Genomic DNA, 118135 nt, shown 5'->3' with positions numbered 1-118135 from the left:
AGATTGAGAGATCGTTTTGAAAATTATCATGAAATTTTATGCATTTACAAAGTAGGAATAAACACTGCTGCTGCAGCGACAGCTTGAGAAGCAGCATAAAGAATATCTGATATCATTGAATGTGAATTGATGTGAATCAAAGAAATATGCCTAATAATTATTTATAAAAATTATAGGTTCACAAAGAGCTTAAATAAATACACGTTGTTTAAAAGAATCATGAATGCATGTTTTATATTTTTATATTCATATTTGTCTACTTGTCAATTAATCATATATTATATTAATTAAAAGTAATTATAATTTATATAATATAAATATAATAAATAATTAGCAAGTTTAGGATGAGCAAGTTTGTCTTCAGCGGTTTTTTCACTATAAAGTGCAAATTTGGAACGAGAGATACAAGGGGGTGTGGCTTTATTGCGTCTTTACTTGCAGCTGATTGGTCCAGTTTGGGTTAGTGATCTCTAACCCAGGATAAAACCTGCTCCAGAGTAGGTTAGCCATGTAGTGTAAATTACCATGGTGATAACCACCGCTAAAAACCTATCCAGCTTCTTGAGCCCGAAAAACCAGAGTTTGCTCAAACTAATCTTGAACTTAACTGGGTAGCAACTGAAACCAGCTTTGTGCAACAGGCCACAGCCCTAGTAACACACATCCAAAACAAATGAGCTTAAGAAAAAGTATTTATGGAGTCAAAAGATAAAAGGAAACAAACTTCAGGAGGGGGAAAGGCCAACAAAAACAAAAAGGTTTCTAACTCAGTTTTAACAATAACTTAAAGAAAAAGTAAATAAATAACAAACAAACTTCCCTTTGTCCCTGACTGCACATAACCAGGAAAAAAGCAGTATCAAACAAAAATGGCACCTACCCCCCTACAGGTTTCCTTAAAAGAAAATCTTAAATTCTAAACAAAACTATACAAGTCTTCAACAACAAGTGCACCAAGGGTTAGCAGGTTTTAACAACATAACAGGATGAAGCTATCTGGAGCCAGGGAAAAGAAGTCCATGTGGCAAGTTAAGACTACAACATACTCCACAAGAACAGAGAAAAAAGTTCTTGCTCCCAGGGCTGCGAGAACAAAATGACATAATTGTGCTCTCGCAGCCCTGGTTCGTGAGTTCTCGCAGCTTGTTCTCGACACATTGTCTGAGCGGAACTTTTTTCTTGCAGGTGTCCGAGAACTATTGTGTGATTGGTCATAGATTTACAGTGGGCGTGGTTAATGTGGAGAAACGCAGATGATCATCACCTGCTTTTCTTGTGAAGTATGGAATGTACTGGCAGAACAAACTTTGTTCTTGTTCTTGCCACCTCGAGAAAGCGAACAAATTTCTTTGTTCTTGCAGAGTATGTTCCAAGCTTAAGCATCTGCAACCCTCTAGGTGCAGATCCACTTGTCTGTCGAACACTTCTGTCTCACCGCGCTCCACTTTATTCCTATGGGTGACGTCAAGCAACTTTAACGTGCCCGCATAGCATTCCAGGAAGGCAGCGCTGCATTTGAACTGATTTGAACGCACAAATGAGGGGAAGCTTCAGTCGTGTCGCAAAACGACGCTTCTGTCGTGTCGCAAAAGTGGATCTCCACGGTCAGCAACAGGTGATCCCAATCACATTTTGGAAGGCTGCGTCCTCCAGAGCTCGCATTCGAAGGCTGCATGTGTCAGCTGTCTCATTTAAAAAAAGTGAGTAGGACGCTCCAAATGCGACCTTCGGATGCGCCCTTCTTTCCTAGGAATTCGGAATGTGCATGAGGTGTATCCTTCGCTGCTGCAGATTACCCACAATTCTTTGCGTCGCCATTAACAACTGTCATTTTTTTATATTATATGAAAAAACAGCACCACCGCCAGATTTACATGCAAGTGTTGATGTGGTGTTTAAATGTAAGTATTTTCAAGCTTGTTTTTGTTTTTTAATCTGTATTATCTCAAACAGATAGTTGTGGTAAACAGGATTACAAGTCATTACACAGTGCTTTTTAAACGTTTAGAAAAGTACATTGCTGTCAAGGCAAGAAACATTTCATAGTAATTTTCAAGTTATAAATCATTTTCATTCATATAACTGGCGTGGGAGCGCAATGAGGCTGAACGTGTTGGCATAGCAACGTGATACTTCCTGCCTGTGTGTCCTACAAAGGACTTCTCGTTTTAATTCTAATTGAGGACACCCCATATACTGCATCCTACACAGGATGTGTCCTTCGGAGGATGTAGCCTTAGAAATTTAACGAAATGAGACACAGCTATTGAGAGAAACAAAAGAAAACAAAAACATGCCACATACACATGAAAAAAATTTGTCTTGCAGACACGCATGACTGGGCAATTGAGATCATTAAGGTCCACATTTAATTAGAATATTTACAGAATAGAACACAAACCATGAACAATTAAGTGCTAAGATTTTCTTGATTTACTCAGATTTATAGCCTGACAAGCCAGACCCACAATCAAGATGTTTGGTCTGGAAACTCACCATTGACAGGGCTCAATCCGAGGGGCGGGATAAACGGTTGTCTTTCAAACTCCCTCTGCACGCGATAGGATAGCGCTACAACCAACCAGAGCAACAAAGGTGAAACAGAGCTTGTTGATAGATTAAACATTCACCGTATCCGGTCAGCAAAACTCCGAACACATCTTCCCTTGTTAAGAATGACTTCAGTGCTGTTCTTTGTTCTTTTCTCAGAGAAAAGCTTAACTCCAAGTCTTCCAGAGTCGCGGTCAAAGCTGATTCGAAAGACCGCCGTTCGCCAGTTCCCTTTCGGGGAACTCGAGCTGCGTCGAAACGCTGTGAGAACGCCTCTGTTTAAATGCGTCGTGAAGCGCCTGTAGAACCATTCCATCGGAAAAAAGATCGATCGTCGGCGTGATGACGTCATCGACCGGAAGCTATAAAACGTCCGTGAAAACAAACAGGAACTAGCTTCTGAGCCTTCAGCAAGCGATCTGTGTGAACCTGTCTGTCTATTTGGTGTTTTTGTCTGTCTATTATACTAGAAAGCAGAGATTTTCCACCCTTTTTGTTAAATATTCAATATATTAACAGAAAAAAAGAGAAAATAAAATAGATAGAATGGCGAGTGAAAGCAGCAATTTCAGAAAGTGTGTTCCTCCCTGCCCACGCTACATCACGGGCGGGGACACACATCTTCTCTGTGTTGCATGCTTGGGAGCGCAGCATGCCCAGGCAGCCCTCGAGGGGGCTGCTTGCGAGCACTGTGAGCGTATGCCACTGAGAACGCTGCGCTCCCGCCGGGCACTCTTCGAGGAGGGTGCCTTGGCTCGTGTTCCCCGCGGCTCTGGTCCCGCTGCCGCCGAGGCGGAGCGGAGGCTGCAGTCGTGGGGATCACAATTGGATGTTGCAGAGGGGTTAGAGACGGGCGCTGCCTTATCTCTGCCCTCACCTGCTCCATCCAGCGGTTCTTCTCGGGGCATGGAAGCACGCATGGCGGTTTCTTCCCCCCCGAGAGAGCCGCCGGTACTTCATCTGTCCAGCTCTGAGGAGGTGGACGTTGAAAGTATCGATACTGAAGATTCGCCACTTCAGTCCCCTGCTAGTGAGGAGCTAGTTGAGGTTTTGACGCGAGCAGTGGCCAGATTAAACATCGACTGGCCCACTGAAAGATCTGAGGCAGGAAGAAAACGTCATAGTAAGCTAGACGAACGCTTCCTGCCGTCTCGCGCTTCAGAACCTCAGCGACGGGGCCTGCCGTTCTTCCACGATTTGCACACCGAGGTGGCAAGATCGTGGAAGAGACCGGCTTCATATCGTGTCTTCAGCCCGCAGACTTCGGTCTACAGCAACATTTGCGGGCTGAGACAGTATGGTTATGGGGCGATGCCAAAGGTTGAAGAGACGCTTGCGAGCCATCTCTCGCCTTCCTCGGCATCGTCCCTGAAGGCCCCGACTTTACCCACCAGACCTCTAAAAACAACGTCGGCGATGGTGGGTAAAGCGTACTCGGCGGCGGGTCAAGCGGCTGCATGCCTGCACACGATGGCTATCGTGCAGGCATACCAGGCTGACCTGCTGAGGGATTTGGACGGTAGTGATGCTGTGGGGGGTGATATTATCGCTGAATTGAGATCATCAGCCGATCTAGCTCTCCGGGCCACCAAGGAGACGGCCAGATGTGTGGGCCGCTCCATGGCAGCATTGGTGGCTACGGAGAGGCATCTATGGTTAAACCCCACAGACATCAAGGAGAGGGAGAAAGCCTTTCTGCTCGATGCGCCGCTTTCTCCTGGAGGCCTCTTCGGTGACGCAGTTCACACTGTCACCGAGAGGTTCCAGGAGTCGAAAAAGCAAGCTGCGGCGCTCAAGCAGTTCCTCCCTCTCCGGGTCCAGGTCCCTGGGGCTGCTGCTGATACCACCAAGCAGCCCAAGCCGAGTACGAGCTCCTCCTACAGGGCTCAGCAGAAACAGAGCGTCGCTGCCCGAGCTCCCCCTCAGCGTGGGGACGAGGGGCGGCGCTCTCAGACGAGGCCTTCGAGGGGCAGGGCTGATCTGCGGACAGTCCTGATCGCCAAGAAGGCCTCGTCGAAGCGTTCCTGACGCCAGAAGCGTCAGGACGCTGAGGGTGGTTCCCCCCGTAGGGAAACGGTGCTTACCCCTGCCTACGGTACCCGTTTCCCTACGGCACCCTCGGGGGGCCGCGCTGCCAACCCTGCCGCAATGCCGGGGCGCAGTCGGTCTCCGCGGGCCACCCGAGGGTGGTCCGCACCCCCTTCGGGGGGTCCCCGAGCAGTCAAGTCAGTTGTTCCCTGCCGGTCCGCCGCTTCAGGGCACTGTGCTTGTTGCTCAAAATACACCAGAGGCCAGCCTCGAGAGGCTGGTTCCCTTAGTAGATTTTCTAGACGAGTGGAAACGTCTACCAAATATATCTCGTTGGGTCCTGCAGATAATAGAAAGGGGGTACGCCATTCAATTCGGAAGTCGGCCACCTCCTTTCTCCGGTGTCCTGCCTACAGAGGTGGGCCCGGAGCAGGCTCTGGTAATGGCACAGGAAGTAGAGACACTCCTGCAAAAAGGGGCTATAGAGAGGGTTCCCCCTCCCAGCAGGGAGTCTGGCTTTTACAGCCGTTACTTCATCGTGCCGAAGAAGGATGGGGGCTTACGCCCGATATTAGATCTGCGGCTATTGAATCGCTCGGTGGCCAAGCTCAAATTCAAGATGCTTACACTCAGACAGATTGTAGCGCAGGTCAAATCGGAGGATTGGTTTGTCACCATAGACCTCAAAGATGCGTATTTTCATGTCTCCATCCTTCCACATCACAGGAAGTTCCTGAGGTTTGCCTTCGGGGGAGAGGCATACCAATATCGTGTACTTCCCTTCGGTCTAGCACTGTCACCCCGCACGTTCACCAAGTGTGTGGATGCAGCTCTGGCGCCGCTGCGTCTTCAGGGCATCCGCATATTGAACTATATCGACGACTGGCTGATTCTAGCGAATACAGAGCAGATGGCGGTTCAGCATCGAGATGCTGTTCTCGCCCATATGTCGAAGCTGGGGTTGAGGCTGAACGCCAAGAAGAGTGTGCTTTCTCCGGCTCAGAGAACCACTTTTCTGGGGGTGAACTGGGACTCGGTAATTATGCGGGCGCAATTATCGCCAACACGCATAGCATCGATCCTGGCAGCCGCCAAAGAACAGAAGCTAGGCCGAGCCGTCACTGTGAAACAGTTCCAGAAACTGTTAGGTCTCATGGCAGCAGCGTCCAACGTGATACCTTTTGGCCTACTGTACATGAGGCCACTGCAGTGGTGGCTCAAGACAAAAGGGTTCTCCCCGAGGGGAAATCCGCTCCGCACGATCAAAGTCACGCGGCGATGCCTACGTGCTCTGGTCATGTGGAAAAACCCGGGGTTTTTATCTCAGGGTCCCGTGTTGGGGGCTCTTGTTCGTCGCGTAACGCTAACGACAGACGCCTCTCTCACGGGCTGGGGGGCGACCATGAGTGGTCGCTCGTCCCAGGGTCTATGGCAGGAGCATCAGCGGCACTGGCACATAAATCGGCTAGAGATGCTCGCAGTGTTTCTTGCATTGAAACAGTTCCTGCCCGACCTCAGGGGCCACCATGTACTAGTCAGAACAGACAACACGTCCGTGGTGGCCTACATAAACCACCAGGGGGGTCTGAAGTCTCGTCCGTTGGACAAATTGGCACATCGGATCCTCCTGTGGGCCCAAGGGAAATTGCTGTCAATCAGGGCAGTATATATCCCGGGGGCCCTGAATCAGGAAGCAGACAGCCTGTCGAGACAGGGGCCGAGGCCCGGGGAATGGAGACTCCATCCAGAGGTGGTGGAGCTCCTTTGGAAGGTTTATGGGAAGGCAGAGATAGACCTGTTCGCTTCGGCGGAGAATTCTCACTGCCCGCAGTGGTTTTCTCTGACCCATCCGGCCCCGCTGGGGCTGGATGCCATGGTACAGGAGTGGCCGAGGCTGCCTCTGTACGCCTTCCCCCCGATTGTCCTGCTTCCAGGAGTTCTGGAGGGGGTACGCCGGGACGGGGCCCAGGTACTTCTAGTGGCTCCGAACTGGCCGACCCGAGTGTGGTTTGCGGACCTGATATCTCTCCTGGAAGGCTCTCCGATGGAGATTCCGACCAGGAGGGATCTACTCTCTCAGGCGGGCGGGAGATTCCTGCACCCACGCCCAGAGATGTGGAAACTGTGGGCCTGGCCTCTGAGGGGGCTAGGCTCATAGAGGAGGGTCTCTCGGCCGAGGTCGTAGAGACCATCCTACACTCCAGAGCTCCGTCCACAAGGAAGCTGTACGCTTTGAAATGGAGACTTTTCTCAGCATGGTGCAGAGAACGCCAGTGGGATCCAGTTAACTGCCCGGTTGGTACAGTGCTGGAGTTCCTGCAGGAGAGGTTCTCTGCAGGGTTGACCCCCTCCACACTTAAGGTGTACGTGGCGGCCTTGGGTGCTGTCCACGTCCCTTGCAGTGGAGTGTCTTTGGGAAGACACCCTCTAATTACACGCTTCCTTCGTGGCACATTAAGGTTGAGGCCAGTTATGCACTCGAGGGTCCCGGCATGGGACTTGGCCATTGTTTTGAGGGGCTTGTCCGGACCTCCGTTCGAACCTCTGGAGGAGGTTTCGGATAAGTTCCTCACTCTAAAAACCATCTTCCTTTTGGCCATATCATCTCTTAAAAGGATAGGAGATATTCAGTCTCTGTCGGTAGAGCCCTCATGTCTAGAGTTTGCGCCAGGGATGGTGAAAGCATTTCTGCATCCCAGGCCGGGTTATGTCCCCAAGGTTCCTACGAGCCCACGGGGCCCCATCACTCTACAAGCCTTCTGTCCTCCTCCATTTATGACGTCAGACCAGGAAAGATTAAATCTGCTGTGTCCTGTGAGGGCACTGGATACCTATGTCCACAGAGCTGCCCTGTGGAGAAAAACTGAACAATTGTTTGTTTGCTTTGGACCCCCTAAGAAGGGGGCCCCAGTATCCAAGCAGAGGATGAGCAAGTGGGTGGTCGAGGCCATCTCACTTGCTTATGAAGCTACCGGGCAGCCGTCTCCACTGGCTGTCCGGGCGCACTCAACCAGGGGTATGGCTGCTTCTAAAGCACTTTTGTCGGGGGCTTCCCTCCATGATATCTGTAACGCGGCCGGTTGGTCGTCTCCTTCTACCTTTGTCAGGTTCTACGAACTAGACCTGGCATCTACTGTAGGGGCACAGGTACTCTCGTAACCGTGTGCGCTTCGGCTTCACACATACGAGACACTTGGTCCTATGGCGATGTGGGTATAAGCGTTCTCACAGCGTTTCGACGCAGCTCGAGTTCCCCGAAAGGGAACGTCTCGGTTACGTATGTAACCCTAGTTCCCTGAGGGAACGAGACGCTGCGTCGCTTTGCCATACTCCCGGCGTGTCCGTGATCACTTACTTCAGGCTTTATCAGAAGTTAGTTCCTGTTTGTTTTCACGGACGTTTTATAGCTTCCGGTCGATGACGTCATCACGCCGACGATCGATCTTTTTTCCGATGGAATGGTTCTACAGGCGCTTCACGACGCATTTAAACAGAGGCGTTCTCACAGCGTTTCGACGCAGCGTCTCGTTCCCTCAGGGAACTAGGGTTACATACGTAACCGAGACGTTTCTGTGTTTAGAAGCACGCAAACACAACTCGGTTGTCGTCATTATGGCCCCGCCCACCGACTCTATACACGATGTGATTGGCCCGGCAAGGGTTAGGCGAATACAGCTCAGAAGGGTATTGAGAGTTGCTAGACAACACTCGCAGGCAGATTAAATTTGCTGCCGCTAGGGTGTGTCTAGATTTCTAAATCAGATTCAGTGGTCAAGTGGGGTTCTATACAAAACGTCTCGGTTACGTATGTAACACTTATTCCCTGGGGAGGGAACGGAGACGTAACGTCAGTAACTGACGTTACTCGGAGTGACTGAACGAAAGGGAACCCTATATCTTGACTCAATTTTAAATAATACTTTACGAAAAAAAGTTAAAATCTAAGGAATAAATGTCTTAATTGCACAATACTTTCATGTTTTACAGGTTATAAAAAAATGTATTTAAAAAAATTTTAAGTTAAAAATGAATTTGATAAAATCATTAATTAAAACTAAATCTATAAAATGATCCCATGACGGGAACTCCTTTAAGCGTCTATATAGAAACTTATTCTAAGAATGTTCTGATTATTTTGTTGCCTCATAAAATACCATCTACACTGTAAAAAAAAAAAAAAAATCTAAATTTTTTAAATGGTCAAATTGAATTTCTGTGAATTGAATTTGGCCAACTGATTTTTTTTGATGTGATCAGTCATTAGAAAATTTTCATTTGGAGACTTTTTTTTTACAGTGTACAGGTCCTTTTAAAAAAATTAGCATATTGTGATAAAGTTCATTATTTTCCATAATGTAATGATAAAAATTAAACTTTCATATATTTTAGCTTCATTGCACACCAACTGAAATATTTCAGGTCTTTTATTGTTTTAATACTGATAATTTTGGCAAACAGCTCATGAAAACCCCAAATTCCTATCTAAAAAAATTAGCATATTTCATCCAACCAATCAAAGAAAAGTGTTTTTAATACAAAAAAGTCAACCTTCAAATAATTATGTTCAGTTATGCACTCAATACTTGGTCGGGAATCCTTTTGCAGAAATGACTGCTTCAATGCGGCGTGGCATGGAGGCAATCAGCCTGTGGCACTGCTGAGGTTATGGAGGCCCAGGATGCTTCGATAGCAGCCTTAAGCTCATCCAGGGTGTTGGGTCTTGCGTCTCTCAACTTTCTCTTTACAATATCCCACAGATTCTCTATGGCGTTCAGGTCAGGAGAGTTGGCAGGCCAATTGAGCACAGTAATACCATCGTCAGTAAACCATTTACCAGTGGTTTTGGCACTGTGAGCAGGTGCCAGGTCGTGCTGAAAAACAAAATCTTCATCTCCATAAAGCTTTTCAGCAGATGGAAGCATGAAGTGCTCCAAAATCTCCTGATAGCTAGCTGCATTGACCCTGCCCTTGATAAAACACAGTGGACCAACACCAGCAGCTGTCATGGCGCCCCAGCCCATCACTGACTGTGGGTACTTGACACTGGACTTCAGGCATTTTGGCATTTCCTTCTCCCCAGTCTTCCTCCAGACTCTGGCACCTTGATTTCCGAATGACATGCAAAATTTGCTTTCATCTGAAAAAAGTTCTTTGGACCACTGAGCAACAGTCCAGTGCTGCTTCTCTGTAGCCCAAAAGTGGCTTGACCTGGGGAATGTGGCACCTGTAGCCCATTTCCTGCACACGGTGGATCTGAATGTTTCTACTCCAAACTCAGTCCACTGCTTCCGCAGGTCCCCCAAGGTCTGGAATCGGTCCTTCTCCACAATCTTCCTCATGGTCCGGTCACCTCTTCTCGTTGTGCAGCGTTTTTTGCCACACTTTTTCCTTCCCACAGACTTCCCGCTGAGGTGCCTTGATACAGCACTCTGGGAACAGCCCAATTTTTGCCGTCTTCCTGAACGAACTTACGGATCATGGTTTTAAGAGTGCGATTAAATCGTTCGACCAAGCCGTCCGTGGTGGGTGGTCCCACTCGGCAGTCTTCTTGGGAAGATGAACTGCTCCAGCACCACCAGATCGATCACTTGGTCCACTTCGGTTCCTCCAGCCAAGGGCCACTTGCGGCAGGAGTCCCAGAGCTGCTGGGCCATCGCGAAGGGCCGGCCGGCGTCGCCCCAGTCCAAGGACCGGAAGCGCTGTCGGTGTTGTTTAGGTGACCGACCGACCCACTGGATGATGGCCCTCTTTAGATCATCGTAGACCAGGAGATTCGCCACCGGTAGTTGTTGGGCGGCCGCCTGGGCTTCACCCGATAGCAGAGGAATCAAGCGCACCGGCCACTGTGCACGGGGCCACCCGCAGGCCTCCGCTGATTTTTGGAATAGCTCCAAGAAGGCCTCGGGGTCCTCTTGTGGCCCCATTTTGTGCAACGGCACGTGGACCGGTGCACTGGCCTGCCCGGCGACCTCGGTGCGAGCCTCCCGGTTGAGCCAGCTCCGGAACCTCTTGTGGTCCTCCTGCTGGCCTTGGACTATGGCCTGGAACCGCCTTTCTTGGTCGGTCCGAAGGTCCAGCAGGGCTTGATGTTGTTGGCAGTGCAGGACCGGGAGGGATGAGATGATGTCCGCAAGTGGGGTGGAGGACGGATTTTGCATGGCGGCGGCGCGGTCCTACTTCCTTCCCGGGTTTTCGGCACCAGTGTAATAAAGTTCGTGGATGGAAAGAAGAGGACACGGGGGTCGGGAGGACTGCTGACACTTTTATTGTAATTATAACTCAAAACACAATGTCCACACACTCCAGTGTGTCTCTTTCTCATGAACACTCAGAAACACTTTCACTTCTGGTAACTCAGTCTCTGGTGGGTGTCAGCAGTCCGTCTCTCTCTCGTCTGCTTCCATTTCCCCGGGCGTTTTATATTCTCCCCGCGCCCATTACTGAAACGAGATACAGGTGTTATCAATCTGCGTCCAACCCATTCACTTACCGCTCGTCCCGCGGCTCTCTCTCCCGCTGCAGACCTCGCTGAACCACGCCCCCCTTGCCACAATTACATTATGGAAAATAATAAACTTCATCACAATATGTTAATTTTTTGAGAAGGACCTGTATATAGCAAAATATTGTTAATACTGATAATACAATATATTGATATTGATAAACCAAGTTTATTGTGCATTTTTTAACATGCTTTCAGCAAGATAACAACTTTTTCTATTTCCAAAACAGATCTCACCTTTTCAACTAGTGTTTCTGATACAACTTCAAGAGATCCTACTGACACTACAGTCGACACCACTCTTACAACAGACATTTTAACAAGTACTGAAATCACAGCAACCGGTGAACCTAGAACAGAAATTTCTATAGCTCCAAGTGAAAGTACAACAGGGATTTCCGGTGTAACTTCAGAAGATACAACTGCAACTACAGCCGAAATCACTCTTGCAGCAGATATTTTAACAACTACCGAAATAACAGCAACCAGTGAAACTTCAAATACAGGAGAAACTTCTGTAACTCAACATGAAAGTACAACAGGGATTTCCGGTGTAACTTCAGGAGATCCAACAGCAACTACAGTCGACCCTAGTCTTACAACAGATATTTTAACAACTACAGAAATCACAGCAATCAGTGAAACTTCAAATACAGAAGAAACTTTTGTAACTCAACATGAAAGTACAACAGGGATTTCCGGTGTAACTTCAGGAGATCCAACTGCAACTACAGTCGACCCCAATCTTACAACAGATATTTCAACAACTACAGAAATCACAGCAACCAGTGAAACTTTAAATACAAGAGAAACTTCTGTAACTCAACATGAAAGTACAACAGAGATTTTCGGTGTAACTTCAGGAGATCCAACTGCAACTACAGTCGACCACAATCTTACAACAGATATTTTAACAACTACTGAAATCACAGCAACCAGTGAAACTTCAAATACAGGAGAAACTTCCACAACTCAACATGAAAGTACAACAGGGATTTTCGGTGTAACTTCAGGAGATCCACAGGCAACTACAGTCGACCCCAATCTTACAACAGATATTTTAACAACTACAGAAACCACAGTAACCAGTGAAACTTCAAATACAGGAGAAACTTCTATAACTCCAGGTGAAAGTACAACAGGGATTTCCGGTGTACCTTCAGGAGATCCAACTGCAACTACAGCCGAAATCTCTCTTGCAACAGATATTTTAACAACTACTGAAATCACAGCAACCAGTGAAACTTTAAATACAGGAGAAACTTCTGTAACTCAACATGAAAGTACAACAGAGATTTTCGGTGTAACTTCAGGAGATCCAACTGCAACTACAGTCGACCCCACTCTTACAACAGATATTTTAACAACTACAGAAACCACAGTAACCAGTGAAACTTCAAATACAGGCGAAACTTCTATAACTCCAGGTGAAAGTACAACAGGGATTTCCGGTGTAACTTCAGGAGATCCAACTGCAACTACAGTCGAAATCACTCTTGCAACAGATATTTTAACAACTACTGAAATAACAGCAACCAGTGAAACTTCAAATATAGGAGAAACTTCTATAACTCCAGGTGAAAGTACAACAGGGATTTCCGATGTAACTTCAGGAGATCCAACTGCAACTACAGCTGAAATCACTCTTGCAACAGATATTTTAACAACTACCGAAATCGCAGCAATCAGTGAAACTTCAAATACAGGAGAAACTTCTGTAACTCAACATGAAAGTACAACCGGGATTTTCGGTGTAACTTCAGGAGATCCACAGGCAACTACAGTCGACCCCAATCTTACAACAGATATTTTAACAACTACGGAAATTACAGCAACCAGTGAAACTTCAAATACAGGAGGAACTTCAGTAACTCCAGATGAAAGTACAACAGGGATTTTCGGTGTAACTTCAGGAGATCCACAGGCAACTACAGTCGACCCCACTCTTACAACAGATATTTTAACAACTACAGAAACCACAGTAACCAGTGAAACTTCAAATACAGGAGAAACTTCTATAACTCCAGGTGAAAGTACAACAGGGATTTCCGGTGTAACTTCAGGAGATCCAACTGCAACTACAGCCGAAATCACTCTTGCAACAGATATTTTAACAAGTACTGAAATAACAGCAACCAGTGAAACTTCAAATATAGGAGAAACTTCTATAACTCCAGGTGAAAGTACAACAGGGATTTCCGATGTAACTTCAGGAGATCCAACTGCAACTACAGGCGACACCACTCTTGCAACAGATATTTTAACAACTACCGAAATCGCAGCAATCAGTGAAACTTCAAATACAGGAGAAACTTCTGTAACTCAACATGAAAGTACAACAGGGATTTTCGGTGTAACTTCAGGAGATCCACAGGCAACTTCAGTCGACCCCAATCTTACAACAGATATTTTAACAACTACTGAAATTACAGCAACCAGTGAAACTTCAAATACAGGAGGAACTTCTGTAAATCCAGGTGAAAGTACAACAGGGATTTTCGGTGTAACTACAGGAGATCCAACTGCAACTAAAGTCGACACCACTCTTACAACAGATATTTTAACAACTACTGAAATAACAGCAACCAGTGAAACTTCAAATACAGGAGAAACTTCTGTAACTCCAGGTGAAAGTACAACAGGGATTTTCGGTGTAACTTCAGGAGATCCAACTGCAACTACAGTCGACACCACTTTTACAACAGATATTTTAACAACTACTGAAATCTCTGTAACTCCAGGTGAAAGTACAACAGGGATTTCCGGTGTAACTTCAGGAGATCCAACTGCAACTACAGTCGACATCAGACTTACAACAAACATTTTAACATCTACTGAAATCACAGCAACCAGTGAAACTTTAAATACAGGAGAAACTTCTATAACTCCAGCTAAAAGTACAACAGAGATTTCCGGTGTAACTTCAGGAGATCCACAGGCAACTACAGTCGACACCACTCTCACAACAGACATTTTAACAACTACTGAAATCACAGCAACCAGTGAAACTTCAAATACAGGAGAAACCTCTGTAACTCCAGGTGAAAGTACAACAGGGATTTCCGGTGTAACTTCAGGAGATCCAACTGCAACTACAGGCGACATCACTCTTACAACAGATATTTTAACAACTACTAAAATCACAGCAACCAGTGAAACTTCAAATACAGGGGAAACTTCTATAACTCCAGCTGAAAGTATAACAGGGATTTCCGGTGTAACTTCAGGAGATCCACAGGCAACTACAGTCGACACCACTCTTACAACAGACATTTTAACAACTACTGAAATAACAGCAACCAGTGAAACTTCAAATACAGGGGAAACTTCTGTAACTCCAGGTGAAAGTACAACAGGGATTTTCGGTGTAACTTCAGGAGATCCAACTGCAACTACAGCCGAAATCACTCTTGCAACAGATATTTTAACAACTACTGAAATAACAGCAGCTAGTGAAACTTCAAACACAGGAGAAACTTCTGTAACTCCAGCTGAAAGTATAACAGGAATTTCCGGTGTAACTTCAGGAGATCCAACTGCAACTACAGTCGACATCACTCTTACAACAGATATTTTAAAAACTACTGAAATCACAGCAACCAGTGAAACTTTAAATACAGGACAAACTTCTATAACTCCAGGTGAAAGTACAACAGGGATTTCCGGTGCAACTTCAGGAGATCCAACTGCAACTACAGCCGAAATCACTCTTGCAACAGATATTTTAAGAACTACTGAAATAACAGCAACCAGTGAAACTTCAAATACAGGAGAAACTTCTGTAACTCCAGGTGAAAGTACAACAGGGATTTTCGGTGTAACTTCAGGAGATCCACAGGCAACTACAGTCGATACCACTCTTACAACAGATATTTTAACAACTACTGAAATAACAGCAACCAGTGAAACTTCAAATACAGGAGAACCTTCTGTAACTCCAGGTGAAAGTACAACAGGGATTTTCGGTGTAACTTCAGGAGATCCAACTGCAACTACAGTCGACACCACTTTTACAACAGATATTTTAACAACTACTGAAATCTCTGTAACTCCAGGTGAAAGTACAACAGGGATTTCCGGTGTAACTTCAGGAGATCCAACTGCAACTACAGTCGACACCACTCTTACAACAAACATTTTAACATCTACTGAAATCACAGCAACCAGTGAAACTTTAAATACAGGAGAAACTTCTATAACTCCAGCTAAAAGTACAACAGAGATTTCCGGTGTAACTTCTGGAGATCCACAGGCAACTACAGTCGACACCACTCTCACAACAGACATTTTAACAACTACTGAAATCACAGCAACCAGTGAAACTTCAAATACAGGAGAAACATCTGTAACTCCAGGTGAAAGTACAACAGGGATTTCCGGTGTAACTTCAGGAGATCCAACTGCAACTACAGTCGACATCACTCTTACAACAGATATTTTAACAACTACTGAAATAACAGCAACAAGTGAAACTTCAAATACAGGGGAAACTTCTGTAACTCAACATGAAAGTACAACAAGGATTTCCAGTGTAACTTCAGGAGATCCAACTGCAACTACAGTCGACATCACTCTTACAACAGATATTTTAACAACTACTGAAATCACAGCAACCAGTGAAACTTTAAATACAGGAGAAACTTCTATAACTCCAGCTAAAAGTACAACAGAGATTTCCGGTGTAACTTCAGGAGATCCACAGGCAACTACAGTCGACACCACTCTCACAACAGACATTTTAACAACTACTGAAATCACAGCAACCAGTGAAACTTCAAATACAGGAGAAACCTCTGTAACTCCAGGTGAAAGTACAACAGAGATTTCTGGTGTAACTTCAGGAGATCCAACTGCAACTACAGCCGACACCACTCTTACAACAGATATTTTAACAACTACTGAAATAACAGCAACCAGTGAAACTTCAAATACAGGGGAAACTTCTGTAACTCAACATGAAAGTACAACAGGGATTTCCAGTGTAACTTCAGGAGATCCACAGGCAACTACAGTCGACACCACTCTTACAACAGACATTTTAACAACTACTGAAATAACAGCAACCAGTGAAACTTCAAATACAGGGGAAACTTCTGTAACTCCAGCTGAAAGTATAACAGGGATTTCCGGTGTAACTTCAGGAGATCCAACTGCAACCACAATCGACATCACTCTTACAACAGATATTTTAACAACTACTGAAATAACAGCAACAAGTGAAACTTCAAATACAGGGGAAACTTCTGTAACTCAACATGAAAGTACAACAGGGATTTCCAGTGTAACTTCAGGAGATCCACAGGCAACTACAGTCGACACCACTCTTACAACAGACATTTTAACAACTACTGAAATAACAGCAACCAGTGAAACTTCAAATACAGGGGAAACTTCTGTAACTCCAGCTGAAAGTACAACAGGGATTTTCGGTGTAACGTCAGGAGATCCAACTGCAACTACATTTGACATCACTCTTACAAAAGATATTTTAACAACTACTGAAATTACAGCAGCTAGTGAAACTTCAAATACAGGAGAAACTTCTGTAACTCCAGCTGAAAGTATAACAGGAATTTCCGGTGTAACTTCAGGAGATCCAACTGCAACTACAGTCGACATCACTCTTACAACAGATATTTTAAAAACTACTGAAATCACAGCAAGCAGTGAAACTTTAAATACAGGACAAACTTCTATAACTCCAGGTGAAAGTACAACAGGGATTTCCGGTGTAACTTCAGGAGATCCAACTGCAACTACAGCCGAAATCACTCTTGCAACAGATATTTTAAGAACTACTGAAGTAACAGCAACCAGTGAAACTTCAAATACAGAAGAAACTTCTGTAACTCAACATGAAAGTACAACAGGGATTTCCGGTGTAACTTCAGGAGATCCAACATCAACTACAGTCGACCCCAATCTTACAACAGATATTTTAACAACTACTGAAATTACAGCAACCAGTGAAACTTTAAATACAGGACAAACTTCTATAACTCCAGGTGAAAGTACAACAGGGATTTCCGGTGTAACTTCAGGAGATCCAACTGCAACTACAGCCGAAATCACTCTTGCAACAGATATTTTAAGAACTACTGAAGTAACAGCAACCAGTGAAACTTCAAATACAGAAGAAACTTCTGTAACTCAACATGAAAGTACAACAGGGATTTCCGGTGTAACTTCAGGAGATCCAACATCAACTACAGTCGACCCCAATCTTACAACAGATATTTTAACAACTACTGAAATTACAGCAACCAGTGAAACTTCAAATACAGGAGGAACTTCTGTAACTCCAGGTGAAAGTACAACAGGGATTTCCGGTGTAACTTCAGGAGATCCAATTGCAACTACATTCGACATCACTCTTACAACAGATATTTTAACAACTACTGAAATAACAGCAACCAGTGAATCTTCAAATACAGGAGAAACTTCTGTAACTCCAGGTGAAAGTACAACAGGGATTTCTGGTGTAACTTCAGGAGATCCAATTGCAACTACATTCGACATCACTCTTACAACAGATATTTTAACAACTACTGAAATAACAGCAACCAGTGAAACTTCAAATACAGGAGAAACTTCTGTAACTCCAGGTGAAAGTACAACAGGGATTTCCGGTGTAACGTCAGGAGATCTAACTGCAACTACAGTCGACATCACTCTTACAACAGATATTTTAACAACTACTGAAATCTCTGTAACTCCAGGTGAAAGTACAACAGGGATTTCTGGTGTAACTTCAGGAGATCTAACTGCAACTACAGTCGACACCACTCTTACAACAGATATTTTAACAACTACTGAAATCTCTGTAACTCCAGGTGAAAGTACAACAGGGATTTCTGGTGTAACTTCAGGAGATCCAACTGCAACTAAAGTCGACACCACTCTTACAACAGATATTTTAACAACTACTGAAATAACAGCAACCAGTGAAACTTCAAATACAGGGGAAACTTCTGTAACTCCAGCTGAAAGTATAACAGGGATTTCCGGTGTAACTTCAGGAGATCCAACTGCAACCACAATCGACATCACTCTTACAACAGATATTTTAACAACTACAGAAATCACAGCAACCAGTGAAACTTTAAATACAGGAGAAACTTCTGTAACTCCAGGTGAAAGTACTACAGGGATTTCCGGTGTAACTTCAGGAGATCCAACTGCAACTACATTCGACATCACTCTTACAACAGATATTTTAACAACTACTGAAATAACAGCAACCAGTGAAACTTCAAATACAGGGGAAACTTCTGTAACTCCAGCTGAAAGTATAACAGGGATTTCCGGTGTAACGTCAGGAGATCTAACTGCAACTACAGTCGACACCACTCTTACAACAGATATTTTAACAACTACAGAAATCACAGCAACCAGTGAAACTTCAAATACAGGAGAAACTTCTGTAACTCCAGGTGAAAGTACTACAGGGATTTCCGGTGTAACTTCAGGAGATCCAACTGCAACTACATTCGACATCACTCTTACAAAAGATATTTTAACAACTACTGAAATAACAGCAACCAGTGAAACTTCAAATACAGGGGAAACTTCTGTAACTCCAGCTGAAAGTATAACAGGGATTTCCGGTGTAACTTCAGGAGATCCAACTGCAACCACAGTCGACATCACTTTTACAACAGATATTTTAACAACTACTGAAATAACAGCAACCAGTGAAACTTCAAATACAGGAGAAACATCTGTAACTCCAGGTGAAAGTACAACAGGGATTTCCGGTGTAACTTCAGGAGATGCAACTGCAACTACAGGCGACATCACTCTTACAACAGATATTTTAACAACTACTGAAATAACAGCAACCAGTGAAACTTCAAATACAGGGGAAACTTCTGTAACTCCAGCTGAAAGTATAACAGGGATTTCCGGTGTAACGTCAGAAGATCCAACTGCAACTTCAATCGACATCACTCTTACAACAGATATTTTAACAACTACTGAAATAACAGCAACCAGTGAAACTTCAAATACAGGAGAAACTTCTGTAACTCCAGGTGAAAGTACAACAGGGATTTCCGGTGTAACGTCAGAAGATCCAACTGCAACTTCAATCGACATCACTCTTACAACAGATATTTTAACAACTACAGAAATCACAGCAACCAGTGAAACTTCAAATACAGGAGAAACTTCTGTAACTCCAGGTGAAAGTACAACAGGGATTTCCGGTGTAACGTCAGAAGATCCAACTGCAACTTCAATCGACACCACTCTTACAACAGATATTTTAACAACTACTGAAATAACAGCAACCAGTGAAACTTCAAATACAGGGGAAACTTCTGTAACTCAACATGAAAGTACAACAGGGATTTCAAGTGTAACTTCAGGAGATCCAACTGCAACTACAGTTGACCCCACTCTTACAACAGATATTTTAACAACTACTGAAATCACAGCAACCAGTGAAACTTCAAATACAGGAGAAACTTCTGTAACTGCAGGTGAAAGTACAACAGGGATTTCCGGTGTAACTTCAGGAGATCCAACTGCAACTACAGTTGACCCCACTCTTACAACAGATATTTTAACAACTACTGAAATCACAGCAACCAGTGAAACTTCAAATACAGGAGAAACTTCTGTAACTCCAGCTGAAAGTACAACAGGGATTTCCGGTGTAACTTCAGGAAATCCTACTACAGCTATGACAGATCATGCTTCAACTACAAATGATATCACCACTACAGCATATATAGCAACAACAACAGGTACAGTTACAGCTTCTGGAATGGTTCCCACTTTAACTTCTGAGGGTGACACAACTACGGAAAATACTGCTACAACTACAGGAAATATCACATCTTGTTCAACTACTACAACCACAACTACAGGAGTTATTACAGGAAACATCACATCCACACCAAATCCTGCCTCAACCACAGCTGATGTCACAACTTCAAAAGATTATGTTACGACTACCATAACAATGACATCAACGACAAGATCTACTCCACAAACAACCGCCAAACCCATTTTATGTGAAAATGGTGGATCTCCACAACCAAACAACCTGGCGTGTGTCTGTTTGAATGGTTTTACGGGGAGACACTGCAGTACTATTGAAACTGAAATTTTACTCGAAGGTTAGTTAAAAAGCCTATCAAATATTATGAAAAATAAATGATGATTATGTATTATAAATTGTTATCTCAACATCATACATGTAAGTGACAATTTCTGTTGATTCATTTTGCTACAATATCATCTTCAGAATTAAAATTCCTACAGTTGTTTTTCAAATAAGATTTTTTTCTCATTAATTAAAATGTAAGGTATTAAAATTTCTTCAAAGCTGTATGAAGCTGCTACTTAATAATACCATAGCTTGAATTTGTGTGATTTTATAGGGACTTAGTCATAAAACAATGGTAATTCGACTACATGAGATAGGCAGAATGCCTTTTTTATTTAATTAGTTGTTACATTTTATACTTATATTTCTTAAACTTTTACAAATTGTTTTCTGAACTGTGATATCGTAAAAGTTTCTCTATTTTTATTTCAGATTATATTGAAAGGACAGTTCAAGTTGAGATGGAATTGAATGAAGATTTTATTCCTGAATATGCTAACTCATCATCAAGTCAACATAAAAAGTTTGTTAAAGATTTCATTAGTAAGGTAAGATGGCTTTCCTTTGCTAATATAACAATTTAAAAGTAAAGTTCACCCAAAATATTTTAATTCTGTCATAATTTGCTCACCCTACATTTTCTAAATACAAAAGAAGATATTTTGAAGAATGTCAGAAATCAAACAGTTGATGATATGATAGTGGGGGAAAATACTATGGAAGTCAATGGCACACATCATCACTGTTTGCTACAAACAACTGGTTACTGTCATTCTTCAAAATATTTTATTTTGTGTTCAGCAAAAAAAAAAAAAAAAAAAAAAAAAATCAAGTTTAGAACTTTGAGGGTGAATTAATGACAACATTTTTATAAAACATGTTTGGGTAAACTATCCCTTAAAGGAAATTCCTTAGTCTTAGTCTAGTTAACACAATTAAGGAAAGTTATTAACATATTACAATTCAACACTTCTGCACTTTTATTTTCCATTACTTGTTTTCTCACATATTTGCTTGATCACTACTATATTATTGCTCATAAACTTGGGGAGTGAATCTAACTGAATACAGCTTGGAACCAGTTGGGAAAAGTAATTAATGTGAAGATAATAAAAACAATTTTTTTTAAAGTTAGTTCTGAGAAAAGCTCTAGCTTTTAGTCATTTATATGTAGATGGCCCTATTCATTTTGTTTCATCTGTTATTATCTATACAACACATTATAAGAGTGACTTGCATTTCAAAGACTTCCAAGAAGTCATTTTTTATTACTACTTGAAATTTCCATTCTATTATAGGTTGAACTCCGCTATAGCGAAGTACCTGATTTCAAGAGTGTGGGCGATATAGTTCTAAGGTAATTCATCTACTTTGACAGCACAAATTTGTAATTGTGTTTTTAAATTATATTTATGACCTTTATAATGTCTGACTGTTAGGTCTTATTGCTGTCTGGTTTGTTTTTGTCCTTTCAAAGTGCTGGTAGACCACGAAGTACGCAAAGAGGAAAAAGAAGCTTGCCTGTGAAGGAAAATGCAAAAAGGTAACAGTACAAAATATAATAAACCAAACTTGTATAAAATAAAATAAAATTTCTAAATCAAAAAAGAAGTGTTTAAATATTGTATTATGTCCACAATAAAAAATAACTTAATTACACAGTTTGAAAACACTGGAAAAAAGAAACGGGACTGATTTTATATTTTGTCTTCTCCCCCCTCTCTTTTTAAATCTGTGGCTAGTCTGAATGTTATGCATGGTGTTATTCTTAACATTACAAACAATGACAACGTCTACAATACTTATCAAGATCATCTCAAGGTGGTGAAAAATATTTCCATATCCTTCATAAAACATCCAGGTAGGTTGTCATATATGTCCTCCTTTTATCTATTCTGTAGTAATTGAATGCATTATTAATGTGTCCTTTTTCTATTCTAGTTGATGGCTTAGAAGTAATTGCTGCCAGTGCATCAGAGACTAATCTCAACGGTAAGTTTACAGTTAACTTGTTGTGCTAGGGGCAAGAAGAATAGGAAGCTATTTAGCTATTTATCATTTTATTAAATACATTTGAATTTATTGAATTGCATACTCTACACCAAAAAATAGTTAGATAAATCTATACACTCACCTAAAGGATTATTAGGAACACCTGGACAATTTCTCATTAATGCAATTATCTAATCAACCAGATGGCAGTTGCTTCAATGCATTTAAGGGTGTGGTCCTGGTCAAGACAATCTCCTGAACTCCAAACTGAATGTCAGAATGGAAAAGAAGCAATTTTGAGCGTGGCATCGTGTGTGGGTGCCAGACGGGCCGGTCTGAGTATTTCGCAATCTGCTCAGTTACTGGGATTGTCACACACAACCATTTCTAGTGTTTACAAAAAATGGTGTGAAAAGGGAAAAACATCCAGTATGTGGCAGTCCTGTGGGCGAAAATGCCTTGATGCTAGAGGTCAGAGGACAACTGGCCGACTGATTCAAGCTGATAGAAGCAATATCATCCAACTGCGGCCACAAATGGGTGTTATCGTGCTGGTGGGCGTTACCGTTTTCGCAGACTGGAACGCCCCCTTCTTCTTCTTCTTCTTCACCTCTTCTGCTGAACTGCTGTCAACATCCGGATTAATATGTTCGACCTTTGCTAGTTAGTTTTTCTTAAACAGAAGCTTCAAAAAAAGATCTAGCAACTTGCAACATGACATCATGACTTTGCGTAAACATACACGCCACTTTCTAAAGCCAAGTGGCGTGTTATCTGTGCGCATTTTGAGCTATCCGCAAGTATGTCTACGCTGTGTGATTCCGCATGAATCTCTTCGCCTAAACGATCCATCATACTCGCATGTGATTCCGCGTGTATGTCTACGCCGAAACGAACCATCTTATGTGTGTGTGTGTGTCCACAATGTAAATGGATTTATAAACGCACAAAAAAATTTTTTTTTGAAAATGTAAAAATGCAGAATGTGTCTTGTGATGGGTAGGTTTAGGGATCAGGGTTGGGTGTAGGCAATCGTTATTGTGATTGACATGGCCAAATGAAATGTTTAGAATTGGTTGCAGGGCATTTTCCACTGTACTGGTTTGGGGGGGGGGGGGGATAATGCATATGACATCATACCCATGTGCCTTGAGAAACTCATTGTGATTGGTCGATGAGACGCTACCAGGAACGCCTAATAGGAGTTCTTGTTTAATGACAAGAACGCCCAAGCCGCAGATGGACCTTTCTCATTATAAAAGCAACTTTGACTGAAATAACCACTCGTTACAACCGAGGTATGCAGCAAAGCATTTGTGAAGCCACAACATGCACAACTTGAGGCGGATGGACTACAACAGCAGAAGACCCCACCGGGTACCACTCATCTCAACTACAAATAGGAAAAAGAGGCTACAATTGGACAGTTAAAGACTGGAAAAATGTTGCCTGGTCCGAGGTGTCTTGATTTCTGTTGAAACATTCAGATGGTAGAGTCAGAATTTGGTGTAAACATAATGAGAACATGGATCCATCATGCCTTGTTACCACTGTGCAGGCTGGTGGTGGTGGTGTAATGGTGTGGGGTATGTTTTCTTGGCACACTTTAGGCTCCTTGGTGCTAATTGGCCATCGTTTAAATGCCACGGCCTACCTGAGCATTTTTTTTGACCATGTCCATCCCTTTATGACCACCATGTACCCATCCTCTGATGGCTACTTCCAGCAGGATAATGCACCATGTCTCAAAGCTCCAATTTATTTCAATTGATTTCTTGAACATGACAATAAGTTCACTGTACTAAAATGGCCCAGATCTACAGTCACCAGATCTAAACTCAATAGAGCATTTTTGGGATGTGGTGGAACGTGAGCTTCGTGTCCTGTATGTGCATCCCACAAATCTCCATCAACTGCGAGATGCTATCCTATCAATATGGGCCAACATTTCTAAAGAATGCTTTCAGCACCTTTTTGAATTAATGCCACGTAGAATTAAAGCAGTCCTGAAGGCAAAAGAGGGTCAAACACAGCATTAGTATGGTGTTCCTAATAATCCTTTAGGTGAGTGTATATATGCATAAATTCAAAAAATTGCTTAATACATTATCAAAAAAAATCATAATTGGGGGGAAAATAATTCATAATTGGGGGGAAAAAGGTTGTAAAAGGTTTCAGTGAACAGAGAGAAACCAACAGTTAATTTGGGGAAGCTGAAAAAAACTACAGTAGCATAGATTTTATAATAAAATCAGAGAACTGATTGTACTTTACTTTTTATTGTATTTATTTATTATGGCTGTCTCTCTATTTCCACTGTCAAAGAGGTGTGTGTCAAACCTCTACAAGTTCTTCCTGAAGACTTCCGAAAGTATTTTGAGGCTATTGAGTCAGAAGGCAGAGTGACATGTGCGACTCAATGCCATAGAGATCATCCGAAACCAAAACTGTGCACGGACCGTGGCACCTGTCAAGTTTCTATACAAGGTCCATCCTGCTAGTATGTACTTTTATAACTATATTTAATTATTTAAATATATAGTGGTGGTTAAAGTGACAACATACGTGTACTTTTAGTTTGAATATATGCTTAAATTGGTGTGTAAGCAATATCAAAAGTAATCCTTCTGCAAGACCAGTCTAAAGAACTGGAATGATCTAAATTAGACTAATGATCTAAATTAGTAAACGCTATTACAAAGCAATAGTAACAAACATGTTCAGATTTTTTTTTTTTTTATGAAAATTGAAAAGAACTTATGATTTTTTGCTCTAGTTGCAGACAGACTAATGATTACTGGTACTTGGGAGCTGATTGCAGTTTCCTGGTGCACAAGGTTGGATTCTATGCTGGATTGGGAACAGTGGCAGCCATTGCTCTGGTAACTGTAGCATCCCTGACAGCTTACCTTGTGATAAACAAACGGATGGAAAAAAGGTAAGCTATTGCATGAAACTTCATTAAAATGTTCAATTCAACAATATTTTTGGTTTTGTCCGGTCTGAGTCGCGCACTTAAGGTCATAACAAGGCATTTCAACTGGGCCTCTCCAGAAGGTGTAAGTCATTCAGATGTTCATTGGGTCTTCATGTCTGTTGAGCATCAGCATGGACAGATGGCCTGCAGAATCTCCTCCTGATAAAGTTATAAAATTGTAAAACTCATGTTTTCGTTGATGATAGCTTCAGGCCATGTAAACACAAGATCCTTGCAAGATGTTATGTTCTGACGGATTTGCAGACAAACCTAACAGTAGATTTCCTTAACGACTGCCCTGAAAATAACAATACATCAGCCACTTTCAACTCCAGAAAGGACAGTTTGCTTGGTCATTTTCGAATACCATTTGTTTACATAACTGCACCATTAAGCCCATCGGCAACTAGTTGCTGCAGGATATAGTTGTAATTTTCCTTTTGTAAGCATTTTTCTAGATATTATCCATTTCATTCAATGACACGCAAGTAAACAACCAAATAAATGTCCTAATTTTTATTTTATTTATTTAAAAATAATAATTTTAATATTTTAACCTCTCTCTCAAAGAAAGGTTATTTTCATGTTACTAATAAGTATTTGTGTGTGTGTATATATATATATATATATATATATATATATATAAACAAAAATACTTGTGATACTTGATATTATAAAAGCAAAAAGCACTAAACATTTCTATAATCTATAATAATAATAAAAAACATTATATATATATATATAACATTAACATTAACCCTTAACTAACACCACTGTACAGTAGACCTTAATTTCAATATGGAAAAATATTATATTTTAGTATATTATGTCTTGTAATGGCCAAATTGAGGACCCGATCAATGCGTTAGTTCTAATCGGTCAAGGACCCTAATTCTTTTCATGACTAGTAGCTTAAGATTCCATTATAATGTGGAAATTCAGAAAAGTAATGAGTTTACATTTACATCATTAGCTATATGAAATCACTACATTCAGCAATTGAATATTATAGGTCTTTTTTGTTTGTTTTTGTTTTGTTACATAAAAGTATTTTTTCATATTTCTATTTATTTATTTTCATTTACCTTTTTGATATACAATCTTGCTGGGGCAACATAATGACTGCACTTTGTTCTGCACCACATGTTCTGTATGTTCCACCACTTTAAGACTTTTTTTTGTTGTTGCTGTTGTTGTGTTTTCTTAAAAAGATTAGGCTATAAGATAGATTTAGCTTTTTTGATGGATTGAACTTTTATACATAATACATTTATTTGTGAATAAAGATTGTTGAAACCAGTTATTTTGAGTAGCCTATGTCAAATCCCCCTATTCAAATTTGACATTGAAGGGGGGGAATACAACATATTTGCCCACCGACAATAATAGTTGCCGCACATTCAAATAGTATTGAGGAGGAGGAAGGGGAAGAAGAAGGAGGGGGGAAAAAATCAGAAAATGTTCACATAGGACACTATTGACATGACTATACGCATGAAACCATTCAAAAAAATTTGGGCACACATGGGTTAAAATTAACAAGGGCTATAGTCCTGTCATTAAATCTGTGAATGATTCTTACTTTTCTGACAGTCCCTATAAAAAGTAGTGAATAATTGACGACGGGCCGTTGAATTATTAGAAAAATAATGCACACCTGAGGTGGTGATGTGGTCACGGCGCGAAGCGAAGTGGCCGTTAGCCCTATATCTCAATCGATTGAAGACTATTTCTTGCGCATCTCATACAACAGCTCTTGTCTTTTGCTAGTTCCGAAACGTCATTTTAACAAATGGTAACAAAGCCTTTAGCCATTGATAGCATTCTACTGCAGTTATTTATGAAGTTGAGAGAGAGAGAGAGAGAGAGAGAGAGAGAGAGAGAGAGAGAGAGAGAGAGAGAGAGAGAGAGAGAGCGCTATTACCTCGCTAGTGAAAAAGATGTCAGCCATATCAAGTTGCTTTATGTTGTTTTTGTTTTTTTAGTCCTGTAATTTCCGTTATTACAGTTAACTATGCGAAGGGATATGGTACTGTAATGCGGTCAAGAGAGCTGCCTGGAACTTATGTTCGCTGTGCGTTTCCCAGAAAAGAATTGCACACCTCAGAACTTTCATCAGCCAGCCAATCCGATTCCCCTGTTGTAAACTATAATTTGGGATAATGCAATCTCTCAGGTTTACTGAAGACGATGTATTTTCCAAATGTGTATTGGAAGAAAAAAAAACATGGTGTTCTTATAATAGTAGCCTATTATGTCTTCCTGCCCATAACTCTATTTCTTTGTCTTACAGGAATAAGGACATTAAGCAAGAGCTAGTGAAGGAATGGTTGGATGATGACTTTGAGTGGCCATCACAAACAATAACACCATCAGGTACCAAAAATTTTTCATTCAACACATTGTTGTGTTAACAGTAGTGTTATCTCAGAAAAATGACTTACAAAAAGCACTCGGTATTAACCTGAATTGATAGGTAGCCTAAACAGTCAATTATCAATTTCCAATCTTTCATTTTGTTTCACTATACTTTTATTAGCAGCTTTTCTGGGCGGTTCGATGCACCATGGGAAATATTAGCGAGTGTACATCATTTGCACATAAATCACTTATGATATGGAGAATTTAAAAATTAGATCACTAGGCTACACCACTACAAATGTATGTTTCCACTTTGCCTTCCTGTGCAATAAGAGCACTTGTAGTCTGATCTAAAACAAAGTGTGTAGCTACAGAAGATTTTTTTCTCCCATTTGAATATTTTCCATTTAGCATGTCTCTGATTAGTCAACATATCTTTTTTCTATTTCCAGTTGACATATATGACAATCCAGGCATGCATAACCTGAACCGTGCGGGAAGACCAGATTTATTTGCAGATCGATCCTACAATTTCTCACTTGAACCTGATATTCATCTCTGGTCTCCTCGAAGAGATCAGCCTGTGAGTACAGACAGGATATATAGATAAGCACGTATCAACATAGGCTATGTTGTTTTTTCAGAACAGTCAGTATAAAGTAAACAAATCTAAAGGTACTAAGTATGTGCAGCAATAGGGTCTGTAATAAAATACTTTAGAATATTTTAAGATTTTACTGCACAATTGCATATAGCCATACACTGTAAAAAAATAAAAAAAAAATTGTTGGCTTAACTTAAAAAAATTAAGTAATCTGGTTGCCTTTGAGTTTATGAAACTCAAAATATTATTGTATCCGAACCACAGAAACAATGTGATAAATCATGAAAAGAGCACAATTTGGCATGTTTCATGCAGACTGCGTCTTCACAAATAAAACACACATAATTACCCAATATGCTTACAAAATCTGTTGTTGATTATAAAAACTCAAAATAAGTTGTTCGTTATAGTTACTCAAAGTTTTTATTTCAATGAACCTACCTTTTTAAGGCAACCAGGTATACTTTTTGTTTTGTTTAATTTTACAGTGTAGAAGTGACCCATTACAAATAGTTCGTGTTTTTCTTTACTGTATGCATTGTAGCGTTACTACTGTAAAGGTTTTTCAGTAATTCCTCTTTATTCCTTTTGCTCTTAACAGATGACAACGGACAGACCTCAGATTCGGTCATCATTTGATATTTAAGTATGATATTCTAAATGCATGGAATTCAACACATATAGGTTAACATATTGAATGTATCTGTTGCTTGTTTGCTGTAAAAATATCCAGACTTGATGTATTAGTCTCAATTCAGTTGCAAGAGAGTTATATTTATACTATATCATTTAGTAGTAGTACAATTGTGCATATTTTTTGTCTCAGATGTGTGACAAACATTGACCAACCATATTGCGTTTGATCACATGATGAAGAGCAGCCGCGAAACTTCAGAAATGCCCAGCTACTTTTCAGATGTGTTAGCAAAATAATATAGTGTAGAAATATATTATTTTTCAGGTTTGACTTTGTTTGTTGTTTATTATGGCATTGCATTAATATGAATTGGTTTGTAAATTGCATATTAACCACAAATTATTTATTAAAATTATATTCCACAAATTATTTATCATCACACTTCACAAATTATTTATTGCCATTATTCTCCACATTTGTAAATGAACATTTGCTTATGTTAAAATAAATATCTATATTCTCATTGTTTGTTGTCTTTTTTCCTGCAATTAAATACAAACAACAAAATTATATTCTTGAGCTATTGTGTACTGAGCAACAAGCAATCAAAGAGATTTAAGCATCTAAAATCACAAGCTAACACAGAATCTTCACAGTGTTCCTATTGCGTTCATGTATGTTTATTCATTCTTACTGTACTTTTCCTAGACATGCAACTCTTTCTTTCCAAAAGCCCAGTTAATGGGGCTTTATATATTCCACTATCACATTAAATCCGTGACATTATTTTCTTAAAAGTCTTTCCAAAATATAACAGCAAGCGCATTTTTAATGTAAAGAGTTTGGCTGTTCCTAACAGTGTATCAGCATTGGATATACATAGGGTGGATAGTGATTTAAAAAAAAAGAAGGAACAGAGATGTGGCCCATAAAATCTGTTCATTCTTCTTTTAACATTTTGTTAGATCACAACCACCCCCACTTGATTTTACTGCCTGAAGTGTTTTGCAAAATAAGTTTCATCACAGATCTTATCAGCAATCTGTCAAACAATGTGAGGGATGGTGAGGCCCATGTCATGTTGGGTGGAGAACAGATAAGGAAAAAGACACTGATAAGCTCTTCTATGATCGGACATTGTATATATTTTATATTTCTTAAGAAATGACCTTTCGGACCTGTATTATTAACATTGCATTCAAAATAAGAATCGCATGCAGTGTTTTTTATTTAACAAATGGAAACCCGAAAGCACTAGACTGGTGAGAATACTGGAAGATGATTTAAATATTCAAAGAAAGAAAATGTAATGTTGTATGTCTTGTTTTTTAAAATAATAAATTTATAACAGAATCGTCACCTCAAGTGTAGTAAAACAATATGAATACTTTATACAAATTTTTTAAACTAAAGAAAGAAATCTGAACCTATAAAAAAAGTGAAACATAAGACCCACACAGTGTGTTTATTAGGCTGAATCCCTCCAGAATTCCGCTCAGCCTGAGTATATCATTTCTCAGAATCCAGAGACAGTCTTTTCAGCATGGTTACTGGAACTAACAAAGGATTGAGCGGACAGGTGCCAGCCGTAGCCCAGTCTTTGTCCTTTGCTGGCTCTGTGGAAGATGACTCCTCGGAGGATCCAGTAGTAGTTCTAAGTTTTTGTGTTATTGCAGTAGAATCAGCTGCATTTGGGACGTTGGAAGCTGCCATTATTGCAGTTTTGGAGAGCTGTGAGTGTAACTGGAGGAAGTGATGTTGGAGTTCCTTGCAGTCCAGTAAGGGGAGCTCCTCAGGCAAACACATCAGCATATCCAACAGCACTGCGCTCTCTGAGGACATATCAGATGGAATTAGAAAAAAAATTTGTATACTTAAAATATATAGTCATTATTTATTCACAGGCCACATGATCGTCTGACTGACTTTTATGAAATCCAAAACAACATTGATCCTCATTGACTTTTAATGAAAAATTATTGTAATTTTTTTTTAAAGATTAAATAAAAAATGTCATACAGGTTTGGAATGGCATGAGGGTTGTTATTATTGGGTTAGCTGTGTGTTTAATTTGATCTAACTCCCACAGTCCCAGGGCAATGTGTAAAATGGCCATGAAAAGTATAATTTATTCCAATTTTTTACATCATAATAGATTATTATATGCAAAATGTATCATACCAGTACATACCCATAGAAGTAAGAGCTGAATTGCCAGTTGTAGAGCCGACGCTGCTTAAATATTTATAAATCTTGTCAAAATGCACAACACATTTCAGCATTCTTGGTTTGACTGATTGAACTGAAGTTTGCATAATCGAGGAAACTGATGGTGACACTGGACCAGGAGAAACAGGACTGGACACTGTTGGTTCTGCTTCTGATTGCAGATGACTTGGGTTTCTTGCCATCTGTGAGGATGCTGGTGCTTCAGGTGTGTTAGGCATTAGATGTGAACTGCTTGATGCACTCTCAAATTCGCTAATGTGGTCAACAGCATTAGAACTCGAGTCAGGCTGAATGATAGATGCAGCTGAAGTAGAGAAAACGCTGGGATTTGGGCTCATGCCTGTGGCGGAAGGTCGAGAGGGGGGTTTAGGGGACTGAGCAGGATGAAGACTGGAGAAAGCTGGTGTTTTGATGGTGGGGTGTGGAGGTTCAGAGTGCATCAGGCCACATGGCTCTGTGGCAGCAATCACAAGTATCTAATGACAGTACAAAATAAACAGAAATTAACATTTTATCTTCTTCACGGCAATAAAAGGCAATAAAGGAGTTAAACACTGTACGCTGTTCTTTAGGTACACTATAAATAGAAGTCATAAATACGCGTCAAAAGATATTGACAGAATCAATTGCTAAACTTACATAATTGTGGTGGAAGTATAAATATCACTGTAACATACCTGTGTGTATCAATGTAGCTAAAAAATATCACAAGTAACAACCTAATTGTAAAAATATAAACATTACCCATCACTATTTGTCTACTCCTTAGTTTGAATCCTGTCAAACTATTGGCTAATCAGATTGTTATTTATAAAGCTGCATGTAGTCAGACCAAGGTTGAGAAATGATTGAGGAGATACACCTGTACAATTTTTTGGTGTGATGTTTGGTGTATTTCCACTTTGAAATGTCATACAGACCTGGGAAAAGGCAGAGGAAATGGTCTTTTCATGGGATTTGGAGATTTTCTGTACCAGCTCTGCCCAGATTTCAATGGGAACTTTAGCTTTGCGACACTCCCTCCTCTGACTATGAACCTGTAGATAAACCTTCTGCAGCATACATGACTTCAGGGACTTTATCAGGTCTTCAATCTGAAATCAAGCAGTCATTGCATTACATTGGAGATTTGCACGTTCATCTGCATTAGTGATGTTTTGAGTGAGGGCAATGCATTTACCTCTTTGAGAGATCGTTGGGGAACTTTCTTTTGAATCTCAGTCAGATCTAACTCAGATTCAAAATTTTGCTGCTGTTTTAAAGCTTGCAAAAAGTTCTGTAGATCTTTGCGATCCCATCCTTGGCAGAATGAGTTGTCACTCACTTTCTGTTGTTTCTCAATGGCTTTAGGTAGAAAGCGTGACGGTTCAGTTCGCTTACGAAATGGAGGTTTCATAGTTGCTGATTAGATACAGCTATGTCCAACGTAGCTTGAAATTGCCTACTGTATGAAAAAGAAAATGCAAAAACTATCCATTAGGCTTTAACAAACTTTGTTCAGGAGCACAAAATAATGGGCAAATATTTTATATTAATATAGCACTTACAATATTTTATCGATCTACATGATCTAAATGTATCTTATGATGTGTTTTTTATTACAAAGTCCATGTTGCGACTTCACTGAAAGTTAGGATTTGATCAAAAATGGGGTACATTTTTGGGTACTTAGAGGACAAATGAATCTGAAGGACCCCTAAATATCAAGGGCTTAAAAAAACATTAAAACCACACATTCCGTTTGTAAGTTTTAAACTTCAACAGGAAAAGCAGTTTTCTACAGAAGCTTATTGCATTCACTTGAGAAAAAAAAATCTACTCTGTTTTTCTGAATTAATGACTTAATTATCTAAGAATTGTGAGATAAATTTTCATTAATATTTTTTCTGCTCTGTTTTTCTGAATTAAAACTTAATTATCTCAGAATTATGAGAATTTTTTTCTTTAAAAATATTTTGTTCTGTTTTTCTGAATTAATGACTTAATTATCTCAGAATTATGAGATAATTTTTTCTTGAAAAAAAAATTTGTTCTGTTTTTCTGAATTTATGAGATCCCTCAAAATCCTGCCAAGAGCTCTATTTTAGCTGGATTGCATGGAAAATAAACATGTCCCGCCTTTCAAGTTTAATCCAGTTTTATTTTACTTTGGGTTTGAAACATTGCTGCTGTCTTTATGTAATATAAACGGTATTGTTTTTAGTGCGTCAATTTTGTGCAGACACCTAAAGAATTTGCCTGTTTCTCCATATCAGATATGGTATGCTTTGCGAGCCCGATCTCATGAAAATGCGTATAAATAGTACAAGTTGTGCAATCGAATGTATACGCCAAAATGAGTTTTGCATAATGCTACACAGTTTTTCCCGTGCTTATCATACGCACTTTATAACATATTATACGTACGAATAAAAAATTCTCTTGTAATTCTGAGATAATTAAGTCATTAATTCAGAAAAACAGAGCAAAAACAATATTCATGAAAAATGATCTCATAATTCTGAGATAATTAAGTCATTAAATCAGAAAAACAGTAGATTTTTTTCTCAAGTGAATGCAATAAGCTTCCGTCGTTTTCAAATGTTCTATGTGATTAAAAAAAATCTCTTTAAATTCAGCTGTTTGTCCCATCGAGGTTTAGTTATATGTTGATAGGAGGATGCACCTGAGCAGATGGAGTTCAGAAAAGAAATGTGTATCAACATCAAAACAGGGTACAAACGCATCAGCAATGCCCCAATAACCTCACAATGATTCTTTTAAATATGTGTTAAGTGCGCCAAAAATGCTGCAAAACATCTAAGAGCTTACCTAAAGCCAATGCTTCTTATTATCTAAATGCTACTTACAGCTTCCACACTAACGTTATGTTACATGACATATTTTAGAAGTAAGCTATAGGGCAGCGCTTGAGCAAAGGACAATTCATTCACGTCATTTACACAACTTTAAGGAAGGACTGTACGGTAACCAACAAATAAAATTACTCACAATAAACTAGATGGAAAGTCAACAGATTAGAAACTTCAGTAATGTACTAGCTTTGTCGCAACACAGGTCCAACGGGGTTCTGTAGCAGTACTCTTCTTCTTCTTCTTCTTCTTCTTCTTCTTCTTCTTGGACTTATTGGCGGTTCGCACTCTTAATAAGAGCATTACCGCCATCTACTGTATGTAAGGAATCAGAGGCATTATATCCCTACTAGAATTTTTTTTCACTGTCTATGGAATAATCCAAACTCATGCTTTCAATGTTGCTGTGTTCAGTTCAAGTCCTTCACATTCCAGAGAGGGATAATAATAATAAATAAATAATAATACTAATAAAACAACAACCCATCTTCTATAAATCAAATTTGTTCCATTTAAAAATTGTATTGTTAATCTACCCCCTTCTACTGAGTTTAAAACGGTTTAAAAGCGTTAATGTTAATTGTTGATCAACTTTCTTCTGAAATTCTTGAATTTTCTTTCAACTTTCCTCTGCATATTTATTACAAGAATTAATAGCCTAAGTACAGGTTCCACATTTTCTTTAATTCCACATTCACTCATAGCATTCACTAAACCCGTGGGATGCTTTCCCAAGTACCCGTATCTCAGTCACTACGAGTCACTAAGAGGTTCAAAAACAACGAGGCTGCAATGCGTTTCAGATTGCATATGTCAGATTGCAAAGGCTGTTCTCATTTATGTCTAATTATACGTATATAGCATATATATATATTATTTGTTTATTTTTTATAAAAGTCTAATTGGCCAATAGTTTGTTTATATTGCACCACTAGACCACTCTATCTTTTAACGCGAAATAGAATTTCTCACTGCAGTAGTTTTAATACTATAGGTAAGTAATAAGTGCGCTGTAAACTGTGGCGAAACCGCCCTGAGCTAATGACATAGCCTACCAACTTGCCCAATTTTGTAAAAAAATTCTTATTATTTCCTCCGTTTGTAATATTCACCTTATATAATCATAATCACGTGGTTTTCACAGCTAGATCTTTTTTGTGAACACCAAACAGTGACACGGCTGTTTAAGACATGGTGCTGAAACCAGAGTAGTTATAGCCAGAGCACACAAGGACAATATGCAAAAAGGAATCCCCCCCCCCCCCCCCCCCGTTTTAACACGACTCTGACCATAAAAAAAACAATCAATATTCATGCTAAATATGTAGACCTATTACATATATAACAGCACATACATTCAACATGAATGCGGCATTCTTTATATCTTTAAAATCAAATCCTTCACATGAGCATGCACACAAATCCAAAACGTAGCATCATAATTGTAAACAAAGGTTGACCGAGTCTAAACAGACCGTTAAGAGAGATAATGCATAGGCCTAATGCGAAAGCAAGCATGAAAAAATAAAAAAAATAAAAAAAAAATACTGAAATGGTAGGCCTTTGCAATGCAAATGGTAAAGATGTAGGCCTATAAATGTTGTCATGAAGACTGGACCAATTCTGTGGTGAGTATGCCCTCTGCTGGTGATTGGGTGACATGGTCTTAGTGGAAGTGAACATTATTACCTCACGATCCCAAGAGGTCAAGAACTGCTGTTGTTTCTGAAAAAGAGAGATCCCAACAGGTTTTAGTAAAATATCAGATAAAACTTTTGAAATGAATGTATGCCTTTGACTATTGTTGGATATTTTATTATTTTGTAAAACATGTTTGATGTTAAGAGGGAGAATTTATAAACTTATGAATTTATGAATTTATGAGGGAGAATATATTTTGTTATCTAATTTCAGATGTTTGTATATTTTCCTGCCAAATATCATTGAGTAAAAAATAAAACTATTATATAAACACAGTTCTTGCAATGGAATACCTTTCCATATTCAAGGCCATTGTCCCCTTGTTTCATGAAGTTCCCACATGGTGTGTTTAATCCAAACTTCTGCCTTATTGGGTCTGTATGCACCTAGATGAGACAAAACAAGGTCAAGCAAGTCAAGTTAAATTACAAGGTGAATGTCAGGTTGAGAATTTTATTTTTTTATGATGAACTGGAACATATCGGATGAAAAAGACAGAATAAAGATTAATATGGAAGTGATTTTAAGCAAATCTGATTCAGTAGGCCTTATATCTAAATATATCACATCATATTTTGCTATTTTATAACCTTAAGAGGATTTGCCTCAGAAGACTTTTTTATTCTACTCACCACTGCTGTCCAAATATGACACGAATCCTAAAATGATTATCATCTGTATAGTTTAGTATGACCTTTGCAGATTTTTCATGATGGAAGAACATACTAATAAAGATGATAATGGACGGACAAGCTTGTCGCCATTCACTTTCATTGCATCCTTTTCTATTAACTGTTATATTGACACATTATCGTTTTATTGCCAAAACTGAAAAATTGTAAGAATTTGTCCACCACTTTTGTGTCAAATTATTGAAATCTGCCAAATTAATTAAATTGATGATCTGTAAAACCCCACATTTTACAAATGTCATTAGTCTCAACAAAAAGAAAAATAAATGTTTTTTTTTTTTTTTTAATAGAAGTCTATTGCACTTTTACTAATAGATCCAAAACCTAAATAACATGGATAGGTTATCATTGGCTATGTTTTTGGCATTTAAAAGATATCTGTAATCTTTTTCATTCTGTGTTTAATCGTCTAATCTGAAATGCATCATGTATTAGGCTACATACTTTGTTTCATTCGTGTCAATGAAGATTTCATCCTCATAACATTAACCACTAAACCCTAATGTTTGCTTTACTTAAACAAATCAAGTAATCTTGACTAAATATTACTAGTTTAGTCCAAAAACTCAAAAATATAAGTTAGTATAACTTATTAACCTACACAATACATAAACTTAAGATTTCAAGTTGAATGAGCTCAAAATCATAATTAATTAAAATAGCTCACTCTGGTCTTGCTTTGATGTGATTGGCCATGCAATGAGTTCTGCCTGGCAACAAGAACTAATTCACTGATTGGAGAACATTTACAAAAGGCGGTCCTTTTCTGTTGCTGATTCAAATTAAGATGGAGACCTTTTCATTGTGTGCAATCTTAAAATCGGTAAGTAAAAATGTGTAAGTTACTAAACATATATAAAAATATGTGAACTAACTTGTGAACTAACCAGATTGACTTTATTTCTGTTTTAATGAAAATAATAGTTTTGTTGGAAGTCACCATGATGGAGATAAGTGTTTGCTTTAGTTGCGGGCTCTTGACCCTTGACTGTGTAATGTTAATAGTTCTCTGGCTGCTTTGTGTTTGTGAGGTACATTTGTGAAGGAACCATAGGGAAGGAACATAAAGTCAAGAGCATATATCATCAGGGGATTTCCATGTATGATTTTCTACAATGGTGACAATCCAAAAAAACAACAACAAAAAAAACAGATAAAATGATCAACTCTGAACATAAAACAAGCTACAAAAACATCAGAACAAAAGAGCAAAAGTAAAAGCAAATAGTAAGAATCAAAGAAAATGTGTCACAATTCAGATGTATAATTTATTCATGCTGCAATGCATGCTGAAGTTTTGATTGCTTGTACCCAGCATGATGTACTGAACTTTGGTGTACCTAGTTTGGTGAACTTAACAAGTTAAGTACAGTGAATGTGAGCACCAAGTTAAGTGAACTTAAATATACAAGTTTTGGGAGACTCCATTACACAATTGAATTGAGGGAACGAGTTTACTCAAATCAATTCAACAAGTTCAATCAACTTATTAGGGTTTTCAGTGTATGACTGAAGTCATAGGCCTATTTTATTTATGTTTTATCTATAAAGTTAGACAAATGAAAATAAAAAACTCATCAGTACCTTCAAACTAGAATAGATCCCCTCTGGAGGTCCTTGGTATAGTACTGCAATGGATCTGCCAATTATCGTTTCTGCATTTTTGCACACACAAAAAATGTAAATCTCATTGCAAGCAAGAACATATATATAATAATATGAGATTTTTATATATATATATATATATATATATATATATATATATATATATATATATATATATATAATGTACACACAGCACCCTACACTCTTAGAAGTAAAGGTTCTATCTGTGCTATGTATTTGAAACCCATAAAAGGTTCTATATAGAACCCTTTTTAAGAGCCAAAAGGGTTCTTTCTTGTTATTATAGAACAGTTTTAGCATAAAAGGTTATTTGGAATTGAGCACTTGAAAATGGTTCTATATAGAACACTGCAAAAAAAAAAAAAAAAAAAAAAAGTATTTAGTATTTTTGTCTTGTTTCTAGTCTAAATATCTAAATGTTCTTACATTAAGAAACATTACTAGACAAGTAAACCTTATTTTCTTGTTTTGGGAAAAAAAAACTCAAAATGAAGAGAGTTTTTGCTTAAAATAAGCTAAATAATTTGCCAATGGGGTAAAATAATGTTGTTTTAAGATTATTTTAATTACCCCACTGGTAGATTATTTTGAGTTATTTTTTCCTCAGAACAAGACCATTAATTTTGCTTGTCTAGTAAATACTTCTTGTTTTAAGAATTTTTAGATGTTTTGACTAGAAACAAGACAAAAATACAAAGTATGAAAAGCATTTTTTGCAGTGAACCTTTTAGGGGTTCCAAATACGTAGCGCCGACAGAACCTTTTATGGTTCTATATAGAACCTTATCTTCTAAGAGTGTATTTTGACAGAAAAACACAAAATTGTTGACATTTGTGCAGATTTATTAAAAAAAAGAAAAACTGTAAGTATTCAGTTAATGAATCCTAAGTATTAAGACCCTTTGCTTATATATTTAACTCAGGCGCTGTTAATTTCTTCTGATCATCATTGAGATGGTTCTACAACTTCATTTGAGTCCAGCTGTATTTGATTATACTGATTAGACTTAGGAAAGCCACACACCTGTCTATATAAGACCTTACAGCTCACAGTGCATGTCAGAGCAAATGAGAATCATGAGGTCAAAGGAACTGCCTGAAGAGCTCAGAGACAGAATTGTGGCAAGGCACAGATCTGGCCATGGTTACAAAAACAGTTCTGCTGCACAGGTTCCTAAGAGCACAGTGACCTCCATAATCCTTAAATGGAAGATGTTTGGGATGACCAGAACCCTTCCTAGAGCTGGCCGTCAAGCCAAACTGAGCTATCAGGGGAGAAGAGCCTTGGTGAGAGAGGTAAAGGAGAATCCAAAGATTACTGTGACAGAGCTCCAGAGATGCATTCGGGAGATGCAAGAAAGTTGTAGAAAGCCAACCATCACTGCAGCCCTCCACCAGTCGGGGCTTTATGGCAGAGTGGCCAACCTGACAGAACTGGAGAGGATCTGCAAGGAGGAATGGCATGGATCCCCAAATCCAGGTGTGGAAAAAAAAACTGTCCCTGCTCTTCATATACAACTACTGATGATATTCGGTATAGATGCAAGAATTAAACATGAGGTTTATAATAATAAATTAATTTCTGAACATCTTAATCCCCCAATACACACATGTCCTATACCCACTTTTTTAAAACAAAGCTACACCACTGCTCATGGCTGTATTAGATCAAAAGGGTGCTTCTACTAAATACTGAGCAAATAGTCTAGGTACTCAGATTAGTAAGTCTGCAAAAATGTCAACAGTTCTGTGTTTTTCTGTCCATATGGGGTGCTGTGTGTACATTAATGAGAAAAAAAAACTTAAATGATTTTAGCAAATGGCTGCAATATAACAAAGAGTGACAAATGTAAGGGGTCTGAATACTTTCCATACCCACTGTATATGTAAATACACCCCTTTTATACATTATGTAATATTCTATGTATACTAAAATATAAATGGTTCTTTCGCTCTGCCTAAGGAGTCCTTGGCCTGAAAAAAGGTCACCAATTTTGATGTTTATGTGAACACCTGTGCACCATCGCTTTTGTAAATGCAAAGCACATTTACTCAAATTCAGCTGTGTATGTACAGTATCTATTTAAGTTGCAAAAACCAAGGGGAGCAAAGCATGCACTGAGTCAACAGAATAGCACTCACAGTGTTCGGACGCATTGGGAGTGAGTGAGAGAGAGAGAGAGAGAGAGGAGAGAGAGAGAGAGAGAGAGAGAGAGAGAGAGAGAGAGAGAGAGAGAGAGAGAGAGAGAGAGAGAGAGAGAGAGGGAGAGGTCGATCATGATTGGGTGATGGTTTAGGGGGTTGGCATACCTCTCTTCTCCTCACTGGGGGATGGGATGGGGATGGCAATTCTGGGAGGGGCTTCACAGTGACCTCATACCTCATATATTGTAAGTCTGAACCGGCATTACCTAAAAATTCTGCCTTTAATCTAACCGCAGTGCTACGAAAGCTTACATCTATTCAGCATCTGTCAACCTGACCTCTGCATTCTTCACGGGTCCGACGCACGACTTAGAGGTAAGTGAAATTGACCACTGTGTCCGCTAGAAAGGATTTTGCTCGTGCAGCCTATGCATGGTAAGGCTCGACGCGGTCGAACAATCATTGTACTTGGATTTTCACGTCTTCAAATTGACATGAACATCACGCATCTGCTTTATTGTCCTTCTCACCCTTTTTCATGTTTCACGGCCATTTTGCACGGCCCAAATTTATACCTTTAGAGCCGATAAGGCAATGAATGAAATGTAAAGAATTCGCCGGAACCCCCGCCCCCTGCCCCCCTATAGGTTTTGTTATATGTTGGCATTCATGTCGAGTAGCCCATTTTCGTTTGGTCTCTGTGCGTGCGACGTTTTTCAATCTGTGCCGGATACCGGTGCGGCATTTATGGAAAATGGAATTTGTCATCGAATAACCCAGTTATAATAGTTACTATGCAACGGCTTCGTAATTAGAGGATAGAGATTCCTGTCTATTGCCTCCCCCGCTTGACATGTCAAACCGTTTGGCTAATGCACAAAAATGCATATTTTTTATTTATTAGAATTTACTGGCGATTTATTTTAAACTCAAACTAAACATTGTATGAATGCATATACGGCATGTATTGCACAATTAGAGCCAGCTCTATTAGCAAGATCTTGTGTTAGATCATTGCTTTAATTTGTGTTCGAGTGGGGGCGGGGCGAATCAATAGGGGTCGAATTGCAATGATGCTGAGAACACGTAACGACTTTGACTTTAAAGATGCTGAATGCACCAATCGTTAAATATATCATTATATAGCTGTCGTATTTATATACTATTATAGAAATGTTAAATGTTAATAACTGACTTGTTTTTAAGAATTCTAAATCAAATGTTGGCCGATTCTTGATTTTTGATTAACCGATGCAATTTGCTTATCCTTCTGTTCGTGTTTTGTAGTTCTTGCTGGTGTGAAGTCGGCAGGCTCATATCATAGTTATTTTCCACTGGCACGTGAATGCCCATGCTGACGCACCATACCTCCAGTGTACATGACATAACCGCGAGAAGTAGGAGAGACATATGGCATGCCCTAATATTAATGGACATGGTGTGCAGGCAATCTGCTGCAGTGGTGCAAGGCATATACCAGTGTCATGCGTGGCCCATTTTATGATGCTACTTTTTTGTTGTTGTTGCGATACAGCATTTAATACGCATATTTTAAATCAAATCCATACACACACTTCAGTGCCTCTAAAGAGAGATATGTGGTCCTGATGGTCTTAATTTGACTGAACACATTTTTATCTGTCAAGAATAATGTGTCAAGCATGCAAGTTGTTTTTGTTCATTATAATGCTGTCAAGAGAATAAAGTGATAATTCACCCACAAATGAAAATTCTGTCATTCTTTACTCACCCTCATGTTGTTCCAAGTCTATGATGTTGTATTGTTATTTTTTCTCCATGGAATGCATTAATTAATTAATGAATTTATTAAAGGTGTTCGCCAACCATTTATAGTTTCATACTCCAAAAAAGGACAAAACCATACCATAAAAATAGGTCATATGTCTTGTGTCATATGATAGCTTTATGTGTGGTGACCTCTAACCCTAACCTTGGCTTGTCGCACCAAGTTTGAAGTAAAAAAACAGTTGTTTTGCATATGTAATGCGGCAGTTTAAAGATGCAGGACGGAGAATGAGATTTAAGGAGTACAATCCAAAATTGTGTCCTGTTCCATGCACAAATAACGCAAATGGCTCTGAATGTAGCACATGAGTAATAACTTGTTTTTTAGTTATTTTTTGGAGTTTGACACTATCTGGTTACTATAAGCTGGCATTGTATAAAAACCTGAAAATTCTTTTGAATTACTCCTTTTGTACTCCACAGAACAAAAGAATACAAGGAACGACATGAGGGAGAATAATCTGTGACAATTTTTGTTTTGGGTGCAACTATTCTGGTAAATTATATTCTCTGAATCTAGGGTCCTGTCATGCCTCTTTATTTTCATATATTCGTACAGAGGTTGCTGTGTTGACTCCACTTTGTTATCGTGTTCACCATGTGACAGGACAGAACTTGCCACTGACCTAAATGTGTGCTCCATAATAAGTTATTGACAGTTTAAATGTCAATTTGCCTTTATGCTGACATGAGACACCAACATGACACTGCATTAAAAAAAGATTTAAAAAAATGTAAAACATGAAAGCATCGCAAAATAACTTATTTAATAGGACATATCTCAAGTACATCTTGCTTTAATGGATTCACATTGAACACTGATTAATTTCTAAACCTATATATTACATGTTTTTTCTTACTGAATTGTATTGCAGGAATTTGAAATGTTATGAAAGGGACATTATTTTATTTTCAAGGTTATCCTCTTTGGTCCCATAATCTGTTCTAATGAATTTATATAAACAAATAGATGGGAGGGGAAACTACAGAATGCAATGTTTTGTCCTCTAGATAATGATAGACTGAGACAGTGAAACAGAAGGGGGAGAGGACATAGAATAAGATAGGAATTCAATGGACAGAAGAGATTACATTAATTAATCGCTATCTTATATGATGTATGAGAATGAATGATGAATGGTTTATCAAGTCCATAATTATTTACCATTATAATATTTGTTTATTTACATCATGTATGATGTTCAGAAGAAACTATGCAAAGGCAAAGGGCTGGTAAACCTATTTATTTGAATAGGATTGTATTTGTTTAGATTATGTAAATGTGCCACAAGAAACATGCTGTATGTTTCTTAGATTACACTTTCATTTATGTCCTTATGACCTTCTCTGTATGCTAACTTCCTTATATATATATATATTTATATACTTTTTAAAAAATTACATTAACATCTAACATTTCCTCCCTAACTTTCCCCCAGTTCATTTACATTTTTTTGTATGAAAACAAAACTCTGGCTAATAGACAGACACATCTGACCTCTGTTTTTGTAATTTTTTTATGCTATGATTGATGTGTTTTATTCAAATGCTGTTGAAATGCAAAACCTACCCTAGTGAAAAAAACATATACCAAGATTTATTTAAAATATGTCTATATCATTCTAAATATACCACAAATCCATTAACATTAACTGACCTATCGCTTGAGACTTACTGATATAAACATAATTAAAATGTATTTGGAGTACTTCTTTATTGCACAATGGACATTTCTTAATATTAAGCCTAAAATGTGTTTTAATATAACTATTAGTAAGGATACTGTGTTTACTGTATAATATCAGTTTTTAAATGCAAGATATTTAAAGTGTATCTATAAAGTATACTTGCAATAATTTCACATTAGCACAATCAAATATATATTTTTTTGGACCTCAGCAATATTTCCAGAAAACTATAGTGCATTAAGTACGAAATTATTAGTTGTTCCAGTTTAGCAGACTTTAAGTATACCAGCAGTACAAGCATTTATATTATATTAAGTACATAAATATATTTGTAGTATACTTAGCATTAGCACTTAGCAGTTAATTTATTTCAAATACATTTTGGTATGTTCTTTTTTAAGGTATTTGGTATGTTCTTTTTTAAGATATTAAGGACTTCGGACCATTTTAAGCTTTCTTTTCTATTTCAGTTTTAACATGTTTGCCTGACTCGTTAAAAATGACAAAGGTACATAAACTTAAGTCTATAATGGGTACAACGATCTCAATGAAACTGAACCTGAAGCTCACAGAAGCCTATTATTTGGCAGTGCCATACTGTTGGTCAGATCAGACACTACATCTTACTATTATGCATCAAATCATTGTCTTTGTTAAATGTTGTATAGGTGCATGCATATATACAACTGTGTAGTGTGCAGTAAACTCATAAGAGTCCATTTGACCATAGCAATATCACAGCTTGAATAGAAAGTGAGAGCAGGGGTTTCTTGGGTTAGTTGTGTTAATTTAAAAGTAAGTAGCCCTTACAGACACTTATTCAAAACAATTCACAGTACATTTATTAAAAAAGATCATGCACTTGGAATAACCAGGGTTAAGGACTTTGCTATCTGATCACGGATCACTCCTTGCAATGTTTGAAACTGACATTACCAGACCAGAAACTTCTCACACAGTGCTGCTGGTAGCAAAATCAATGTCATGGTTCCCAAGAAATGCATGAATTGATAAAACATATACTCTGAATACAATGTAAATAATTTTGGATAAAGGCATGAAAGACTGAAGGCAAGTTGTCTCTGAAGAAGTGTTGTTATCCACGCAGTCAGAGTACAGTATGGAGCAGTCAGTTGTAAAACATACAGAAAGCTTTATATGTTGACCATTTAGTCTTCCTCACCCGGGTCCTCATGATCTACTCAACAATGTGGTTGTTTTCTTGGCAAATGGTAATGTTTTCGTGACATTTATTGTTTTCATACTTTATGTTTTACCCCAAGCATGTTTAAAGCATTTTTGCTTCTTGATGTCCTCTCCTTCAATGTGATGTAATTGTAATAACTCCGCCTGAGGCAACTTTAAAGTCTATCCCACGGAGAGATGACAAGCCCTATGATATAACAGCAGAGAAGGGCTTTTTTGCAATTATATAACACTTCTCATTGAAAGATGTACAATATCTCATTGCACAATATCTACATGTTCACAGACACTAATTAACACAATTAGTTCAGAAGTCCATCGAGAAGTTAAGTTTCATGTATATTTTCACGCATCTTCAAAAAACCGAAATAATAAAATTAAAATCACAATTGTTTCGAACTCATTAACGGACCGTTATGCAGCCACACAGATTCCACTAACCTGATGGAATTCGCTAATTGGTGCTTTGATATTTTGTTCTCTTATTTTCAGAGATAAATTAATTTGAGGTTAATAAGGGTTACCAGACATAGACCGAGCATGAGTTAGGTTAGGGAATCTAGGGAAACACATTGATTCGGCCCAATGGAAATATCTGTTTAGTTTACCGGTAAGTGAACTATCCCATTACAAACTGAAGGGCAAATGAAAGACTGAGACAGTCACATGGAAATTTGGAAATCGAATATTGCATAGCAATTGGCAATTGAACCATGAATGAATAGTTTTTGTCACAGCATCACAAAGTGCTGCCCAATATATGTTTGCCAAACCCAAATAAGCTTTCGGACATGAAGGGTTTTCCCATTACAGTAGTGCATCAATGGAAAAGTACCAGGGCTTTCTCAACTGGTAAGGGCCCAAGGGGGTGCAAACAATGTTTGCTCTGTGACTTGTTCACAGCGTGGCTTCCACTGCACCGATTTTCTGCCTTTCAATTCCCCACACTCACTACCCATATATGCGTGCCTGCACACATCTGCCTACCCATCCGCTCCACCTTCCCCTGGACGTCTCGCACCATTATTTCCCCAAGTCCTTTCAAAAAATGTTTATTCTCCACTGGGAACCAGGGCAATGCTGCTCAGTGAGAATTAAAAAAAGGATTAAGGGTTCTGGCAATAGGAGGTGGACATGTCTGTGTATGTGCGTTGGCTGAGGGGCGGCTGTCTCGCATTTGGGCACGGTTACAAGTTGCCACTATTGATGCCAACCTGCTGGTGTGTTGGCATTGGAAGATAAACACTGCGACATGAAGCACAAACCTTGTACTGTACTGAGCTGATAAGGACCCTCACATGGTTGTTTTTGGTAAAGTTCAATTTTGACATCCTTGAAATGTAAAATGCAGGAAATAAAATTTGCACAGGGACAATATATTGAAGGGAAAATGTCACATTGAACCTCTTTTGGGGTCACAGATCATAGTATCATGCTCAAGCTGAAATCTGTAAATCTCTTTCCATGATGTGTCTATAGCTCTAAGGATGAAGATTGAAAACAGCCTGCCTTGCTCTCAGCTCCCCGAGGCCCCTCCTCAGACTGGCCTGCAGTTTACAGTGGCGACAGAAGAGGACTTTGATGACATCATGGCCATGAGCAAGGATATCTATGGTGGCCTGGACTATCTTCCCTCCCGCTATCAGGCCTGGCTGCAAGAGAGCAACCGCACTGTCATTTTGGCTCGCAAGCAAGGCAAAGTGGTAAGGAAGCGGATATGAAGGGATATTTTGCTGTGCATGTTCCAGCCTCATTCCTTCAAAGGAATAGTTTAGCCAAAGTTATTTATTCATCCCCACGTAATTCCATTATTGCATTTTGGTGTGATATGATAAACATTTAATATCATAATATACCTTTAAGTTTCTATGTTTAGTTGACCACAAGTTGATAATTATAACTCGAAAGGCTGAAAACTTTCTCCTGAAACCATAACATAATATTCAAGTTTTTTTTAAAGGTACACAATGTTCCTTTAGTGCTCTCTAGTGGTTACAAAACAAAGCAGCATTATTTTCTCAGTAAAACATTGTTTTCGTTGTGCTTTGCCTCTATGTTAGCCTGGTTCTACCACACTCTCGTACATTGCATACAATGTTGCCAGAATTATAATCATACACTGTATGTTCATCAACCAGAGAAGAACTGGCACCCTGACTGAGCCTGGTTTCTCCCCAAGTTTTTATCTCCAGTTTTGGTTCCTTGTCACCTTTGCCTTTGGCTTTTTGCTTGCTCAGATGGGGACACCTAAATATCAACTATATTACCGATCTGCCCGCATTGATAAGATATGAAAATGAAATTAGCTGGATAATATCACCGTTTTCACCAGAGTGGCTGGGAACACTGTGAAGCAGCTTAAAGGGATAGTTCACCCTGAAATGAAATTAAAGCCATATTATACTCACCTTGCGGTTGATTCAATGTCCTATGTCCTTCTATCCCTTTTCAACCTCAAAAGCAGAAATTTAAAAAAAAAATAGTCCTGCGCGCGCTCCTTCCTATAATGGCAGTGGATAGCAAACAGGTTAACATTACAAAAATTACACAAATGTATGACACAATGATACAGAGACGCACGCCATATATGGAAAGTGTCCAGGATAAGGTTTTGCGAGAAATAAACTATTATTCAGTCAAAACACTGAGCTCAGCCGTTACTCTTTGCACGTTCCTGTAATGACTACAAACTGTCAGCATGCGCTTGGTTGTCATGACAACCGGTACACAATATTCACTTCAGGAGTTTTTATTATTAGTATTGTATTATTTCTGTCAGGTCTATTAAGTCAAGAACAAAATAAAAACGATTTAGGAATTTTTTAATAAATTGCAATTCAAGTTGATAATTCTGAATTGAATGTTTTGGCGGTAGGGTTCTGTTCAGGGAGTCCTCTGACAGCAGCAGCATTAGGGAACACTCGCACAGTTTAGGGCTGTGAGAGCTGAACTATTCCCCCTATGAACAGAGCAGCAATGATGACAAAGTAAAATGCCACGTTATACACGACATGGAGGAGCTGGGGAGGTGGTGGGCAGCAAAGAGCTAGCAACAGCAGTTTAGGAGCGAACTGAATCTGTTTGAAGATGCGCGCTGTTTATATCATGGCCATTAGCAGCAAGGGGAGTGTGAACAGCTGATGCACTGATGCAAAACAGCTGATGCATCTCAGCTGACCAGAAACAGCTGATGTTAGCAGCGTCTTGACTACCTAGCCCTCCAGAATTGACGCTTACGCTCGATTATTATCATATACCTTATAGAAAAGACGAGTCACATTTTTTTCTGATTTCTCGAAATGTGTGTGTTTATCTGTGTTTTTATGTCAACAGTCTGAGCATGAGCGCCGCGCCTGCTGACGGTTCATACTAGTCATTACAGGAATGCGCACAGAGTAACGCTGAGCTCAGTGTTTTGACTGAATACTAGTTTATTTCTCACAAAACCTTATATGCCTTGGTTTTGGCATATATATATATATGGACGTTTTCCATATATGGCGTGCGTCTCACTGTATCATTGTGTCATACATTTGTGTAATTTTTGTAATGTGAACCTGGTCGCTATCCACTGCCATTATAGGAAGGAGCGCGTGAAGGACTATTTTTAAAATTTCTGCTTTTGAAGTCCAAAAGAGATAGGAGGACATAGGGCATTTAATCAACAGCAGGGTGAGTAAAAGATGGCTTTAATTTCATTTCAGGGTGAACTAGCCCTTTAAGAACAATTGGACTTGTAAAAAGCGCTTTATAAATAAAGGTGATTTGATTTGATTTGTACAGAGAGTCTGGCCCTCTCCATTGACAAGTGTTAAAACTATTGGATCTGCCATGACCAGTCGCTAATGTTTGGTCGTGACATATGTCACCTCAATCCATAGACGTTAGTGCACAACATCAACGTCATCGTTCTCAGCCACTCCCTTTGTTCACTGATTGGACCGGTTAAAATTTGATTGGAGAAAACCAGAGAATATACCACAATCCCAGATAGAGTGCTGAAGGAAAATGAAAACTGAACAGACGTACGTAGGAGGGTGGAGCCAGGCTAGCTCTGCGTGACTGTGCTGATGAAAATGATTCTCATAACAAAAAAAAGTGAGATTATCCTACTGCTCATTAAACATTCACTACTACACTACTAAATATGTAAAATAATATTTTCATGATTTGGTATCACAACTTTTTATTATTTGTCAAATCAACTAAGATAATGTGGTTCAGATAATAATATTTTGGAGTTTCTGTTTATTAAACCTTTTAAATCTCCTTTGTTGTACTAACTAATTTATTTTTTTATTTCAATTAACTAACAATTAAGGCATCCAGGTAACTTACTTTTTGAAGTAAAACCAACAATATATATTTTTTTAACATTGTAGGCTCAAGAGATATTATAAGCAGTTTAGAACAGTCAAGGATCTCAAGCTGACTAGCTGAAGATGCTAGAGTAGGTTTACGCATTAATAGACACGGCATTTCCCTGAAAATAATCGCAATCCCAGCGCAATGCCAATCCATAATGAAATGAGACATAAGGACATGCATGAAAACTGAAAACTAACCTATGCCACTCCTACACCATACGCTTATCAAAAGCACTCGGAGCAACTTTCCTCTATTAACGGATATGACAAGACACACAGGCTAGTGACGTATGCAATTTCCAGCAAAAACCATTCTGTCCTGTCTAAAATATAAATGCTTATAATAGGCTTATCATAGTAAATTGGGGTGAGACAAACTTTATTTCAATTTTGAACAAATAATAGTTACATAGTGTACTTTTAAATGTATTTATTCACTGAAAATGAAACAGCTTGACAGACCCAGCCCCATTCACTCTTATTATATGGAAAAGACTTACCAAGACATTATTCAAAGTATACCGTTTGTGTTCCAAAAGTGAAAGAAAGTCATGCAGGTTTAGAACACAATGAAGGTGAGTAAATTATTCTCTCCATTTCCTTTACTGTAGATATAACTTAGGTCTGCTTTTTATGCGACTACATTTTCCAGATTGCGCTGGAGTCAGTGTGTGTTATTGATGATGGTGAGACCATGCTGGTGGAAGGGCTTCGTGTTGCACCACAGGAGAGGGGGAAAGGTGTGGCAGGGGTACTTCTTCGGTTTTGCTCTCAATTGGTTAAGTCCAAGTACCCTGACCTTAAAGTCAGCAGATTGACAAGAGATGACCAACTGGGACCAAAAGACTTCCAGAAATATCGGCTCATCACCAAACAGGTAAGAACAATTTACATAAAAAATATAAACATTTTGTTCAGGTAAGGTTTTATCTTGAATAAAACCAGCTAAAGCCACATTGTCTCCATTCTGTCACCAAATTCAAACGTGAAGGGAATCCTCCTGGTGCGCTTCCGTGCTGAAGACCTAAAATTACGCCTTGCTGATCTTGGGCCTAATATCACTATATCAGGGGACGGTCTGTCCACCACAAACATCCCAGTTCGTTTGGAGCCAGCAGAAGTGTGCCAACTCTTCTTAAGCGACGTTCTAATGCAGGGAGTGCTTCCCAATGCCACCATCGTTCAAGATTGGCAGCCCTTCAAGCCTCTGTCTAGCAACATGGCCATCCTGCTGAAGAAGGACATTGATTGGATGGTTGATGATGCCAGTCACCCAACCATGGCCAGCTTGTGCACCTTCCCGTTCCGTGTGCCAATCGGTGATGACTGGTACTACCTCAACATCGACATGTTTGGTAAAGACCTGACGCTGGCCATACAACAGCTGTTGTGCCACCTGAGGTGCCACACTGGCACTCTGAAGGGTTACGTCATGTGTCAGGTATTCCTGGAGCCCGCGCTGTGGAAGCCGATGGCCGATTTCTTTCGGGAGACCCTTAAAGTGGAGTTGGTGAAAGAGTACACAGAGCAGTGTGTTGTGGAGTCTGATGTCGTTTAGTTGAGGAGCCACCTCAGAAACACCTTCCCTTAAAAATTAGACACTAAACTTAAATGATAAGAGGAAACATGTCCTTCAAATATGGCACCTAAAAAAAACACCTAAAATATATATTTTAAAGGGACAAAAAAATATCTGTTCTATTCCGCTTAATGAAAATGCTCTCGTAGGATTTAATTTATTTTAACAGCAAATAATTAATTAATGAAAATAAAATGCATGTAAGTGAACAAACTAGAATAAATGTGGTAGATGCTTGTTTAGGTTATTTAATTTATTTCCATATGCAGTACTGTAAACAGTGGCGCTGACAGGACAGGGACTGGAAAAGAGGGAGCAGTTCCAGATAATATAAAAGTAGGGACCCAAATTGTTCCAGGCCCTTTCATTTCTGTTGGCATCGCTGACAGTGAAAGCATATTTACTCATGCTGAGTTGAAAAGAAAACTGCACAATCTTTAGGGCACTTTATGAAAAAAAAAAAAGGGATCTCACTTTAGTGTCTGTTGCTTTTTCAGAATGTGGCACTGTAGCTGCTAGAGTATTTAGAGGAAAAAAACAACAACATGGACTTTATGACAGGCTACCCATATGCAAATCGAAATGGTCTTTAGAGGCAGTTTTAATTAACTTGAAATTACTAACATTACCACATTGGGAAAATGTAATCTCAGACTAAACACCTTTCTGATATGCTCCTCGAAAAATCATCTTTAATAATATTTCCTCTAAAAGTACTTTGCAGTGCTTTAAACTCGGTATCAAATTATAAATGTCTGGCTGAGAACTTGCTTATACATTTAGATTACAGTCTCAAGTTTTTGCTTTAAGTACAAGAACCTAAAACCATGTTCTTTCAGTATATATATACCTAACTGTAAATTTAAAGTGCAATTTCAATAATACACTGGAATATTGCTAGAAATACATTCAGGTAAATATGATTAATAACTAATAATGAAACAGACGTACAATTTGATTACATTTTTATTTCTAAAATTATTATAAACTGACTAACTGGATCACATTTAAATACAAAATGCAGAAAATATAACTAGGGATATATACATTTTTGTATAAATGTTCTTTCTTAAATAGTTAATTTAAAAATCATTTAGTTATAATTCAATGGAGACATCACTATGTAGTGTTGTTACATTATACATAGAATTAAGAAGAAACGTGACCTTAAGGAAATGAAGAATGAAAAAGAAAACATCACCTCTGAAAATTTTCATCAGACTCGGGCGATTCACCCAAGGAATCAAGAAAACAAACCCTCATATTCTGGACAATTTGAAACCCGAGAAGGACAAGTGACAGTCGCTCATCTCTATGAAGAATTTTAAGTTGACAATTTATCTGGTGGAAAAGAATGGATGAAATCACCAGTGCTCATTTTTATTATGCCGAAGATAAGGACACAATCTCATTCTATTGGCCTTGTCATGGAAGAAAGTGAAGCGAAATTTTACCAACACAGATAAACAAAAAAGCCTTCAGACATCTTCAGAACCATATTTAGTTATTTTGCCCCAAACCCAAATTGCAGCATGTTCATTTCCCAGAAGCACTGTGCCAGAATGAGAGACACACAGTCCACACTAGCAAATGGATCGCTGTTTGTTTATCAAATAGATAATTTTATGGTACTAATTGGAAAGTTAAATGAAACAAAGGTTCTATTCATTTTTATCTTAATTTTTATATTTAAGATAATATAAATTATAAATTTAATATAACTTAAAGTTTCAGTCCTCACAGAGTCCACTCACGATTTTCAGACACATCTGAAAAACAACCTGTATCCACTAAACTGAAACCCTGAATTTCTTTACTCTTATTACTAATTATGTGTCTGGCTTGACTTGATTTGGTGGACTTATTTTGTATCCTTGTATGAACTTTCAACATCCACTGACGAAAAGGAGGCCTCGTCTCCTCCATTTGGACAGCTGCATGTGGGACTTGTGTCGCTGTGGTCAGTATACAGGCAGCCTTTTGTGATTCTGAAAGTGAAGGCATTTTGTTTGAAGATTATTAACTGCAATTCAAGTGTCAGTTTATTGCATTTGTATAGGTGTACATATATATACATTTATATGTTCGTTTGGGGTGGGGGGTGATTTGAAAGGGAATTTTTGTTCAAATTCTTTCATGGCTGGAATCTCAAAATCCTTCATGTCTGCTATGTGCTTTCAGAGAAAATGGTCAAAGTCAATTAAAAAATATGTAGTCGAGAAGCACAAGGAACATTAATGCTTCAGTTTCCCATGGAAATGACATTTTCTCAACTCAAAACATTGTATATTGGCCTTTAAAATGCTACAAATTATGTTAGAGTCAAGCATCCTTGATATGCTATTTTTAATTGGCCCTTTTCTCCTTTCTAAAGCACTCGTCATATTTAGACATGGCGGATCAGAGACCCAAAATGTGTACGGTTTGTGTTTTCTGTTGTACATAGTGCAGTGCATTTAGATTTAAGTGTTATGTATTATGCCAGTTTACCTTAGCGTCGGTGCAGGGTTCGGTCACTTGCCTCTATATTTAGCTGTTACTTTATTTTGTCACTTTTATCTGCCAGACGTTAAGGTAATCCTGTAATCACTTAAGAATATTTCTCTTTTGTTGTTGGTTTTATCTTTCAGCTCCACCTTTTAGCACTTTTGATGTCTAATCGCTTTTCCAAGTATTTGTGAATTGTGCTGGAGGTTGTAACTCTATATTTTACACAGGTCCTGGAGTCAGGGCCATGAGACTATAAAAGGTTAGAGGCATGTGACCACCTGATGGGGAAGAGATGTAAAGGGATACGTTGCCCCTTGTTTTGCTGGCACACGTGGACTGAACTTTAAACCTATTTCTTTCAATTATGAAGTGGCTTTTCACTTTCTTTTTCTGGAATGGAAAAAAAAAGACAGGTTGCAGAAGGAGATGAGAGATGAAGCCGGGGCTATACTAGGAATAGGTAGCGAGGAGAGGACATGTAATCCAGATCATGTTACCACTCTAAAAATGAGTAAACATTAATTTTGTATTGTGCAGATGGCCAACGACTAGGGACATATTGTAGGAATTATTTACAATGCTGTATTTGTGACAAAAAGGGAAGTCATCTCTAGCAAGCACTGACTATTTAGAAAGACGCCATACTCTAGACTGACTGGTATTTCCCAAGCTCTGGTTTTTTAGACTCAGCACTAAAGTTATACCTCGAGTGCTAAGACACACAAAAGCAAATAGATACACATGGCTTGCTATCCTGTATGACTGTAGGCCAGTTAAAGTTTCAGGGCTCGTCTCCGAGTAAGTGAAACGGGATAGCGAAAGTGTCATCTTGCGTAGAACAAGGGTTAGCCCCAGACTCCCTTTACCTTCCACCTGATCCACATCAGCCTGACACATGGAAATAGTGAGCAGGTGAGGTTCAAATAAGAAGACTCCTTGCTTCCAGCCTAGTCATACAAATGCACTGTCCTTTACCACGCTGCTCCTGATTTTTGTTGTTTATTTCACAATGGCAACGTTTATTTTTCATTTTCCTGACTGCTTTGTAATGTTTATGAAGGGCTTTAAGTGTATTAGAATCAGCTGTGTATTGTATGTTTTGTGAACGAAAACGAGAGGAAAACCACCAGGGAGATGTTTTTTGAATTCCAAGTCACTATTCAAAACTGAAAACTTAACTGAAAGCCTTATCCAGGTGATATCAGTTGAATTGCTGATTTGCACTAGCAGAGCTTCAACTCTGCTTCTCCCTTAGTTGTTTTCCATAGAAAAACACATATACTGTGTCTATACACAGATGCTTCTGAAATGGCTAAATCACACAGGTATTTTCACTTGTGGTGCACTAAGCTATTTTGTTACATTTAATCTACAAATCTCATGCAGTATTTGGAGGTAAAATGCAACTAGATCCTGATGCAAATCATATTTTATCTCATGCCATGTCAGAATCATCCAACATCAATCCGATTGGATTAACCATTCATCTAGCTGTTCTGATGTGCTGCACTTTATACTGTAGATATGTAGATATTCCAAAGCACAGTGGGGATCTTCATAAAACATCAGTGTGTGTTTCTGTAACAGTTATGGTCATTCAGTGAATAACACTATATTTTTTGTAATCGCAATAGGAGCGTAGATCTATCTGCATAACGTTTTTAAATTCAAGGATATTTTTATCAGTGTGCTCCTCATTTGATAGGCTATCCATAGTAGTAACAAAGCTCCTACTAAATGACCATGGTCTGAATAAACCACACTGTACCTGTCTGAAACCGCTGATGGACATATTTACCACTATCAGCAAAGCAGGGACCATGATTTCTATACAGACCTCAAAGAAGGTGGTGGTTTGAATGTCCATGTCATCCATTCTCTTGATGCAGCAGTGGCTGTTGAGTATGTTTTCACGCAAGTCTTCCCATTAGCCCTAGATACAAACTGGGTGCGTCATGTTTTGTGTGTTTGAGCAATTAGCATATACCTATGATGGGAAACTTATGCTTATGGATGAGATTTCTTAAAAGAAAGAAAAAACTCATGGCCAACTGTCAATCAAGAGAGTGAATACAGTTTCAATGCTATAAAGGCATTTTGATTATATGATAATTGTTTTCCTTTTTTTTTTTAAAAAGATTTTTTTTATCACCCAATACGACTGCTTATTCTCAAGCAGTGATGTGACAACTAATGGAAAGTATTTTAGTATTTTGTTACCTGTTTCTTTTTTCAGAGATTGTGAGAGATGCAGAACTATTTTAAATACAGTAATTTTTTAAAAACCTTATAATCCATGAGAGGTTTTTGAAATGTGCATGTTGTGTGAGTGGGTGGGGAAGGGCTTTACTATGAGCATGTGACTAGATTCACACTGAGCACAAAGACCCTGTACTAATACAATGACATTTAGAAACGATCAAATTGAAACCGACGATAACACAAATTAATGGTGGAAGTTAGACAGGGTATTTAAAAATGGTAAGGATAAACCTTTATTATTTTCCTTTGTTTTTTAGCCATGCTATTTTTTTTTAATAGTAATTATAGCATATAATACTTCGTTAGTTGTGTAAAAGGATCTGATCTTGTTATTTTCCTGTTTTTTTGTGTTTTTCTTTTTTTGTATTTTATTGTAATTGTGTGCATCTCTATATACCTATTTCTTTGTACACTTAAAAAATAACTCAAAGAAAATTTTAACACTATATATATATATATTTAGAAATGTATCCAAAACTAGAAACTGTCACTTCTTAAAACCAACATCATAAAATCATTACAGCAGAGGCCATAATGTGTGAACTGTAGACAGTGGTTTATCTATAAACTGTAACTGCTATCATTTTTGTTAATATTGATATTTTATGTTGTTTTTATTTGTAGTTTTTGTTTATTTTTATTTTTGATAGATGACAGATTTACAGGTCTAGAACAATGTTAAATCGAGTGCGAATCCTGGCTGGTACATTTGTTAAGTTTGCAATAATTAATTATTTTAATTTAGTTCATTTAACTTACATTCCCTATTCTTTTAAAAACAAGAGTTTAAATTTGCCTTCACTACATGTTAAATGTACCAACGAATGTAAGTAGGAAATTGTAAAGGGGTGGATGATCCAGAATGATCATCCAGGATGATCCAGAAGCAGATTAAAGTGTGACTATAGGCAGATGGTATGAAGGAACCTTATCTTACTTACAAGTAACAGATATGCCAATGGCCATGAAACTAGTCTATGTGGTCTATCGTATATTGTTACCTTAAATGAAATGTGTATGTTTATAATGTATAGGACAAATCTACTGCACGTAATTTTTGTTTACCTCTAAGATTGAACAAAATGTAAATTTATGTAAAAATCTAGAACGTCTAAGGTACGAGCTATGTCTCTGCTGTCAAGTGTGATGAGTAATTGTATTTACAATTTCCCAAAGATCACATGCTGAATGCAGTAGAAAACCAGATGAAAATACTACTGTCATGTTTCCATATTCTGCCATTTAAAAAAAGCCCAAAACCATAAGATCAATACAGTCTCTGACAAGACCACAAATGTTGAAATTATGTATATTATCCATTGAGATCTTTCCTACATATTGGACTTTTTGGAGCTCAGTTTTTAATGACTGCAATATGTGATTGAAAACAAACAATGTCACTGCAGTCTTTTCTTGGATTATGTCACCCTTTTGTTGTGGTTTTTGTATTTACCTTTACCATGTGCATAATCATTTAACATTTTTAACATTTTAACTAGTGTTTATGTTGTCAGAGTGTTTGTCATTGCCATTGTAACACCGTAACCGTAATGAGCTCTATCTTTAATGGCAACAGATGTAGTAATTCCTTTGCAAGAGTGAAAATATGGCAGATAACAAAATGGCTTTATATGAAGACCTGTGACTAATATTGTTGATCAAATGCATTTGTAAAAGGACTGGTGAGGTTTTAGCCACTTGCTGTAGTTGCAATGCAGTATCAGAATGAACAAAATGTATCTAAATAGCATAGTTTAGATGTTATTCGCTAAGTGATGTTTTGAATTGATGTACTAGAATAAGTGTTTTATTTTCCAAATTGTTAATCAAAACTTAGTGTTAGAGATATTTGTGTGTGTGTGTGTGTGTGTTTACCTACTTGTATATTGTGCTATTTAGCAATAAACAAACAAACAAAAAAAGAAAAAAAAAAGAAAAGAAAAAAAAATCCCTAAAACAACCCTTAAACAAACAAGGCATAGAATGATTTGAAACAAATTAAGGAAAAAAAAACCACAGGGAGTGAACGTTGTTGCAAGTGTTAAATGGCAGTTAATCTGAAAGAAATGAGAGCCTGCATTTGTTTTTGTTTTTTATGCATAACAATGTGTATTAACAGAAGCTCAGCTGATGCTTTCAAAGTGACCTACGGCACAACACAGTACACAAATCACATTACAGAGAAATACCAGGACAAGCAGCTGACAATACACAATGCTTGCCAAGCTAGGCCTTAGTCACCAAGAAGAAACTGCAGGTATAATAAAACGCTGCTTACTAATTACTTGAACTCTTAGCCAGGATGCTTGGTAAGATGCAACTATTTATGTTTGTTGTTTGTTAAGCATGTTTCATTTCTTTCCACAAGGATCGTGCCGATGGGGTTTTTAAATCTTTGATGAGCTGTTATGTTATTGATGGACTCACTTGCATAGTCAACACTTGCAAAATGTGCAATGCTGCACAGTGACAGTATATTAACCACCCCAAAATCTAGTGCTGTGTCTTCAGGCCCACTGTTATCCATAAAAACGATTACACCATTATATTACAGAGAACACATGCACTGCCAGCACATAATGTGAAACATTTTGGCTTGGTAAGCAACACACATGCAGCCACAGCCACAGGCTATAGAATGGTATAGCATAAGATAAGTGAAACAAAAGCAGTGCTAGGTGGAGCAAGGATATTATATATATATATATATATATATATATATATATATATATATATATATATATATATATATATATATATATATATAAGGCAATGACAAATGGAGAACGTGAGAAGCTTCTTTGCTGAACTATGCTGACACGAGGAGCAGCTGTCACTGCAGCCTCACATTATTGACCTCTATTTCACTGCTGCGCTAGAACAATAGTGTCTTATGGATGAACATTTCTTAATAAACACACTTAGGAAAATATGAATGTTTCAAATGTTTGGTAAAAATGGTGGCAGACAGAACATGAGAGGTGGACAGCTGCTAAAGATGGGTTTGAAGAATTAAACCCATGCCACCTGTTCTTGTATTACAACGAACATTTGAGAATTTCATTGCACTCCAATTCAGATAAGTAAATCAGAGGCAAGATTAAATCAAATGAGTCTAGAGTTTGACATCACAACTCAATCAATTAGTTCCTGATATTTTTGGCGCATCCTACTTGGTTGCTTTTGGGAGAGTGGCATATTTCAGAAGCCAGTAAATAAGCAGCATTATTTCATCTTGATCAATTTAGGCAACTTTATAATAACAAGAGAAGAGAAAATATATTTGACTTGTTTTCTGAATTAAGTGTGCCACCCTAAAAAAAAGAATCAGTGTGATAGTTGGGATTACAGTTGAATGCTGGGAAAACTGTCCGTTTCTATAGTTGGAATCCAGGTTCTAAAATGAATGGGGGATTGGGACGAGGGGGCAAAAAAGGCCCCGGCTCAATTAAGCTAATTATTGAATTAAGAAATTAATTAAATGTGTCGATTTCAGCATTACATTACATTTACAGTACATTTGCTCATGTTGCGTCAGATTATTTTTAATGCAGTGTGCAGCTTTGAGCAATATAACCGATCATTTTTAAATAGTTTAAATACATGTACATAAGCTGCATTAATAGCCTGTGTAAATAAATGCCATGTCAGATTCAGCTTCTCTTCCACCTTCGCAGTGTAAAGATAGCTTTTGTTGATGTTGAATTTTTTTTCATTGGTCAGTCTATAGTAATGTAATGGATTGAAGTAACTGGTTAATTGAAGTATTTTACCTAAAAAAAACAACAACACAGATATATTTAATGAGATAATTGTAAAAAACAAAAAAAACTAAACAAATTGCTCCTATAATCGTAAAGATAAAACCTTGTAAATTAATTGCTCCTTAAAAAGAAAAGTTCATTTCTGACCCTGTTGGAATTACATTGAATGTTTGCTCCAAAAAAGATGTTCAAATCAAAATAAAATCATCACATTTGACATTTGACATTCACATTTCATAATACTAAATGAGGTGGGATTATGTGGTTGCAAAAATGATGTGATATGAAATGGTACTGCATGTACTAATAAGATTGAACTATTCTTGTTTAAAAAAAAAAAGAAAGAGAAAGAGAGAGCGAGAGCGAGACGAGGTCCTTTGTGAGTTATATAATGGCAATGGCCTAGACAGCGTCAGAGTGGAATTTACCCAAACTCTATTTCTTGCTATACAGAGCTATACGGAGGGGGATGGGAAAGCAGCGTTGCAGTGTAATAAAATGCAGTGAGGTCAGCCTATGTGGTAAAGTGGGGGTGGGGGTTCAGGGTATAAAACCCCATAAGGATACTGAAAGGCTGGGGTTAAAGAAGAAGAAGTGGGGGAAATTCAATCATGCACACAATCTGGCATCATCTTTCTAACGGGTACACAAACTAAACATGCTATTGTATTCCAAGAGACAGAATATAGAAAAACAGGGTGATGGATATGGTGTTACATACATGCATTATGCAACACGCCCTCTGTGAATGATTATAAACAAACACACACGTGTGTATGTATTAATGTATGTGCAAGTCTGTAAAGGTAATTAATCTACATATGTGGGGGGATTGGTCTGTCATGCATTGCCTAAATTATATTTACAGCAATATAGTATTAGTTAGCACATGATCACATGCCACACACAGAGCTCTGAAACCTCTGTATGTACACCTGTCCATCTGACAGATGGAAGTGGGGGAAGGGTGGAGAGAATGAGAAAGACGGTAGGAGAGAAAATGGGTCAGAGGAAGAAGCAGAGGATACAGAAAAAGGACGCACATGTGTCATAAAAATAGAAAGGAAAATAATTAAGCAGACCGAATTTAAGAACAAAGCACAAAGGGGGACATTAGCTTGTTCATTCTAGATGTTATTTTAAGCTCATACACTACAGGACAACAAATCATGATCTCATCTTGATCAGACAAATCACATAACTATAAATCTTTATAAATGACAACAAAGATTGTGCTAAAAACATCCGCTTGAATGTGTCTGTGTAAATATAGATTTTCCTGGTTAAGTCTAAACTCTTAATAAGAGCAGTGCAGTCTGAGGCAGGCAGGGTTTGTGTGTCTGACTATATATGTAAAACCGGGCTTAGAAATAAATTCAAGAAGCTACATCTTCCAATGGTATAGAAAATTGCATTTCAAAGATTTTTTTTCAGAAAGCTGAAAAGATTAAGATATAGTCTTTAAGGGGAGCAGATGTTAATGGCTCATAAATAACTCAAATGGATTTGTTGTGGGTCAGAGCAGGGCAGAGGATTGTGTGTTAAATGTGTGTGTGTCTATGCGTAGGAAAGCAGGAGAGAGAGAGACAGCACATGCTGTGGACTGAGTGTAAATTAGGCTCAAGTCCATTTATAGGAGGAAAGGGAAGGTGGATGTATTGAAAGAGGACAGTGTGACCTACACACAAAATGACCTGCTAAGAGAGCTACTTTTCTTGCAGAACATTTCGCTTGGTCTAAAGTTACAAAATGTTAAACTTTTAAATAATCTGGGAAAATGCAGGCCTGGTTTCACAGACAGGGCTTAGATTTTTTTTAAACTTGCCTTAGGCAACAATTCTTGTGAATAAATTTGATTCAATGTTAGACATTACTGGTGTGCATCTTGAGACAAAAAAATGACACTGACATATTTTAAGACTATATTTTTTTAGTCTAGGACTAGGCTTAAGCCTTGTTTGTGAAACTGGGGGTTAGATTTTAAATGCAACCAATCTGCATCTGAATAATAATAATAATAATAATATTTGAAGATGTCCCATTTAACAGATGCATTACTGAATATATTTTTCAAATTGGTTACAAGTTACAATAAACTGTTATTAAAAGGAAATTAAATGAAATCATGGCCATGGTTGCAGGTATTTTTGAGGAAATGGATCTAATCACAGCAGCAATGATTTTATTTCACATAAACTCAAAACAAAACACGAAGCTACCAGAGCTTACAAGACCAAACCAAATGAAATTAACGACAGGTGCAGCTGGTATACTCCAACTATGAACCATGGAAACTAACTGAAACACAGGAAACAGAACTAAAGACGTAAATCTCACACAAACATATATGAAACAGATGATCCCTACATCTTTTTTGTTTAAAAGTGAATCATAATAATAATGGACAATTTATTGATATTAAGAATTAAAATGAACATCTTCATGGTTTGGTGTCAATATACTGACAGTCTTACAGATGGGGCTGTGTGAGAGCATAAGACAGAAAATGGTTGGCAATCACGGCTCTAGAATGCCAGCACAGCCCTAGCTTGACATTTGTGTGTCTGTGTGTGTGTGTGTGTGTCTGTGTCTGTGTGTCTGTGTGTGTGTGTCTCAATTCTCACCTTGTAGTAAAATTGACTTCCTGACTGAACACTATATCATGCTTCATTTCAATGTGGATTAAAGTTGCCCTGAGAATTAAAGCTGATGCGTTTTGGTATTAACATATTTGATCTGTTTCCATTATTGTGGCCATTCCTTTGCAGTTTCCATTCATAGATTCCATTTCCTCTTATTTTTCATCTCTATTTTTTAGTGCAGTTTTATTTTATTTTTAAATGTGGTGAGCATGACTAATTTTTACATTTCAAATAATATGGTACTAGCCTTATACTTTTAAACTTTTGACAATTGAGTGCCGTTTCTGAGTAGAAAGGCAAGCTTGTTGGAAACTCCCACGTGTTCACTAAGCATCACTTCCTTAGAGACATCAAAGGTCTGAGTTGACAATAAAAGCAAAAAGTTAAAAAAGCTACGAAAAAAAAAGACAGAAGAAAATTTCTCATTCAAAATGGCTGATGGTAAGACTTACAGGTATAGAGCTGCCGTGTGAAGTCAGTATAACAACACGCTAAAATTAAACACCCCAGACAAAGCAGGAAACAGGCGGAGAAGAAAGTCAGTGTTGGTTTAGCTCAACAACCATGAACAGCAGCTTTCTTTGTGCTCTTATCATACTTTACTTCCTGGAATCAGGTAAGTGCATATTGCATTATTAGTTTGACACAGAGGATGCCCATTTTGTTTATGCATTTGGACGGTTAAAGTCATAGAATGACAACAATGATTGTAAAGTAAATTAAGCTGTCAATGTCAACACACACTAATGCTGACATATCACGTCAACACCTTCACACTTTCACTGACACTTTCGTTTTATAATCAATCACCTATTATCATATTACTTTTCAGTTGTATTATACCTTTTAATGAATGGGTTGCATAGCATATTTCATGTTCATTCTGTGATATATTTTTAGAAATCACTTTTTTAGAGTTTACATAGACACGTTTCGCATTTATTTTTTATTTTAATTAAAGATCAATAAATTTAATAGAGCACGTAACATTTTTTGCTTCTAAACGCAGCTTGTATTGTGGTTTCAACATGCGTCATACACTTTGCTCATTGAAACATTTTAGGGCAGTATATAATTGCGGTAGGCCTATATAAACCACTTCTGAGACTAAATATAAAACGGCTTCATTGTGGCTTATGTTTGATGCATTATTCAATACAAGTTTACAATCAAAGATTTACTGGATAGGAAGATTAACTATATTTTTTTTTTTCAGTAACATGTCACAATCAGGAATTGTGGTGATGATTAATAATCATACACTGTAAAACATTATTTAGAAAAAAGTTACCTGGTTGCCTTAAAATTTTGAGTTCATTGAAATTAAAATTTTGGGTTAATACAATGAACATTTTTTGAGATTCGACAACCTTTATTCAAATATTATTAAAAGATTTTGTAAGCATATTGGGTAATTGTGTGTTTTATTTCTGATGACGCAGTGAAACATGCCAAATGCTGCTATTTTCATGATTTATCATATTTTTTATGTGGTTCAGATACAATAATATTTTGAGTTTCTATTTATTAAACAAATGTCCTTCATTGTATCAACTCAAATTTTTTATTTCAATAAACTCAAAATTTTAAGGCAACCAGGTTACTTACTTTTTTAAGTTAAACCAACAAAACCCAACTTTTTTTACAGTGTATGATTAACTTTAATGTTGTGAAATGTAATATCTATATAAATATTAATTATATATATGTTATAATTTTACATGTAATTATTTATAATATAATGCAGTCTGATTAAACACATGCCTTCATTTCATATTTGGATGGCAAACACAATTGCAATTTAAACTGCACAATTATTGTGGTTATTTAAAATAATTGTGATTTAACTGAATAACCTCAATAATACGATTAATCAATAATTATGACAGACTTAGTAACAACACTTAAAAATAATTTTTTTTCTTCTTTTTTCTCAATTACACCTACTGAATGGAAGCGCAGCCTTTTTACTAAACTAATATTTTTAGGATTATGTCTGTGTGGTCTTTGTAATCTCTGCATGTTTTTCTTTGGTGTTATTTAACAGGCAAAACAAAAAGTGATGTGTCTATCAATCACAGTCTATATGGAGATGGCCAGAACATTACATGTGTCCTCTCAGGGGGCGAAAATATGACACAAATCAACTGGGCGATGCTAAGAGGCCCGAATCATACTAAACTGGGCACGTATCATCCAGATTTTGGAACTTTCATAAATGATGAATATAAGAATAAGGTGAAGATACAGCACAAAAAATCTCCACGTCAATCCTCATCCCTTCTGATTAAAGCAGCATCAAATGAGAGCGTGCACATCTGTTGTGCGTTCATAACATTTCCTTCGGGTAAACTGGAGCAGTGTACTGATATCAGTAAGAAAGATGTCAGTATCAATGCGTCTACAATAAAAGGTAATGCTTGCACATGTATTTCTACACATACTCTGCCATAACTTTGAAACTCTTTATTTTATTGTAATATTTTCATCATAGACTTTACTTACATGAAACAAGAAACAAGGCTGGGATTATTAGGACGTTTGGGTGCAATAATCATTGGAACGATTCTTTCCCTTTTTATCCTGACCATCCTGTTCTACTTATGCAAAAATAACAACTGCAGAAGGTAGAGCTCACGTCTTACAGATGTTTACACAAAAACAATGAAGGCTAATGTTTATAATATAAACATACATTAAAGATCAAACAAGGCAAAAGGCTGCATATTTGTAATTTCATGGGAAATTTGACCTTGCAGGAGGAAGTCTTTTGAAATAAGAACATACAGGACAGATTCGCCGGCTGAGGTAAGGATTTAAAGCTGTAAAAAAACAATGCATAAATTATTAGAGATAAAGTTTCTGTCATTAAGAAGATGAGTGAGGTTAATAATTAATTATTCTTCTAAATAGTCATTCTAAACATGTTTAGGGCTCATTCAGTACCATTCTACAATTATAAATGCTAAATGTGACTATTCACAAAAAGCATATCAGCTGCATAAAATGCTCACAGTACAATCATTAGAAGTGTAAAAGTGCAGTGTACTGAATTTTAACGGTGCCATTTCCTTTCAATCTCAAACGCACTTTATCATAGTAAGGGATTACATTAAAGGTATCAGTTTCCTGTTATTTTCTAAAGAAAGTGCTTGGTTGCGGTTAAAGTTTGAGTGCTGCTCTGCATGACCAATTCTCACGACCTTTGTTTGCTGCAACATTATGATATATTTGTGTGTATAGCCTAAGGTTATGTGTCTGTGTGTGTGTATATATATATATATATATATATATATATATATATATATATATATATATATATATATATATATATATATATATATATATATATATATATATATACATATATATACACACACACACACACGTAGGCTAGTTTAACCATATTTTAATAACAATAATAAAACCATCTTAAATTGTAAATCTCTTACTTTAGACATATGCAGAAGGATCAGATGATGCACACACTTCTCAAAGTTCTCCAAATGGCTTTGACCCCTCAAAACTTTATGCCAAGATCAAAAAAGACCTATTCTATGGGCGGCTGTGGAAGTCTTACCAAGGCCAACCCAAGGCATGGACACAAGGTACCATGACGGATCAAGGACATGTTTATCACCTGTTAGGACAGAGTCCCTTACCAAAGAGAAATGTAGAGGGCAGCCCCTTGAGGCCAGATACAACGGAATGATTGCATTTCAACAGTATTATCCAGTTTTCCCAAAGCAAATCAATGTAAAATAATATAAAGCTTATTTGCAATGTATTAAAGAATCTTTCTTCCAGATTTCATCACTGAAAAAATGTATGAATATTTAACAATCTAGCTACATTTCCACAACTTAAGTCTCAAGTATTTTCCACACGTCAAAGTCTCATACAGTGCATTACATTCATGATGCCTATTTTACTTTGAACCCCTACTGTTAAATAAAGAACACTTAAAGTATATAGAGCTTGTTCTGGTTTTGTAGCCTACTTCCTGTGGTTGTAAGTTTCCATAACAGAGGGTAGGCATGTGACGTACACTGATATAAGTGATCACCTGGAGTTAGAAATATATTGTAGCCTATAAAGCGTTCACAGGAAAATTTGCTATGTGTAATCTGCCCGGCAGAGGGGGCGTGTTCCGGCGGGAAAGTGACGTCGATACATATATCCTCTCATGAACATAGACGCTCATGAATCACTTTTTAGGCTGGATCCCAATTTTGGCACCCTAAACCCTCGGAGTCTGCACTTTCGTGACATAATGCCTCGTTGACTGCCGGGTAAAGTCTTCTGCCGTAACAACTCGCAAACTTGCAGACTCTGGCTCAGCTGAAGGTGCATCGAGGGCATATAACGGCCTCAAAGGGGGCGCTCGTGAGCAACCTTCTGAACCCTAAAATGATGATTGGGACACCTTATGGTATCGTGGATTTAACGGACACGCGACAGCTATTGTAAGTTCACAAGACCGAAAATGCATAGAAGTGTGAAATTTAGGATTCAACCACAGACTGTAAAAAGATTCAACCTTATACATGTTTTCTCTTTATTGAGGCCTATACAAAACTGCAGTGTCGCCCTCTACTCGCTTGGCGGAGCTACGATACTGTTTTTGAAAAGGAAATGGCTTCAACGTTGTAGCCTATAGTATTTTAAAAAGGCAGTTTATTAGGCTATTTAACTGCTTTATTGGGTCATTCTTCATTTGTGTTGGAAAGTGGTGTCCCTCTACTTTACAACAGTTGAAACAAACTTTAAATACCAATAAATTATCAAATGTTTGTATTCTGTATCAATAGTTACAAAATACATATTTAATTGAGTTGAGATATCGCATTTGTAACAAAATGTGCATGTCCCCGCCATAGGCTACCTCAGAGAGGTATCATGGAATGTAATAATTGCAACTATCTAAAATGTTTGATAACAATAAAGTGTTATATTGTTAATATCTCTTTTATTTAACATGCATTGTATTAAATTGTTTAAAAAAATACATATTTTGTTATATATAAGAAAAAATAGTGTCCCCCAAATCCATTTGGTGTTACAACAATGGATGTAATGCTAGCCAAAGGAAATAGGGAAATCTACTTCTACTACTTTCTGTGTGTAAAGGTAACTGCATGGTGAGCACATTCTTTCTTATTAATTTTCTTAAAGTTTAATTTATTACAATTTTATATAACACTTCAGATTCTGATCTTTCGGATAATCTTTCAAATATCTTGCAAACTAATATGACTTTTTACTTGTAATGTTGGAAGAAACATAATCGTACGGTACACTGTTTGCTTGCTGGCCAGAGGAGAACTGGCCCCCTGAATGAGCCTGTTTTCTCCCAAAGGAGATTTTGGTTCCTTGAAGGACTGTCGCTTTTGGCTTGCTCAGTTGGGGACACTAAATTTTCAACTATATTACTGATCTCTGCCCGCATTGACACTGTATGATAATTGAACTGAGCCGGATGACATCACCATTTTCTCCAGAGCGGCTGTACAGCCGAATCAAATTATGTTGCATTATGCTGTTGCTTAACACTGTGAAGCTGCTTCACAATCGGCATTGTAAAAAGTGCTGTATAAAATTAGATTACTTGACTTAATTTTAAAATAAAGACTATAAAGGTAGCACAGGCCATTTTTCTGCCCTTTTTTTATGTATATCAATTATTTATTTATTTATTTATAAAAAAGAAAAGGACACTATTCTTATTTAGTAAAAATAGGGGCCAAAATTAACAATTAAACACACACACACACACACACAATTTTATATTTTTATATATATATATATATATATATATGCAACTAAGTCTGAATTTGAAACTGAATTAATTTATTTTAAAGAATAACTCTAATAATAATTTACTCTAAACGTCTCAAAGAGGATCTCTGTGCTTGGACAATTATTGACACATGATTAAAGATGCTTATTAACAAAACAGAAGAAAGTGATTCAAAGGTTGGAAAATGCTTTTACTCACCGGGTTTATATTAAACCAGGATTATACCTTTGTTAAAAAAGGACATTTAAAGGTTCAGTCTGTAGAATATGAAGATCTATTAACAAAAGTGCAATATAATATACATAATTATATTTTCAGTGTATAAAGACCTTACATAATTAACCGTTATATTTTTATTACCTTGGAATCATGCTTAGAATGAGCCATTTCTGTCACAGGCCCCTTTACAGTGAAATCGCCATTTTTTAGCCCTATAACGGATAAACTTCTCTACACAGCGCTAGTCACTCTCTACATGACAACGCCATTTTTGTCTTGTTACGGCCACTGTAGCTTCAAAAAGGAAGGGGGATGCAATTCACCACCTCACCGCTAGATGCCTCTAAAAATCACAGCACCTTTCTTTCCCCACCAAACACAGATATTTCGGGGTTTCCATGTTTTCACTTAGACGCTATAGGCACCTTCTGAATTAGTACAGAATCTCCAGATCAAAACACACGTGAGACACAATAAAGAGTAAAACAAGCAATTGTATGCCTCTTCTTTACATTTAACAAATGAATATGTTAAATAGGGGTGAAGTCAGCTAAAATGGGCCAATCAAGCTTCAAATAAGCTGTGTATGAGATCTAATGATATTTTTATAAATTAGCATGGGTCTCCTAAATATGTATATACATTTTAAATGTGAAAAAGTATAATTGTTTTACAATTATGAGAGTTAGAGTATAAGCTGGTACCTTCTCGAGCCACGGCATAACATTCAGGTAAAATGGGCCAGCTGTTCAGGTAAAATGGGCCAATATAAAAAGAGAACAAAACAAATAATATTGGCCGATTTCTTTTTATTTTTAACAGTAAAGTGACACTACTGTCTTTAGTGTGCCACAAAAGCACCATAAAAAGTATTTAATTAAACAGAAAGTCGGACAAATATTTCATTAAAAAAATGCTAATAAAATGAACTGATCATACTGTATAGGTTTGTGTTTCTGTGCATTAGTGTATTTTGTGTGCATGTATGCTTGTCAAATATTTTTCAAACATTTTGTTAAAGATTAGAACATGTTTGACAAAAAAAAAAAAAAGCTATATGGTCTATGGAGCCCATTTTAGCTGAATACTGTGGCCCATTTTAGCTTAACCAGCCATTTCGGCATAAAAGGATCCTTTTCACAAAAATCGAAGTTTCTTTTTTAAATTAAACTTTTTTTTTGAAAGAGCATGTCAACACATTGTTCATAAACCTTTGCTTTGTTGGTAGGCTTACTTATAATTGCTTTAGTACCCTTATTTAGGATGGATGAAATGTACTATGTCAGGCTCACTTACCTTACTATTTCTCTGACAAGCTTTATGTAACTCTCTGCTCTGCCTACCATAAAAAACTCAGACCAATCAAAACTATTGTTACATGTCAACAAGTGTTGAAGTAACAATGTAAGATCAGTTACTGTGATTGGCTGTAAAAAATTTAAGAGATATGATGCTACAACCTTATTTGGCCCATTTTACCTGATGGCCCATTTTAGCTGAGTTCACCTAAATAACGTGATCATCAACAGTAAACAGCATATAGCATAAATAAAAACTATCAAATGTTACTGAATGAAATGTGGACCCAAGACGGTGCAAGTATTAGAGGTGTTGTAGAGCTAATCCGTTTGATTGTTCTTAATCTGATCTGGATGTAATATTTCACAAAAACGTGATTTTTTTCAGATTTTTGTTTAAAACGTTGCCTTTTTTTAAATGAAATTTAGCCTACCCATGTTGATAAAAAAGGAATACATGAAGCTAGAATAAAACTTTTCTTTTCTTTTCTTTTTTTTTAAAAATAAGATGGGCAGCTCTTCTTTTGATATATTGCATACTCAGGTAGATTATTCATAAAACAAAAATATTCTATGGGCTATTACATTTTTGTGCAAATGGTCAAAAACCCAAAAATATTACTAGTGAGCATCTTGAGACAAAACATGGCACTTAAATGCATATTTATCAGTCCAAGTTCATTTTAAAAAAGCTCAAACATTTTAGTCTGGGACTAGGTTTAGCCTTGTCTGTGAAACCGTCCAAACACGTTTTACAGACCTGTAAGAGTAAAGTCCACGTTTGTCCGGGGAGGAACTTGTCATCCTGACTCTCTTCTGGAACACAACGTCAAAATCACACGACTGTCGAAACGTCACGCGGTAAGTCCTACAGACAAATGCTGCCTTCAGTGCTATCAGAATTATCGTAAATACCAGTTTCATAGATGGGACACTAAACGCCCTCTCAGGTCAAAATTTGAATGTAATGAGCGCGTAATCACGACTTAAATGGGAATAGGGCATTTCCAATAGCACTGATAAATTTGATTTGGCTGAAACATTTCCCATCATTAAACACCACATTACTGAAGAAATCTTCTACATGCATGGCTTTTGGTGTATCCCTTGTTTGTAAACTTAGATCAGTAGCCTTTGCATTGTGCTTTTGAAAGTTCGAAGCAGTGCTTTATAACATGCTGCATTCACGTGCTTTCGGAATTAAAAAAGAACTTTAACACGAAGGTCCTCTGTAGTCGAATTTTGAATGAGACGATCAGCTTGTAGCCTATAATCACGAGTCAGCACGTGAAGGCAGCATTAATGGTTAATGTGATCACATGAGGATATAGCAAATTCAGTAATCCTAATTTATATAAAGTTTTTGCTGAATTATGTTATCCACAGCTGTAATACCAAATGGTGTTTGAATCATAAATTGCAATTATTTAATTATTACAATCAATTAAAATAAGCTATTTTAATTTTGTACATATTTTAGACTTTTATTGTTGTTGTTTTGTTTCTGAGCTAGACACACAAAATATTGTGTTAGGTAACCCCTGTGCAGAAGTAACGATGAATTCACACTGTGTGGGTGAAAGTGATGGACTGACCTTCTGTCTGGCCAGACCAGAGGATTACGATGATGTGATGGCCATATCACAAGACATATATGGTGGCTGTGACTACCTTCCACATCGCTATTACTCCTGGATGACTGAGCAAGGAAGAGTGGTTATTATAGCACGGAGAGATAGGAAGCTGGTAAGCGATACACAATCTAAAAAGTTTTGATAGGCCTTGTGTGTTTTCTGATATCACAGTAGCTTTATCCTCCACCAGAAGCCGTGAGAAAATATTAAATGCTGTTGTTAAACTGTAGGTCAGTTATCATGAAAGCGTAGACACTTTATTGTAGTGTATATAATATAAGCTTATTATAGTATTTTATATTATAAAACTAGAATGTCCAAGAAATGAACAGTGTTACCAAGCTTTTGGTTTTCTAAACCTGAATGTTTCTGAGGGAATAACATTTCTTAAACTGCGTGTTATCATCAGTAACCATTATGATAGGAAAAAGTTAATGGTTAAAATATGCTTGGATGTGTCTATTGAGCAGTACAATGCTTACAGTTCTCAAGAAAGATGACATTTTAACTCGTGGCTGAAATGAACCACATCCATGCCTGTGCCGTGCACATATTTGATCACATATTTGACTCATGACCCATATACTTGTACTCTGGATATGATATTTATACCACTGTACAGCTTTGCTACACATACTGTAGTTTAGGGCAGTCAAATAAGTCCAACAACACCAATGTAAATGTTTATTACTATCATTACAAAAGTATCAATTAGCATATTACAGTTCTTCCTCATTTGATTTGACACATTTCCCCAAACGCACGTCACTGCTCTCAAAACAATTAACACAGCCAACTAAACACACTCTTAACTTAGTCAAACAGTTTAACTTTACTCTATAATGAAGTGCTGTATTTTTGTCTGGTATAATGCATTTATTAAAAAAGTAAATGCTATCATCAAAATTACAGGTGCGTTCTCTATTGATTTTATGACAGATTCAGCTATAGACACACTACCGGTAATAAAAAAAATACATGTTTGTCATAAAGTTCTTCAGTGAGAAGTTTTGTTATATACTTTCCCCCCGACCTCCAAAAATGATATGCATAACAAACCTGCTGCATCTACATGTATTATTGTTAGGGCTGTAACGATACACCAAACCCACGATTCGGTTCGTATCACGATTTTTGACCCACGGTACGATACAAACCTCGATATGGTGGGGACAAAACAGTTTTATTCTGTACAGTATTCTGTAGCCTATTTTGCCGTCAATACCATATATCTGTATGGTCAATAGGCTACTGCCGACGTTTTCTTTGCGGTACCAATAGGCAATATATATTTAACATGAAGTATAGGGCCTCCTGTACATCAATACCAACAGAAGCGCCGCGTCAGACACGCTTCTGGGGTGCAAAGAAAGAGAAAACGCCACGCAGCCGCCCCGCGGATGACACGCAACAGAAACGCCACGCTCACACCACTTTGCCAGCCGGTTGGGGAAGCTTCTTGAAACATTTACGGCAAATTGTGTGGGTCTTGTCAACTACACGATTGCCCCTTGTTCTCCACCGGGTAGCTGAAATGTTGCCATACTGCTGACTTAAAAGTTGGACCTGGACAGGAAGGATAATTCTGGGAGTTGGAAGGGGTGTGTCGCGATTCTGCCTTCTCAGATCGCGATACAGGTTCGTGGACCTGGGTATTGCGATTTCGATTTCATATCGCATATCGTTACAGCCCTAATTATTGTACAGTACTGCAATCACTGAACTTAACTGATCTGGCCAGCAAATTTTATCACAGAATATATTCTTATCATTATGATATATTCTTATAATATATTCTTATCATCCTATCATATATTCATACAAAATGGTCTTCTGCCTCAACACATGCCTCTTTTGTTGTAGTTGGTAGTATGGCATTCTATTGACAAACTTGGTCATCCACATCATTCTTTTTCAACTTCAATTCTGAAAATGTTTTGAATATTTTTTGCCACTCTAAGCCTGTCTCAGAACTACAAATGTGCACTACCAGCAATATAGTACAAAACTCATAAATATAGAAGTGCAATGTCATAGTAACGCTTATGATCTGTTTACTAGCTTAGCTCAAGAACAGGCCATGATTTTATTACATTGTTAATTAGGGTGACTCCTGTTTCATATGAAAGTCTGTATACCTTCTACATCTCTTAACTCCTCTTCCCTCCTGCTGTCCCCTTCGTTTCGGGTCATGTCTTATAATTTCTCCTTTTTATTCTTTCTTCTAGTCTATACCACTTCTTCCAATCTCTTCTCCCTCTCCTTCTTCCTATTCTTGTCATTTGCCCTCTTCTTTTCTCAAAATCTCTTATTTTCTTCTCTCATCTCTTTCTTCCCGTTCCACACATTACACCCTCTCTCACCATTTTCCACTCTTAGACCTTTCTTTTCCCCTTCTCATGATTATTCTTATTCCTTTTTTAATTTGTATACCAGTGTTTTTACTTAAAAAAAAACTTTTAGTTATTGCAATTACAATAGCTGTGTAAACAATTCAAAAAATGTCCTGTGATGTGTGTATTTTCAGACCATATGCAATTGAGAATGACAAATTACCTTTTTTATTAGCGAATTTGGTACTTAAAGGATTGTATTTTTTTTTTAATTAGTTTTAAAAAAGCTGCACATGCTTTTCCATGATATATACAATTTTTGTGAACTGCTGATAACACATTTGAGAATTTTGTATACAAGGCTTTGAGATATGCATATAATTTCTAATTGAAATTAATGAAAACTGACAATCTGTTTAGGACAACTGCAAAGTGTTTAGATCACTATGGGAATCTATGAGAAATGGGTCAAATAAATTAAGAAAAAAATAAATATAAAAAAGCAGACCAATTGTTGCTCAAATAGTTTTGTTTACTATGAACTATTCTTCTAGTTATTTGTAACGACTAATAAACCAGACATTCACTGGAAATAGCTTACTTTTTAAAAGTAAAAACCTTTTTTTAACCTAAAATCATTATTCCTGTGTGCCTTTAGGTGGCGCTGGAGTCAGGTCTGGTGGTTGATGGAGGTGAAACTGTGATAGTTGAGGGGTTAAGAGTGTGTCCAAGTGAAAGGGGCTGTGGTCTGGCTGGAGTGATCCAGACATTTGTTGATGGCTACATAAAGAAGATCTACCCCAATGTGAAGACCAAGCGCCTCACCAGAGGAGATAACCCAGGGCCTGAAAAACTGCGCAAGTTCACACTGCTGGCCAGACGGGTGAGTTAAATTTATACTTCTTAAAGTATGTCGGGTGGGGTATGTAAGTCAAGTAAAGTCACCTTTATTTATATATTATTGGTTTATACAAAATAGATTGTTTCAAAGCAGCTTTACAGGGATTAACAAAAATTATTCATTCAGTGATGCAAACATAATTCAATTCTCTAAAAAAAAAAACTCTAAAAAGACAGTAGTGTTCAGCTGAAGTAAGTTTAGTGTTAATTCAGTTTGGTTCAATCAAAAAAAGTATTGTCATCATCCAGCTCAGGTGCTGACAACATTACTGTTTTCTGTAGAGCTGCTTTAAAGCAGATTTCAAGTTGTGTAAACTTTATTCAATGTATTATAAACAAATGTTAATTAACAATGCACAATAGTATATTCATAAATGAACACAACACTACACTTTTGTTTACATTGTTAGGCCAATATACCTCATGTGTTACTTCAGTGCTGGGAAGATGAATATGTATTTAAACTGGGTCATCAATGTAGTAGAAATGTGACATTATTTTTGAATTTGGTGCCTTCTAGACTGAGAAAAGACAGAAAATGTATTTTTGTCTCATGGGCATGAAAGACTACAATTCCCAGAATGCTTCGCTGCCCTGTGAGGCCATTTCCAAAGCCACCAACTTGATTACTGTGACTGAGTTGGAGAAGACACTACAATTAAAAACTGAACATGTCTGTTCAATATAATGAGTGAGTCACTGCGCGAGTATCACAGCACTGAGCACTAACTGCAGGAGTCAGATAAATGAGCTGAGGAGCTCTTCTGATGAGAGCTGAGGTAAACGCGACTACACCCGCGGCATACATTCACAACGCGAGTTCAGTATGGAGTTTCAGTTCATGCCTTTGCAAGCTTAACTTTCATAGAAATTAATTTGGGAAGTTAAAAGACTTACATTGCTCACCATAGCTCCGCTTAAATGAGTGCCTGTAGCTGCGAGCTGCGAGCTGAGCTCTGAGTGTAATCTCCCATCCCCCATGCGCAGGTTCAAAACATGCGGAAATGGCTCCCTCTGCTGGTTGTAGTCTTTAGCCTTTGGCCAAACATTCCTCCTATGATGCAAATATCGTCAATTTGCATCATAGGAGGATTTTTTCCAGAAATAAAATGCATAAATCTCTTGTCTCAGGGGGATATGAGGGGGGAAAGTAGCCTGGATGCCAGCCGAACCTAGCCCCGTCCACAACATTTTTAGGTCGGGCACTTCGGTCTTGCATCGCTCCATAGAGGAGTAATTATCAGTAACGTAATCATGCACATCATCAAAGGGGCTTGGATTATATTTACTCGAATCCTAAACGGAGAGCTTGTTTGTATATGCATTCACCTTCATAATTTCTCTCAAAGATGATGATGTTGGGTAAGTACTCTGTGTATCATTAAATTCTTTTATTTTTTTACAACAGCGGCTAAGATCGTTTATTCCAGCCCGTGTGCAGACAGGGTTGCCAAGTTTTTACAACAAAATCCACCAACTACTAGCCCTAAACAATAGCTTCTTGGGGGGGGGGGGGTTCCTCCGGGGGAAAAATGGTGTTTGGGGGGTAAAATGTGTGTTATTTTGGCAAGATTGCCTGCTAAAATTCGCACTCATGGGTCTATATATCACATAATTGTCGCTTCAACCCTTGGACATAGAAAACAACCGCTGAAAAACAGGCTGCTAGCACAGAACCGCATCTTCGGGTGCATCTGTCCTCAAGATTGATTTGCAGCAATCGACCTGAAGGACGTGTACATTCATGTCTTGATTCTCCGTTCCTACACTTTGCGTTCAAGGGGCAGGTGTGTCAGTACAGAGTCCTAACCTTTTGGCTGTCCCTGTTGACCCAAGTCTTTAAGAAGGTCGCGGAGGAGAGCCACAAGAGAGCATGGTGTTCGCATTCTCAACTACCACGGCCGATTCTAGCCCAGTCAATAGAGCAGTTCTCGAACACAGGAACAAAATGCTCACCTCAGCCAGTTAGGACTTCGGGTCAACTGGGTAAAGAGCAAACCCCGTGCAGAGGGTCTCTTTTCTAGGTATGGAGTTGGACTCTGTCAATCTGACAGCGCACCTCACAGAGAAGCACGCCCAGCCGGTGTTGAACTGATTGAATTCGTTCAGACACAGAACCGAAAAACATTTTCAGAGGCTCATTTTGACTTAAATATTAATTTTAAAATGTTTGATAACCAAAAAGTGTGTCATCTACATTTCTTGTCTTTTTTAATTTAATTTTTATATTTTTGTTCTTAGATAAATTATGCACTCCACTAAAGTTGTTCTTGACTCGCTTTCTCTCACTATCTTTTGATCCATTTTTCTTTCTGTCTTTCAATCCAGGCTGTTCTCTCTCTGTTGGGGAATTCAGAGGGATTTGATAGCTTTGTCTCAGGTCTGAAGGTAAAACTGCTTGCGTCAGATGTGTCCAACAACAGCCGTCCTTTAGTGTCAGTAAAGGGTTTGGATGCTCTTAAGGCCCTTCTCTTGGATTCAGACCTGTCTTCCACACTTCAGCTTCCAGGGGATGCTATCATCCAGGACTGGCAGCCCTTGAAACTCATAGAGAGCAACCTTCACATCTTGGCAAGACGAAACCTGACATGGTTTGTAGATGGTTCTGGCGGGAAACCCCTGTTTATGAGCCTCCATACACCTCCCTATCCTGTTCCATTTAATGGAGGGTCTCTACGTTTTAATATCGACCTTTACGGGACAGACATTTCTTTAGCAAAGAAGGCATTAACAGCTCACCTAGACAGTGTGAAAAGTGAGATTCAAGGAATAGTTGTGGTTCATATTTATATGCATCAGACTCTATGGGAAGATTTAAAGCAGTTTTGTGAGGGCCATGACACGTTGAAGCAGTTCTTAGATTACTGGGAGCAGCTTTTTTTGGAAAGAGATTTATAATGATATCTAAAGAGAAAAATTAAGAAAGTTTTTTGGTGATTGATTTTGTATTGGCCATAAGATTTGTTCCTGCATGCCTCATGAGTACATGAGTTTTAAGAATTTACTCTCTAATTTAAGCAATTAAAAGGGTAGCTTTGAGACATATATAATACACTACCATTGGTAAGATTTTTGAAATTTGAAGTCTCTTATACTTATAATAACTTATGATATACTTATTTTATAATGGATATTATGGACATCGACCTAAAGAATAAATACTATATCAAATGCAGCAGGTAATACCCTTGTTTAGTCTAATTCTCTCTTACATTACCATAATACTCTACATAATACAATAAGTGTCAATAAAGCTATTCAACATTCCTTGCTTCCTTCTTTAGGCTACTAGTTCTAAAGTGACTTTTTAGAATTAGTAATGCAGGCTTGGGCTCAACTGTTAAGCTTGGAACATACTCTGCATGAACAAAGAAATTTGTTTGTTTTCTCGAGGTGGCAAGAACAAGAACAAAGTTTGTTCTGGCAGTACATTCCATACTTCACGGGAAAAGAAGGTGCCGATCATCTGCGTTTCTCCGCATTAACCACGCCCACATTAAATCTATGACCAATCACACAATAGTTCTCGGACACCCGCAAGAAAATAGTTCTGCTCAGGCAGCGTGTCGAGAACAAGCTGTGAGAACTCCCAAACCAGCGCTGTGAGAACAAAATGACGTCATTTTTCTACTGTATGTTGAAGCCTTTAAACTGTCAACTTGAGGTTTGAATCTGTGGTGGAAAGTAGTTCTGCACAAGAGTGTTTTTAAAGACGCTCTGTTGTTGGTTCTTGATTATTTACTCCCTTGTGCCATTAAACTGTTGTATAAATGCAATATCAAACTTGTAGCTGTGCGATATGGCTGTAAAGCAGCATGCAGTACTTGATATACAGCCATATCGCACTGCTATTCGTGTGATATTGCTCATATAGGCCTATATATTTGACCCCCTTTTAATAAACTGTTTAACAGTATTAAATGTATCTAACAGTTTAATTTTATAAAACTGAATAAACAACTTTAAAATGAATAATTAAACACTTTTTTATAAGATAATAAATACAACGAAATTGAAAGTCACAGTGGGTCTTACTGTATAAACAATACATTACAGCTGTTAAGCAACTGATATCAGCAGTGACAATAAAAAAGGAGGTTAACACTGCAGAAAATCAGCCTCTTTTTCCACTAGGGTGTCTTGTAATTGCCTTTCATGATGGAAAAGCACACAAGGAGTCCTTGGAGAAAATATGTGACATCTGAGAAACAGGCAACAGTGTAATGGATGTGCTGAGAACCTATCCATCAGCAAATTATTCTCCTCCTCTCACCATCTCTGTTGTTCCTCTCCCTCTTTCTCCATCTCATTCTTTCCTGTTGCTGTACTGTTTCTCTTTCCTTCGTAATACTCTCTTTACTTTGCAACCATGATTTATGTCTTTCCGGCATGCTCACCCCTTCCATTGTTCTCACTATTCCACCTCTGTCCTTTCGTTTCTCCTCCTCCATTCACTCTTGCTCTGCTGAAGCATTTGGCTTGTCATTGCACTCATTTAGTTCCAGTTCTGTCTCTCAAATAATGACCATCTGTTCCTCGTACCAGACCTTAAAGTGTCTCATGACAGAGCAGATTACCTTCTCCCTCCCTCTTTTTTTAACAAAATGTTACATTGGAGTTGTGCACTGTATTTCATGCATGTTGTTATAAAAATCTTATTTGACATTTATTTAACCAGATTTCTAACTTGTCACATATACTGTCACATCCATTCTGACATGCAATACATTTTAACATAGGCCGTGGTCCGTGAGAGACTGAATTATTTGCATGAGAAACACTCAGTCATAATTTAACAACTGCGTCACTGATCAACTTGTTAAATTATCAGTCACAAATTGGATGGTATTCAGTGGAGAAAACATTTCAGTATGACTAAAGGAGTCACATTATTTCCATGAGTTTCAATTATTAATTTCCCTCCATTTATTTACATGAATTTAGACAGTCAACATACATCTACATAATGTTTTTCATTGATTTGCTGTGATTTCAATTATATTTATACAGCTAAACTTTTGAGCATCAGGTTTCAAAATGTTTTATTTTTACAAAATGGCACACTAATTTGTGACGATGAATGTCAACACTGTAATATTGATATTATTAACTATTAGCAATAGAGGTGTTGAGAAATGCATTTTGGGCCAGTTTTACAGAGACAGTTTTAAACCAAGGGCAGGACTAAGAGGGACTGCTATAACTGACAGTGAAATTTAATCTTGGATTTGACATAATCTGCTTCTGAGAAACCGTCCATTGTGTGTCTTTTACTATCAGGCACAGAGCAGACAGGCTCAAAGTAGGTCTCTTTCGTAAAGCTTTTATGAATGAAATTCCATACACAAAGCATCCAACATGCTGAGGAAAACATGCATTATCCTGCAGACCCAATATATAAGAATGTGTGATACAAAATTAAAGACTTCCTCTGGTATTGTGCATCATTTTTGTTTGTTTGTTACAATACCAAATTTAAACTAAATTTGCGCACAACAACTTTCAATTAATTTGACTCAAGGTTAGTCATAGTCATTGACCTTGAGTTGAACAGAAGATCATTGATTGCTTTATGACTTATCTCTGGAGGATCTGCAAGGCCTCCAAAGTAATCCTCTCTCTCTCTCTCTCTCTCTCTCTCTCTCTCTCTCTCTCTCTCTCTCTCTCTCTCTCTCTCTCTCTCTCTCTCTCTCTCTCTCTACCACAAATAGGCCTACAAGCCACACTTGTTTTGCAAATGCATTGGCTGGGTAATGTCTAATAATGATGGCAGGATAATAATCTGTTAGCTACACTGATCTTTATAGAGAACATCATTATTCATTATATAGATAGCTAACAGTGGTTAGCTATCCAAACATGAAAAGACCAGGTAATTAAGGTAATAGTAATTATGGCAAGCCATTTTGACTTAATTTGCATTCTTGATATCAACAATTAATTTTTCACTAGTTAAAATGCTAATTCTTGATACCAATAGGCTATTTTTAGGCTTCTTTATATCGGTTTTCTTCAGACATTTGACCAAGTGTAAATGGTAAAAAGATAGCTATATGATCAGTAAAAACGCATGACGTGTGTGAACAGACCCTATTGCATCATATTTGACATTGCGGGAATTTCATTAATTTACTGATTTCACATCCTCTCCGAGTCTGTGTCTTTGTACATGAATGAGGGTTATGTTTTCAGCAATGCAGACAATGAATCCATAAAAATAAAACTGGAATTGATGCCTCAAATACAATAGAAAAGACTGCAGTTTCATGTTTCACCAAAAGCAGGCAGCACTGATCTGCCTTGTAGTCAGACTGGGAAAAGCAGGGATGGATGGGGTATATAGTTCTAATAAGTGCTTTTTCTGGTGAAGATTCGAGTCACAGTATCTAATTGGTATTTTGAAGTTTTGTCAAACTTTTTAAGATCTGTGCAAGCAATCCAGTGTTTAAAAGTTCTAGAAGTACAAAGGGCAATATTTAGCTCTCCCTTGATTTGAGTAACTGGATTTGACTGCTAGAATGACTCAATGCTTTATGTCGTTTCTTGCTCTCCTTTTCTTTATTAATTTGCTTCCTTTCACTTCCTGGCACTTATATGGATTTGACCTAGCCATATGACGCATCTCAGAAATGGAAGAGAAAGACAGAGAGCTGAATGCTGCTGGAACTGATAATTATTATCACGATGATGATGATGATAAGCCACTCTGCATGTGTTAAATTTGGACTTCATTGAGCTTCCGCTGTATTATCCTAAACAGTCTGTGGGCCACTATCAGTGCATGTGGGTCTGCAAAGTAGTCATGGGCTAAAGACTAAAGAAGCGATTACCTGAAAATGAGGTACTTTTCTCACATTTTGTCAAATTACACATTCAGACACTACAGCAAAGATATTTAAAATACTGTGAAATGAAGGGTGACAGAGGTCATTTAAAATAATTTTGTGCCACAGAGCTTTTTAGAGAGGCTATGAAACACATTGTTTACAACTAAGTGTTGCAAAAAATATACCATGATAATGATAGTTTTGTTTGACATTTTGGCTTTAAATTCTCAAGTAACATAAGGTGGACCAGTAATCCATTAAATACCCGTAGTAGATCTATAAGGATGGAGCTGGGGAAGGAGGCAGGTTTCTGAAACCGCTGCAGCAAATGTTGACCACGTATTTGAAGGTTGAGCAGCAAGCTCATTGGCTACTGATAGAACAGGAACCAATCAGCAGTGCCCTATAGAGAATAATATGATTATGAGCAGGTTGAGTTAAAGGAACTGTATGTAAGAAATGTATTTCAATGAATCATAAAATGGCCCTGATATTCACTATAGACATTAAGAAATCATGTTAATTTCAAATACTTATATCACTGACAGCAATGGTCCGGCCAGGATATTGTCACTTAAAAGTTGTTGTTGCAGCCCTCAACTGATGTTGATGTTGACATGTTGTGTTTTGGCCTGAAGCTCCACCCTCCACCTATCCACCAATCATGAAGTCAGTAGTGTTTCAGCATCCGGGTTGCCAGCTCTGCTCATTACCAGCTTCAGCTACAACCGTTTGAAGGGGCGATTCTGAAATCCACTGCCGCTTCAAAGTACCTGTATATATTTATATCCTATTGAAATCACAATCAAAGCCTTAATCAATATTTATCTTCCTATATTATTATAATGAATCTTTCCAGATTTTGCTTTATGTTTCTTGTTTTCTTAAGAGTCTTTCATTTAATTGATTATATTTTATTCCTTTCATATTTCCTTTTACCGAAAACTAAAGACCCAAGATGAATATTGCCTGTGTCCCTCTCACTGAAAGAAAGCACGTTATCAGCATGTTTTGGTTAGAACTGGAGCTTAATCAGCTCCAACCTTGTGAGAGTGTGTATGTGCGCAATATTCTATGTTACAGATCAGTGTTGAGAATGGTGTACAATGGGCACCCTAAAGCCCCTTTCACACTGCGATTCCGGCAAATACACGAATAATGCGACCCGGCATTTGTTCCCGGGCCGCTAGATTTGGTCCATTCACACTGCCAGCGAAATGCCGTAATATGTGCGCTTTCACACAACGCTTAACGGTCCCGGGTCGAGTTGACACGTGACATCCTGATGTGACGTATAATGCCAAGCGATCTCCGCTTCAGCGCGGATAGTAAGGAGCTCCGTGGTCTCGACTTGTGTCCAGTTTGCACACATTTCTGCTTGTGTAATTTTAGTTTCTTTTGTATACGAACACTCTCTGCGTTTAAAACACAGACTAGCTCTTCTGGCACTGCAGGGTTGTATTATTGAAAAAACAAGCTCTAGGAGTCGCACGATAACTACGTCCATGTTGCGGCATTAGTTTCGGCTTTTGTTCAATTATACAATGCTGCTCGAACACAACATACAAATTCCACATTATTTTCCCAACAATACAGCCATCAACGTAGCTTCACTTCCATTTCAGTTTAGTGATTGACTAATTAGTCTGCTGCTTGAAGACAGAGGACATACTTTAATTAATAAACATTGGGACAAAATTATACAACCATGATGCCATGGAAGTTCTAATCGCAGGAAATAAGCCTAGGAATGGAGGATGATGAGTGTCATTAGGCCCAGAGCATGCTGGGTAAAGAAGCAGCTATTAGAGAAACATTAAATTAGCGTAATTCTCACTCACAAAGGAACAGTCTAGAATGTGTGTAGGGGCAGGAAAAAGGAGAAACATAGGACAGAGAAAGTAAGAGAAAGTCAAATCAAAGAGGGATCAAAATCCAATTCCTAAAAAAAGTGTTTAAATTGGCAACCGGCTGCTTCTGTTGTCAAAATTATTTGAGCCGCTTATGAGTTAAATAAATAATATTAAATTAAAAAAGTAAAATATATATATATCTCAACTCTTTCTTACTGTATTTTTGATCAGATAAATGCAGCCTTGGTGAGAATAAGAGACTAAAGTTTAGAACAGAAGAAAAAAAATAAGATTTGAAGCCGTAAGAGTTACACACACTTCTAAGTTAGGGTTTAGAATTTTCCCTTTATTCCAAAAGATGATCCATAGATAAATGTAAATATATTCACAATTTCCTTTTTTTTTTTTCTTCTTCTTTTTTTTAAACATATTTATAGATAAATATACTGAGATCTACAAATATATGTTAGGAGTTTAACAAAAATGTATTAAATTCACAAAAAAATAAAATGAGTTTTGAAAATAACAAACATTCAGAAATATGCTTTTTATGTTACACTGCATGGCATTCATTTGTGAATCGCTTCCTGTACATTTGTGGATTGCCGAATGCATTTATGCATTTTTAAACACTTCAATCTCAGAATGATATGGTAAAATCAACATCATAGTTACTGTCTTTACAGTGTGTACAATTGTTGAGGACTGCCTCCGGACAGAGATGAAATTCAGTTATGGTAATGGCCGTTTAGCTTCCGACTGTAAGCGACCAATTGTAACAGACTGGGCAGTCTGGCCAATCAAAGCAGAGCAGGCTCTCAGAATTTAGACAGTTAGAGAGACTGATTCATCTGAAGAGGTCTTTGAGAATCATTGAAAAATGTGGTGATGTGGTAGACTGGGTAAACCCAGCCTGATATGCCGGCGATTTGATTTCGCCCTGCAACTCAGTCTGGAAACCTGTACATTCATTTCTACTGCTTCTGTTACACTTTTGCAGGAACCAATTGCAGACTGGGTTATCCACCTGGAGTGCTATTGGTGGGTTTAACACTGTAATTAAGTATGTTCATGTGGGAAGAAAGGAGGCGGAAACCGGCGAACCCCCATCTCCCCTCGCAGACCGGGAGGTACACCCAAGATGGCACCTACTTCCCCCCGGGGGCCCAATCTCCGCGTCTCCCGCGTCTGGGAAATGGACAGATGACACGATAGAAACGAGAGACAGAGACACAGAGAACGACAGGTCGAGAGAGTGGCGAGAGAAAAAAAAGTGGCTTCTCCAGTTGAGGGCAAACAGCAGCTTCTCCTCATCATGGTGGATGGCAGCAGACTCCTCTGCTCCCTCCAGGACGGCCGCCACCCCACCTTGACCCTGGGGTACGGCAGCAAGCTCTCCGTTCCACCGGTCTGCACTCGCTCTAGCACCATCGCCTTGGGCCGCCACTCGCGGTCTTTTGCCATCCTCGCTGCTCAAACTCCTCAGCACCGTGATCCACAACAGCAGTGAGGGCTCTTCGACACCATGTCCCAATGTCATGAAGTATGTTTGTGTGGTAAGGAAGGAGGTGGGAACCAGCGAACGTTTAAAAGAAAAGGCGGGCAACCTCTCATAGACGACAGCACACACACACACATAAAACGTAAACAAAACACAATGTAAAGTCCAGGCCTGATCCCTCTCGTCCTTCACTGGTGTCACTCTCCTTATATGCCTCTGAGTTCCCTCATGAGAGGACTCGAGACCAGTGTGCCTTGCAGGTGACGCTCTTTCACAATCACATCCCCGGTCTTGCTCGCTCCTCCCACGTCTCTCGCTCGTCAAGCTCCCCACAAACACGATGATAAATAGAGAAACATCTTGGTTACATATGTAACGTCTCGGTTACGTATATGTAACCCTCGCTCCCTGAGGAGGGAACGGAGACGTAACATCAGTGACTGACGAATGGGGGTTTCGCCTAGAAGCCAATCATCTTCGAGATCTTAGAAAACGCCCAATGGCAGTGCCAATGCCATGGGCATGCGAGATTTGCATGTGTAACTCCGCCTACCCACATGGGTATATAAGGAAGTAGCTGGCATGATCGCATTATGTTTACCTGCTGAGGAGCCAAGACTGAACTCTCGGCCGTTCCAACGGTACAGTGGATGTGGCAGCGGGACGTTACGTCTCCGTTCCCTCCTCAGGGAATGAGGGTTACATACGTAACCGAGACATTCCTTTTCGTTCAGTCACTCCGACGTAACGTCAGTGACTGACAAATGGGAGTCCCAATGTAATCACGCCACTCGGCTGTCTTCCAGTGCCCTGCGCAAGCGTGAGTGCCCTGATGCAATATAGTATGGTTAAAGGCCTCTACTTACCGCAGGAATACCAAGGTACACTGGGAGGCATATTCCAGTTGGAGATATGCGCCAAAATGCCTACCCGTAGAGAGGACTTAAGGATACACGTATGACCCGAGGGGCTGCATACGGAGAACACTGGGGTACCAGCCGGAGGTGGATTTTTAACCCCAGGGGGTGGCAAGGTTGCCAAGGGAATACATCCGCTCAGGGAGGCTTACGGTGGAAATACACATGTGGGGGTCGCCGGAGGGGAACCATGCACATGGGGCACATAGCCGGACACGAGTGTCTGGGCTAAGGGCAGACTTACTGGCGTCGGCGTCGTCAGTGCTGGAGGAGCTCAGGGCTCTCGGGGAGCTCACCTGAGAAGAATAACGCACGTATCCAGTCCGTGGAGTGGAATGGTGGGCAAGCGAAGACACCTGAGCCAATCCATTACCAGCCACTTGTAGAGGCGAGTACATAGTCGGATACAGGCTCCACTCGGAGATTGTAAAATCTGGCGAATGTGCTTGATGCGCTAAAGCCCAAGAGGAGGCCACACTCCGAGTGGAGTGTTTCCTGACCCCAAGGGCCGGGCACCCCTGCTGCTGGTAAGCCAAAACAATGGTATCCACTATCCAGTGAGACAAACTTTGCTTTGAGAGAGCCTTCCCTTTCAGCTTCCCACCATAACAGACAACAAGCTGGTCTGAGGTCCTGAAACACTGCGTCCTGTCTACGTAAACGCGGAGGGCGCGTACTGGACAGAACAGTGCCAAGGCTGGGTCTGCCCCCTCCAAGGGCAGCGCTTGCAGGTTCACCACCTGGTCTCTGAACAAAGTGGTGGGAACCTTGGGCACATACCCAGGCCGGGGTCTCAGGATGACGTGAGAGTCACCCGGCCCGAATTCCAGGCACGCTTCGTCAACCGAAAATGCCTGCAGGTCCCCTACCCTCTTGATGGAGGCCAATGCGGTCAGGAGCGCTGTCTTCATCGACAAGAACTTAACGTCTACTGACCGCAAAGGCTCGAACGGGGCCCTCTGCAGTGCACTTAAACTACTGAGAGATCCCAAGAGGGTACGAGAGGAGCACGAGGAGAATGTAGTCTCCTCGCACCCCTCAGGAACCTGATGACCAGGTCATGCTTCCTTACCGGTTTACCGTCCAAGAGGTCATGGTAGGTGGCGATAGCGGCCACATAAACCTTCAGGGTGGAAGGAGACAGCCCTCGATCCAACCCTTCTTGGAGAAATGCAGAGGAGGACAGAGGAGACCAGGGAATAGAGTTTAGATTCTCTGCACGAGCCCGAGCCCGAACCGACCCGCGGGCCGGGTCGGGCTGAGATTTCTCTGCACTATCCTCGGGTCGGGTAGGGCCGGGCACGTGTTTAAGCGTTTTTTTTTTTTTAATCATTAGCCTACTTTACTAGTCTAATTGGGTGGGCAGAAAGCTATGCTATAATCAGAAATTATATATACATATTTAGCAAAGTAAGAACTAATACAACAACTAAGAAACAAATGTGTAGGCTACAAAGCTCAAAATTAAAAAAGTCAGGACTAGTGTAAAAATGCTCGTTAAACTCACAGCTCGAGCAGTGATGGAGCGCAGCATTATAAACAGAAACGCTCTGTGTCAAGAGCTGCTCGCGTGAACACTGCACTTTGCTTAATTAAATATCTTCGAATCGTTTAGTTTAGAAGTGGTCATTTTAAGCTTTCTATACGCATATTTCTCATGTCTGTGAGGCAAGTATAGCCTGCTGAGTTTCGGTTTATTTATGAGACGCGCGCTCCAGTTCATGAGCACTGAAAGCAATCACTCCCACGACTTCACCTCACGATTATAGTCTGCTATTTGCTTTTTATTTATTAAATCCAGGCAATTGGCCTAAGAAACCTTTTTTTAAATTAAGATACAATTTAAACAAAACAAAATAAATGCTTTCTACAAAACAAAACTTAATATTAAACTAAATATAACCACCAAAATCATTTCTGACCTACTCGCATCTTTTCACTCATCATAATCAGATGAAATGTAAAAATAATATTATAATATTTAAACATAAATATGAAGGAAAAAACATTGTTTAATGGCAACAACAAAGTAAGCTACAGATAAATGTCTGAGCTGGATTAGAGCAAACATCAGTTTACCGGTGAGCGGTTCATGAGCGCGCGCCTGCGGATTATTGAGCGGAGTCAAGTCAGCTTTATTTATAGCCTATAGCGCTTTTACAATAATGATTGTTTCAAAGCAGCTTCAAAGTGTTAAACATGAAAATATTGCAACAAAATGTTATTCGGCTGTACAGTCGCTGTTGAGAAAACTGAAAACTAAATGTAGTTTTATCATGAGCCTCACCAGTCCGCTTCGCTGCGCTTTGCTCATTACAGGCTTGTTCTTGTCAAAACGCCCACGTATTGAACAATGGTCGGGTTTAAATCGGGCTCGGGCTCATAATTACAGTTAATGTGTCGGGCCGGGCCGGGCTCGGACACAACGTGCACTGGCTCGGGTAGGGTCGGGCTTGATTTTTTGAGCCCGATCTAACCTCTACAAGGGAAGGACTCGCGTTCCACTGGGGTCTGTTCTGCGAGAGGGCACGCAGCTAGTAAGCCCTGGATCAGCTCTGTCCTCACGCATACGCATCGGGCGGCAGCTTACCCCGTAGCACTGCTGGACTATGCCACCGAAGTAGAAGAGCCAACAGGCTTGGGAGGGTGCTTAGGATAGCCTCACCGCGTCAGGTCAAAGCACTCAGTGGACACCGTAGTGCGCAACAGAGCATCTGACTGAGGGGGAGGGACCCCTTAGTTGCTAGACGACACTTGACAACACTTGAGAGTTGCTAGACGACACTTGCGTGCAGATTAAATTTGCTGCCGCTAGGGTGCGTCTAGATTTCTAAGCTAATAGATATCCATAATAAAGGCTAGATGTCTTACGGTGGAGTCACCATCGTCATCACCGGCGGCCATCTTGTCACAGTAAAAGCTTTCTGTCGGGCTCTGTGGAACCTGATGTAAGATGAGTGATCTGTACGAACATAAATACTCTAATCTCGCTGGAATCATGACGGATTTACAAATGGTTTGGTTTGGTTTCTTACAAACGTTATTAACATGGCTACAAATCTGGATGCTTTAACACGTTGAAATTGCAGCTTTTTGTTTCGATAAACGACTTAATCGTGCAGCTTGTGTAAAAAAAACGATATTCTAGCCGCTATAACTCTGTGCCACTACTTCACACAATTATTCTGCTCGTTTCCTAAGAAACTACAGGGTCTCAGCTTTCTAAAGAGGTAAGGCATTTGATGGTAGGCAAAATTAGGTGGGAAAAGTGATCTCTGAAATAGGCACAGTGAAATGTAGGAGGGGAAAATCCTAGTAAATTGCGTTTTTGAAGTTAAAATAAACTTAGTTTGCATGTTTTTTGTTTATTTAAAAAACAAAAACAAATTATTTTATTATAATTGTGATATTCTTATTATAAAGTGTATATATTCTTATAGTATATATATAGCTTATATATAAGCTATAGCTAGCTCTGAAAAAAATCAGAGCTGTATATGTGTGTGTGTATATATATATATAAATATATATATGTATATGTATAAATATATATACACACACACATATACAGCTCTGATTTTTTTCAGAGCTAGCTATAGCTTATATATAAGCTATATATATATATATATATATATATATATATATATATATATATATATATATATATATATATATATATATATATATATATATAAAATATTTTTGCACAGTTTTAGTAGCCTATATATTAATTTAACATAAATACCTTGTGTGTGTATATTCATTGCACCTATCTGTTCTGTTCAGTGTTACTTTCATATTGAAGTCCATGGTTATAATTATTCATAAGTATGTAGTGTGCATAACTACATCTCTGGCGTTTATAAAAAAAGAAACTTGAGCAAGTTTTGGTTATTTAAAAGTACATGCACCATTAAAACACACTGTTACGAGCGAGCGAGCTGCCTGTGACAAGATGGCCGCAAGTTGCGGACGGCGACCTCCATTGGCCAACAGCGCGCACGAGACATCTAGCCGTTATTATGGATATCTATGGTGCCATTTTGGCGTACGCACTTTTGATAAATGAGGGCCACTGTGCAGTTAATCTTTGTCGTGCATTAATGTGAGTGATGACCAAGGGGGTAATCTAGCACTCGGAAAGCCTTCCACCCATAGGGGCGGCCATTGCTAACCAAGCCATCACCTGCTGTTAGCATCCCATTGACTCCCATTCATTTTTGAGTCACTTTGACAGTGAATAACTTTACATCTGAGGCGTTTAAAGACTCCATTTGTCCATTGTTTATTTCTAAAGAAACACGACAATGCATAAAAGGCTCCATTACCTTGTATCTTACACTATCACCCCGTAGAAGCTGTTTTTGTAAAAATAGGCTAACGACTGCATCATACCTAACGCGACTCTGTCGCACAGTTGAGAAATTACCGTATAGACCTGAGGAGACGCTCAGAAACAATCTTTTACTGTCTATGAGGCCGTCGGGGGGACGTGGAAACATAAAGTCCGATAAAGTCAAGGGAGAAGAATGGGGAGAAGCCCATAGGGAGCCAAAAGCAACGGGAGAAAATATTTAAACAACGTGATTCAGATTTCACTTTCCACAACTACTAGAAGACGTACAGCTGTCAGACAGGAGGCTCACGTCACATCTACGTCGTCAAGCTCAGTCTGAGCCTGCGCAGTTCGCTCAGCCATCAGGAAGTGAGTGCCTCTGATTGGCCTCATTTTTCCGCCGTTGAAGTCAATGGGATAGCTCTGTCCATTTCTTTTACTGTCTATGGTGATGACGGATAATATGGGAGTGGCTTAATGCAGCGCAAGAGATGCAGATAATTTGATCTTGACTGTTAAGAAACTTTAATTAATATTGGCACATGACAAATCTGCTTCAAATTGAATTAATAATGAAATTACATCATTAAAATAAAAATGTAAAGTGTGTACAAATATTATAAAATCGTGAATATAAATAATTGGGAATCATGTTCAGTGCACATTTAATTTATCTAACTTTTATGTTGGTTTGGTCGTTTGTCTGTTTCCTTATAAAGGTCCAGAAATTCTTTTTTTCTTTTTCTTTTTTTTTGACAAATTTTTTGCCAAGTGGCTTTTTTAATTAATGATGTCATTACGTTGTCTTGACACCAGCCAATCGCTGCATTGCTGATCATGGTTTCGAGTATCAATGCATCTGCCCTCTTCAGGGAACACAGGCATGAGTTATCATGATCTCAGATAACTTAATCCAGATATTTTAATCCAATCCGCAAATTTCATTTGAAGAACCAAAGTAGCCAGAGATCAGTTTTCAGGATTAAAAGATCTGGGATCTGTCAAATCATCTCGGATGTATTAAGCGAGATACGAAGAACGGGCCCCAGGTCTATTAGTTTTTGTTGACTGTTACTCTGACACATTGGTGGGCGGGTCCTAGGTCCCCTGTCCTTGCAAGGTGGATCCATAGGAGAGGGTTCTCTTCATTGAACTTCACACTGTTTAAGGGAAGATGAGCATGAACGAGGCAGTTGCAGTTGGCGGTCAAATTCCCTAGACCGACGCAGAATAAAGCTGGCGAAACACAGCAGATTGCTTTTTTGCTGCTCGAAATTTCTCCACCACCGGCAGTGACTCCCCGAAGACGCTGTCATTGGAAATGGGAGCATCCGACAAAAAGGATTTGGAAGAATGGCAGTGGTCCATGGGACTGGGTTGGAAGGGCTAGTGATAAACTGATCGTCCAGCTTCGATTGGGTTCGATCTAGTGCGGGCTCGCTGTCCCAGTCCAGGCTCAGTTTGTCTACAGCGTGAGTGAAAACTTCTATCAGTTCGTCATATGACTATAAATCTCTCCTGACTGCTTGGAGGAAGAGGGGTGGCTAATTCACCCGTGATTCCCTCGGAATTGGAAGCCGCTGTAGAGAGCACATCATCGTCAAACAGGCCACTACCAAAAGAAAACAAGTCCCAGGCTTCTGGGGTAGACCGCAGTTCATTTTGCATAAACAGAACAGGCTCATCACGGTCGTGATTCTCAAGCGAGAAAAGCTGACTGGGGAAAAGAGAGCGAAAAGGATTGTATTCCATCCACTCACTATGCATAAACTCTAATTCGCCAATGTCGCCCCGAGTGTCCGACTCGTGAGGTGCCTCGGCGGGCACAGAGATGGCGTAGCAGGGATAAGACGGGGCGGCCTTTATTAAAAGTAGCTAGCCTTGAGCAGCACTTATATGTGCAGGCTATCACAGTGCTGACAGTCAGATAAACTGCTAACTGCGACCTGGGCGTGCTGGATGCCCAAACACATGACGCACGTCACGAGTATAGCAAACAGGTCCAAACATTTCCTGAGGCTCATTGTGTACGCTTTGAGGAGTTATGTGAACTGCTCAAATTGGGAAAGTAGCTGAGAACACGATGAGTTAGCTTTCCAGTAGCTAAAGCAGCTTTCCTAAGGGCACAGATTCGTTTCCTGAAGGAAGCTTAGCGTGCTGATATGAACCATACGTGACGTATTCTCAAGGCGGCACTAAACGCCCCATGTCAATGAATTGGTGTGATGGTATAAGGGCTTCAGACATTCGTTACACCGGAAGTGTTCCCATGGCGACGGTATCGCAGTGTTGAGTGAACCTATGAAAGGGATCGATGGGTCGTTGCCTGTTGATCACGTCTCTTGTGGCCTGACTGGTTGAAGGACTATCAAATTGTGTAAAGAGTCATTCAAATAATGCTTGTTGATCACGCCTCTTGTGCAGTAGAAAATACAGAGCAGATTCCCCAGACCAGTGTTCAATTTTAAATTGAGCTTGGTGTGGTGATAGCCAGACAAGGGATGTGCAACCTCCAAAACAAAATTAAACTTGAATAAATACATTTTAATTTGATAATATTTGGACCTCAATATGTTAATACAAAAAATCTACTTCATCACTTTACATCAGTTACTTTATCAGTTACTTCACAAACTGTATACATTATATTAAACCGTCAATCTTCCACCATCCAGATCTGATACAGGGCTTGGCCACAGTGCTACCCTAATGTCAGCAACAAAAACAACACAAAAAAAGTTAACAGAAAATTTGGCATTTAAATTTGTAGATATGACATGATAAAGATATTCCATCCTATAACAAATATTTTTTGCTGTGAGAATGACATTTGTTGCACATCCTTACTTTAAGAACTATTTATGTTATAGGATGGAATATCTTTATCATGTCATATCTACAAATTTAACCACCAATATTTTATAATATATTTGGTTACAGACAGTAAGTGAAGGCTGTAAGTACCAATATTAAAGTGTGTTTTCCAAACCTGCTCACAGCTTTAAAACTCTACAAAATAAACTATGAGTCACCTCAGTATGCAGTAACGAACATGTGCAGTTCTCTTATCTGTTAAATGATATAGTACAATTAAACCTTCCAAAAAAAGGGTTTGCTGTCATCTGGAATGACATAATAGCTGAGATGCTGGATTAATCTTGTGTTTGCCTTAAATTAAGCACAACAGAAAAACAACGTGTCTGCCTCACATGTTACTCATACTACTTTGCCTGAAGTCTGTTAATCCCGACTAGAAACGGGCCCACACACAGAGGCAGAGCTGACACATAATGCTCATTCACACTCTCTCGCTAGTGCTGCTGCACAGTCTATAAAACAGTGCATTAGCCACCCACTGCCTATGTGAAAAAGACTATTGCTGCGTCAGACAATGCATACATCCATATAGCATACAAAAAAACTATATGGCAAAATAGTATTAGCCAAGGGTGTAGGTTTGGTCTCAGCTTTGGTGGGGACATCCCACCAGGTCTGCCCAGATTATATAGTCTATTATTTATGTTACTGAGTATGGAAATGCACCATAGTTTATTAATACGTCTATTCATTTATGACGCTCTTCAGTTCAAATTATCGAGTACGAAAATAATAATAAAAAATACTCTTTAATTTTCAAGTTCATAAATGATTTTCAAAACTGATTTAAGAAGAAAAAAACACACACACACACAAAATGACTTATTTTCAATATAAAAAGTGATTGTTTAATTTTCTTTATTCATTTACTATTATGACTATATTATTATGTAATTATTTGTCCCATTTTAATCTAAATATATTTTAAATGTGAAACTGCTAAATGATAAGTTATTATTATTATTAATTTGGCTATAATCTATTAATTAACCGGTCTAATGTCTAGAAAAATAAGTCTGCCAAGCTCTGATAATGTATGGAATAATATATGAATATATTATCCATAAAAAAAGAACAATAGGCCTACCTTTAGTTCACGGATGTGTCTGTCATTGCATGCTTTAAGTCAGACAGTCTGAGACACTGAAATGCTTCTCTGCAAAGTGAGCAGTTCGCCTTAGGTTCATCGTGAGTTACTGGACAAACTCACTGACCCCTTTGTTTCTATTCAGCCCTATATCTGGAAATTCTCTTACGTTCAAACGGTGGACGCGAGCTCGACATGTTTTTAAAAAACCGCGCAGGTTTCCAGCGCATGCTCTCTAGACTCCATCGCTATGGCAGCAAAGCCACTAAAATGCAATCTTGTACGGGATGGCACGCCCCCCCCTGCCTTCAAAAATCCATCAGATGAAGGTATCTCAGGAGACAGGAAGTGAAGCAAACATTATATTTGGACGTTGCTTGATGCCTTCCTGCCTTGAAATGTGTCCTCAGAAGGCAGCATTTTCCAGATTTCAGACGCAGCCCTGGAGTGTGCACTCGAATTCAGTGGACACTTTATTCAGTTACAAGTGTTACAATATCACTCTGTTTTGACTTCTGTTATGCACCATTTCCCACCACTTGTCTGTCACCATAGTTACTGATCCCGTTCATCATCACGGTCAGCTGTGTTTCGTTTATCGCCTCATTTTTTTGGATTCTCTGATGTCTAGTCTCATTCAAGTATGGTTGGGCTCTGCTTGCTGTCTGAATGTGGATTCAACCTATGGATATTATTAAATGCTATTTGAACTTATTTCATGCCTTCTTAACAGCTCAACTGTGACAGAAAACCAGACCTAAAAAACTGATATGGATTGCGGCGTCACCATGGTCTTGTTACTCATTCCTGTTAACTTGCCTTGAGCAGGGAAATCGCTTGCTCTAGGTACATGTGGCACATCTGTCACACGTTCCAGACAGCTGCCTTTGTACATTCTTCTCAACGCATCGACAAAGGCATAGTTTGTCCGGAGAGGGATATCTAGGGAGCTTCGGCGCATATATGAAGTGGGTGCTGGCATCATGCGAGTCGTCGGAATCGACGATGGTAAGGCAAGGCAAGTTTTTTTATATAGCACATTTCATACACAATGGCAATTCAAAGTGGTTTACATAGAAATTAATTAAAATACAGGTCCTTCTAAAAAATATTTCAGGTCTTTTATTGTTTTAATATTGATGATTTTGGCATACAGCTAAAAAAAATTGCATATTTCATTCAACCAATAAAAGAAAAGTGTTTTTAATACAAAAAAGTCAACCTTCAAATAATTATGTTCAGTTTTGCACTCAATACTTGGTCAGGAATCCTTTTGCAGAAATGACTGCTTCAATGCGGCGTGGCATGGATCAGCCTGTGGCACTGCTGAGGTGTTATGGAGGCCCAGGATGCTTCGATAGCGGCCTTAAGCTCATCCAGAGTGTTGGGTCTTGCGTCTCTCAACTTTCTCTTCACAATATCCCACAGATTCTCTATGGGGTTCAGGTCAGGAGAGTTGGCAGGCCAATTGAGCACAGTAATACCATGGTCAGTAAACCATTTACCAGGGGTTTTGGCACTGCTGCCAGGTCGTGCTGAAAAACTAAATAATAATAATAATAAACTAAATCTTCATCTCCATAAAGCTTTTCAGCAGATGGAAGCATGAAGTGCTCCAAAATCTCCTGATAGCTAGCTGCATTGACCCTGTCCTTGATAAAACACAGTGGACCAACACCAGCAGCTGACATGGCGCCCCAGACCATCACTGACTGTGGGTACTTGACACTGGACTTCAGGCATTTTGGCATTTCCTTCTCCCCAGTATTCCTCCAGACTCTGGCACCTTGATTTCCGAATGGCATGCAAAATTTGCTTTAATCCGAAAAAAGTACTTTGGACCACTGAGCAACAGTCCAGGGCTGCTTCTCTGTAGCCCAAAGTGGCTTGACCTGGGGAATGCGGCACCTGTAGCCCATTTCCTGCACACGTTGGCTCTGGATGTTTCTACTCCAGACTCAGTCCACTGCTTCCGCAGGTCCCCCAAGGTCTGGAATCGGTCCTTCTCCACAATCTTCCTCAGGGTCCGGTCACCTCTTCTCGTTGTGCAGCGTTTTTTGCCACACTTTTTGCTTCCCACAGACTTCCCACTGAGGTGCCTTGATACAGCACTCTGGGAACAGTCTATTCGTTCAGAAATTTCTTTCTGTGTCTTACCCTCTCACTTGAGGGTGTCAATGATGGCCTTCTGGACAGCAGTCAGGTCGGCAGTCTTACCCATGATTGCGGTTTTGAGTAATGAACCAGGCTGGGAGTTTTTAAAAGCCTCAGGAATCTTTTGCAGGTGTTTAGAGTTAATTTGTTGATTCAGATGATTAGGTTAATAGCTCGTTTAGAGAACCTTTTCATGATATGCTAATTTTTTGAAAATTTTGGGTTTTCATGAGCTGTATGCCAAAATCATCAGTATTAAAACAATAAAAGACCTGAAATATTTCAGTTGGTGTGCAATGAATCTAAAATATATGAAAGTTTAATTTTTATCATTACATTATGGAAAATAATGAACTTTTTCACAATATGCTAATTTTTTTAGAAGGACCTGTATAATAAAATGATAACACCAGCCCCACACCTAATCCAGTGCCTACCCAGGAACCTCCAGACGGCGAGGACCAGCAGCATAAGCTGTACAGTGATGCAGGAGCCAGCAAGGAATGGAACGGCTGAGCAAAACATCGCCACAGAGCCAGGGCATCACGTATCTGACCAGCTGCATCCAATGCCAAGGGGGTTTGTGAGAAGTTTGGCGATGCGGAATGGAGCCCCGCCCACACTCCCGCCACTGAGAGTGAGTTGGCTAGCATAAGTAACTGTACATTTGTTTTTGAAAAGGAATATCCCCTACCCCCTTTAATCCCTCCCAAACCTGTCTGTTCTATTTTGGACTTGCTGGTCCCACCCTCTCCCACCTCCTCTCCAGACATTTGACCAGAATTTTTTGTTTTTTGCCAGTCCCTCTGTTCCTCTCATAGACCGTAAAAAAATATGGACGACTCGACATCATCCGTTTCCGCTTGCCAGAAATGTAGAAATTAAAGCTAAAGCTCCAATCTGCTCCCAAAAAACGTTTCCCAAAAAAGTGACAACTTCACTCAGAGAAGACGTTGAGCTCAGCTGTCAATCATGACGTCACACCCCCCGTTTTTATAGCATCAAATAACTAACTAAAACTAAACTTATTTTAAAAACGAACACTTGAAATGAAATCATCGTGATAACTACCTTCAATGACATGAACTAACTTTGGGGGAAAAAAATATCAGAAGTGTGTGTGTGTGTGTGGGGGGGGGGGGGGGGGGGGGCATCGAGGCGCAAAAGGGTCGAGGCGCAAAAGGCCCATGAGAGGGTTACTGCAGGCTTGGTTCCTCCCCAGTCCCTTCTCCAACCCTCAGCCATGTCTGCTACCTAGCCCTCGCTGTCTCCCATTATCCCATAAGTTCTTCATCAGCCTCCTCTCAGTGGCATGGCTACACCTTGCTGTGAGCGAGTTTCTCCTGGGCGTGGAGATCCTGTGGCTCTGGCCCTGGCCTCAGATCTGGTTGTGCCACCTCAGTCCATTGCCCTGACTCCTCCAGTTGGTGTGCAATGACTCCTCCACATGTGCTCCTTTTTCCCCTTCAATGTCAACAGTGACCATCGAGCTTTCGACTCTGCTGGACTCCCGCTGACTATCACCTTGCTCCGACATCGACATCACAGCGTCATGGACTTGCGGGCCGTTTGCTGCTCTCTGGCCCTCTTCCCCTAAGACTCTGTTTGGCTCTGCCTTACCTCAAGCTCCATCTCAGCCCTTAGTCATTCTAGCTCCATCTCAGCCCTGTGGTAGTGTTTGTTTCCATCTTGAGGGGGTGGTCAGTATATGGCTCCGTCGTGGATCTTCAGCATTACTCTGCTCCTTCGCCTGCTCTGCTCTGTCAGCGCTAGGGCTCCACCTCCATTGGCTTTGTTACTTTCATACATCCCCAGGGTGGCATGGAGACCTTCACCACCATGGCTCCCCTCTCCAGCAACGCCACTGTGGGACACCGTCCTGGCTGTGGCCTTGAGCACATCAAGCTTTTCCTGCTAAAGGCCACCCACTGTATAACACTACCATCTGCTCCTCCCTGGAATGTCCTTCCCTCTCTCAGACTACCGCCCTCCACCAAAACCTCCTACATTAACCTGCCGAGGTCACGCCTTTCTGGGAGGGGGCATTATGTCACAATGGCCTTCTCGCAAATGGCACCCTAAACCCTCACGGCCTTCCTCTGAGTCGGTACTTTCACAACGTAATGCCGCTTTGACTGCTGGGAAGACGTCTGCTGCATAACCCGCACCAGTGTGGGCTCAGCAGAAGTGCGGAACGAGGGCGCGCAAGCACCCTTCTGAGACCTAAAATGACAAATGGGATGCCCTGCGGTCTCGTGGACTTAAAGGACACGTGCACACAGCGGCCATTGTATGTCTACAAGACCGAAAGTGCACATGAAGTGTGCCATTTGGGACAGGGCCTATATCATTCTGTATGGAATTCTGTTTTGCACCATTTCCTGCCACTAGTCTGTCACCATAGTTACTGATCACATTCATCATCACGGTCAGCTGTTTATCGTTTATCACCTTGTTTTGTCTATTTATTTAAGTCATGTGTTTTCATTTCTCTGTTGTCCGGTCTTGTTCAAGTATGGTTGTTTTCTTGCTGTCTGAATGTGGATTCAACCTGTGGATATTATTAAATGCCATTTGAGCTGTTCTTTGTCTTTGTACCTTTTTTATGCATCTCAACCATGACAGCAGAATGTTTGTTTTTTATTATTTTTAGTTATCTAGAAATATTTTGGTTACACTTTATTTTAACCCTTAAACGCATACTGTGGGTCTTTATTGACCCGGGATGTCATTCACTAGCCTCCTCCTCATTCAACCTTCTTAGTATTCCTCAATGAATTTACTATAAACAATATAACAAGAAAAAAAAAATATTAGTGTCATTGTAACTTGGTGGATCCGGTGAAGAAGCTATCAGTGATGATAATATTGATTTTGAAGATGTTGAAAATTATATTTTGAAAATAAGCGTGAACATGAGCCAGATGCTGAATGTAAATGAGCTCTTACGAGGACAGTAATGATGATATAAAACATCTGCTCAAATTGAACCCTTTCAAGCTTCAAAAGGTAAAAAAATATGCTTTATTTTATTATTGTGTTATTTTTACTTCAATATCAGGAGAGTTTTATGTGAAAGTTCTATCTGTTTTAGGAATAGATCATGGTCGCTTAAGACCCGAATATGCAATGATTGGCAAAATATTAACAGATTTAAGGGTTAAAGTGACATAATTCTACTTTCTCAAATCTGAGTATTATTAACAAACATATCTGTACTTATTAGTTACGGTTTGGTTTATGGTTAGTTATTTGTAATTATGCATAATTTACTGTTATTAATATAGTTAGTAGTAAAGTGTAACTATGTCACCTTAAAATAAAGTGTTACCATATTTTTTATTTGAAATAATACATTTATTTAGATTTTTGTTTGATTAACGTATTTGTTTGTCCGTTAAGCACTTATCTTGCAACTTGTCATTAAATTTTAGTTTCCTTTATTAACACATATGCCTTTTCTCTAATTTATCTTTTTCTGTTTCACTTTTCTACTCTAAGTCTCCACATCTGTTTATGGTCTAGTGAGCAAACAAGACTGCAGGCATTAAACCTCATTACTGGCAAGAGAGAGTGAGGAAAAAGACCGAGACAGAAGCATTAAGAGAACAAAAAGAGGGACAGCTTGAGAAATGAGAAGAGAACAAAACGAAGAGGGGCGACACAGACGATTAAGGAAAAAAGCAGGTGAAAAAGGAAGGACAGATGAAAAAAAAGATCAACAGGAAGAGGAGCGAGACTTTGTCAGTTAAAGATTAAATGTTACTCCTCAAGAGTGACCGATGTGTGCAAAGGCTTTATGACCCTCAGTAAAAGTGATCAAGTCAACTCACCTTTATTTATGTCGCATTTATTTATTCTAATTCTGCTGTAAAGCAGCTCTAAAAAGACATACACTCAGCTCAAGTAAGTTTAGTGTTCAAAAACCGTACAGTTCATCAATTATAAAATAGGTTATACTCAGCTCTAATCAGCTAGAAGACAATAGTGTCATTGTTCAGTTCAAGTTTTGTTCTCATTGAGTCAGTGTAGTCAATATAGAAACATCTATCACTAACCAGTCTCTGTGTGGCTGAAACACTGACACACACAGAACAAATCTGTTTCATCACAAATCAAATTCACCAATGCAGATTGCATTAAAGATGGCTGATCGCAGGCTTCAGCAAAAGGATGAGCAAATCACTATCAAACCATCGGCTAAAGCTCCACCTCAGTTTGCAAATCTCTCCAGTCATCAACAGTTTGTCCAGTTTATTTGTCATGGATTCTCCCCAAATGCATCACCATGAGAAAAAGTCTGCTGAGAAAGGACTGATCTAGTAGGACTGGGTATCAGATGAAGTGCACCACCTAGGTACAAATAAGACTAGCTCAGTCATGTCAACAAAAATCTCTTGCAATTTACCACCCTGCGGTTTGTTTTGTGTTTTAAACACAAAGCCATTTTGATCTGTCTGCTAATGCGAGAACCTTTAGTTGGGTTTAGGGTTCAGTCATTTACCATCCACTGTGTGGCCCTTGATAAGCACTATCTCTTTTTTAAAGCCTGACAACCAAATGTGCATCATCAATCCTGGCTTCCTCTCCAGTTTCACTGATTAAATTCTCTACATGGAAGCAACAGGCTCTTGTAAGGTGCTATGTGACAGTAATTGAGATTATGATGATGCACTTCTTCATCATGCTGTCATTATTAATCATGTAAGTACTTGTTGCGTTAGCATGGTGCCGATTGCGGGATCCACTCAGAGAAAAACAAACAGGGAGCGTCAATGTCACTGCAACAAGCTGTTCCTTCATCTGGTTCAATAGCAGTTTACTCATATAACAGAGATAGCAGCCAATGTGATGTGCGTCTCTCTCGCACACACAGTCAGAATGAGCATGAGCATGAGCCACAGTAGCATACAGAGACAGCAAAATGCCCTCCAAACCAACCATTCAATATCATATACTTCTAAAAGCATAAAATTAAAAAATAAAAACATTTTAAAAGCATACACACACTCAAACTCAAAAGGACACGTGTATATATTATATGATATATTATATTAGATATATGCTACGTTTGAATTCTGAAAGAGATGTTTTAAAAAAAAGTTATTTTTTAAAAATACAGTAAAAACTATAATATTGTGAAACATTATTACAATTTAAAATGTTAATGTTTTTTATTTTAATATGAAAATATTTGTTTATTTCTGTGAAGTTAAATTTTCAGGACTGAATATTTAGCAGTCTTCAGTGTCAGATGATCCTTCAGAAATCATTCTAATATTCTGATTTGGTGCTCAAAACACATTTCTTATCCTCAATTATTATTACAAAAAGAACAAAACAATAGCAGAGATTATTATAAAAAAACGCTTCCGATTCCTTTAATAGGCCTATATCCTCTTGGGACATTATTCTTACCATTTAGAAAAAAATAAATAAAAGTAACTAAACTATAAAATATACACATATATATTTTAGTGTTATATATTTTTGTGTGTTATATATTATTATTTGCCTCTCTTAAAGAAACGCGCCAACTTTCTGGAACTTTAGCTTATTCGCCGTATCCCCCAGAGTTAGATAAATCCATACATACCATTCTCATCTCCATGCATGCCACAACTCTGTCTAACACACCCACTGCTAGCCTACACTCTAAAAAATGCTGGGTTAAAAACAACCCAAGTTGGGTTGAAAATGCACCGACCCAACAATTGAGTGGTTTAACCCAATGGTTGAGTTGTTTTAACCCAGTGGTTGGGTTAAATGTTGCTTAAGACAACCCAATTGCTGGGTAAGAACAACTCAACCATTGGGTTAAAACAACCCAATTGTTGGGTCGGTGCATTTTCAACCCAACTTGGGTTGTTTTTAACCCAGCATTTTTTAGAGTGTAGCTTAGCAAAAAGACGGGAGATAAACAGCTCCATCTATCCTACTGCTCAATAAGTGACAAAATAACACCAACATTTTGCTATTTACATGTTGTGATGTGTTACATTATGTACTAAAACCGACGAAAAAGGAAAAGTTGTTATTTTCTAGAACGAACTATTCTCATTCCTGTGTAATAATCCGGGAACTTTGCTGCCATATTAGGGATGCAGCAGGCGCAATGATATTCCACGGCACCTGAAAATAGTCCCCAGCATACTCTCTGTGTAAGCAGGTTGTCACATTGGTTATGTTGACAGAAGTTAGCCTGTTTTCTGGTGCTGGGTAATACCATTGCGCCTGCTGCAACCATGGCAGCAAATTTCCCTGATTATTACACAGGGATGAGAGTGTAGTTCCTAGCCATATTGGTAGAAATGATTGTAAATGAGCATCAGACCCATATGGTCAGCCATGCTTTGTTTACATCTAGCTACCACAATTTCTTGAGCTCAGGCAGTTTGGCGTGACTTTGCCTGGAACGCTTCAAAGTCGTGAGCCGTGGTTTGAAGTTGCACTTACAGGCTCAAAAACCTTTTTGGAATGCAGCATTGGGACATGGTGAATAAGCTAAAGTCCCAAAAGTTGGCGTGTTCCTTTAACAGGTTCTAATACATTGGCACCACTGAAGTCGGTTTCATCGTTTTATTCATGCATTGCTCTTTAAGGCTTTAGCTGTCTGTATTAACACCGATTATGTTTACTTAACATGCTAATATGAAGAAATAATTATAGGGCTGTTGTGAACAAGCAGTCTTTCATAAAGTTAAACGCAAACAAGAAGTGTTTGTGTATACACTTGCTTGTTTATTTGTTGGCAGTCCGTTTCTCAACATGGCCGATATCTGTTTGTGTGCATATGCAAAAAAAAAGAGCATGTTTGACCTTTTTCTGTCAATCTCCACATCTGTTCATTGATTATGCATGTGTGTATGTGTGTGTATCACTACAGTGCGTATAAATTGGCAGGCCATAATTAAATGCACAGACCTCTCCACTATCTCCACCTCCAGCACCGCGCCAGTGACGCACGAGCCAGCAGCAGGAGAGTGAGTCATACAGCCCTCGGGGAGCCGCACCCCTCCTTCCTCTATCTTTCTCTGCCTCTCTCTCCTTCTCATTCATTCGTTTTGCTCTCATTTTTTCTCCTTGTCCTTTTTCTCTGTTGTCCTTTCACTCACTTTAGCATTCAGTGTATCGTTAAATACTCTCATATATTCATCATCTTGCTTTTTTTCCGCTGTTTGTGCCTTAGATTTGCTCACTCTGCTTGCTTCCTCTTACATACACACACAATCAGCTCAAGTTTGTTTTTATAGTGCTTTTCACAATACATAAGAAGCAATATAGAAAATGCCTGTTTCAATCTTACAATTAGGAAGTATTCTATTATTAGCCAGAGGTGAGTGTGTCAGAGTAATATCTATGTGACAGTAACGTACAGATAATACATAATATATACGATAATACATGTTATGTGGTTAGTTCAGTTAAGCAGACACAATTGGATTTGTTATTCACAGCTTGTACTCATAATAATTGCAATATAAGGATAATAACATATTCACTGTAAGAAAAATAAATAAAGAGATGGACATTCCCAGCATCCAAATATGCCTACATCCATAATATACAGTTGGAGAAAAACAGTATATATGAGCTGAGTAGTATGTCCAAATTAATAAAAAGTAGTTCACAAGTACCTGGATGATCTACTACTTTATTATACCTTGAGGCCACAATAGAGAATTTGTAAATGGCAGTGACGTGACGCAACTGTTGCTGGTCACATGACAGTGAACATGGCTAATGTATGTCCGGATTTCACTCTACATCATTCATACCATATAGACTGTACTTTTTTAATGGTGATCGGGTTGGTGCTACTATACAGCATGCAAGTTCAGATGCAGCAATTATTTGTTACATTTACTGACATTTTCTTTAACAATAAAACAAGGTAAAACACCTGAGAAGAAATCAAATATTGGTTTGTGAAACATCTTCCCAGCCTCAATAAAACAGCCAGAGGGAGTTCAATTGTACTGACAAGCCCTGTTACTGCAGATCCCCTGCCAACCTTACTAGGTCTTTCATATTACACAGACTATTCAGGAGCAAGGCAAGCGTATTTTCCAGCATCACGTAAATGGGACCAATCCTCGCAGCTCAGTTAGAATCACTGACATCCTATTGATGGTTGAATATGCAAGGTGAGAAGTATGTCCATGGGTGTGTTATCAACAGATGACACACCATCTGGAGGCTAAAGGTAATGGCGAGATCAAGCACATGGCTGCACACATTTGCTGCCACAGATTCTCTGCGATGCTCATTAATCATTTCCCATTTTTAATGAATACAAATTCCATGAAGCCATATTAATATGACAGATGTGCGGACTGTCCTAACAGAGTCTTAAGGTGTGATTGAGTTCATGTGTGTGAAACGGCTCATGAGATGACATTGAAAAACTGTGTAGACAGTCATTGCAGTGGCTTCTCTCTCTCTCTCTCTTTCTCTTCTCTCCTCGCCCACACGTGTGCAGTGGGGGTTGAAAAGTGTGTGGGAGAGAGTCCGGTTCCAAACAAGGCGGTAAATCGTCAGGTCCAATAACATCAGCTCTATAACACCACAACAAAACCACAGAAAGAGAGAGAGAGAGAGAGAGAGAGAGAGAGAGAGAGAGAGAGGAAGAGAAAGAGCTAGGGGGTGGAGTCATCGGACTAATGCGTATTAGCATCTGACATTAAAATGGTAAATAAATCATGCATTATTTGTTTTTCTTGCTTTTTTAAAAAAAAGAAAAGAAAGTATATTTGTGATCTCTATTCATTCTATTTCATGACTGAATGACTATTTTATTCAATTTGAAAAAGCTTCCGAAAGAGGGTTTTTGCAACAATGCCTATATAGAACCTTTTTTTGGAATGAACCCTTATGAACAGGTCTTAAAAGAACAATTTAAATTAAAAAAAGTATAATCTGAAGAAGCCTTTCCACTATATAAAGAACATTTTGTGAAATGGAAAGGTTCCATGAATGTTAAAGGTTCTTCATGGAACCATAAAGAACCTTTATTTTAAAAGTCACCATAAAACAGAAGTAGCAACAGATCTTTTCTCCTTTTTTTCAAATGTATATAGTGCTCTATACATTATTTCAAAGCAGTTTCACAATGATGAACAGGAACATAAGTCAGTACTTCCTCCAGGGAAGTTTTCACCAGAAGGTCCAGTTATGACAGTTTGATTAAACATTGAGGAAAAAAACTCTTTAAAAAAGACATATCCACGGATGAGTTTGTAGAAAATGCATTCAGAAAATATACGATGTATTGTAAATGAATGCCAACTTCAAGTGTATATTATATTGCCGATTCCCTGACTGGGTGTAAAAACCTCTCTGAATTAGTGTATTTGTGTATATTTTGAGTGAGTGCAAGCGTCTATATAAATTGATCCCTGCCTGCATTATTTATCTTTTTCACCGAATTACACTTCACTTTTCATTCATCTCCTCTACTCCTCTCTGTCTCCCCATCTTTCTCTCTGTGCTTCCGTCACACCCCACAGAGCCCCCTTAATTCTCCCCTTTCATCATTCTCCTCTTCCTCCCAGAACACTTTCAATTTCAGGCCCCTCCGTTTTTTCCTCTATTTACATTCACAATACATCGTTTTTTTCAATCAATGCTTAAAACGTGCACCTCAGACTCAGATAAAGCCAGCTAATCTTACAGGGATAAAGCCCAGAATAAAAGTCGATAGAGTTTATCTTTGCGTAGTACAGCTAATGCGAAAAAGGCTTTAAATGTTGAAATCCTTTTCCACATTTGATATAACAAAACGTAAAGGTGATGAAAGTGGCCTCTGAGATTTAGAAATCAAAGATGTAAGCTAAAATAGAGAGTGTTTCATTAAGATAAGTGCATGATCGCTGAGCTTCAAAACATTTCTACATATAAAAACAGCAGGCATGAGAAAAAGTGCAAGCACAGAAAGAGAAACGTCTGTCTTTTTTTATTTAAATATAAATCATTAGTTATCTATCACTTTATCTTATTCCATATTAAAATGGGGTTCACTTTATTTTGATGGTCTCTTTAACACATTAGGTTGACTATAAGTAAGGTTGCACCTACATCATTCTCATTAGAGTGTTAGCCATTAGTAGGTTTGGGTTACAATAAGATGACATGTACATGCAAAGTCTGTTGGGGAATCATCACAATAAAGAGTTACCAGATTTTAATCAGACATAATACCTTAATACTCTAATGACTGGTAGTTGACATATAGTTGCAAAGTTAATTAACACAATGTTCAAAAGGGACCATCAAAATAAAATGTTACCAAAAAGTGAGATAAATACAAACTTTCTAAAGTGATCATGTGATGTTTTACTTATTTTACCATGCTTACATACTTTAACTGACATTACTTCAAATATTGTTTGTATGGGATCACAGTTTCATTGTCTCACTATACAGCAAAACCTCTGCTGTAGAGCAATAGGATATGTATCAATGATACTAAAAACGACACTTGGTCCGAAGGCTCAATAGGAGGAAAAATGAATCATTCAGCATGTACTTACCCTCCTTGATGGCTGCCTTTGTCTGGTTCAGTTCTATCTGTTTCTAACTGTCAAATCATCAGTGGTAAAATAATATTCAAATGGTGCACCGGGACCCTAGACCTGTCAAAAAAGATTCTGTAAGCCATGTTTTTTTCATCTTTCAACATTAATGTCATGTAGGCCATTCATCAAAACCATGGATGCTTATAAATCACATCACACTGTGATTTTTCACTTTAAATTAAATCTGTAGGAAAGCAGTAAATGGCTTGCTATTTCAAAGTCAAGTAGCCATAAAGGAAATATAAACAGTGTCCGGATGCCCAGCGCACTGAAGTAGGTTGTAAATATCAGTGTGCCAAATTATTTAATTTAGTTGCCAGTTTGTTTAGTCTTTTTAAAGGTTACCAATAATATGTTCCTATTCACAATGTTTTTCCCTATAAGATATCATTATGAGGAATCCAAAAAGTATGATGAACCCTACAACAAAGTTATATCCATGATGAGAAGATATAGCATAAAGAAAAGAGTATATGCTCAGCTGCTGTAAAATATGCAGAAGATGGATCACACTTCCTCCCATAGGTTGTGGCCTGTTGCCCAGCTCTAAAGCAGTTACATAAGCACTGCCAAACACTGAATCTTTCATTTAGAAAGTGTTTTTTTCTTTTGGCATAATGATGATTTAAAAACAAAACAACAACAACAAAAAATACAAATACCTTATAAGGTCGTAATGAAAGGTCCATATACTATTTAAAAAGCTTTGTACATAATGAATTAATTAATGAATATTTAAAAAGCACTCTGTAAATGTTGTATTGTATATATTATATCCAGAGTGCATAAAATATCTGGGCAATGTTCGTCTGAATAACATCCACGTATGACTGCCTCTCTTTGCTGGAAATTTTAGAAGAAAGTTATTATGGCATTTTATAGATCATTTAGTGTGGATACTTATAGCTGTTGGCTCACTCTAACAATCTAAAAAGATAATGTTTTACTTCTGAATATATGCAAATCTCACCCCTGACGTGGACTGTATAGATCTGCACCTGTCCCTTTATTGGCAGTTTTTTTCAGCATTGGTACATTATTTATTCCCATAGCTGAGCACAAATGTGCACCGGTCTGCAAAGTACACATTAAAGCCATGACATATCTTCATTGACAACATCCCAGTACTCAGCAATTGGCTTTAGATTATTATGAGTAGAAGATTATGATCATATAGCCTAATTTAGGCATATCTAGCCTACATGAATAAAATGAAAGGACATATCATGACTAACTAAAAGGTGTTTGTAACTTATTTCTGATGATTGCCCAATATACTTTATTAAAATGAGCTGCAATTTAAAAGCAATTGTGTCACAAAATTCATGCAAATTTAAACAACATAAATTTAATTTTCTAGCTCTCTGCATAATTCGCTTAGGACTGGAACAGCACACTTCCTAAAACAGGAGAATAACTTTACAAATCAATGGATATAACCTACTACTAGGCCAATTCATACAGGCTTATTATGTTAATTGGCCTATTGTGACTGAATTTTGATTCCGCTATTCACTTAATGAGAACAACCCTAAATGTCATTTTAAAATATTTACGCAAACAAGGTTAAAAGTTGTAGTCATCTTTAAATTGGAAGGTGGTGTTCGCATGTTGTCTAGCTGACAGGGGAACTCTGTTGGGATAGTTCTTGTGTTACCAAGACTCGCTTCTCTTTGTTTGTACGTAAGCGTGGGCAGGGATCCTCTGTCACAAATCCAATCTAAGGGCAACCCTCCCACGGTTAGTTGTCTGAATCGATTATAAATGAATTCATTTTTTTAAAAAGCGCCCTTGGAAGGCTTCGAATGCTGAAATGATGCTCGCTGCAGCGAGAGATTCATCTGGGGGAAGACCAAGATACGGTGGATGCCGCCTCATTAACTCCCAGTCAGACCCGGGAGAACAAACGATCAGTTTGCACCGCCGCCGCCTTTGCAAAGAACGCCAACGCGGCGTTTCCCTTTCTGCGACGTACGCAGCACAGGGCGGAAATGATGGAGGTGGAAGAATTTCTCTTTCGGCATCGAGAGATCTTCGTGGGATAGGTCATTTGTCAACAGAGTGCTGTTAATTCTCCAAGGCAGAACGTACCTCTTCAGTCGTCCTCTCCTGTGAGACAGTCGACGTCCTCTGGGTGAAGTTAAACGTAAACAGACAGTTGGCTGCAGAAACACTATCCTCTCCGCCACCGTCAACTCATTCTCACCACGAACTAATCCAATTCATTCATGTTTAACACTAGATTTTTTTAAATAATTCGGATGGCAGGATTATCTCAACTTTCATAATAGAAAATATAAATGATCGACTCGTCACTTAGTGCCAGACAACGAGCACGTAACCAAAACTAGTCACACTTTCAAACGACTTTCAAGACTGATATTCGGCGTTATATCCTCCAAAACTGTAGAGGCAGAAATGGCATTAAGATTTAGATCGATATGATATAAACGGTTCTTTAATTACACGCGTAATAAAGGAGGTTTGCAAGTTTAAAATAATTTAACTAATGGCCCTTAGCAACAGGGAGCCAAAAGAACCTGTCGTAATGAAGAAAAATGAAGGCAATGGCCTAAGGCAGTGCCAGGAAGGATTATCAGTTTTTTGTGAATGAGAAAATATGAATATGAACGTTTGTAGGTTGCAGGAAAAGTGTTTTGGGCAACGCTTTGGAACCGTTGGATTTTTACATTCACTTTATTATGTAGATGTAGTCTACAACGTTGCTCAAAATATTCAACAATTGGATTGGGTAGGCCTACATAACTTAAAAATAATAGTGACCGAGGGTGTCAGTCCCTATCCCATCTCCAAAATTAGTTAAGGGTGAATAATAAATGACAAAAATAATATTTAGGAGTAGGCTATGCCTATAATCCTTTCAAAATGTAGGCCTATGCTACCTTAAAAATAGATAGGCCTATACAGTGTGCAAGGTTTGAAGCAAACCATGACTGCAAGCATTCTTGCACAAATTATACATTAATCTAATTGCTTTTTTATTTTAAAGGCTATCATTAAGAGCACTCTGACATTCTGTCCTCTGACTGCAAGCTACTCATGCGAGATCAAATTGTGTTTAGTCCTACTTCGCTAGAATATTTCAAGATATAATACCATAACCTGTCGTCTCACTGTAGTTTTTGACGTTTTCATTTTTAGATGGCACACAATTGATAGGCTACCAACATGCCAGTGGCATTGCCTGTAAATGTTTATTGTCCATTTTGTCTAGTATAGAAAAAAAAACGGTTGCAAATGCTTTCAATGATAATGAAGCATTTCAAAGACTCATCAAAACATCCTGTAACATAATGTCACGACCTGGATGCGGAAGAGGCACATTACTCGCTAATGCAAAAAAAATCCAGATCAGACAAAACATGTATAATATGCATTCGGTCGCTTTTGCGTGCACTGACGATTCAAGCGCCAGCTGGTTCCTCTGTGAATTTTATGGTGTAATTGCATTTATACGTTTTGTTAATGAGGCAATGTACATCGTGATGAGGATTGTTGGTTCCTTTGTGTTGAGCTGTCATTTGCAGCTGCATCTGGAAGGGACTAGTCTCGCGCTCCCCGTGTTGTCTGCCCTCTCTATTCGGTGGAAAAAAAGTACTATTTCATTCATCCCGTTTCCTTCCATTCATCTGGGCACTGCAGCGTAGCGAAGACTCGGGGTTCGATCAGCACCAAAATTCTTATCAATGGAGAGAGTGACGTCAATGAGCTAGAGTGACGTACAGTCACGTGGGCGCAGTGGGGCCGAAATAAAAACACGGAGAGCTGACCGTGGTACTGAAAATACCCTAATAGCGCCGTGCAAGAATAGCCAACCATACGGCTTACACAAACGCTATACCTGTGCAAATCAAAACAGCGACATTCAAACAAAGCATGTATTGTTGAAGCGGATTCACGAGACTATCTTAACTTAAATAGCCTACAAAGTTTGAAGAGGACACAATAAGTGCGTCGGACGGCGCTGCCCCTGACAGGATTCCCGGTAAGTCCCGGCTTTCTTTTTATAGTAACAGGGAACAGTAATGCAGGCGTGGGAAAATAAGTATAGGCTATAATGATGTGGACAGAAGAAACGTAAATTAATAACGCAGACTGAGACATAACAATTTTGCTAGTTTATATATATATATATATATATATATATATATATATATATATATATATATATATATATATATATATATATATATATGTATATATATATATGTATATATATATATATATATATATATATATACAATAATTGCTGAACACAAAAATGTTAGGCATGTGTATGCTAATAAAAATATATTCTAATAGAATTATTTATATAAAAAGGGGAGCTGATTAATAAAATGCAGTAATGTAGAAATAAAAGTAGCTATAACAATTATTTGTGAAAAAAATGAAGGAAACTTTTTAAAAAAACACGTTAGTGATACTGAATATTGCAATGATGACTTTTACAGTTAATGATGAAGGCAACGGGTATGATCAATGGCACAGCTCTCATAATTATTATTACCACGCCCTTGCTCATGCTTTCATCATCTTTCTCATCACCATAGCATTAGATACCCAAAATAACTATTTCGAGTCCAATCACAAAAGCGCTGGAGAGACACTGACATAAATCATGTTGTTTCGCTTATGTTTGCCTTGACTTTTGCCTATTGGGATCCAATTGATATCGTTTTTTTAACATACTTATAAGTATTACCTCATATGGAGTAGATGTTGACAAAATTTAACAGCACAGCATTCATTATCTGTTTTCGGACTTTTAAATGTTGTTGATTGGGTTCAACGTGTGATAGTAGACGTTTAAATCTTAAATCTACTTGTCTCAAGCAGAAGATTATAGGCCTACTTGAGGACAAGGCGTATCAGAGCCGGATTACTTGCGTTCTTTGTTGATGAGACCCGGTTCCCCAGAGTGCTCTATCATTGGAGGCAATGGACGAGGGTTTTATTGTTGCTGTTGTTGCATCGTGGAGACGTGATTCTAATAAGATCAAAAAAGTGATTTTTTTTTTTAAATAAAAAAATATTATTTGAGAATTAATAGCAACTCTCACAGATACATTTAAGATAAAAAATAAAGTTGTTTTTAATAAAAAGTAGAATTAGTCGAATTAGCTGTCAAACTTAATTGTGTAAACCATGCGTCGTCAGCCAGGGGGCACATATTTGCGATTGCTGCAGTGTTTTCTTGTGTACAGGTGTTGAGTTCTGACTACAAGACCAGATTTTACAACACACACATCTGTGTCGTGATGACCAAGCTTCAGGATCGCTTGATCTCAGTGCAAGTTTTCATTAAAAAAGGAAAGCGAGCTAAGAATGCCGTTTTGTTCACTGTTGTTGAGCTTCCAAATCTTTAAAAATCAAAATTTCATGGATTGTTTTATTCATACGAGTGAGAAATACTTGTATTTTTATTAAAAAATTTTTGGAGCTTAAACTTACTTTTCATGGTCATGCTGAGATTTACTGATCATCTTTGTGTTGCTTACTCATTAACCTCCCACGCATCGGAAGGGCTCCTTGCTAAGGCGCTTTTCCTCCTATACCTTATTAGCACCGCGCCGCGTGTGCGAGCAATCACATGCACAAAGCGCTTCAGAGTCCTCACGAACCGCACCAGCTCAAGCTGCAGAGCCAATTAGAGCGCATTTTCAAAATCAGCTAAGCAGCAGGCACTAACACATCAATTATGGCTTAACAAAATATCCTCCCTCCAATGATTAAACCCCTCTTTTGTGCAAAACTGTTTAAATAAATAATACATATCCTCACTAGATTTGACAAGGACGAATAAAGTATTTACAAGTGTATATTCAAATTAGTTCTTCAATTGGGCAATTCATGAAATGCTCTCAGGTTTCAATTACAAGTCATTCATCCAATTTAATACACAGTGCGTGTTGCATTCAGGCAGTCTGCAAAGAAGCGAATGCGTGTCAAGTCCACCATCTTACCTGAAAAAAAAAATCTTCATCCTGAGCAAGAATGCTGTGCATTGATGTGTGGTGCACATGCTGGTTTTACTCAAGTTAATTAGTTCTAGCATTATTAAGACAAAAGTACATCAAAACCCAATATAACTATAAAGCATCAAAAACGTGTTTGTCACTTTGAGATAAATTTTAAAGGGCTCTATTGTAACAGATTTGATCTTTGACCGTTTTTTCTGTCTTTCAGGTTCAACACGTGCGGTCATGAGCTGGTGCCAGCAAACTTTTAACGTCCCCGTCATTTTCCTATTCATGTTATTTAGTCTCACAGTCAACCCTGCAACCTTCAGTCCGGTGACAGCAGCCAGCAACGCAGTAAGTGAAAACTATGCAGTATCTTCCCCCTCTGCTCAGCAACGGAGTCAATATAGTCAACCATCAGAGGAAAAGGGTTCGCCACATGATGAAAATGAAGAAGATGAGCTTTTCAAAGACGTGGATCCTAGAACCCTAGCAGCGGTCCTTCTCGGGGCCCTTAACCAACCTCAGAAAGAAAACATGAGTGAACGAGAAGAGGGAATGGAAGTAGAAAAGCATAAGGATCTTCAGGGTGCAGACAGAGACAGAGATGGTCACAAAGAGCTGGAGCTGGTCATGGCAGCTGCTGCAGCACAAGGAAAAGATGAGAAAGAAAGAGAAGAGGAAGAAGAGAAAAAAAGGGTTGAGGAGGAGGAACGGCTAACAGAGAAAGTGACAAGCCACACGACTAGTCAGACAGTAGCATTAAAAGAGCAGGTGGCTCCACAGGAGGGGGACACAAAAGAAGAGGTGCTCAAGGAGGAGGAGAGGCAGGAGCCAGAGAGAGGGGAACTGGGGGAGGAGGAAGAGCAGCTGAGTCCAGAGGAAGTGAAGAATCTGGAGACCGTGTTAGAGGAATTGCAGAGCTACAGCACAGCCACCAAGAGAGAGCGTGACACGTCCACGGGCCAGAGGGAGAGCCGTGGGGAGTATTTTGATTATTTGGACCGTAATGGCCTCATGAACAACGAGCTCAAGACTAAAGCTAAAGGCAACGACATAGCCTTGTCCAAGAAAAAGCTAAAGTGGCAACTCGAACAAGAGAAGAACAAAATTCAGCCTCTGCAAAGAGGAGGCAACTTCATGGATGACTTTACCAATAACCTTGCTGATCCAGTAGAAGATGATGGGGAAGATCAGGAGGATGAAGAGCAGCTGAGCCCTGAAGAAGAGGAAACTCGGGCCAAAGCAGAGCAAGAGGAGGTACGCCGACAGGCAGCAGAAGCACAAAGAGCCAAGGTGGAGGAGGAAAAGCTTGCAGACATTGCATCTGACATGCTCCTGAAATACATCGTGAAACAGGACAAGAAAAAGTACCAGGACAACAATGGTGCAGAAGATAAACGCTCTGACGAGGAGGACACTAGTGATGATGATGACATTGACCCACAGACTATTGATAAGTTGATTGAGATCTCAAGCAAGCTGCATCTTCCTGCTGATGATGTGGTGGACATTATTAACGATGTGGAGAAAAAGAAGAAAAAAGATGCTCCTGAAAATCTCCCATGGCAACGTCCTCTCGTGCCACGTCCAGCCCCCGTTGCACCTACTCTGTCACGTAAACCTCCTCCCTCAAAGCCTCCTCAACCAAACACGGACCAATTAAAAGCCTGGTTCAAAGACAGGGCCTCAGTCAAGCCCAGCAAGCAGGACATTTGGACGAGGCAGCAGTGGCCCTTTCGTACCTACCCTTCCTACAAGTTCTATCAAAAACCCTACAGAGGGTATTACCCTATCTACATCCCGCCTCCAAAACCAAAATCCCGCTACTATTCTAAACCCTCTTTCTCTCTCAATGATGTCCTGGGAAACTCACTGGACTACGACTTTAATTACTCCCCCAGACGGAAGTCCCGTCCCTGGGCGCAGTCTCGCCAAAGAGCCCAACCAGCCTTCCAGCGGAACCTCTACTTCCCTCACCCTCGGACTTTCAAAGCCGTCCCTATGCCTAAACCCCGGTCACCTCCACGTCGTTGGCCGTCCTTTTATTACCCAGCCCGAGCTCCTGTAGTCACCAGGGAGGATGATTACTACAGTCCACTCAGGCAGCCACCACAGGACAGTGAAGAGGAACTTGAGAACTTCATCGAGAGGGTCTTCATGAAACATCCCCGGATGTTTCAGTGAGCAGACTGGGAGGGACAAAAGAGCGATGAGGAGGCGAAGAAGAAGAAAGTGAAAGGGAACAACTTAAAGACTGTTCATTGCCAACCTATCATGTTCTGGTTTCTTTTACCAAAATCAATTCCGTCGCACTCACTTATTTGCTTCAGATACAAAGTTTACCCCTAAACAGAACATAATTAGGATCTTCATGTCCATCTAACCACATCCTCCCCCCGGAGAGACTGACCAGCAAAGCAACTCGAGTGGCGAGAGGAAAGGACGGCTGAGCCTGGCACATCTCAAATAACGTCCAGTTTTGCATTCCCTAAGAAGGCCTTTATAAAAGAGCAGAAACCTGATAGCATGAAACACCATGTTGTCATCCCTTACAAAGACATTCAAGATAGAATGTTTAAAGGCTTGCCATTATTATGGAAGCAACCCCATTATTGAAGTCTTATTTACATATCTTATTTTGTTTTGTATATTTTGGACATTTTAAATCCCAGTGGTCAATACCATTGATCATAATGTAGAGGGATAGCAAAAAAATATTCTAATTGCACCTTTAAAGAATGCGTAAACAGATTCATTCAGACATAAATTATAAAGCATCACAGTGCCATAATGGTGGAAATATACATTTAGTTAATTCAACACACCAAATGTATTAAGTCTTACTTGTACCTCAGAGTATTCTGCTTGAGCATTTACCATTTGTGCGTTCCCTTGTGAAGCAAAGAGGACACACTCTAAGTCTTGTACATAGAATTAGTTTCTTATCGCTGTCTGCATTTTGAATTTTTTCCTTCAATGTGTTTATACCATTGTTTTTTTACGCAAAAAAGATAGAAAGTTGGTGCAAAAGACATTCATACATTCCAACGATTTCTAAGAAACAAATGTATTATTTCATAGAAGCTCTTTTGAATACAACTTTTAATTGCCTTAAGACACTCTCTTCCCCTTTTCAGATGAGCAGCAGTTTTGGTCACAGACTGGCTGAAAGGTTTTGTTCTCAAGCTCTGACTTTATTCAGTGGAGCTGGGAAGCAGTGATCAGCCTTTTGACTTTGTTTTACAAATAAAACAAATATAAGACAATAAAAAAAATATTTAATATTTGTGGTTTTAAATGTGTCAAATGTTAATTATTTAAGGGTAAACTTGACCCAGAGCCAGTTACATCTTACCAAAAACTGGGCCAATGAGAGCTCAATCAAAATAGCATAGACCAGAGCTCCCCAAACTTGGTCCTAGAGGGCCACTGTCCTGCAGAGTTTAGCTCCAACCCCAATCAAACACACCTGAAACAGCTAAACAATCCCTGCATGGTCTACTATTTCCGAACTGCGGATTGACACACACTCTTAACGGCTGATATTGCCCACAACCCATTGCGAGTTGGATGAGGATTCGAGTAGTATGTCCCAAAGCTTGCATACTGTTTTTCTTCACAAAACGAGTACATCATTTTAGGTCGTAATATAATAGGCGAAATGGGACGCAGCAAATGTCTTTATAGGCCCTAGTAAGACACTGATTAGCTGGTTCAGGTGTGTTTAATTGGGGTTAGAGTTAAACACTGCAGGACAGTGGTCCCCCAGGACTGGGTTTGGGGACCCCTGGCATAGACAATCTGTTCATTTGAACAATTACAGTTCACACGGGAATGAATCAATCTAGATCTACTAAGCATCAATGTTAATGTTAATTAAGAGAACATTGATTGTAAACCATATTTTCCTAAAAAGAAGTCTGTAGGAAAGATTAAACTGGCTGCAACTGTCCCAAATGAGATGGCGCTTGTCAATCTAAAAAGAAAGAATATTCAAACGTAAGGGGGAGACATACACGTTCTAATTTTCTTTAATTGATTTGAAAGACTGACAGATGGAAGCTAGAAGAAAAATGGTTAGAGGATAGCTGAACCAGTGGAGTAAAGTTTCTGCACGTTACTGTAAACTTGCATCTAAAATGTGTTGCTTCTTTGAAGACATTAAGAGCATTGAAAAAAAACAGAAAAAAAAAAACGATGAATGACTAGTATCCAAGTAAAAATGCAATTGAGTCTTGTGTGAGGAAAAATGTTTATGTCCTTTCTAGATGTATCTTGTACGTTACATAATAAACATGCGTTTGCTGGATGTAAATAAGCGCATGTTGATGACTAGTTTTGCTACACAGAGAGAAATAAATAAACTTGACTATTTTTTATTAAGATTGTTTTTTTAATTCCTTCTTAAGAACACGGTTGTGAGATTTGCACATATCTCAAACCTTTGTTTACACACCATTACCTACATACAGCACACTCAAATTTACCTTGGCATGAATTGCAACAAATAAAGTTTGGGCTAACTCTTTTCCATCTTATAGCTCATAACAATAAGAAAAAAATGCACATAAACAATATTGAGATCAGAGTACCTAACCAAAAGGAAGTTAAACATGGACATTCAGCATCTCAGTGTGAACATCTTTCAAAGATGATGTCTCTAATAAGCTCATTTGATCAGCAATTAGCCCAACAAACTGTGTGAGCCCCAGAGCCAATCAATGCCACATATCATCTCTCTAATTGCATGCCATGTCGAATTTTCTCTTTGATATGCCGTAGGTGAGCAAATATAGACACGCATGTGCATGCACACATTATTAAGAGACAAAAGGACATTAAAATAAGACCAGGGGACAGATTTACTGTTGAAAAGGATTATGAAGGGAAAAGTGTATGATATGTAACGAAAGCAAGCAGAGCAGGGCAGGGGTCTTGACTAATGAGAGACTGAGCACATTAGTAGTCCCACTAGGACTGCTGCATGCAATCAAAGACTTTCAGCAAGAAATGTTGTTATAGGGAGAGATGCCCCGCTTTCACGCCACATGAGACATGTTTATATAGGAGTCAGGTTGCTTTTCATTCATGTAAATACACTTAAAGTCATAGTTTGCGGAAATATCTGTCATCATTCGCTTCTACTGTGGAATACAAAAGAATATGCTTCTGTCCAAATAATGAAACAACACTGACTCGCATGTGGACAAGATACACAGAGACATTTTTCAAAATATCTTCTTATGTATACCACAGAGGAAAATCAGTCAGTCAGGTTTGGGACAACATAAGGAAGAGTAAATTATATACATATATTTTGGATTGAACCAATAAAAATATCTCTTCTTGAAAGAATACAACTCATCTGCTTTAAAAAGCCCATATACATGAACCCCACACAAATTACTTTAGTCTCTTCTCATGTTTCATTGGTTACTTACCACACTAAAAAATGACTTGATTGCATTTTTCAGTAGTCTTTTTTGCCCAAACTAAATAAGAAAATTTTACCTGAGAAGCAACACTGCATAAAGTAATAAACAATAAATACAAACTAGCTTTTTAAACTTGTGGGGGAAAATCTGCCAGTACAGCAAGTCAAATATACTTAAACCCCCAAAAGTCAAACCCCCGGTTTCACAGACAACGCCTAAGGCTAATCGCAGACTAAGATGCATGTTTGAGCAGTTTGACTGGAAGCAACTTGCACTGATATATCTTAAAATAGTTCTGTCTCAAGATGCACAGCATTAATGTTTGTTCTAAGGCATGTTTATAAAAGCTACTTAAAACCTAAACCTGGTTTAATCTAAGCCGACAATAAGTAATATCTGGAGATATGGAGTGTCGCTAAAGTAAATTTATAGATTCAAAATATCTTTAAATATTTTAACTGGTAAATTACACAAAAATATGGGTTAAGAATATGATTTCTATAGTGTATTTACATGCTTTTTAATTCAAAATGACTGAAAATCTCCAAAGAACAGAATTAATTCCAGTGCTTTACAACAATGGCAGAG

At 38.7% G+C, this 118135-nt stretch overlaps 6 protein-coding genes and 1 long non-coding RNA gene across 9 annotated transcripts; 5 read left to right on the top strand and 2 right to left on the bottom strand.

The window, feature by feature from the left end:
• Positions 1–19804: 19804 nt before the first annotated feature.
• Positions 19805–30228, top strand: muc3a (mucin 3A, cell surface associated). The gene is made up of 11 exons (XM_067428846.1): positions 19805–20205; positions 20628–20743; positions 21494–21552; positions 21673–21738; positions 21938–22056; positions 22137–22187; positions 24513–24687; positions 24964–25125; positions 27458–27540; positions 27978–28108; positions 28731–30228. The coding sequence occupies exons 1-11, from the start codon at positions 19851–19853 to the stop codon at positions 28773–28775; spliced, it is 1362 nt and encodes a 453-aa protein (XP_067284947.1). The 5' UTR covers positions 19805–19850; the 3' UTR covers positions 28776–30228.
• On the bottom strand, positions 30228–34123 carry snapc2 (small nuclear RNA activating complex, polypeptide 2). 3 transcript variants are annotated; one of them, XM_067451462.1, is made up of 5 exons: positions 34038–34123; positions 32176–32439; positions 31916–32089; positions 30958–31471; positions 30228–30598 (listed from the first exon to the last, which is right to left on the bottom strand). In XM_067451462.1, the coding sequence occupies exons 2-5, from the start codon at positions 32389–32391 to the stop codon at positions 30276–30278; spliced, it is 1227 nt and encodes a 408-aa protein (XP_067307563.1). In that variant the 5' UTR covers positions 32392–32439; positions 34038–34123; the 3' UTR covers positions 30228–30275. The 3 variants fall into 3 exon arrangements, with proteins under 3 accessions (XP_067307563.1, XP_067307555.1, XP_067307567.1); XM_067451454.1 differs by having other exon boundaries at positions 33987–34103; XM_067451466.1 differs by having other exon boundaries at positions 31111–31471; positions 33987–34103.
• A 1129-nt stretch (positions 34124–35252) lies between these two features.
• LOC137084894 (uncharacterized) lies at positions 35253–108334 on the bottom strand. The gene is made up of 5 exons (XR_010906820.1): positions 108220–108334; positions 106084–106185; positions 37825–37895; positions 35842–35934; positions 35253–35572 (listed from the first exon to the last, which is right to left on the bottom strand). It is a non-coding gene; the product is annotated as an uncharacterized lncRNA (long non-coding RNA).
• Positions 40233–57253, top strand: nat16 (N-acetyltransferase 16). Its single transcript, XM_067443068.1, has 4 exons — positions 40233–40386; positions 46191–46414; positions 49731–49955; positions 50070–57253. Exons 2-4 carry the CDS (start codon positions 46199–46201, stop codon positions 50634–50636), a joined length of 1008 nt encoding a protein of 335 aa, XP_067299169.1. The 5' UTR covers positions 40233–40386; positions 46191–46198; the 3' UTR covers positions 50637–57253.
• si:ch211-196f2.6 (immunoglobulin domain-containing protein) lies at positions 58165–65787 on the top strand. Its single transcript, XM_067443059.1, has 5 exons — positions 58165–62431; positions 63863–64228; positions 64310–64442; positions 64575–64623; positions 65273–65787. The coding sequence occupies exons 1-5, from the start codon at positions 62380–62382 to the stop codon at positions 65525–65527; spliced, it is 855 nt and encodes a 284-aa protein (XP_067299160.1). The 5' UTR covers positions 58165–62379; the 3' UTR covers positions 65528–65787.
• On the top strand, positions 69901–77265 carry nat16l (N-acetyltransferase 16, like). The gene is made up of 4 exons (XM_067451437.1): positions 69901–69993; positions 70646–70878; positions 73758–73982; positions 76328–77265. Exons 2-4 carry the CDS (start codon positions 70690–70692, stop codon positions 76895–76897), a joined length of 984 nt encoding a protein of 327 aa, XP_067307538.1. The 5' UTR covers positions 69901–69993; positions 70646–70689; the 3' UTR covers positions 76898–77265.
• A 1335-nt stretch (positions 108335–109669) lies between the features above and the next one.
• Positions 109670–115601, top strand: vgf (VGF nerve growth factor inducible). Its single transcript, XM_067443047.1, has 2 exons — positions 109670–110134; positions 112336–115601. Exon 2 carries the CDS (start codon positions 112353–112355, stop codon positions 114294–114296), a length of 1944 nt encoding a protein of 647 aa, XP_067299148.1. The 5' UTR covers positions 109670–110134; positions 112336–112352; the 3' UTR covers positions 114297–115601.
• The last annotated feature ends 2534 nt before the right edge of the window (positions 115602–118135 follow it).

The sequence above is a fragment of the Pseudorasbora parva genome, chromosome 1, assembly GCF_024679245.1.
Source record: "Pseudorasbora parva isolate DD20220531a chromosome 1, ASM2467924v1, whole genome shotgun sequence".
Lineage (NCBI taxonomy): Eukaryota > Metazoa > Chordata > Actinopteri > Cypriniformes > Gobionidae > Pseudorasbora > Pseudorasbora parva.
The sequence above is the reverse complement of the archived record's forward strand: the minus strand, read 5'-3'. Positions and strand labels throughout refer to the sequence as shown.

Bases quoted from the DNA above. Each gene is read 5' to 3' on its own strand.
- muc3a (XM_067428846.1), top strand. From the start codon at position 19,851: ATGGTTCCCACTTTAACTTCTGAGGGTGACACAACTACGGAAAATACT. The intron at 20,206-20,627 runs GTTAGTTAAAAA...TTTTTATTTCAG, and splicing joins AACTGAAATTTTACTCGAAG to ATTATATTGAAAGGACAGTT. The intron at 24,688-24,963 runs GTATGTACTTTT...TTTTTGCTCTAG, and splicing joins ATACAAGGTCCATCCTGCTA to TTGCAGACAGACTAATGATT.
- snapc2 (XM_067451462.1), bottom strand. From the start codon at position 32,391: ATGAAACCTCCATTTCGTAAGCGAACTGAACCGTCACGCTTTCTACCT. The intron at 32,090-32,175 runs GTAAATGCATTG...GCTTGATTTCAG, and splicing joins CCCAACGATCTCTCAAAGAG to ATTGAAGACCTGATAAAGTC. The intron at 30,599-30,957 runs GTATGTACTGGT...ATATGTCCTCAG, and splicing joins TTCAGCTCTTACTTCTATGG to AGAGCGCAGTGCTGTTGGAT.
- nat16 (XM_067443068.1), top strand. From the start codon at position 46,199: ATGAAGATTGAAAACAGCCTGCCTTGCTCTCAGCTCCCCGAGGCCCCT. The intron at 46,415-49,730 runs GTAAGGAAGCGG...TACATTTTCCAG, and splicing joins CTCGCAAGCAAGGCAAAGTG to ATTGCGCTGGAGTCAGTGTG. The intron at 49,956-50,069 runs GTAAGAACAATT...TCAAACGTGAAG, and splicing joins ATCGGCTCATCACCAAACAG to GGAATCCTCCTGGTGCGCTT.
- si:ch211-196f2.6 (XM_067443059.1), top strand. From the start codon at position 62,380: ATGAACAGCAGCTTTCTTTGTGCTCTTATCATACTTTACTTCCTGGAA. The intron at 62,432-63,862 runs GTAAGTGCATAT...GTTATTTAACAG, and splicing joins ACTTTACTTCCTGGAATCAG to GCAAAACAAAAAGTGATGTG. The intron at 64,624-65,272 runs GTAAGGATTTAA...CTCTTACTTTAG, and splicing joins GGACAGATTCGCCGGCTGAG to ACATATGCAGAAGGATCAGA.
- nat16l (XM_067451437.1), top strand. From the start codon at position 70,690: ATGAATTCACACTGTGTGGGTGAAAGTGATGGACTGACCTTCTGTCTG. The intron at 70,879-73,757 runs GTAAGCGATACA...GTGTGCCTTTAG, and splicing joins CACGGAGAGATAGGAAGCTG to GTGGCGCTGGAGTCAGGTCT. The intron at 73,983-76,327 runs GTGAGTTAAATT...CTTTCAATCCAG, and splicing joins TCACACTGCTGGCCAGACGG to GCTGTTCTCTCTCTGTTGGG.
- vgf (XM_067443047.1), top strand. From the start codon at position 112,353: ATGAGCTGGTGCCAGCAAACTTTTAACGTCCCCGTCATTTTCCTATTC.